General features: G+C 41.0%; 2 protein-coding genes and 1 pseudogene across 6 annotated transcripts; 1 reads left to right on the forward strand and 2 right to left on the reverse strand.

Annotated features, from left to right (window-relative positions):
* Positions 1 to 11749: 11749 nt before the first annotated feature.
* On the reverse strand, positions 11750 to 100742 carry CD3H18orf25 (chromosome D3 C18orf25 homolog). 5 transcript variants are annotated; one of them, XM_030335710.1, is made up of 8 exons: positions 100731 to 100742; positions 100434 to 100438; positions 96274 to 96486; positions 58629 to 59413; positions 36950 to 37132; positions 23946 to 24072; positions 22558 to 22611; positions 11750 to 15242 (listed from the first exon to the last, which is right to left on the reverse strand). In XM_030335710.1, the coding sequence occupies exons 4-8, from the start codon at positions 59341 to 59343 to the stop codon at positions 15053 to 15055; spliced, it is 1269 nt and encodes a 422-aa protein (XP_030191570.1). In that variant the 5' UTR covers positions 59344 to 59413; positions 96274 to 96486; positions 100434 to 100438; positions 100731 to 100742; the 3' UTR covers positions 11750 to 15052. The 5 variants fall into 5 exon arrangements, with proteins under 5 accessions (XP_030191570.1, XP_030191571.1, XP_030191573.1 ...); XM_030335712.1 differs by lacking the exons at positions 100434 to 100438; positions 100731 to 100742 and adding an exon at positions 20534 to 20594 and having other exon boundaries at positions 15187 to 15242; positions 96274 to 96544; XM_030335711.1 differs by lacking the exons at positions 22558 to 22611; positions 100434 to 100438; positions 100731 to 100742 and having other exon boundaries at positions 96274 to 96543.
* An 18377-nt stretch (positions 100743 to 119119) lies between these two features.
* LOC115528702 lies at positions 119120 to 119729 on the forward strand (annotated as a pseudogene).
* An 8714-nt stretch (positions 119730 to 128443) lies between these two features.
* HAUS1 (HAUS augmin like complex subunit 1) lies at positions 128444 to 142358 on the reverse strand. Its single transcript, XM_030336340.1, has 9 exons — positions 142285 to 142358; positions 141227 to 141401; positions 136420 to 136555; positions 134437 to 134571; positions 132826 to 132949; positions 132360 to 132425; positions 130860 to 130931; positions 130579 to 130626; positions 128444 to 129335 (listed from the first exon to the last, which is right to left on the reverse strand). Exons 1-9 carry the CDS (start codon positions 142312 to 142314, stop codon positions 129285 to 129287), a joined length of 837 nt encoding a protein of 278 aa, XP_030192200.1. The 5' UTR covers positions 142315 to 142358; the 3' UTR covers positions 128444 to 129284.
* Between the last annotated feature and the right edge of the window lie 1821 nt (positions 142359 to 144179).

Below are 144179 nucleotides of genomic sequence, written 5' to 3' on the forward strand. Positions count from 1 at the left end.
TGTCACCACTCCCTCCCAGCTTTCTTCCTGATGCTTCGGCTGCTCCTTTGCAATCTCCTTAGAACACTATTGACAACTGGGGCTGGGTCATTCTTTGCTATGAGGACTTGACTTGTACATTGTTGGATGTTTAGCAGCATCCCTGACCTCTACTCACTAAATGCCTGGAGCAGCATCTGACTTCTCTCTACCCCTCCCCACCCATCATTGTGACAACCAAAACGTCCTCGGGCTTTGTCAAATGGCCCCTATGGGCAAAATGGCCCTGGCTGAAAACCACTGCCTTAAGAGGGTGCTTCTCTTCCACTGGTCACTTTAGACGTGGGTTTTCTATATAAATCTACATCTCCAATAGTCATGTGGTCACTGCCTGGAAACAAAATGTCTCTTCAGCCTGTCAAGTGCAGAGTGAACTCTAGACTCTCTTCCGGTCTTAGTTTGGATTCTCCCAGAAGCAGAGCGTGAGACAAGGACTCAGGTGCAGGTGGTTTAACTGGGAGGTGGTCTCAGGAAATAGGAATGAGGAACGGAGGACTGTGAGAGAGCAAAGGAGGAAAATCAATATGAGGCCCAACATCAAAGTCACCGCTGTGAGCAGTGGGGGCTCCCTTACACTGGGAATCTCCTGAGAGGCACAGGGAATGCCTCCCAGAATTGTCCAACCAAAAGATGTAAGGCTGGGCATTTATCCCTCGGGTAGGGCACTTGCGGTGGGGGCATCTATCCAATGGCTCCCCATCCTTCATTGTTGAGGACTGTCCCAGGGCCATTAAACTCCCCTAACTTTGCGCTGCATTTGAGCCATGCAAGCCAAACAGACCTCTGTGGCTTTGAAGAAGGCCCTAGAAAAGACATCAGGATGATGCACTCCCTGTGCTGCAATTGGGGGTGCCGTCAAAATGAGTCAAAGCTCACAAAGAACATCTCCCATGGCTGCAGCTGAAATCAGAGGGTGACAAGGAGGATGCGACGCAGGGCACCCAAATAGTCTACCCTGGTCTGCCCCTTGCACCTCTCCAACCCACTTCTGCCCCACAGTAAGTCCATTCTGTCACACAGTCTTCAAGGTAGTGGCCAGCCGTGAGCTAGTGAAAGGACACAGGACAGAGGGATGAGCCACCACCCTTCACCGGTACAGCAAGTCAAGGCTGAAATTACTGCTCGTTACCTTCCTTCTCCACCACCTATTCTAGATTTTCCTGCCAGCTAGTCTAGGTTGTGTGCCTGATGGGTTGAGTCAGACCCACATCCGAGGGCTCTGGGCCCTCAGTTGACTTGGTCTTGTCAGGCCACGGTTGCTGCAAGGGCCCATTTTCTGACATTGCCAGGCTTGAGTTCCAGACCTCCTCTCACCTGATGCGAGGGGAGCACTGAGAGTGGTGGTCAAAGGGACTGAGCCCACACCCCCCCCCTTGGTTCCTGTGTATTCCAGCAACTGGGGACACAGCACCAAGGTCGGCTACATTCCGGTGACCGCACCCAGCCTGAGCATCATCGAGCTGGGGCCTTAGCTGAGCTTTTGCAAAGCAACCCATCATTCTATGAAGCCGGATGCTTCCCACGATTTGGCACATGCCAGACCAGTGGGTCCCATCGTCACGCACCCCATGTTGCAGCACTTCCTTTGCCGTAAAACGGGCCTCTTGATCTGGGGTGATGTTACGAGGCAGCCCATGTAAATACATCGGGCACTCTGTAAACCCTCAGATTAACACTAGAGTAGGGGAAAAGCCCCAGAGGGAGGATTCGCTCCTCCTTCCAGCGTGGGGGGCCCAATGTAATCAACTTCTGGCCAGCAGCTGGCTGGTCAAGGGCTCAGGGCCTGTATCAGTCAGCAGTGGCAGTGGCCAGACCGTCCTGAGAGGGAGCTCGCGCTGGTGGGCCCCTGCCTAGCCTCCATCCGTCACCACGGCTACCCTGCGCAGGCGCTCACCATGCAAGCCCCGGGATGGCTGAGGAGGAGGCTGACCTCCACAGGGCATCATGCTGTCCACCTGGTTGTCGAGTGCATCCTCTGTGGTGGGTGCTGACAAGCATGAGCGTGAACATAAAAGACCCACACACTTTGCGTCCACTCCCATAAAGCAATCTGCACGCCCCTAGCTCAGGCCTCCCTTGTTTCCCTTCTTCTTAGCATTTTCTTTTCAGGCACCTGACCAACCAAATCCCTGGCCGGTGCACAAGATACATATTCTTTTTAAAAAAAATTTTTTTTTTTTTAACATTTATTTATTTTTGAGACAGAGAGAGACAGAGCATGAACAGGGGAGGGGCAGAGAGAGAGGGAGACACAGAATCTGAAACAGGCTCCAGGCTCTGAGCTGTCAGCACAAAGCCCGACGCGGGGCTCGAACTCAACGGACCGTGAGATCATGACCTGAGCTGAAGTCGGACGCTTAACCGACCAAGCCACCCAGGCGCCCCTCAAGATACATATTCTTATAAAATACACACATCTTCCACTGAACCATGTTGACTTACACGTGTAGTGCCTGAAGTTCTGCTCATGGGGAGGGACTAACCACTAGGCACTGTCTTTCAGGGCTACCTCACCTGGGGCTTTAGTGACACCAGCAGTCCGGCTACTTCCTCCCTCGGCTGATCACAAGAAAATGCTTGGCGAGAACTGAGGGAGAGTCATCGATGCAACAGCGGGGGTGCCTTGGAGGTCTGGGGAAGAGGCACGTGCCGTGAGTGTATTTGTGCAGCTTGCTTGTGCCCCCGGGCCCTGCTAACACCCGATCCTAGATGTTGCCACTTCCATCTTAGAGCCGACTGCTACGGGGCCTGCCTGGATTTGTGACACGAACAGTACAAAACCCAGCTCATGATGAGAAGTTCTGAGGTCTTGGCCAAATGATGTCCTGTAGTCAGGACCCAAGAGCATTCTGGAAGCTGCTTTTCAAACGGGGACTAGAAAGCATAGTCCTGTTCCCAAACCCATAGGGTCCACGATGCACCTCCCCTACTGGGGCTTGCCAGAGTCCATGCTGCATCCTTACCCACCATGAATATCTCTAGCACCACTGCACTTGCTGGCCACGCGGTCCACGCAGAGTCAGATCATTCAATGGACGGACTGAAGCAGTTATTTCCCAATATGCTAGGTATTGTGTCCCAAAGCCAAAGAGGTCCATCAAGTGCTATGTCTCCTTCCTAACGGCAGAGAGTACAAAGGGCAGTAACGTGTCCTCATTTTAGAGGAGTGACATGGTACGCCCCAAAGCCTCTGCTACATTCTCCAAACTTGACCCCTTTTCTGCATTTCCCACTCAGTGTACAATAACCTGAGTCCCTCTCTTCCTTTCTTCCTCACTCACGTGCTCTGCACCCTTTAACCGTCTCCTGCCATGTCCTAAAGAATCAACCGCTTACATTTATTTCTTCGTTCAGATCTCGCTTCCCTGCTCTCCTTCCCACCAACTTGATGCAGCCTTCTTCATTTACCTGTTCAACTCCCACAGGAGCTTCCTAATTGAACTCCCCATTTCCAATCTCAATTCTCTTTTACTTCATTCACCCATTTTACCGCAAGGGAGAGCTGCTCTCATTCTGCCCCTCCACACAATACCTTAGTGCTCCCATCATTTCAGACATCCGTCTTTATTGCACTGATGCCTTTAAGTGCGGGCTTGTTGAGGGTAACATGCATGTTCTACTGGTCGAGACCAATATCCAGAAGTGTCTGTGGGATGTTAGTGAGGTGTTCAAGGCTGTTCGCCGCAAGGCCACGGACCTCTGGCTTACTCCCTAGCACTCACCCCATTTCTCCCAACCAGCAGCTCATTATTAAACCACACTTGCTCTCTCTCCCTTTCACGCTTCACGTGAGCTTTGTGCCTGGAACACCACCCACCACACCCTCCACTCTACTTCCTCTGACCCCACAGTCCCTACCCGTCCTGTGAACTTAGCTCAGCTGTCACCTACAGGAGCTCTTCCCTTCCTTGTTCATTCCACCCCAACACTGGCCTAGGGAGCATTCCTTCTGTTCCCACTGCACAGAGCTCTGTCTTAGCACTTGTCAGACTTCGTGACAATGATTTGTTACACCACAGCAAGTTACTTCGGAATGAGGACTGGCCTCCAGTCACCTTCATGTCTCTGGGGACTGGCGCAGTGCTTAGCATAGAGCAAGTATGTACTTAGTGTTTGCTGAACCAGGGAAATCTGCATGGTATGGGGGTAGCAAACTGGCAGCCTACAGGCTAAATCACACCTGCAGACAAGTTCTCTTTGGCTCACACACTTCCCGGCTGAGTGAGGTCAATTAGGATTGATCCGGGTTACAGAGCTGATGACATGGAATTGGCCTCTACTCCCTTTGGCTGACCATCTGGCCAACCAGACATGTATGCAGGAAATACACCAGACCAAGAATGCAAACGACCACAGCCCCCTAGGGTGCAGTGTCCCTTACAGCTTGAAAAGTCTCTGCAACCTGTACAGAATGAGGATCAGAGCGCCTGACTTACCCTGACTCACTGCTTTTTATCCCAGGCCAAAAGGACGGGAGGGGGAGGCAGGAAGAGTGGGAGAGGTGGGTGTGGGACAGATCCACCGTACTTTTAGTTCTTCCTGTACCAACACATCTACTCAGGTTGTCTATTCACCAGGTCTGACCATGGCCACTCAAGAACATACACAAATCAGATAGGTCACATTTACATTTTAAAAACCCAGATTCCCTTTTTCTCTTGAAGAAAATCCATAGATCCGGCAACATCAAGCCTGCGCTCTCATGACAAGAGATGTGGTTTTCCCCTCAAAGCACAGGCTCCTTGCTCTCGGCCACAGGCCCCACTTGTCTGGCCCAATGCACCGCTTCCATTACCAGCCCTGCTTTGTCGCCATTCTGAAGTGCTTCTGAATCATCCCATACTGTTACCTTATTTGATTGCTGCCCCTCCCTGCCCCATGGTGTGCACACAAGTCCCCTCCTTTCACGGATGCAGAGGTTGGGATCCAGGGACGTGGCTGATGTTGGCAGGTCACACAGCTCTTTAGCAGTGAAGGTGGGACTCAAACCCAGATCTTGGGACTTTATTTTTCACCGCCCCACGCCAGTTATCACACGCTGGAACTGTTGCTAAAGTACTTCACTTGTTTCAAGAATATGCTGAAGATTTAGCCTTGCTGCTATGAAACTGTTAGTGGCCTACAGGCTTGTTTTATTTGATCTACACACTTCCTGGCTGAGTTAACCAAACAGCTGGGGCAGTGCTGACAAGATGGAGGGCCCGGCTTGGCCTTCATTCACTTACTCCTCATGACAAGCCCCTACAGCAGGTACTATTGTCCCCATTTTATGGGTGGCACAGAGAGGTCGGGTGAATGCAAGACTGATATTCTGACGATACACTGGTTTGGTTCTATCCATTGTTTAAATGCCATACTTCAAGTATATTTGGCCGACTGCCCCTGCCCTGAGCCACCTGAGTGCCTCCCCCACTGCCCTGGCCACTTTGTGGGGATCTGCAGATTAGCAATGATCCCACATGTGGCACAGCAGTCAGTGGCCATCGTACTTCCAGAGCTGACAGGCTGGTGCCTAGGCCAAAAGGATTCGGACTACTTCATGACAGTGGGTTCACGTTTAGTGTCACAAACTAATGTGCTCTGCCAAGAGCCCAAAGAGCCCACTGGTAGAATTTAGCCATCCACTATGGGGTGCAGAAGACTACTAAAGGGATGAAAGAGGACAGGTACTATCCAGCACAGCCTAAAAGCCAAGGTCCCAACACATGTTCTGCCTCAACCCCTCTAGGGAACACCAGACTCTCAGCCGAACAGTCACAGAGACTTGGAGCAGGTCACAACCAGGAGGGGTGGGGGCTGCTGCAGCAGGATCTCTGGGGGCCGGGACGTTATGGGTAGTGAGAAACTGCCCCTACCCCCCAGCTCCGGCCCTGCGGCTCACTGCCCAAAGGACGCAGCTGCGGCCACTGGGGCAGAGTGTCAGAAATGGTGTCTTAAGGTGGCCGTCAATTTTATGGTCCACGCAGGCTACCGTCCTGACCTTGCCCCAGGAGCAAGCACTCGCATTTCAGTGGGGGAACAACTGGTTTCTTTCACGATAACCTTCACCCCCTGGTGGCAGATTTGACCTACACAGAAATCTCACCAAATCTCACCAACTCTCTCCAGAGGGCAGGTCTCTCTTCCTAAAGTTGCTCTCAGGGACAGGAAAGCCTGCACTCAGTGAGAAAGCTGGGCATGCTTGCCTTTGATTCCTGTCACGCTGGTCTCCTAAGTCCCAGTTTCCTAACTGGGTTGCAACTTACCTAAATTTGCCCATTCTGGATACTTCCTGTAAATTAAAGAATATGTGAGCTTTTGTGACTGGCTTTTGTAACTTCTTTCATTTGACAGGTCGTCAAGGTTCTTCCACATAGGACATTGCATCAGGGCTTCATTCCTATTTATGGCTGAATAATACTTAACTGTACAGCTAGATGACACTTTGCTTATCCATTCATCGCTGGTGGCCATTTGGATTGTTGCCCTTTGGGCTACTATGAACAATGGTGCTGTTAATACTTGGGTACCAGTTTTCGTGTGGACCTAGGTGTTCATTTCTTTTGGGTGTATACTTAGCATAGGAGTGGCTGAGTCATGTGACAACTTTTAACAGTCAACCCATTTTCCAAAGTGGATGCACCACTTTACATTCCTACCAGCAACGTAGGAGAGTTCTTTCTGATTTCTCTGCATCCTCACCATGTTATTATTATTTTTTTAATGATTATTTTGGGGGGGGGGGGGGGGGCAGAGAGAGAATACCAAGCAGGCTCTGTGCTGCCAGCATGAAGCCCGACACAGGGCTTGATCTCCTGAACCGTGAGATCATGACCTGAGCCAAAGCCAGATACTCAACCAACTGAGCCATCCAGATGTCCCTCTCACTGTGGTTTTGAGGTGCATTTCCCTGATGATTAATGATATTTAACATGTTTTCATGTGTTAACAAACCAACTATATGTCTCTCTTGGAGACATATCTATTCAGATCCTTTGTCCATTTATTAATTTGTTTCTCTTTATATTATTGACTTGTAAGAGCTCTTTATTTATTCTAGATACAAGTCCCTTACCAGATAAAGGTTTGCAAATATTTTCTCCCATTCTGTGAATTGTTGTTTTGCTTTCTTGATGGTGTCCTTTGAAGCATAAAATTTACCAGTTTTATTTTGTTGTTGTTGCTTGTACTTTTGGTGACATATACAAAAAGTGTTGAGAGGAAAAAAAAAGTGTTGAGGACATCTAAAAGGAATTCAGCTTCAGATCTTACCCATGCCCACTAGTATCATCTGGGAAGTCATAAAAAGCTTTTGTTCTTTCTACTTGAGACAAAGAAAATTTAGTTTTATTATGAAATATTTAAGATATACATAAAAGTGTAAAGAACATATACCTGTGTCCCCCCCTTACCCAACTTAAGAAATTTTGCCCATAAAGTTGAAGTCCCTGTGTCCCCTCCTTCCCTTCCGGCAGTAACCATTACCCTGAATTTGGTATTTATTATTCTCATGAATTTCTTTATACTCTTACTGCACGTGTATGTATCTTTTATCAAAATATGGTATTTTTTAAGCTTCATATAAGCAGCATCATGTAACACATATTCTGAAATTTGCTTTTTCTCCACTCCACGCTGATTTAACTATGTTGATAAAACTGCTATATGAATAGAGATCTAGTTCATTAATTTCCACAGTGGCTAAACATTGTATAAATACACTGTTTGTCCATCCCATAGATGAACATCCATGTTGAAATAGCCAAAAACTGGGGAAAATGACACTAAAAAATTTTTGAACACATGAAATAGCTTCTCTAGAACCATGGCTTTCCTTATCTTTTTGACTGCAACCCACAGTAAAAGAAATACATCTTATATCTTGACCCTATGCAGACATATATTTGTGTGTAGGTGTGATCAGCATGTAACAAAAGCTTCATATAACAATACTATCTGTTAACTGCTGTGTTGTTATATTCCCTTAAATAAACAAAAGATGGCTTACAGACACTAAATTGATTTCATGATTTCCCTGTATAGGTTTTCAACATGGTTTAAAACCTGTTCAAGAGAATTAGCCCAAGGAGTGAATTTTGTGGGTCCTGACATGTCTTAGCTCAGGATGCTATAGCAAAATACTATAGAGTGGGTGGCTTAAATAACAAACATTTTTTTCTCACAGTTCTGGAGGCTGGACATCCAAGACCAGGGTACTAAACATGGTCAGATTCAGCTAAGAGCCTTCTTCCTGCATACAGACAGCTAGCTGCCTTCTTACTGTGTCCTCTAGCATGCAAAGCTCAGGTCTCCTATCTTCTTAAAAGAGCACTCACTAATCCTATCATGGGCACTTCCCTGTTATCTAAACTTAATTACTGCCCAAGGGCTCCATCTCCAAACATCAGACTGGGGAGCAGGGTTTCAACATATGAATTGGGGGGTGGGGGGGGAACACAAACATTCAGTCCATACATGAGGTATACACATATTCAGCTTTACTAGACAACTCCACTGTTTTCCAAAGTAGCCGTAGCAAATTATGCTTGCACAAAAAGACAGGTTGTCACTGTTCTGCCTCCTGGTTGGATTTAAATGTACTCCTGATTTGCCTACATGAAATAGCATCCTGTAAAGTTTGTGTTTCCATAATTAGTGGTGCGCCCAAGCATCCTTCCTGTTTACCGGCCATCTGTATTTTCCTGTTCCACCAACTATGAGACAGGGAATCTATCCATGGAAAGAGAATCAATCAAACATTACCTTCTCAGGAAAACTTCCAATTCTTCTCAGGCCAGAGCAAAGTAGAATCAACAGCAAAAAGAATAAAGGAAAACTAGGTGAAGAAAAGACGTTTTGTTTTTCTTAGAGCTAAAAGCCCTAATTTGGCCCACAGGAAAAACCTGCTCTTGCAAAGTCTAGCCATGCAAATCTGGGTAAGTTGTTATTCTTCTGTTCTCAGTCTTCCAATCTGCAAAATTAGGATAACAATCTGTACCACTTCTTACTCCCATGTGGAAATTCTGAACTAAACATTCTTTTAAAACTTTGAAAACTAAGAGTTTGTAGAAAGTCAAGGTTCTATGGTGTTAGTCATCCAGTGCCTTCCAAAAGCCTCAGGAAGATGATGGAACCATAGTCCTTTGAACAGCTTCCTAGAATGAGCTGCTGCTCTGAATTCTTGCCTGAGAAGCCCGACAATTCCACAGAATATCAAATTATTACCTAAAATAATACAGTCCTACCTTTCAGTCTCAGAAAAGAGATCTAAAAAATTCTTCATTTTATAGGTGCGGAAGTTAACTCCCCTTGGTCAGATGGCCTTTCTGGGGTCTCCTAGTCTCTGGTTCAGGCTTTTCATACACTAGCCACCACACCCTCTGGTCGAATGGCCCTTGTGCTGCAGATGCCAAGATCCATCCTACCGTCGGACTTGCCTGCTTGTGTCAGACTCCATTACAGGAGTGAGGGTTCAACAGTGAACAATACTCCACACCTTCCTGCTCTCAGGAGGGAGCCATCATGGAAAGGAAACAGAAATCTGAGGTGTCAATTATCAAAAGCACAAAAGAAAAAGCTGGGTATCATATAGCTTCTTTCACCAAAGAATAAGAAGCTGGACCAATACAATTTACAAGCAAGGGGCCATGATCTATGAGATCACATGGATTGTTGCTGCCATATCCCCCTTCTGAGGTTTGACTCCACAGCCGGCACTCGTTCTGACCCTTCACTCACCCACCCCACACCAAATGGGATCTCAAGGCTAGGCGGAAACAAAGAAACAGTGAATGCGCTTCACAACAGCAGTGCTGAACTGAACAGCAAATGGGTGCTCTTTCCACATCACTATAATGCATACAATCATCACTTGCATCTTTGTCTGAGCTAACTGTTCCTTCCAGTATTTTCGATTGCCGCCTTCTGCTCCAAGTGGATTCTCCCAGCCAAAGCTCCACGGTAGCCCAGGAACTTCTCAGATTCTGTGACTTGGTGCTCTCAAACATGGAGTCAAGGAAGTCAAGAAAATCATACCTACCAATGATCCAGGAAGATCACTCCTTCATAGATCAGTAATATAGTTAAGACAAGTCCTAGAAGAAATTCACTTTACTTCGGCTGCAAAATTGGAGCTGAAGAGAGATATGCATATATTTGGTCAAAGACTTATCTAGAATTTTTCCCCAAAGTGAAGTTATAAATAGCTGCCATCTACCATGAAAAACATACCAATAAGGCAAGGCAAGGCAAGGCCAAAAGCTAGCCAAGAACAAAAGGAGGAAGGCAGAATGAGAGTAAGTACTTAGCCACAAATTATTTTACCTACTCGTTCTACAAATGCAGCATCGAAGGGCAAAAAGGTTAAAAGCAAGGGCCTAGATAAACAATTTTCTTCTAGAGTCCAAGAAAAGAAGAGTTTCTCACAGGCACTACTACATCTAAGTCTCAGATACAAGGCAGTACAACAGAACCATTCCAAAAACCTGAAAACATTTCCCCAACTGTTCACAGTGTATTTTCTAATAGTTACCAGGCCCCTTTCCGGTGCAAGTAGAACTAAAAAAATTCTTGAGGAACAATAAGAGATCCAGAAGTGGTATTTTAGGAAATACAGGCCTCATTGTCCCCACCTCCCCATTCCCCTTTACATGAAGATAAGTTACAAAAGTCATGAGATGCTAATATGGAAGTTCCTCTCATTTGTAGAACCAAATAATAAAACCAGAAAGTACAATCAAATTAAAAGAAAAGTTCTTTAGGCTGTTTTTGAAACACCATACATTTGATTCAATGTTCGACCACGTGCAAAGTACACACAGTCACGGTGCCCTGTCCTGGTGCACTGGTCTCTGAGAAGTTAACTGTCAGCTGACCTTCAGTTCCCAGGAGCAAAGGTGCCTAGCACTAGGAGGCTTTCTGCTCTCTTTAGAATCTCACTGGTCCTAGCTGGAAAGGGATGCAGGGGCTACAGGACAGCCAGAGCAAAGCTACTTTTATCAAGACCTAACACCAACGATCACTTGCAAAATATTTTGGGAGTAGGGCACAGCTACTGCTTGGAAAAAGTTGGCACATCGGTAAGATCTGTTAACAAAATATAATCCGCTTTCACATCCAAAAGCTAACTTAGGAGCTGCTCCAGGCACCATCTAATTAACTGAAGCAGATAGAAAAAAAATCCTCAGAAATTATGATTGTTTAAATACACTCTATTTTATTTTGTCTTAAAATAGTTTAACCTTTATGCTACAGACTTATTTCAAAAAACAGAAAATCTTATCTTGCACCAAAAAATATATATATAACACTCTGTTTTATTATTATTTTTTCTCCAAAGACCATTAAATACTAAATGGAAACAAAAACTAAATAATGAATGTAAAGAAGAACCAAATTTTGTTTTAAAAACTAGAGTTGCACATTTTAAAACATTAATTCTAAGCAATGATTTGTCGTCACTGCATCAAGTCCACACTCACACTCCAGCAACAGCAGATCTGTTAACCACCAAGTGCATTGGTTCCTAGCCATACAATGGCTAACATTTCATTTTCATGGTAAGAGGAGCAAAAGGCTTCATATGACCTTTGTACTCTTTAAAAAACAAAACAAAACAAAACAACAACAAAAATATTTCCTAGTTATCCAGTGATTTCTCTTTTAAGATCACTACCCTTTAAAATTTGTTAAAAGAATAAGAAGTATGTAGTGTTTTAAATAAAATGAAAAATACAACAGCAATGGACTAAAATACGTGATTATTTTAAACAAACAGTGCACAATCTGAGGAAGTTTGGTTAGGGCGCAATCATTTTTATATATACATGGAAGTCACATCATACACATACTGGAAAACAGAGATTAGGGGGCTCGTTGCATTTTAAAAAAAAGTTTAAACTAAAAGACAACATTGTGTCCCCAGCTCTTTCAAAAACTTTGTGACACAGTATAAAAAGCAGGCAACAAATTCATTTTGAAGTTACCTATGGTGGTGCTATTCTGCTAAAAGGAACAGTGAACAATGGACTAAGTTAGAAAATCAGACAGTTCATATTCACAACTGATGATAATAGAAGCAGAATTTATGCAATGCTCAACTGTAATAAATCCTGGAGTCCACTCAGTCTGGCCCCTTCCATCAGAATGGAAAGACAACTACTGGTGAGTAGATGTATACGCTCTAGGGCAGCCAGGATGACCTGAGAGCTAGTTACTGCTCTGTGGTTTCACACTGGAGGGGAGGGGAGGGGAGGAGCTTAACTAAATTGGTGCCACAATCCAACCCGTGACCCAAGTGCACCACTTGAGCAGAGACACTACTTTGAATAATGTTCTGTGGAGCATAAAGAAGTACTGATGCTACCAAATGCCAACACTTTAGTTAAAAAACAATTCCTTTAAAAGAAATTTCAAATGTCATTGGACTTGTTTCCCACAGAATTCTATCAGTAAAATACCTTGCCAGAAGCCACACCCTCACTCTTCTGGATCTGGCATTGAAAGAAGAGCTCAAACAGTCTCTCTACAGTTAGTAGGTGGAAAAATCCCAACCCTGTAGGGGGAAAAAGGCTGAGTGTTTCTACCATCCCTCCCTCTCCCCTTTTTGCATGTTAACTTCTAAATCGCTGCTCTGGCAACCAGTCGGGTAGTCAGGATGCTGAAACAGGGGCAGGTGTGGGAAAAGTGCAACCTGGTGTAAAAACACAAGGCCACAGCGCTCTGCTCCCAATCCACTGTGCATATAGCACACCAGAAGAATTCTCTTTAGAAGATGACTACTGGGGGCTAAAGAAAGTGTGTCATGGGAAATCACCTGCTGTGTGGAATCAAACAAAACACACTATTAACATAAGAACAGGTAATGCGAAAACATTCTTTAAAATGGGGCTCTGCCCTGATACTGGGGAAAAAATAAGCTGCAAAAACTTCAAGTCATATAATCCACTCTATTCTTGTCCCAATGATTTTCCTGGAAAACACAGACCAGAAATTGTACATTTCTGCTTTGTCTAGCATTTTAATTCAAGTCAAAAACAATGTGTAACAGTAAAATTCAATAAATTAATCCTAAAGTAAAATGTGAAGGTCCAAGGATACACCAGTAGTGAATCTGCAGAAGGTCCTATTTAGCTCTGGCCTCTGGATCTTTGGTTTTTGTCTAGAACTGTGGCCATGTGAGAGATCTGATATATGAGGTGCTAAAACTTGAGGTTCATGATCTTTTAAAAGCCTGATTAAAACTAGATTGGCAGAAAAATATTAGTTGATGAAGAACAGAGGCCAGATCAAATGAGATGCTACCAGAGAAGACCAAAGAACACATGCTCATACCCACTCCCATGGAAGAGGTATATGGAATAACTAAAGCAGCAGGAAGAAGGGTAAAGGGATAAATGAGTCTTTATAGAAAAACTGGAGAAAAGGCCAGGCAGGTGGAGCCAGGCAGACTCTGCCACATGCGCTCGCAAGGGTGTCCCATTTGTCTCGGTGGCCACGCCACACCTACCCTGCACAGTACCATGTGCAGAACAGGCGCTTGGTACATTTAGTATGTCCACTAAATGACAACTGAAAATGGTACTTCTCGTGCTCTTAAGATAAGGAAGAGCCACCAAGGCATTTGGGGAGGGAGGCAAGGGCTACAGCAATGTTATATGGTAAATATGGAAACAACAACAACAACAAAAAGCAAACAAAAACCATGGAAAAACAAAAAGATGAGGTCTTCTAAGCCAATAGTACTTCACTCCTCCCCGTGCACAGTACATAGTGTTCTAACTAGGTATTGCTTGTAAAAGAATTCACTAGTAACTACAACATGTTATAGGAAAAAAGGTAGTAACTAATGCCACAAAACTCCAACACTGGCATTTCCTGAATTCCCTGAAGCTCCTAACCACCCTTTGTTTATTTAGATACTGTAAAACCTACAGTGTCATTTATGTGCTTTGCATCTGGTTTCTTATGGTTCATTTTGATTTTTCCACTTTTAGATGGTAGAGGAGAAAAATACCCAAATATAGCATCAGGTCTATTTCAGCTCAAGCGTTACTTAAAACAGTTGTTGTACATCCTTTACAGAGAGACCAGCTATGAAAGAAGGCACTGCCTTCTCAGACTTGTAAGTGCCCACAGTCTTAGAGACGAAGACAACTTTTCATATTCTACTTAAGTAATAGGTTTCTGTGTTCTCCTGTTATGTAAACAAACCAGGAAAAAAAAGCTGAGGGACAAAGATTTTCTTACTGATCTCTCAATGCTCTCCTTACATGCCCAGAAAACCTCATGGGTATCTAACTGAAATGCCTCTGCCCCAAAAGGAGACATTTTCCAAAAAATTATGAATTATTGCAACAAGGAGACCAACTAAGTCACCTTAGCAGTATTTATAAACACAAAGGGGCATATCAATTATTTGTGCTGTGGGAAATCAGCCAGGAGCAAAGTCAGGAAAGAAGGCAGAAGACTCAAGCTAAAAGAAAAGTAATACTTCTGTCTTCTATTTTTAAGGACAGGTTTTCAAATGCACATGCCCTACTAGGTGCCAATAAGGACCTGACTAAATGTGTGCAAATGCCCTAAGGTAGGAGTGCCAATGGGTGGGCTGACAGTGGTCAAGGCTAGATATTAATTTTATTACACAGAAAAATAAATACAAGATTCAAAAACTGAAATCCATTTCACCTGGTAGTTAAAATATTATTCTAAAAGGAAGGCAGAGTTTCCTAAGATTGAAAGTCACCAAGTAAAATGAAGTTGTCTAAGTTGTCTAATAAAATTCATCATTCTCCTATTCCTACTGAGGGAAAGAAGAAATTCTTTTCTCTGTGCTAAGTTATTTTCCTAAGTGACTTCTTTTAATTAAAAAAAAAAAAAAAAAAAAAAAGGAAGGGGGGGCAATTTTCCATGAGTTTGGATTATACAAATGCCACAAACAGCTTCTGAGGCTGAAGCTATGACAATGAACTTCCATGTCACAAAGAGGAGGAGGAAAAGGAAGGGAACAGTGCAGAGGAGACACAGTGACATTGTATTACAGTAGGTATTTACGTCTGCTATCCTCATCCAAGGTAAGATCAACAACCTCCGCAGGTGAAGCCCAAGTCTGCTGGGGAGTCACAGCAGTCCATGACTGTGTTTGCCTGGTGCTGACATACTGCGTGCCCGAACCATGCTTCCACGAAGAAACACTCTGAATCACACCTCCTCGAGGATGAACACACCTGCAATTGAGACGAAGAATAAAAGTATAAGCACGGTTAATCCCACTGTAGGAAAAATATAAGGCAATATGGCTTCACTAGCACTGAATGATACCTTCACAAAGATAAGCCTATATGAGTCTGTGAAATGTGAGTCTGTGAAACTTCCAACCAATATCCTTCCCTTTTTCCTATTTGTCTCCCTCCTTGCCTTTTGTCAAGTTTAGTCTAAAAGTGTCAGAAACTCCTGAGTTATCTCTAGATCTGTTACTGACAATGCATAGGTAACATGATGTTTCTCTGAACACATTTAAACCTCTGGGGTCTTCAGGACAGGGCAGAATACGAATCCAGAGCAAAACTGGGATACCCAAACAATCTTAATCTAACCAAACGACATGGTAAGAAATGTAAGTACAAGCTGTTTTAAAATAAGTCCTATGCCATACTGGGAAGAATACCTTCAAAGACAGTAATAGTAATACTCTTTTACAGATTGGATTTCTAGAAGCCTGTAAGTACTAGGTCATGCATAAAGGATCAATTTTCCTTATCCTGAAGGTCACAACATTACACTTGGCTCATTCATCTGAAGTGCTTACGTGCTTTAGTTCAGTGAAAGTAGCAAGGTTGAAGTACTCAGTTAAGGTTCTTTAAAAGTGCTTCATCAGAGGGACAGAACTGCCTTGGTGATAAATCTCACCAAAAGTTCACTGGAAGAAAAAGGTTTCGAAACACTGACATAATGAATTCCACATTCCAGTCAAATGATAAAACTGAGCCTCCAGGATGAATCACTGAGTAACTGGATTCAGATGAGAGGAAGGCAGGCACTCAAGCTATCATTGCTACTTTTGTTCTCACATCCATCACATCCCTATGTAATATATGTAAGAAGTGACAGCTGGCAGGATTCTAGTCACATTAACTACTACAGTGGATCTTGAACAGCTGTTTAACAACCTGTGTACAATAAGCGATGCTGGGTCACTTGAGAATTCCAGCTTTGATACACTGCTACCTGCACTGCCAGGTTCAAGAGAACATTAGGGTAACAATGGACAAATTTTAGCTGCAGAACTGCCCTAGGACCCCTAAGCTCCTGGAAAGAGGTCCTGTTCTTACAAAGGTAGCTTGAAAACTACTCCCTTACCGAGTGAGGTGCCGAAAAACAGATCCCTCAGGGCCAGAGCAGAGCAGGGGGCAGAAGGTAGATTTGTTACCGTACCAGAGGCCCATCATCTGTTGAGAATGGGCTAAGCAGCTACTAGCCCAGAGGCTACTATGTTTTCAAAGATTAGCCAGTGAAAAGCATTAAAATAGGAGACATAAAGTCCAAAGGCTAATCCAGATCTGTCCAACGCATTAAGTACACTCAGATGGAAGTGATCATGTAATCACGGAAGAATGTCAGCCAAAGGAGTCCATTCAATGTTTACAGAAACAGTTTTGATGACTGATGGCACTAGAATACTGTTTCTTAAGCAGTCTCACCTCATTGGACAATCTCAACAGACCTATGAGGTAGATGTGGAAGTTACTATCCATACTCAATCGAAAGCAAAACGGAGGGTTAAAGCGGTTACATGATTTGCCCAGGGTCACACTGCATGAAAGTGGTGGGCCAAGGAGCTTCAAGCCAGGTCTGATGTGGAGTCCAATGCTTTTCACAACATCACGCTGTCACTTCACAAATGTGTATGTTAAGTTAGGTAAGGCAAAACACAGTGAGAGTCAGCAGAGTGCAAAGATAGGCCCAGATTAACGACTTAAAAATATAAAGTTCTTCAATAATTCAAAAGCTCATCTGTACAAGTACTAATTAAAGTAATCGTAGCTAGAAATTTAGTAGAATTCAGAGAATGAATGACTACAGAGAGAATCGATGTCATCTTTGGCAGAATTCCTAGAAATACTTCTGAAATAAAAGAGGTATTTAGTTCCAACTGTTACTCTACACTGCTCCCTAAGTAATCATACAAGGGATTGACTTTAAAAGGGATCTGAGCCAATCTGCTCATTTTACAGAAGAGAAAACCAAGGCCAAAAGGCAACTGTCCAGGGTCTGAAGCAAGGTAAGCACAGAACCCAAACAAAACGAGGTCTCCGGCAGGGAGTTTATTTTCCACTAAGTAACTATGCCTTCCTCAGACTACAGCTGAAGTACTGTACTGTGTCTGGTTGTAAGGAGCACTGCTTAGCCCCTGGGAGTCATTACAGCAAAGCAGATTCTAGAAGGTACTGATACTATACAAGAGTGAGAGGTGTAGAGCCACTATTTACTACTGAGGAATGATGGATAGAGGGAGAATAAGGAGATGAGGCACTTCAACTATCTAAATTGGATCACTTCTGTAGTTATGTTACAAATGATTCCAGTTACTGGAAACTAAGTACTGGACTACTTTAAGTAAAAAACAGAATTTGTTGGAAAGACACTTGAGGACCTCAAAGAACCTAAGAATGATGGGATAACTAGGCCTCATTCACTGGACTCAAGCCCCAACCTCTCAATCTGTTTCTCTTATTTCAAAATTTTAGATTCTCTGGAGAATGTGATGATTCCATCTTTAGTCAAAAGTTCTCCTGGCTCCTATTTAACTGTAACTAGAAGGTCAATTCCCAAAGAAGGGAGAATCGCCATGGAAGAAGGTGGCTACTCCATCTTGTACAGAGATCTCAAGAGCAGACTAACAACCATCAATCAGTTTACAGAGGGAAGCTTTAGGTGATCACGACTATGCAACAATTACAACTACTATCAAATGGAATCAACTTCCTTTTACGCTTTCAAGCAAGTGCTGGGACATCTATCAGGAATACGAAAGTATTCTAAGAAGACTTCTAAGGTTATCATTGAGTTTAAAATTTTTAAGAATACAGGCAAAACTCTCCTTTTAGAAGTCACGGGGTGCAGTGGTGGGAAGGCTCTGACAAGAAGGTGGTGCAAGAGGGACTTCTGTTTTTTGTTTTTGTTGTGTTGTTTTGTTTTGAGAGAGAGCAAGCAAGCCAGACAGCAAGCACAAGTGGGGAAGTGGGGTAGGAGGGGCAGAAAGAGGGAGACAGATGATCCCAAGCAGGCTCTGCCCTGAGCACAGAGCCCCATGCGGGACTTGAACTCACGAACCGTGAGATCATGACCTGAGCAGAAATCAAGAGTTAGATGCTTCAGTCAGTTAGCTTCAGTCAGTTAGCTGCTTCAGTCAGTTGACTGAAACACCTACGTACCCCGAGACTTCTGTTTCTTGATCAGAGTGCTAGTTACCGGAGTATGGGCAGTTTGTAAAAACTAAAGTGTACATTTATGACTTTTCTAAGTGTGTTAAAGTCAATAAAACACTCAAAAAATTTTTTATGATTTAATGACCTCAATCATCTTAAATAAAATGGTAGCTAAGAGATGGAGGAGGCCAGAACAAGGCTTTTAACACATTCCCTTTTTAAATACACAGCAAAAGGACTCATGCTGGTAAACAAAGAGTGCTGGAGAAACATTTCAACTATTTTATAAGACAGTGTACATTATAGATCAACTTATACCAGATAGGGAAAGGTTTCAGGAGGAAAAGGGACCAGAACAATTGTTATAAGCCCTACAGAGATGCCCTATAAAAACAGAAGTGAGAGACTCAAAATTTTGTTAATCTATGCACATAAAATATACAGTTTCAGGTATTAACACATACCCTTTCCCTGTATGATGAAAGACACGGAGTGGGAACATACTCAGCTGTTTTTAAGTTTGTTTGTTTATTTTGAGAGACAGTGAGCGAACAAGCAGGAGAGGGGCAGAGAGAAGGGGAGGGAGAGAGAAACCCAAGCAAGATCCACGCTATCAGTGCAGAGCCCAATGCAGAGCTCAACCCCATGAACTGTGAGATCATGACCCAGGCAGAAATAAAAAGTTGAATGCTTAACCCACTGAGCCACGCAGGAGTCCCATACTCAGCTGTTTTTTTAATTCATCCAAACTAATTCTAGTGTAGATACAGGCTTTGTTTTCACAAAGCATTTAATCTGCATATGATTGACAATAGGTACAAAACATAATCTAGAGTCATATTTTGAGTCCTATATTCAAGAAAATGCTTAGGACTCACTTCCCCCCAAAAAACCTACTTTATAAACAGTAAGTTTTGATAGAATAATTTCCTGCTCTTCATATACTGAAACCAATAAAGGAGAGACTTCACAGTGGAAAAGAAAAAACAGAGAAAGAGGGCAGGCTCTCATGGTCAGCTTTAATACAGTTCATTTACTATCCTACGAAAACAACATTAAATATTAATCATTTTTGCTCTCATTTACAGAGCCTGAACGTGACCTCTTAGATAACATTCCTACTTATTTTTCCTAGCTAAAGATGAAGTGAATCTTCATGGCTTCAGAGAAATGCCTGTCTGCCTCCCCTGCTTTTTTAGGGTTAATGTTTACAATTAGTTCTAGGAAGCAATCCGTCTTAAATGCAGAACGCTTCTAGCATCAACTCTTCTGTTGTGGGATGAACCAACATTAAGACAAATGAACACAGGACCAAAGACTACAGTGAGTGAGGTTAGGATCTGATTATTCCCAAAAGCCTCAGAGGACAGGTATCAAAGAAACTGTTCTAACAGTTCCATAACAGAAAGATCTGTGCTATATCCATTTATCTTCCTAGGGCAATTACCAATGAAGCTGGTAGAAGAAAAGGAAAAAGGAAAAAGAAAAGTATCGGCATGAGGGCCACAAATTAAAAGTTCTGGCAAAATTATGTGGGCACAGAGGAGCTAGAGGTGCTGTAAAAGTCTCTATAATTTGCAAAGAACATCTTGTGAAACTGGACTGTCCAAAAATTAACTCCTAGAAATGATAACATTTAGGTAACACAGCGAGTTAATTACAACAATACAAGGCAGCCATAAAAGATGCATTCAAACCATTAGTTCAGAAGGCATGCTTTCTAGTCTATGATTAGAAGAAACACAGAAGCTAAAGGAACATATCAAATCTAAATTAAAAGAACAGGTAAAGATATTAACATGCAAGAAAAGAAAAACTTAAAAAAAAAAAAAAGACACACTGTAACTAAAATTACTGAGTGCAATGTCAAACAAAATTCTTCCAATAAGGAAAAACGGCAATGCAATGCAAATCAGAGCATTCCCAAAGAGAAAAGCTCAAGAACCAATTCTGAGTTTTTGAAAACTCTCAGCCCACAACAAGGTAGAATACCAAAAAGAAAAAATAAGAACAGGACAACTAAATCCAAACAAAACATCTATGCATGCAAATCAAATTAGAACAAAAAGATGTGGATCAAAACCTAAAACCTTTTTCCAAGCGATAACCCTGCCAGAAGCCCATCAATACTTCATAACTGCAACCCTAGACCTGTAAAAGAAATAAATTCCAGATGAGATACAGGCAGCCAAGAGTAACTCTGAAGCAACCAACAAGAAAACTTCTCCCCCCACCTGCTCCTCAGCTTTTAATCTCAATTACTTGGAAGATTACCATGCTTCCTCTAAAGAAAGTGCTAGAAAATGTTCAGAAAGACACAAAAGAGCCAGTAAGACTCTATTCAGTCCTCAACCCGAAGACCAAAATAAAAGACCCTCTCAGAATGACACAAGCATCAGCTCAAAGTACTCTAACGAAACTTCTCAACGCCAACATTCTATTGTATGGGCAGCATTAACCACCACTGAGATTTCATAATACATTTGTCACCTCTAAGACTGTATTCCACAGGATTCAAACCAAAGTATCAGAATACATCTTTATGCTTCAGAGCCTGTGAGGAAAAAGTCCTTGAAAGTAATGTTATGTACTGTATGTTATTTAAAATGTAGTCAGCCACTTGACTTAGTTCAAGAGTGGAACAAACATATCTATAGAGTAAAATGACAATCTGGATAAAAGACCTAATAAGTATGGAGAAGGGTGTACTAGACAAAGTGTGTGTGTGTGTGTGTGTGTGTGTGTGTGTGTGTGTGTGTGTTGGGAGTGGGTAGGAACTTAAAATTTAAATTTCTGAGTTTTAAGAGAAATATAATGATAATTTTAACTCCGGATACCAAAAATATTGGTAGAAAAAAAGAAGCTAAGGAGTTCATGATGGAAGAAAAGTTGAACAAAGAAGCCAAGAAGAAGGGTGGCTCACTCTGTAACATTTGTAGGCACAAGTAAACAGTAAAGAAGGGAGACTTGATATAAGTTAATAGAGAACTGAACCAAGTAACATGTTTCGAGAGAGAAAGAGATTAAGTAATAAGCAACACAGGTTATTACCCACTCTTTGCTACTTCAGTAGGAACACATGACTAACAGTGAATTAAAATTTGAAATGTAACTCAAGACAAAATTGGTGAATGGATAATGTGCAAACTGAAGATAATTTACCTGTATCAATCTGTTAATAGGCAAGGTAAGGTTTACAGTAGGGAATAAAAGGATACTCATGTCTTCTTTATTGCAAGGAACAATGGTGAAATAAATAATGGCAAACACATGCTAAAGTAAAGGAAAAAACCTTTCATCTAAAGAGGTAAGTCAACATGAAAGGAACAGATTAAAAAAAAGAGAGAACAGGAAAAAGTACTTGATTAAGGCAGAAAAAAAAAAAAGGAAAAAGAATGAGATTAAGGAAAGATAGAAGAACGAAAATTCTTTCCCACCAGAAAAGAGGAAATAATCATTAAACACAGGAAAGAAAAAAGGAAGCAGCTATGCAGGAATACTTCTGGCATAAACACAGGACAGAAGATGGAAGTGGTTAGGTCTGATAAAGTGAACTGGCCGCTTTTGGGGAGAAGACATGTTAAACTATGACATAATTCTACAACCTTAAAGTCCCAACAGGTATGACCTGAAAAATGCTCTCAGAAAGGAGAATCAGTTCTAAGACAAAGGTACCTTCGATTTATACGCATGTGTATTTTGCCTGCGCTCTCCCCTGGTAAGTTCACTTTCTACATAAACAACAGAAGAAATGCTGGTGAATGTTTTCCTTTCTAACCAAAGAGTAAAACCAGATCTAAGAGCCAGGTAATGTAGATATTGTGTAGATATATGTATCTACTTGGGGAAATCAGGAAAGAAATCACAACTTAACTCTTGCAGCATAGAAGAAAAGTTGTTTGCTATATAGAACACAGATTTTCTGGAGTCTAAATTTTTGTTTTCTATATAAGTGTGTGTGTGTGTGTGTGTGTGTGTGTGTGTGTGTGTGTGTGTGTGTGTGTTAAATGTTCCTCAGGAATACCTCTGAGAGGACTATAACCAAATCTTAGGAACACTATCTACAGCAAGAATCAGCAAATGTTTTTCTACATGGGGCTAGACAGTTAATTACCTTAGGCTTTGAGGGCTATCAGGTGTCTGTTGAAACTTCTTCTCAACTCTGCCACTGGAATGCAACAGCAGCCACAAACAATACGTAAATGAACAAGCATGGCTCCATCCCAATAAAATTTTATTTATGGATAAATATACTGTATTTACGTGAATTTCATAAAACTTCCACAAGTCATAAAACATCATTCTTCTTTTGATCCCGTCCCCCCTCAACCATTTCACAATGTAAACTAGGGGTGCCTGGGTGGCTCAGTGGGTTAAGCATCTGACTCCAGCTCAGGTCATGATCTTGCAGTTCATGAGTTTGAGCCCTGCCTTCAGGCTCTGTGCTGGCAGCTCAGAGCCTGGAGCCTGCTTCGGATTCTGTGTCTCCCTCTCTCTGCCCCTCCCCTGCTCACACTCTGTCTCTCTCTCAAAATATTAAATACTAAAAAAAAAAAAAATTTTTTTTTTTAATTAAAAAGTAAACTAGTCTTAGCACAAGGTCCATATAAAAACAGGCAGCAGACTGGGGCGCCTGGGTGGCGCAGTCGGTTAAGCGTCCGACTTCAGCCAGGTCACGATCTCGCGGTCCGTGAGTTCGAGCCCCGCGTCAGGCTCCGGGCTGATGGCTCGGAGCCTGGAGCCTGTTTCCGATTCTGTGTCTCCCTCTCACTCTGCCCCTCCCCCGTTCATGCTCTGTCTCTCTCTGTCCCAAAAATAAATAAACATTGAAAAAAAAAAATTTAAAAAAAAAAAAAAAAAAAAACAGGCAGCAGACCAGTGGGCTATAGTTTGCTCACCCTCATCTTAAAGAATGACAAACTTCAAAAGTTATTTTCAGAACTCTAGACAAATTTGATGTCTTGTGGCTTTTAATCCTAAAAATAGGACTGCCTGAGTCACATGAACATCACTAGAAATATACTATGTTAGGAATAGGCCAAAGTAACTCGCAGGTTTTAATGAACGACAAGAAGAGGTGCTTTAGGAAACAAGCAATACAGGTATGATGTCAGATGTATATTTCCCAATTGTTTGCTCCCAACACATTTCAAGATAAAGTGAAAGGCAAGAAAATATGAATGACAGGGGGAAAGGTAGGATGACACTATGCCATAAGAGAAAAATCTGTCAAGGTATCTAGACATTTGCTAAAAATATGAGGAAAACATCAGTTCTGTTTCACATGCATATATGGTTGAGATGTTCTTGATAGAAGATGCAACACATTCTCAAGCTCATTATCATGTCTAATCAAAAAGCATTTTCTAAGCCACAGGAAGCTACGAGATAGCTCCCACCATTCATGCCAGCCATGCCATGAGGACTACCACTTTCTTCTCACTTTATGGTTAAAATCAAATTCACATTTAAAATATCAGAATGCTCCACTGAATGTCCTACCTTGCATGTTCCTGAACTCCCACAATCTCCACTTCACTATCTGAAGAGGCAATATTAATTTCTTCATTGAGTGGTACATTGCCAGCCGATGTCTTGTCACTTGCTAGGAATCCTGGATCCAAATGACCTGAGAGAGAAGGGGGGTAAAATAAGCACTACAGTCTGACTTCTTACAAGCAGCATGAAACACTCATTGACAGATTTCCCATCCAGGTTAATCACAGAAACAGAATTGCCACATGAGAGCTTGGCAGAGTGAAACTGTCAAGTCTCTCATTCTCTATTCATTAGGAGGAAAAAAAACTAAGTACTTTAGTAAATAGGTATATATAAACTATGATAATAATCTATTATATTTTATTCCGTAATGCTTTTTGCATTCAACTCTAGTCTCCTTTTAAATGACCTGTATAACAGGTTTGTCACCACCTAGAGGGCAATAAGGTTCTCTACTGCTTACTGGTAAATTTTATTATTTATTTACTTACTTACTTATTTACTTACTTATTTATTTTTAAGTAGGCTCCACAACCATTGTGGGGCTTGAACTCATGACCCTGATATCAGGAATCACAACTCTTCTGACTGAGCCAACCAGGCACCACCACCACCACCACCACCCTCCCCACCCCAGGGTAAATTTTAACAGAACAAAATTCTAAAGCAGAAAAGCTCAAAGGCATAAATAGAATAAATAACAGAGGTACTCATTAATATCATATTTACACTGGAATGCTTTATGAAAGTTTTAACAAACTTCTTTTAAACAACTTTAACAGTTTTTCTCAAAAGGAATGTAGAATTGACAAAATCTGACCCAAAACCACATCTAAAAGAAAAGGCTAGAGGCAGATCACAATTTTTGTTCTGAGCAACTAAAACATAACCTGTACATTGCTGACAGCTCTTATTAGAAAGAAACCACATATTCTGAAAGAGCATGACAATTTGTGGCAGTGGGACATATAAGAACTTTTCCACAAGGGGCTTCACAAAGCATCTATTACACGGTAGAATATAACATTCTCCCAACTCACAGAAAACATGAGCTTCACAGAACTCTCTCTCAACAAAGGCTAAGAGCATAACATCAAAGTACACAGCCATATAAACAATTCTAACAAGAGTTAAAATAGTTCAGCTTATGTATCCAGCTCTTAAATGTTCTGACCTTTATGAAATAGAATATCTAGGAGTCAACATGAAATAAACCAAGTTGCAACAGGCACAAATTTTCAATTACTCTTTAAAGGGTGTTTTTATTTAAATATATTATCATCTGATACAATACTGTTCCTCCATATTTAAAAAAAAAATCCTTGGTGACACTTCATATAAACGAAGCACGTATCAGTAAGATTTTACACATACAACTCTCCCTTCTTCCTCCATCACCTTCACATCATTCATACCAATGTTTCAAGGTCACTGAGAAACCTTGTACTTCCATACTCCTGCGAACTTTTAGTATAACTCTCTTGGAAAATGATACACAGTCACAAAGCAAAAGTCTTACAATTTCTATACCCTCTGACCTTGTAATCCCATCTCTGAGAATTTAATTTAGTCCAAGGGAAAAAACTTTAAATAAGCAAAATGTTATGAGGTCCAAAGATAGTGACTACAGTCTATGTAGAAACTTGGGGAAACATATGCATAACACAGAAAGTGTCACGTACAACACTTTAAAAATATTTTGGTGCTGGGTGAAAGTTGTAAAAAGCAATCAAGCTTGACTTGGACTGTGGGTCTTTTTTACAATTCTTTAATATTACTTTTACTTTTTTCTTCAACTGAACATGACACTGATGAGAAAAAAGACTAAAAAGCTTAAAATGGCTTCCAGATACAACAGGTAATTGAGATTATATTACAGTTTGCAAGGGCTTGTTAAACTTTCTGTATTAACAAATAGCCTAAATAGGATTCTACACACTGGCAGTGGGTAAATATCTTTGAAGGTCACAAGCAAATGAAAGGTGGCATTCACCAGATAAAGCCCAGTTTTGTTAAAATCTGGATTGGTTGCTTAAATGAAGTATGGTTAAATCTTGATTTGGTAAACTCAGATTCTTGCTCTGATGCCAATACCTTGTTTGTGGCCAAGTCTTTTGTCTAATTTCTAGTTCAATGTTGAAGTTAGAACTATCATCATATACACTATTCCTACTACACTTCTAGGAAAGAATACAAATTGATAGTCTCTTTTTTCAAACCTTCAACTTGTCCATATTCAATCTTTTCAGCAGCCTTGCTTTGTGCAACTATAACAATTTGCTTCTTCTATTTGTTCCTACAATAAATACTTATTTATGACATGCTATGCACTAGGTGCTAAGAATACTATAGAGATCAAAGACAGGAGGTGCAGTGCCTATGCTCAACTCAACGAGCTCACGATATACTTGGGGATTCGAAAAAGCAGTACCTTATACTATGGCTTGAAAATTGCTGGGGGGTCTGGGGGGCTCAGTTGGTTCAATGTCCAACTCTTGATTTCAGCTCAGGTCATGATCCCAGGGGTCGTGGGATCGAACCCCACTTTAGACTCTGCACCGAGCATGGAGCCTGAGATTCTCTCCCTCTGCAGCTCGTTCTCTCTCTCTCTCTCTCTCTCTCTCTCTCTCTCTCTCTCAAAGTAAAAGGGGATGGCTCAGTCTGTTAAGTGTCCATCTCTTGATTTTGGCTCAGGTCATAATCTCACAGTTTGTGAGTTTGCACCCCGCATCGGGCTCCATGCTGACAGTGCACAGCCTGCTTAGGATTCTCTCTCTCCCTCTCTCTCTGCCTCTCCCCTGCTCACTTTCACTCTCAAAATAAATAAACTTTTTAAAAAAGTTTAAAAAATAAAAAGAAAAAAAAAAGAAAATTGCTCAGTCAGAGAGCAATTTAAAGATATGGAAAAGGGAGGGAGTACCTGCGTGGCTCAGTCAATTAAGGGTCTGACTCTTGATTTCAGCTCAGGTCATGATCTCATGGTTCATGGGTTTGAGTCCAGCATTAGGCTCTGCACTATGTGTGAAGCCTTCTTGGGATTCTCTTTCCCTCTCTCTCTGCCCTGCCCCCACTCACCCTCCCTCCCTCTCTCAAACAAACATTTTCAATGCTTTTTTTTTTTTTAATGTTTATTTATTTTTGACACAGAGAGAGACAGAGCATGAACGGGGGGAGGAGCAGAGAGAGAGAGGGAGACACAGAATCCCAAACAGGCTCCAGGCTCTGAGCTGTCAGCACAGAGCCCGACGCGGGGCTCGAACCCACGGACCGTGAGATTGTGACCTGAGCCGAAGTCGGACGCTTAACCGACTGAGCCACCCAGGCACCCCTAAACAAACATTTTCAAAAAAATAAAAAAGACATAGAAAAGGGAAATTTCCCAGACTTAAGAATAATCAAAGACACAGACAGAGCTCTCAGGAAACAGTAGGCACAGATGAGAGGAAGTAGCAATACGGAACACTGTGTTGCCCTTTAGGGTATAAAAGTTCAGTGAGATGTGGGGTAATAATATAGTAAAAGCAGTAATGGGAAACAAGGCTGGCAAAGTCAACAGAGTTCAGATCATAGTAAGAAGTCTGGAACTTGACCTTGAGAAGTAGGAAACCACTGAAGAATTTAAGCACTGACATGATCTGATTTTCCATTTTTAAAAATTGCTTTTTGGCGTGTAGAAATGGAACTAATATCAAAGCAGGGAATATTAGAGGCAAGAAAACCAGTTAGACTGCTATCCTGGATGAGAAAGGACTATGGCTGAACTAGAAAAGAAACAAAATGGGGAACAGTCTGTGTGCGTGTGTACACAGACAGTTAGTAATGGTGGGCAATTCAAAGTAAAAAATGATGGCTAGGTTTCTGATTTAGGTAACCAGATAGAGTAACAGTGCCCTTTGGTGCACCAATGAACAGCTGAGGATGGTTGCTTAGGACGTGATAAGGACATGCTTCTGAGATGTCCACGGGGCAGCTGGAGGTACTGTTCTAAAAACTCATGTCAGAGCTCGAGGGAGAAATAAAGAGTCCTCAGCAACAGCTGGGAAGGTAAAAGTTAACAAGAGGAACGAAGAGGGCCTAGAGCAGAATGCTGACGAACACCAATAATTAAGGGTGGGCGCATGAAGGGGAGCTCACCAGGTTAAGTGAGAGGTAGTAAGAAAACCTTAAGATGTGAAGCCAGGACACCATGGAATGATCATTTCTAGGAAGAAGTGCTTATCAATGCCCAACAGAGAGGTTCAGTGAGAAGAGGGACTAAGTAGAGTCCACTAGAATCAGTAGTGAGATGACTACACATATACCTTGGCAAGAAGAGCCTCAGGAGCGATAGGTATAAAGCCAATGTGGCAAGGCAAGCTGAATGATAATGCAAAGTCAGGAAGAGCAGACACATTTAAACAGTTATGCTATGAAAGAAAAGGAAACAGGATAGTACTGAGAAAGAAAAAAATGCGTTTGAGGGAGGGGAATGCATGTGTATGAATAATCTTAAAAGATGGGAGAGACCTGGCCAAATTTGGGGGGGAAAGGCAGAGAACAAACAGATGTGATGGCAGAAGGCTGAGGCAATCTGCATCTGTGAAGAATGCGGGAAGGCCATGTGCAGAGCACAGGTATGGGTAGGGTAGCAGGGTGGGGGTTCAGAAAAGTGAAGGAACACTAGGAAGAAAGAACACTGCCTAAGGAAAGACAGGATCTGCTGGGCAGCACTGAGAGCAGGCTGCAGATTAGGAAGTTAAACTCAACCCTCAGCTCTGCAGCTATGTGATTTTCTTCCAGCTACGTTAAGCAGCGTGACACAGGCTCCAAGTGTGCGTACAGGGATCTGACTTTGCCAGCTGGGTACACCAGGAAAGCTGGGGAGCTGGCGAAGGAGAGGTGAGCTTAAACATGCTAGAGTGGGTAAGAAGTGAAGCCAGCAGGGGGCTGGCAAAGGACCGGGTGGCAGGTCAGTGAGGCAGAAGAGCAGTGCAAAGGAAGTAACAGCATGAGAGGACAGAAGAGGCCCCCGTGGAAAAGGAGAAAGCAAGATCAAGAATAGGAGGAAAACCAGTGGTTAGGGGAAGTAAACACCGTAATTCAACCCTCTTGGCTACCCACAAACACAAGCCTCTGGGACCCATCCATTGCTCTCCAGTCTGGTCCTCTACTCGGCTGCTACTCTCCCTTGCTCCATCCAGCCACCCACTACTTACCTTCCTACAACCTTTCCACTGCCCTCTGGAATGTCAGCTCCATGGAAAACTGCACTGAGCTTTTCCTTTCACCTCCCCTGTGGAAACTGAACTCCTGAAAATGCCACCTAGCCTGACTGCTGCTAGGTAGCTGCTCCTACACCTGACTTTCAGGACCAGAATCACTGACAAATCCTGTTGTCCATCCTCATGTACCAACACCAGCAGCCCCTATCTCCCAGGGCACTTCCCTTGACTGCCAAATACCAACTCCAGGACGGTTTCACTCATCCATGAAACATTACTGGCACCTCACTTAGTCTCTATTTTATGTCACGCTATCATGATTCCTTATTCTTATATGAGTGCTCATTATTTATGTGGACAACCACTCCAAAATTCTCCATGCCTACTCTCTAAGCAGCTGAGCCCCAAGAGGCACTTAAAACTCCCTGTAGGGGCGCCTGGGTGGCTTGGTCGGTTAAGCGTCCGACTTCGGCTCAGGTCATGATCTCACGGTCCGTGAGTTCGAGCCCCGCGTCGGGCTCTGTGCTGACAGCTCAGAGCCTGGAGCCTGTTTCAGATTCTGTATCTCCCTCTCTCTCTGCTCCTCCCCTGTTCATGCACTGTCTCTCTCTGCCTCAAAAAAAATAAATAAATGTTAAAAAAAAATTTTTTTTTAAAATAAAACTCCCTGTAGTAGGGGCACCTGGGTGGCTCAGTTGGATAAGCGTCTAACTTCGGCTCAGGCCATGATCTTGCAGTTTGTGGGTTTGAGCCCTGCATTAGGCTCTGTGCTGACAGCTCAGAGCCTGGATCCTGCTTGGGATTCTGCATCTCTCTCTCTCTCTCTCTGCCCCTCTCCCGCTTGTACTCTGTCTCTCTCTCTCAAAAATAAACAAACTTTAAAAAAACACACAAAACAAACCTCCCTGTGGTAGACTCACAGCAAAGGGCTCAGCCCTTACCATCCCCAAAATAAACAAGATAACTGAATTAAACCAAACTAAAAAAGCAGGTTGTGGGAGTCATGGTTTCTATAACTATAGTTATTACTATAATTGTAACTAAAATATAGTTATATTTGATTACCCAAATCTTTTCAACAGTAATTAAGAAAACACGACAAGAATACGACAGAATTAGTTCTTAGTGCCTCTGTGCCCAGTTCTATCTCCATAGTTCTTTTTTAATTTTTTTTAATCTGAGGGTAGCCCGCAATTCTAATTTATGATTCCAACTTGTGAAATGTTCTGCCCCAGTCATCAGTATTTCTAAATAACCGGTCTTCACTGATTAGGTCCCTCATTATTATAACCATATCACCTACAGAACCTCATTTCAGATCTAGAAATATCATCACTCTTTTTTAAAGAAAGGGGAAGAAATGAAAATTACTATGCTACTTTTGCTCACAATTTTATTACAATATCTTAAGAAAAACAAGGTAACTGTCACCAATATTTAAGATTCTTCTAACTTTATTCATTCATTATGGATCTAGAAACTAGTAATTTACATACTGACTTCATATTAGAGCAATTCAAATCATTCTGGCGGTGCAATTTGGGCCATAAAAATTGTAATCCAACCTTGCTGGTATTTACAGAACTTGTGTGATGTTCTAAAATTGATCACTTAAAATCAGGTTCTCTGATAACCAGTATCTTTACTGCTTAGTCTAAAAATCGGTATCAAATAGGAGCTCCTGGGTGGCTCAGTTGATTAAGCATCCGGCTTCGGCTCAGGTCAGGATCTTGCGGTTTTTGAGTTCGAGCCCCGCATCAGGCTCTGTGCTGATGCTCAGAGCCTGAAGCCTGCTTCAGATTCTGTGTCTCCCCTTCTCTCTGCCCCTCTCCTGCTCATGCTCTGTCTCTGTTTTTCAATAATAAACAAAAAAAATATTTTTTTTTAAATCAGTATCAAATAAAATAAGGGATACTGAAGAAAGTGATAGGGACTAAATACAAATTTCTTGGTGAATATTAACTCTAGACTAATGGTGTGAGAGTTGTGCCACATTTCCTGTCAGAGCCATTAGATAAAATGTGCCATTCAGATAACAAGTCAGCTGAGACCCCACCAAGTCTATGGGATGCCATGCTCTACAAGAGACACCAAGGCTTTCTCCAACGGCCAGGAATACATCCCCTCTTCTTTCTATTTCAGACCCAGGACTATTAGTCCTTTTCTCTCAGTGTAACACTCTTCAGAATGCCATACATTCCTCTGGGAGCTCCTGTGCAGGGCTTAGTTCTCTGGCCCCTGGGCCATCCTCCACTGTCATCCCTCCAACTTGTGACCTCATAGGAATCCAATGACAGAGCAATGGCCAAAGCATACACAAAAGTGAGTCTCAAAGATGCTATGGAGTTCTCAAACTGTCAATGGCAATTAATCTTTCCTGTTTCAGGATAAGAATAAGCCCTGTAGAGAAAGTGTAAATACCACAATTACCATATATTAAACTGAAAGTAAATCACAGGACTTATATTTTATTGGGGCAGGAAGCCCTCTCTATGCAGCTCTTTGCCTGTGTGGCTCTTTGGAAAGATAACTTCATGTACTCTATAAGAAAATTCTAAATTTTCGTCCTCCCACTACAGACCTTTTCAACACACAAGTCAGAAAGAAACAGCATAAAAAAGTAACTAAATCATCATGGCAAACATTTTTTTTTTGTCTTCAAAGAAATAATGTAGCTACTTTTTTCTTAAGGACAAATCATTTTACTTTTTCTTTTTATTTTTTAGAGAAAGTGTGCACACATAAGTGGGGAGGGTGAGGGGGGGAGGGAGGAGGGAGAAGTGAGGAGAAGGGAGGAGAAGGGAGGAGAAGGGAGAAGGGGGGAGAAGGAGGGAGAGGGGAGGAGAAGGGAGGAGAAGGGAGAAGACAGAAGGGAGAAGAGAGAAGAGAGAAGGGAGAAGGGGGGAGAAGGGAGAGGGAATATCTTAAGCAGGCTCCACACTCAGCACGGAGCCTGATCCCATGACCGTGGGATCATGACCTGAGCCGAAATCAAGATTCAGACTCTCAACCAACTGAGCCACCGAAGCACCCCAATGTAGTTATTTTTTAAATCACAAATCTACTGAGGAAGAACCAGTCCTGAACTGATTTGCAGCACATTAAAGGAAATTATTACATACCGGATGACAACAGCCTCTTAAGTATAAAAAAGGTTAATATCTCAAGTCACTATTCACTTAGTTTTAAACCAAGTAGTAAATTATTACCTTGTATTTAGTTTTTTCAGTAAGAATGTTTAAAAAAGCTTTAAAAAGTAGGGGAAGAAGGGGGCCTGGGTGGCTCAGTCGGTTGAGCATCTGATTCTTGACTTCGGCTCGGGTCGTGATCCCAAGGTTGTGGGATCAAGCCCCACGTGAGGTGCTGAGAGTGGAGCCTGCTTAGGATTCTCTCTCTCCCTCCTTCTGTCCCTCCCCCCACTCATGTACCCTCACTTTCTCTCTAAAATAATAAAATGAAAAAAAATTTTTTTTAAGTTGGGGAAGAGAGGGTCAGAAATCTAAAATCATATATAGTCCATACAAAACAGGTAAAAATAAGTGGAACCTGAACAAATTTGTCTCCTTCACAAGACTGTTACATTGACTTTAAAGTGCTAATAAGAGAAACATGGCCAATCTAGCCTAAATATAAAAAGCCCTACACTAAGAACAGGAAAGAAGATTTGTTTCTCTGCACTACAACTAGTGTTATGGACAAATCAAGATTATCATCTGTATTTCAGGGATGGGAACATGTTCAATAACCTACCTTCTTGACAAGAAGGCCGATGGGAAAAAAACTATCATTTCTGTATTAGTTTTAATTTCCTTGGGGGCTGGGGGAACACTCTAATTCAGTTTATCACAATTACAAGCTTTCTACACCAAGAGTACTTCAGGCTTCTGCTGGTCTTAGCTTCATCTGCATTTACGTTCACAGTGAGCTATTACTAGCAATATATAAAAATTAAGCCATTTTCAGATCTACTGATAGTTTCCTAAACATGTCCAATGCAAGAGTTACCTGGGGGTGATTACCAAAAACAGGTTTTTCAGACCCCATACCAGATCTACTTACAGAATCTTCAGGGAGAAATCTAGGATTCTGAATTTTTATCAGCACCCTGGGTAATTTTGACACCCAGGTCAAGTATCGGACATTCCTGTAGCCAGAGCAACTCATTCCAGGGGAGGACAGTAAGTTAGAAATTCACAGATTAGGTCCATTAGTCACCTGCTTCCTTACTCAGCCTACTTCAGCATGAATATATTAGCATAATGCCCGCTAGCATTCCTGAAGGCCTGTGTGCTATATTCTGTACTAAGTACAAACAATAATCTTTCGGGGTGTATACTAGTTTTATTCCAGTTCCACAGACAGGGAAACAACTGTCATTTATTGGAGTTCACACAGTATGTGAGTGGCTGCTGCTTCAAAATAAGATGCTTGTTGGCAGCAAGCTGCCACCTACAACACTATGCGATTCCAGCACCAACCAAGAGAAAAGTAAACACATGGCAAGAGTTGAAATGGAAAGTTGAGATCTTCTGTTGACCAGTGTGGCTTTCTTAATTTCAATTCTTTTTCTTGGTTAAAACTAAAACTAAAGAGTAAAAACTCTTTTGCATACTGGAACATCACATAATTGCTTAAGGATCCTAAACACAGTGGGGCTGCGGACATCATCTGAGATGCTGCTACTGATTAACCCCTGAATAGTCAGTTCAGTGACTGGGTTTTTATTTTGTTGGGAGGGACAGTAGGATAACTCAGATTAACCATCAGAACATTTATCTTAAACTAAAACCACAAGAATGACATCTCATTGATGCTAACAGTTCAAATCTCAAAACTATAAAATTGGCAAACAAGCATAAATTCTGTTAACATTTTGTTGTGGCACTGTAAGTATATTCAAAATCTGCAAGATGGGTTCCCATTATGACAATTATATCAAGACTAGAGAATATTAGAAGTTTTCTTTATTACTCACATACCTGCATTGTCAGATTTAGAAAAAAGGACTTTCATGAGCCAATAAATGGCTTCATAAGAAAATGTCATCGGGATCTGTTGAACAGTGATGACCATGTCTTATGATATACAAAAATCTACACACAATTTATGGCCCAATACATACATATGTTCTCTATATATTATATCCTAGAGAAATTAATCACACACATGTATCAAGAGACATACAAGAAATGTTAATGGTAGCATCATTAGGAACAGCACTCTAAATGTCCAAAAAGAGAATGGGTAAGTCAACTGTGATATATTCATACAGTGAATACTAAATAGTAAAAAATGAATGAACTAAAGCCATACTTATCAACGAGAATAAAACTTGAAATGTTGAAAAAAGTTACAAATGATTACCTTCTATGTAACAGCAATTAATATTAAAACATGCTTGTTTACAGATATGTAACAAATGCAGTAAAAATATAAATACATACACAGGAATACCAATATCAAATACCAAATTCAAGACAGCTTTGGAGTGGAGAGGGAAAAGGAAGGGGAACAGAGTTGAAGCCATGGGTGTTCCCCCTCACATATTTTTGTCACATTTCATTTCTTAAGAATGGTGGTAAATACCTGAGTGATATACTCTTAAAATTTTGTATAACTGAGGGGTACCTGGGTGGCTCAGTTAGTTAAGAGGTTAAGTGGTTAAGCTTAAGTGTCCAACTCTTGATTTCGGCGCAGGTCATGATCTCACAGTTTGTGAGTTCGACCTCCATACTGAGCTCCATGCTGACAGTGCTCACACTCTCTCTCTCTCTCTCTCTCTCTCTCTCTGCCTCTCCCCTGCTCACACACTCAGGCTCTCTCTCTCTCTCAAAATAAACTTAAAAAACATTTTTTTGTGTTACTGAAATTCAAAAACACAACCAAAAATAGAATTAAGTACACAAAGGCTAGTGATGTTTTAAACAACAAGCTAACAATTACTTGAATCTTAAAATGTGATGCTATCCCCAATGCTGGTAACTTTAAGGATACTTTAAGACCCCACAGCCTGCATTATTAGGTTGAAATATCTGAAACTGCTGGGTTATAGGTCAAAAAGTCAAATATTAACAATTCCATGTGGTTTAAACTAGTATTAAAACTCTCTCTATAAAAAACAAAAGTTAAATTTTGATGTGTTCTCCAAGAATTTACTATGCAGTGGTCTACATTTTAATGGAAAGACTAAGAAACAAGGAAATAAAACGGAAATAGAATGGACCATTTGTCAATGGATAAAATATGAAGATAAATTTCCCAGTATACAGAACAAATATATAACTTAGAAACACATATTGCACAAAATGTGGTCAACCTACTGTCCTTTGATATAAAATATTACTGCTTAATTTTTAAAAGTACTTACACATAATAAATCCTTAAAAGATCCTTGTTGAGCAAAGCAAGTCTTTATACATATAAAAATTGAAGTCCAGAGGAGAAACACCTTGTCCAAGGTCAAGGTCAAATAGTTAGCAGTCTAAACCTACTTAAAACTAAATCTAGGTCCTGCTCCAAAATTAGTCACTATAAATTAATCAGAAGTTCAACCAGAGATTTTTATTTTGTTCCAATCAAAGATTATGAAAGGAAGAATTAAGGACAAATGATCTGTGGAGTTCTGTCTTCTTTTTTATTTCTTAACAATTTCAGTATAACAAGTTCTAAGCCCATTATTATTTTTGCAAAACTCATTTGCCATAAACATATTTTAGGTAGTGATTTACAGGATTAGCTCATAAAAGCCAAGGCTATTTATAATTTAACTATAAAACTATATTCCTTCTGTAGACTACAAAAGTAGTCTCTCCATCCCCTCACCCTCTTTTCTCAAACTTAAGAACTAGTGCTTTAAGAAAAAGGTTTAAATGAGAAAGAATGCTGAAAAAGTACTGAGGAACACACTGCAGGACAGTTGGAGTTGGAGGGAAGGTTTTTAAAAGTAAGCCAATGTTTTTTTTTAGTGAATAAATATCACTCTTCAGAATTATTATAGAGCCCAGACAAATTATGCAAGACAGGGATAGAGATTTTCCTGAGATACGAGAAGCAGAAACTGAAAGAAAAGGGTTGGAAAAGACAAACATGAGAACTACTGGAGAGGAATGGACAGGGACAGGGACACTGGCACCCCTAGAAGCAGAAGAAACAGTGCAGCCCTTCTTAGGAACAGCCCCAGGGGGCAGGTGTAATCAGCTCCCTCCCCGTACTGCAAGGTTGCTATACAGATTAAGTGAGGGAAACCCTTGGAGAAGGGGAGGGTGGGGGAGTATTAAGGTCATCTGAGTAGTTAACGTATGTTAAGCATTTTATTTTTTATTTTTTCAACGTTTATTTATTTTTGGGACAGAGAGAGACAGAGCATGAACGGGGGAGGGGCAGAGAGAGAGGGAGACATAGAATCTGAAACAGGCTCCAGGCTCTGAGCCATCAGCCCAGAGCCCGATGCGGGGCTCGAACTCACGGACCGCGAGATCATGACCTGGCTGAAGTCGGACGCTTAACCGACTGCGCCACCCAGGCGCCCCTAAGCATTTTTAACCCAAGAAATAGGTATACTGAAATCTACCTGTGCCTACAATTAATTCTCATTTTTGCTTCCTTCATATTAGGAAAGATGAATGACAGACACGCTACCCACATCGCCTCTTCAGTTGTAAAGGGAACCCTGGATAGTCACAATCATCGAAAGCCAGATGTCTCTAGTTGGCCTGCTCTCCTCATCAAGGTCCACTACAAGGAAAACAGCTGCCAGGACACATGCACAGTACACCGTTAGAGAAGGGGGAGGGGAGGGAGACCAACCTGCCTCCGCATTCAGCTCCTCTAGAAGCCCGCTGGTCCTCCAGGTAGCTCCTGTGTCCTGGCCTCCTACAGAATTACTGTGCTCTTGAACTACCGCAGCCGCCAATAAATTGTCCACATTTACCACTTCTGGGTCAGAGCTGGTGTCAGACATATCATAATGAGCTACAACTGGAGGTCCATCTAGGGAGGAAAGAAAATGTATACTTGTATCTAACTTGTGGGGTGAAAAATACTTCTGCAACTAAGAGCCCTCTAAATGCCAGTTGCCTTTATCTTATTACTCTACCTGGTCAGAAAAGCTGCACTTTATACATCTAATATTTTGTACATGATGTGAAAGTGGAAAAGATAACCCAAGCTTATAAGATGAGGGACACATTTGAAAAGGAGAAAAGGAGTGTTATTATGAAGAACAGAAGACAAGACTGTACTGAACAAAGTTACACTGAATTCTCGTCACATTCCTATAGAGCAAAAGACTATGAAAAAGGAGAAGACTCCACAGAGAAAGCAAAACTGATTTTTTAAGGAAAAAAACTGATGCAAACTATTAAAAGTCAACTTATAGTTTTTCAGAGAATGAATCTAGTTCTTTCTCTTAGTAGCTAATACTTAAAAAGTCACTGTTAGATTCAAAGAAGAAAGTCAAATACATATTTTTCTATTCTAAAGAAATAAGGTTAACATTAGGAGCTCTACTTGACTATATCCAATAAAGCCCTTTAAAAATACCAGGGATCAGGGCACCTGGGTGGCTCAGTCGGTTAAGCACCCAACTCTTGGTTTCGACTCAGGTCATAATCTCACGGTTCATGGGATCTCATGGGATCGAGCCCCACATCGGGCTCCATGCTGAGCAGGAGCCTGCTTGGGATTCTCTCGCCCTCTCTCTCTGCCCCTCTCCCACTTGTGCTCGCGCTCTCTCTCTCAAAATAAACTTTAAAAAATAAAAATATCAGGGGTGTTATGCATTTTATAACAAAAAGACAATACTCTTTTCTACAAAAAGAAACACTTTTTCTACAAAAAGAAATACTTTTTCTACAAAAAGACAATACTCACAAAATCCACCTTCAGGATTTTGCTTGGGATGTCTTGTTAGGAATATCTAAATTTTCTTTTCCCTGAGAAAGACAACCAGCTCACATTCCAAGGCAACGATACGCAACCTTATGGGTTATTTTAGAGGAAGATATTAAAGTTCTAACTGGAAAAAAAAAAAAAAAAAAAAAGATCCCTTCTACCTCCAAATCACCCTAACTAGCCGAAAAAGGCAGCTGATTTCCAAAGAAATTAAACCGCAGTGATTCATGCTAAAATAACTCAATAATCATGCTTGTAGAATAGATACATGCTTTAAATGCTAATGCTACCCTTTTTCTAATAGCAAAAAACAAAATAGTTTTCATTCAATTATGAAATACATCCCTTACTACCATCTTCATTTTAGAATAAAGCAGAAATGAAGGAATGCAGTTTCTCCCCCCAACAGCTGTTTATAAAGTGCAGGCAAATTATTTATTTCCATAAAGATTTTTTAATATCAAGACTGTTTTACATTCAACACACCTATTTTATGAAACTCTGGACTATGAAGGAATACATATGCCAATGACTCATTAAAATAGAACACAATGAAAGATTAGTTTTAATACAAGCATCCATTGTGTCAATTGTGACTGAACAACACATGAAACACATCTGGGATATTTATCCCTTAAAGCAAAGGTCCCAAACCAAAAGTTTATGTAGCAACATTTTTAAAATAAAAATGACCAAATAAAAGCAAACGAGTTGTTAAGTGCCAATGTATAAGAACAGACATGTCACAATATGAAATTCTGACGATCATTACAATTTCAGTTGACTACTTAATTTCCAATTCCCCCAAAAGGGTAAATCAAGTTCAGAAAATTCGATAGTGTAGCCTCAGTATCAGTTGGTAATGGATTTTAGCTCAAATAGCAAAAAATTAGTTCATGTTTGACGTTTTTCTTTTCTAAAAAAGAAAAGAAAGCTCTATTATTTATGGAGTTCTCGTCAGAGTTCAAAATGATTATTATGGAATCAAGATACTGTGTGATGTCCAAGATACTTGGGTGCAGAAGATATGAGGGTCAAGTACAATATTGACTATTTGACCAAATGTTCTATTTTTAAAAGGGCTTAAGTGTTGTTTTGCAAAAAATTAAAGATTTATTTTAAAATTTACACCACTAGTACCATTCACCACCTCTTGCTCTCACATCCCTCCCCCCTACAACCACCAAATTGAGGCATCAGGTCAACAGTCAAGTCAAAATTGTACCACTCCTACATGAAGAATCATGCAAAGAGTAGAGTTGTATATGTACATGCAGAGTTAACATCACCTACCCATGGAAATAACTTGTCTGAAAGTCTTCATCAGTAGGAAATACAAGCATAAACTTGTTATCTGGCTTCATTCTTGTATCTTCCATATTTCCAAACAGCACACCTTATAGCTTAGCTTAAATTTAGTATTCATCATAAACAAAGACAGTGATATTTTCATATTTTAATTATACTTAAAAGTTAAATTATTATCAGTGTCATTTCTCATTTCCAGTCTATCCAAAACAATGACAAGTCAATACTATACAAACTTTAATAAAGGAATGGATGCCTTTCCATCTTTCTTCCAACTTGAAACCAAAATTAATGATCTTATGTTCCAAGGTTATGTTACACTTATCATTAGCAAACCAAGATGAAATAAAGTAGGTTTAAAGCACTCAGCATTAGGGTTTGAACTTTAAACCACTAAGTAAATACGAGCTACCTGATGGTGATAATTTGTGATATTCTTTTAAAAGTGATTCTTGCTGCACAGCAGAAGTAAGAGACAGGTAAGATCCTGTAGTAATTGCATCTGTCTTTTAAAAGAAAGAAAGGGAAAAAAAGCTATGGAGGAGGAGCTGGGAAAATTCAGCACATTAATGAGAGAAGCAGCAACTATTCTTCCAATTTGACTCTAAGAATTCATTACAGGATGGAATAAACATGGAGATACTGTCCTCTCTCCCACTTGATTTTTCTCTATACTGTGAGAACAAATGCACTGCTACTAAGATTACTTTGGCTTTCAAAAGCATCAAAATGGTCACTTCAAGTAAAGTTACACATGGAAACATTTCCAATTTAAAAATTAATCATTAATGTAAGCACATTCCATGTTACATTTAAGGATTAGCCAAACTACACATTCTCCCATCTGCTAAACTTGATGTCTGTCACAATCTTAAAACATAAATTTATAATAATGACTTCCTAGTTTTTCTACAATCCTTAATAGCATATCTCTATAAAGGTAAATGTTAACACAATTAGTTAATAACTAATTGGCCTGTGGTTAATCAAAGTGCTGTCTCTCCTCCTGATTGCAAGATTTTGAAAATTTTGCTGCTCATTACAAGGCAAAAAATTAAAAGTCAAGCAATCCACTGACTTATGAACATCGATTCGTCCATTTTATGCTAGAAATAGGTTTGTACCCTCTTAATTACATCCTAGCCTACACACAGGTTCTAACTTTTCAAATAATAAAATACAGATGTATCTGTGTCATCACACATTTCTGACATAGTGAAGTTTACTCTTTTATGGTTAACCTTCTCTACTACTGTCATCAAGTGTTTAAATTTATGAATTAGTTTTCTTTCAACCTATTATTTTCTTCTTTAAAAAATGTTCTTTAAATCTCACTGAGAGAATGTGAAACAAAACAAAGAAGCAAAACAAAACCAACATCCTTTACTGCATTTATCCCTGACAAACCCCTTTTAGAATTTCACTACCAAAAGCACAAAATTTTTAAAAATGATGTAAGGTAATACATAATTTACCACTCTTGTTTTACAGATGAGAGATCTGAGTCCTAATTAGGTGGAACCAGAAATGAATTACATTACAGTTGTTCAGTGTTGAGAGAACTGGAAATATACAAGACGGAACAGCATAGGAAGTACGTACAGATTTTTGGCAGCCAACATACAGGTTGAAGTCCTGCCTACTACTACTTAGCTCTAGGACTCATTTCTTCACAGAGTTATGGCAAGAGTTAAAGATGACATACCAGCAGAATACTGGACCACTGCCCCATCTTTCCACTATAATTAGCACCTGCCCTATTTTATTTGTTTGCTTATCTTTACATGTAAATTCTACTCTACAGGGCCTGCATGCAAGAAGCTTTGAGAAAAGGGGCACCTGGGTGGCTTAGTCAGTCATGTGTCTGAATCTTGATTTTAGCTCCGGTCATGATCTCATGGTTCATGAGATAGAGCCCCACGCTGGGCTCTGTGCTGACAGGGCGAAGCCTGCTTGGGATTCTCTCTCTGCCCCTCCCCCTTCTTTCTATCAAAATAAACAAACTTTATTAAAAAAAAAAAAAAAAAAAGCAGGAGCAGCTATGAGAAAACATCCCTGCCTGGGTTGGTGCCTCACACTGGTCATAGATTAACCCCACTTATTAAGCAAATGCTTTCCTGGGATTACTGAGATCTTCACAAATGGGCTTTTGTACGTTTCTTTTTGTCTGAAGTGTAATGTCAGCTTGGGTGTGTTCATATAAAAGTGTTTCATACCCCAACAGAGATCATTTTTGGATTATTTCATATTTTGCACCACCCTAGCCTACAGAGCCTCCCACTAACACAAGTGTCAGTCTCCCAGTATGAGGTCTAATTAGATCTGAGAGATGGGAATTCCTCTAGTATCTCAGACACCCTAGAAACGCACTCCTCCTTCTCTCTATTGTTAAGTCTTGGGCCCAAGGAAAGGTGGGGCAACGGCCCAAGACACACTTTGCCCCTTCAACTCCCATTTCTATAACTATAGTAATATACAACAAAGCTCAGAGAAAATTCCTTCTGTCCTCCCCAGTATAGCCAATCTCCTGAAACCCCTCACTAGGAGAGAAAAAAATCTATCTTGTTACTGCGAAATTATCCCATATAAGCTCTACTGCCACAGTCATTAAAGGGCCTATGCCCAGGGCCATTATCTATCTACAACATCATGAGAAAGGTGGAAATCACACTTGGCCTCAATCCAAATAGTCAGATTCAAAAAAGCTACACCTGAAAGAAGCATTCTTAGGAATTACCTAGCCAAGGGGTCTAAGAAGGGAGAGTATATGTGGCAGTGGGCAAGTGAGAGAATGCAGTGTGGGGGGAATAAGGAATTGAGGGGAAGGACAAACCTGAAGAGCTGCAGGAGGAAATTTGCATTTTGGCAGAACCTACTCAAGAAAAAAGGCATTTTCATTCCATACCAAAATACTTACCAAGGTGAAAATCTGTATTTGCAAATATAAGAGAAAACATACTTGAGAATACTTATGCTGTATTTTTATTACTATCAAAAATATATATGCACACATAGAACAATGTGAAAAAATAAAAAGCAGTCATTTTCAAAGCAGCTGTTGAAAAAGACAAATAATTACATCTACCAGAAAAAAAACAAAAAGCTACACAGAAAAGTGCCATCTCTAAAAAAAGAGCTTTAAATACCAAAATCTGTGTGTGTCTATTTTCTCCAGAATAATATCAAATGCTATTTCAGTAAAAAGAAAAATGTCTGAGAAAACAGAGCTAAATGGAAATTAAATGCAATATACAATGAAATTTTATGTTTAGGCATTAAGTCATTTTCCCTTTTTTAATTAAATTTTTACTAATTTGTTTTTTAAGTAATCTCTACACCCAATGTGGGGCTTGAACTCAATATCAAGAGTCGCATGCTCCACTGACTGAGCCAGCCAGCCAGGCACCTGGCATTATGTCATTTCCAAAATAAAACTGTTTTTGTACTTTTTTCATTCTACTCATCTCAATTATTAAAATTTTAGACATTATAAAGTTTGCAAGGTGGGAATAAAGTTTTAAGGACTACATCTGTCCTTATATCATACTAGTAAATGACAAGTCATTTTATTCACCCAGGAAAGTTACCTATGATACTGATTAAGAGTTAATTTTGAGAGGATCAAAGATGAGGTAAAAGCAAATATTCAAGATTATCAGAGTAGTTAGAAAGTTGATCTCAAGAAAGAAAATTTCATTTTAACATTTCACCACTAACTACAAAGTTGGGAAAATTGGGAGGTTATTCATAAGATAACTCGGGTCACGTATCTGGATATTCAACAAAACCTAAAAGTTCGGAAAACAGGGCACCTGAAGAGGTCACCATCTTTCAATTTATCTTCCTATTTCAGAAACAAACTCATGACCTACTGCTTTGAGGATTCAGAGAAAACTGAAATATCTGTACCATGTACACAAAGAACACAAAAATTAGATATGATTTTAGCCACATCTCCATCTCTATGATCCCTGTTAAAGATATCTCCATTCCAGCTTTCTGATTACTCCCTGAAGTAGTCTAAACTCTATTTTCCAAATATTCCTCAATTTTTAATAGGATAACTCAGTAGAACATGTAAAGAAAAAGAATCTCAACCTTTTAACACTGGTATTATTACCTTTTTCAATATAGCAATTACAAAAAAACCTGAAAATCATCCCAAAAACATCATGTAAAATCTATTAATTATTCTGACCACAAACTAATATTGCATAATGGAAAAGCAGGTTTCTTGACTCCCAAACACCTAATGTGAATTAACTGGTAGACAATCACTAATATAACAACCAATGCTATCCTCAATAGAGTAACAAGAAACATTTCTTTTTTGAAACTTTTATTTATCTAGATTAATTGTTACACTTCAAATGCAGTTAGGTAAAATATATAAAGAAAGTGCAATAAAATAAAAATCAGTTATTTAATAACATTCTTTCCAAATCTCAAAGTTGTAAGAGTTTATTACCAAAGAATACACTTCCTCATAGATTATTACTCCTTCATTTTTTAGGATGTCTTCTATTTTATGTTGTAGTAAATTTAATATAAGATCTACTCAATGCCAGTAATAATAGTTTGTTTTCAATCCCCACCAACCTTCCTAAAATTCAGAGAAATTAAAAACAAATAAAAAAAAATGAAAAGTGTAGAAACTCCGAAGTTATTCACGTTGTGTACAATCCATGTATCATACAACTGTTCTGGACAAATTAAAAAAACAAATTTCTTATCTGTACACTGATTAAGGACATAGATGCCATTTATGGAGAGGATTTTGAGAAGAATTTTTCTTCGAGAACAATTTTTACTGAACAATTTTCATAGTAAAAAAATTTTAAGTTTAATAAATTTGCTCAAATTGTTTTGATGCTGTATTTTCTAACATGTGGCATTCCACAAAATCTCTTTCACTGTGCTCTCACTGTATCATTTAAATAATTCAGAGAGAGAGAAATAAATATAAGCTAAACAAAATGTAACAGGTACAATTACTTTAAAAGGTCACCTTCTACGAGACAGCTTGCCTATAATCTGTTATTCTAAACAAATGATGACAGGAAGAAGCCTGTTCACCATCTTACCTACAACTTTCATGTAGCTGTATCATTAGGCAAATTCAGCTGTATATTAAAAATGAAAATTATCAGTGATATCAATTTGGGTGCTTTATTTGCTCAACAAAAGGATTCACTACAGCATTTCTTCCATTAACAAGCAGATTTAATCGTTTAAAATTATTTCATTTCTAATATTCTGACTTGCACACAAATTTTAAGTAATAAATCTTATGTAAATTGAGATATACCTAGACTCAGAGACCTGGGTCTCTGCTGTTAAATCTACATAACACTGTAGAATGACAAAAGCAATGAAGCAAAATTATTCTTTTACTCAGTCTGCTAGTGAAATACACAAAAGATCAAAAACCTTTACATGACAAAAACAAAATCCATAAAGTAACTTTTTTCTCCAATTTTATCACCCCAACTAGGTTTATATGTGGGCAACTCTTACATACATGAATGGATATTATATTAATAAAAATCCCTGTAGACTATTCCATTGTTATCTGTCTCCAACAACTTGTCAAATGTAACAATAAAAAAACACAAAAATTAGTTATTTCAGAAGTGGGCATATGTGCACACGTGCAGACACACACACACAGACCAGACCCCTTGAGATAAGGCTCAATCCTCTGACTTGGTAACAAGAAAAAAGGTTTTTTCTCTTGGAGCCCCAAAATGATAGAATCCTTTATTCTAAGTTAAAAAAAAAAACAAAAACACTTTATACAAGATATTAAATCTTAAGATTTTCATTGTGTTGTGTTCTAAATTGAAATTTTATTTGGGCTTTTATTACACTCATTTTTAATGATGCGCACAAAATATGCATCAATACAAGTAAGACAGTTATTATCTAACAAGTGGCTCAAATAACCAGATCATTCTCATCTGGTTAAATACTCTTAAAATGATTAAAAATCCAATATCCTACAACACTGAGTTAGTACAAACTAGGCAGAAAGTAGTCTGTAGACAGATTATCAGAAAACACATTTATCTTTAGTGAGGGGATAATGCCCCCTTTTAAATATCATCACCTAATTTCATGTGTACATATTAGAGAAATGGGATTTTATTCTTAAATAAAAAGTATTTCAACGACTTCTAGATTATTGTTTTAGGTTGAAAGAAGTTTCTTCCAGCATTAGCCCTTTATATACTACAAAGAGGTCCAAACAGGATACATTCCTTAACCTTCTTAAAATTCTAGGAAAATTAAAGGAATTCAAAAGAAAGAAATTAGGGAAGACCACTAGGCACTTCTCAAACAATACATACACGTACATAAAAATGCCACCACATAATCCATAAGTGATTCCCACTTCTTCGTTTTAGTACTTAAACGTACTACAGTCTCCCTTTAACCACGGTTTCACTGCCATGATTTCAGTTACCATCAGTCAACAATGGTCCGGAAACAGATGATCTTCCTCCTGACAAACGGTCAGAAGGTCAAAAGTAGCCTAACACTACATCACAGTGCCTGTATCATTCACCTCACTACTTCTCCTCACATACGCATTTTATCACCTCACATCATCACAAAAAGGGTAAGTGCCGTACAATAAAATATTCTGAGAGACCACATTCGCATAATTTTTATTACGATATATTGTTATAATTGTTGTATTTTATTATTGTTGCTCATCTCTTACTGTGCCTAATTTATAGATTAAACCTTATCATACATATGTTTGTATACGAAAAAACAAACTATTTATAGGGTTCGGTACTATCTGTGGTTTCACGCATCCACTGGGGTCTTGAAACATAACCCCCACAGATGAGGGGGTATAATCTTAGGGATACAGGCTTTGCCTCACTGAAGGAGAATTCAATAATCCAAAACAGCAGTTATTTTTTAAAAGTTCAATACTGGATATTTCTGTAAATGTATGTAATACAGAAACAAAATTTTTTGAAAGAGGAATTTTTAAATTGTGCAATCTGGACAAGGTGTAACCATTTAATGCACAACTCATATAAAAACTTACTGTTTTTCAAAATAATATTTCCTATAACAGCTCACATTTTAATTTTCAAGGCACTGTGAGAAACTAAAAATCAGGATAAAATTTGTACGTATGTTTCTGCTTCAAAATTATTAAGGTTAAGCACTCCAAACCACAAAATTTCAGATTTTACTTTAAAATAAGTTTTAATATTTGAAACATATTCTACGAATTAAATCAATACATCCTGGTTTCCTTTTTCTACCAAAACCTCTTTCCACTTCTTTATCCAAAATTATGTAGAAAGGTGTCCCAAATTATTAATGTTTAACACCTTCTCAAATATCCTAAATATCATTCTTACCTAGAATATCAATTATTATAACCTATGTTTGAGGAGCGCCTGGGTAGATCAGTTGGTTAAGTGTCTGACTCGAGTTCGGCTCAGGTCATGATCTTGCGGTTCCTGGGTTTGAGCCCTGTGTCAGCGTGTGGAACCTGCTTGGGATTCTCTGTCTCCTTCCTCTCTCTGGCCCTCCTCCCACACAAAATAAACAAATAAAACCTATGTTTGATAGTTCTAGTCCACTAAAACTTTTTCATTTTTCTCTTAAAGGCAAAAAGTATATCTATAGACTTTTTGCTCAATTATCTAATAACAAAAACTAGAATGTATTTGGTCAATACTAGGAATAATTTGTGTTCTTAAAAGATGAATTATTGTCTATTTTAAAAATAAAAAGCATCAGTACATCCTTAATATATCAAATATTAAATGATGAAACAAAAAAGAAACCTGTTAAGTACTTGAAACCGTTTATACATGCATTAAAAAGTAGTCATGTTAACATGCTGAAATTAACTTTTTAAATTTATTTTTTTAAGTAGGTTCCATGCCCAATGGGGGGTTTGAACTCATAGCTCTGAGATCAAGAGTCACGTGCTCTACCGACTGAGCCAGCCAGGCACCCCTATATTGACATTTTTTATGCCTAAAACTCCATGTCTAGTAAAATCAGTGATCTCAGGAAGAAACTGAAGACAGAACTTCCCTGAAAATATCTCAAATTCAAATAATGACCGCAGATTAGTTAAAATCTAGTCAGTCATCCCAAACCAATGTTCTTCCTGTTGATATAAAACTTAATCTAAAAATAATACTAGCTGAAGTAATTTACAAACGTTGTATTATCATTTCAGAGAAAAATACATCAGTTATAATTAACTCCTATCATAGTTTATGTTGAAAATTCATACTAATGTTATGTAAGAGCTTAGCTGATGTTAAGAAATTTATTGCAAGTTGCACTGGTGTTTCCAAACTTACTCCTATTTGTCAAATATCAAGTTCAGGAAATCTGACCATCATTACACAATTAAGAGACTTCTAGTCTTTTTCATCAATTCCTATATACATTCTTCAAAGAGACCTGAGAACATTAACGCCTCCCGCAAAGTTAACTCCCAATTCTTACCCATCAGGTTCTAAAACGAAAAAACCAAATCACACAGTTTATTTTTCAATTCAAAACTAGAAAAGGAAAAAAAAAGTTGGCTCGGTCTATTACAGTTAATTTAAAAATTACAAATATTTGGATAAAGAACTAAATAGAAAATATACTAATAATTTTCTAAGTTACTGATAAATTCTTAAAATACTGACCATTTTGAGTAAAGTTCCTGATAAATTATTAAAATAAAGGTCTTCATTGTTATATAAACCACCTATCCTTCCTCTTACAAAACAGAATTAGTTTTTCCAACGTTGCAACTTCATTAAGTATTAAAATAATTAATCTGTTTCATATTGAGAAGTTATGAAATTATAAATTTGAAGGGAAAAACCAATAAATTTTTATTGTAAGGAAATCCAGTAGAAAGCAAAATTTGAAACAAAAACAGTATTAGCAAAGTTACATATTCCTACTAAAAAATTTCATCCTAATTTAGTGGCTTCTCACCAACCCAGAAAACATAAAATACCAGTATTTCCCAATCTCAGGCCACACATAAAAACAGCTATCATACTGCAAGACTTTCAATCCTGTGATATTTTCTCCCCTTTGACATACTCTGTGGGCCCTTTAACATGCCAAAGGGCCATTTATTTTCAGTCCGGGGATTAAAAACAAAATTAAATTGGTAGTACATTAGCTAATACAGTTAGTCAGTAGTAACTTAAAAACCCATTTAATACATACGCTTAACAGAGTGACCATTTCATCTATTTCCTCTAGAGGTACTCTTTACATCAAGGTACCAGACAATTTCACTGAATGATGTCTGCCAGGTTACTGCCTCAGGCAGTGAGCTTTAAGTTAATGCTCAAGATAAAAATTCATCTATGTAGCAATGAAAAGTCCTCATGCAAGCAATCAAACTCTGTTCTTATCTGCTTTCTCTACAATATCTTGCATAGTAGGTACAGAGTGTATATATCCTCAAAAATTAATTCATTCTTCCTACACATACAAATGTTACTGAAAGTTGTAATTCATTAAAGACTAGCAACAAATGCATTCATTAAATGACATATGGAAGAATGACATAAAAATGTTCATGCAGTGCATTCATCATTTATGATCTTCAGAGTGGGATTAATTACATGATTCCCTCCTTTGGAATCAGAAGAGAGTCAACAATGTTTGGGGAGAATAAATGTTAAGAGATTCTTCAAAGAATTCACTACTTACCTATCTGGATTCACTAACATTCCCTATCTTATATCTTATTTATGTTTTTGGCATGAAAAAAGCATAAAGATGAGGATCACTCCTATTATCGTATAAATGTGGTTCTATGTTCCAACCATATGTAATGAAACACAAGCTAAAATTATCCAACTCTGCTGTTTTGAATATCTATTTTTTTTTTAAAGGAACTGTTTACTATTGTACTTTTTAAAACACCATCAAAAGAAACTTACAATAGCCAAAAGCATATTCCTTCTTACACAATCCAAAAAGCACATAGTTAACACAATTGATTTCTGTGATAGATTCAAAGCTTGTTCTGTAATATTCCCATTTTTGGTCAAGTTAACTGGAAAATGTTGTCTTTGGGAATTCTACTGTACTGTCAACATTTCAACAAGTTGCACAAGAACCAAAGGGCTGCTGTGATAGTTCTTGGAAATCAGGCATCTGCATGCCCCAGACTGGGTGAGAAGGGTAATTCTTTGGATGACTAGTTGCATTTTAAGTTCCCTGGGTTCGACAGCTGCTTGTTCTCTTCACCAGTGTCAAGGTGAGTTAGCTCTTCCATCCACACGCAAAATTTCTCCTCTGTCTGCCTCTGCATCTTGGAAAAACAGCCCATGGTCTCTTCTAGGATGCTGCCTATGCAATTCCTATCATACACAGCATCCCTGTCAAATAATCCTGGAATTTCCCTGGGCGCTCCTTCAGTTCCCCCAGCATGACTGAAGTCAGCTTTAAAGACATTGAGGCCATTTGATAAAACATCATTAATTCAGAAAATTGTATTTTTATTAAGACAAGCTTATTCAGGAAAATGACTTGAGCATTACTAAGAAGAGCCATATAAAGCACTGATAAGCAGCACTTAAATTAACTAAAGTAAAGTAATTCTGAGAAAAATTAAGTAACACTACCATTTTTCACAGCTTCAATATTATTTGCCCAGTAAAACTTGTATTCTGTTACTATACAACTAATCATTAATCTGTAACAGTGGTTTTCAACCTTTGCTGCACATAAAAACCTGGAGTAGTTTAACAAATACCAAAACCTAGGGCTCCCAGGCATTGAAGGTTTGTTTTATTTTGTCTTAAGCTCTCCATGTGATTTTATTGTGTACAACCTCAGTTGAGAACCACTGTATCCTTGAGTATTTTCACGGTCTAGACTTCAAAATTCTAAAAGCTATTTTCACAGCTGACCCCTAATAAATCAGTATACAATTAATTCTCAACTGATTCTTATCAAATGTTCCTACATGATGTTAAAAAATATTCCTTATAGAAAACCATGCAAAGGATATACACAATCCATGTATATACCTCTGGGTCAACTTTTGTTACAAACCCTGGTCTATGCAAGGTGCTAAATTTATGCCTTTAAAAAACAAAACAACAACAACAAAAGGTTCTGTGTTTAAGTTTAGGATATGCTACAAATCATATCCTCCCCCTCTTAAAAACACATTAATGTCTCTGAGTTGTACTGCAGTAAAGAAACCTGTTTCCACATGGTCCAGCACTTTTCCAAATGTGTGAAGAGTCTACAGCTATTAATATCTAGTAAGAAGTCATTTCATGGTATTCCAGTTTAGGATATGCAGTTTTACATAGTTTTATCCTTGAACTAAGTAAGGTTATCTTTGGTCTGGACTGATCCCATAGAATTTGGGTTCCCAATAAAACTAATTATGCTGATGGGGTGCCTGGGTGGCTCAGTTGGTCGGGCATCTGACTTCGGCTCATGTCATGATCTCACAGTCCATGAGTTCCAGCCCCACATCAAGTTCTGTGCTGACAGCTCAGAGCCTGAAGCCTGCTTCGGATTCTGTGTGTCTCTCTCTCTCTCTCCCCTCCCCCCCCACACTCCGTCTCTCAAAAATGAATAAACCTTAAAAAAAAAAAATTAAAACTAATTATGCTGAACTCTTCATTTCTTTAGGGAGCTACTAAAAATGTTACCTCTTCAAAAAATAAGTAAATAAAAAATAAAAATGTTACCTCTTCAGACCACTCGGGACTACTGTACTATCTAAAATAGCTTTTTGACCCCATTCCTAGTCAATCTTTATCTCTTATATCCTGCTTTATTATTTGTAGTGTATATTCTGACAGCATATGATAAATTCACTTATTATCTGTCTGCTCAAAAAAGATGAAGTTTCATGAGAGCAGAGACTTTTCATTCACTACTGCACTCACGTGCTGCAAAGCAGGTGCTCATATATTTGCTGAATAAATGAATGAGGGAATCAATCAACCTTGGCCTTATACCATCTACTTATAGCAAGAAGTCTTACAAAGAACAGCCCTATGAAATGCTCTATAGTATTTACTCCAGGGTATTTCTGAAAATATGGTTCACTTTATGTCATAGTGGCTTTTTATGAAGATGCAAAAGAAAAATTTCCCAGGTCTCAGTATCAAGAATAGCAGTGTTTCTCCTAGAAAATGAGAACTATTTAATCAGCTTTGCCACCTCTTCACAATGCCTAAAAGGCTATGGGAAAATTTCTGGCCCATACTTAGCAAATAAAAACCTCATGTAGTTTATTATTCTCTAAGTTCGTATTATTCCTTTTCCCCTGACTACTCCATCCCTTGTCCTCATGTTTTAAAAAAAATCTTGTTTACACAAAACATCCTCAAGAGGAACATACCTTTCCCCAAAATTTGTATTTGGCTTATGGAAACACTAAATGGAATTTATTTTTTAATTTTTTTTTTAAACGTTTATTTTTGAGACAGAGAGAGACAGAGCATGAACAGGGGAGGGGCAGAGAGAGAGGGAGACACAGAATCTGAAACAGGCTACAGGCTCTGAGCGGTCAGCACAGAGCCCAACGCGGGGCTCGAACTCACAGACCGCGAGATCATGACCTGAGCCGAAGTCAGACGCTTAACCGACCAAGCCACCCAGGCACCTCTAAATGGAATTTAAAGAATATGAAACTTTCTTTAAGCAGTTTATCCATTATAAATGCTGGGGGAATTTAAATATATAGGACAGGAAATTAAGATGGCTACTTGGATCTGTTTCAGATTCTGGCACTTAGTTTTCAACAAACACTGAAAAATGGGTATTTAAAAGCTAAATTTAGAACATTGTGTAAGATTGCTTATGCTAGGGACAGTGAGATAAGTTGTGGCCTTGTAGAGATGACTATCAGCAATAAACACTGGTAAATAAGACATTTTAAAGTCTTAAAATCAAGGACCAATTAATTATACATTTGTCAAGACCCACAGAATATACAACACCAAGAGCGAACCCTGATGTAACTATGGACTCTAAGTGATAATGATGTCAATGTAGGTTCATCACTACCTCTGGCAGGGGATGCTGAAAAGGAGGAGTCTGTACGTATGTGGGGGCAGGGAACATATGGTAAATCTCTGTACCGTCTTAGTTTTACTGTCAACCTAAAACTGCTCTAAAAAATAAAGTCTATTTAAAAAAAAACAGGGACCATATTATAACTTTAAACACATGTATGTCCTTTTATTAATACTAAGATATATCCTACTTTGAGAAAAAGACTTACTGAAAGCAAAGCTTATGCTTTTGCATATACAAAGTTAATATAGGCACTCAACTTTAAGGAGTTAGGAAAAGCAGGTGGAAAATAATACCTTAGTGCTTTAACATGAGATTACCAAAGGACACCCACCAGTAAGACTTCAAAGCTGCCAAATTTAAGATCACATTATCCAAACACTGTACCAAGAAACAATGCATGCTTTTAAAACAATCACTTAAATGGAATAAAAGAAAAAAGTGCTTATACTTGTTAAATTAATACAGAACTGTGCTATAGATTTTATAACTAATAGGATTTTTAAAAACTAGAGTCCACTGTTCAGAACTTGATACCCATTAACAATAATGCAACTCAATTGAGACAGATAACCAGTTTCACAATGACTTTTAACTATGTAGGAGACTTAACATCACCACTTAACTGAGTAGCTCTCAGCCCTGGCTGTTCACTGTAATCATCTAGGGAGCTTTAAAAATGCAAGATCTCAGGGCACCTGGGTGGCTCAGTCAGTTGAGCATCCAACACTTGATTTCAGCTCAGGTCAGGATCCCAGGATTGTGGGATCGACCCCTATGTCGGGCTCCATTCTGAGCATGGAGCCTGCTTAGGAGTCTTTTTCTCTCTCTCCCTCTGCCCCTCTCCCCAGTGCTTGCTCGCTCGTGTGCTCAAATTTAAAAAAAAAAAAAAAAAAATGCAGGGCACCTGAGTGGTTCAGTCAGTTAAGTGTCTGACTTTGGCTCAGGGCATGATCTCAGGGTTCATGAGTTCAAGCCCTGCATCAGGCTCTGTGATGACAGCTCGGAGCCTGGAGCCTGCTTTAGATTCTGTGTCTCCCTCGCTCATGTGCTCTCTCTCTCTCTCCCTCTCAAAAGAAAATAAACATTAAAAAAAAAATTTTAATGTGTTATCACATATATACATAAAATCTAAAATAACCAAACTCATGAAGTAGATTGTGGCTGAATAGGGAGATGAGTGAAGGTGATCAAAGGGTATAAACTTCCAGTTATAAGATGAATAAATTCTGAGGATGTAAAGTACAGCACGGTGACTACAGTTAACAATGCTGTATTGTATATTTGAAAGTTGCTAAGACGGCAGATCTTAAAAGTTCTCAACATACATATTATAACTATGTGAAATAACAGAAGTGTTAACTAAGCTTACTGTACTAATTATTTTGCAATTTATACATACACCAAAGCATCACATTGTACATCTTAAACTTACATGATGTTGTATGTCAATTGTATCTCAAAAAAGCTGGGAAAAAATGCTGATGCCTTGGGTAAGACCCAGAGATTCTGATTTAATTGGTCTGGAGTGGGGCCTGGGCATCATTAGTTTTAAATGCTCCCAAGTGAGTCTAACATATTGTTAGGTTGAAAACTGCATGGATTTTACCTGCACTGATTGCATTTACTAAGCTGAAAATAGGCAGTTTTCACCTGATTGCTACATCTCGGTATTTTGTTATCAGTGTATTTAGTGAGTGTCCAAAATAGCTACCAAAATACAGTAAGATTACAAGAGGCTTAAAAATGGGAAAGTGGGGCTTTTACCCACTTAATATGCAATCTAGGAAAAAGGTTATGGGACTGCTTATGTGGGTTTGGGGTCATCTCCGTGAATTCCCAATGCTTAAATCAATATAAACAATTTCCTAAGTAATTCAATCCCCAATAGGCTAAGAACCCTCACAAATCAACAAGAAAAACAAATGTGGCAGGAGGAAAATGTGCAAAGAACATGAACAGAACATCTGCTGAAATAACAAATGACCAAACAGAATTTTTCAGCCTCACTAGTGATCAAAGAAATGCAAATTAACACTAAGATACAATTCTTCCGTGAAATCAGCAAGACTTTTTAAAATATATTCAACAGAAAGAATATAATGCAACGAATACACAAACTCCTGAACGCAATAAACAATATATTTTAAAAAGCAGTTTGGCAATTATGTGTCAAGAGCCTTTAAGTATTCATACCCTTCCCTAATAGCAAAATAAAAACAGCCCAAAGGACCAACACTGGGGAATTTATTTTATGGTTAGCTAAATAATTCAAAATCCATACACTGTAGGGAGAATATTATATTTTGTTAAAAAGTTCAAAACCCAACTTTAAGAGAGAAAGGAAGATGGACATATACATATTGTGATAGTTTTGTTACATATTATGGGAAGGCAACATACTCAAATGTTAACAAAAGTAGAATTGTGACTTTAATCTTCTACTTCACATTTTTTCTATTTTCAAAATTTTCTACAAGGCATTTACTACTTAAAAAAAAATTCTTTTTCATTTCCAAGCATGAGTTAATTGATCAAGCCTAAGTCTTTACCTCAGAAAAACTGTGAGCTAAGATGATAGTGTATCATGATGCATTTCAGTGCATAAATGTGTATGGTGAGTAAGGGGTACTGAGATCCTGGCTTCACTGGGGCTGAGCCTGGCCACATGGACTGAGAATTCAGGTGATCTTAGCCAGTTGTCCTCAACAGCCCTCCTCCTCCCCCAACATTCTCCAAAATAGATCAATCAGATTTTCTAAATGCAACCTGCCAAGACAACTGACCCTTACCTACGAAGGCAGATACTATTTTGGTACCTCAGTCTGAAAAGGCATTTATATGGTAGACTATTAAACCACACAAAAGCAGATCATTATAGCCAAGACAAGATGAAGCCACCCTGAGGTTTAGTCTATGCTAAATATTTATCAAAAATAAGTTACTAGAAAAACTTTTCCTTGCTGTCCACGTACACTGATGGACACAAGTTAGTCTGTTCAGAGAACTAATTTCTTGAACTTAATGAAGTCTGATGTCCATTACTCATATTCACTAAAATCAAAATTCCCTGCAAGAGCATACTTTACAGAACTAGTCTCAACTTAGAGTGATTTTACAGAGACGTGACATTCTGTCCCATCCCCTTCCCCCATCACCAGAAGAAATAATGCTCTCACCATAAAACTGCAAAGAGTGATCAAGAGTACAAAAAGGTCATCTATAAAGATAAATGAGACATTTGATTAAAAGCCTCAAATACTCAAGACTACCATGAAGCATTTTCACATTAATATTCACTACAAATACTCTATGTTTGCTCATCTCTAAGTTCCTCACATGCAAGAACTGCCCGAATTATCTTGATATGGTATCTCCAAACAGATTCTGAAAACAGCAATACGGGGGCGCCTGGGTGGCTCAGTCGGTTAAGCGTCTGACTTCGGCTCAGGTCATGATCTTGCGGTCCGTGAGTTCGAGCCCCGCGTCGGGCTCTGTGCTGACAGCTCAGAGCCTGGAGCCTGTTTCAGATTCTGTGTCTCCCTCTCTCTCTGACCCTCCCCCGTTCATGCTCTGTCTCTCTGTCTCAAAAATAAATAAATGTTAAAAAAAAAAAATTAAAAAAAAAAAAAGAAAAAAAACAGCAATATGTTCTCAAAGACTTCAAGGAGAGAATGACTTAGTGTGGATGCTACGCTGCCTGTCAGTTAACTAAAAACCAAAAATCCTCATAAACCTGTTTCCAAATATCAAACTCAATTACTAAGCATGATCAGACACTGTACAAGTCTGCATCGTTATCTTCACTCTTTAAAAGAAAATGCATTAATTGTAAATTATTTGGCATAAGAGAACATTTAGCATAATTCCTTCAATATTTATCCTAACAAAGTTTATAAATGAAGCATTTTCTGAATTACTAAATCAGTTGTACCTTGATGAAAAAGTATAACAAGAATCTCCGTTTCTACTTTTCCTCTGGATTTTCATTCTGTGTAAACAGCTTATTCAAATTTCAAAATCTAAGAGATTCCATCAGGTGCATCCAGTTTAAGTTCACCTGAATGTCCATGTTGCTGCCCTCAAGTCAGTTCATAATTTATCCTATCTTTACAATTTATATAACTCTTCAACAACTGCCCTAGCTATAAGGTTGAGTATATCTCCTTCCTGAAGTCATAATGTGACTCAGGAAACTGAGGGGTACATTATTATTACATTACAAATGCACGCTGTCACAACTTTTTAGGGGTAGCAATATAGACAGTTGAAATGAACTTCCTAATATTTAAACTTAGGCTGTTCCCTCTTTTGCGCTTTGCATACCCACCTATATGAACAGTACCTCCTGAAACATGTGATGTGCAGTGTAGGCAGTCATATACCGTGGCCCAGCACCTTACCTACCATTTGATTCTCTGGGATTACCTTAGAAAATTCCACAAACTTTCAAAAGCCACAAACTTACTAAGTGGTGTAAGCAAAAGAAATTAAATCATAGGTTCAGATAATTTACTTTGGTGTTTTGGTTTGCATACACTTCAGAATAGACAAGAAACAGACTGGTGTTTTAAAGTTTTACACACTGGTGAAAGCAGTCATTAACCAAGGAAGTTTGGATAATATACACAAAGCATACCTAATCTACGTAAGCCAAACAGGGGGAGTGCCCATAAAGACATTTCTCATGCCACTTCCACAACTGGATCTATTGTCAAAAAGAATTCTGTTCACCTGCCTTCTTTTCCCTTTCCATAAGGAGGTAAAATATTGGTGTGGTACCTAAAACTCTGTTCGGTGAGTGAAATTAAGCACTGTATTGAAGATTCATTATGATCTTAATTAATAGATTAGAACACAGGACATGAGAATGCATGAATAAACAATTTTACAGGTGTTAATCAAGCTTTCTTAAACACATTATTAAATGTAAAACTGAAATATACCTAGAACCTGCCGGAGAACAACCCCAAAATCTGCTCTCTCATGCTTTCAACTGATGAACGTCAATTAAATCCCCTCCCCAGCAATTTTAACACAGAGAACTACCAAAGGAATTCAACAGATACTAAAACAGTAAGCATTTCTAATTGTTAAAAACTCATATTTAATGTACTATAAGGATGAGACTTTTATTATGAGATGAACACCTATAAAATCATTGTTACTGAGTTTATAGAAGTTTGGTTGGCTATAGGTTTAATTAACCAATATGATTTTTCTTGAAATATTCTTTGTATTATCAGCAATATGCTGTCTTCATGTGTAGAAACAAACATTCCAGAAAACTAGGAGGAAAAAACAATCACCCATAAAATTTTAAAAACCAAAACCTCCCCCTCTTTAATGAAGCAATAAACAATGCTGTCATTATCTATTAAATGCCATGTAGTTTATAAAATGTTCCTAATCATAAGAGTCTCTTCAATAATGAGAATTCGCCAATTAAGAACTGCTCAGACTCCGTCTTTCTTCCACCTTGAACTCTCAAGACTGCCTTTGTAGTACACAGTACCAAATACGGTAATATGGAGAAAACAGGTATGTCAAACATGTAATAAATTACAGACGCTTACACCAATAAGAGCTAGAATAAACAGATTTCTGACAAACTTCTTAAAGCTTGGGGGATAAAGGGGGGAATTCTGCAAAAAGCATTCTTTTCAATGCAAGTGACAACTTAGAATAGAAAAATGTGCCACAAGGATAACTATCTCATCATGCGCTGAACTGGAGGGAAACGCCTAAAACTACGGTTTTTGGAGGAACAGTTATTAGAAAACTTTAACGGAAGATAGAACGTGTTATTTCAGACACCATAAGCTCGAGTACAGTGGCTATATAATAAAGCAAGGTGCCTATTCCTGAGGAGGATTTACTTAGTAATAATGCTGATCAGTGAGTATTAAATCTAAGCAGTGCTAAAAAGGCAATGATGGGAGTTCAGGTAACGGGTTACAGAGAAAGGAAATTCCATTACTTAAAAATAATCTTGTCCCTATTATTAACCATTCAAATATTTTTTTTTTGCTGATGTGCAAAAGTGCACTGGAAACCTCAGAACAGGTTTTTAAACTGGCCATGTCTTGTTAATACACTGCAGTCTTCAAATTTACACAGAGCTGCAGGTCTCCTGGATTTTTTCAAGTGTCACTCATCTAACTCGGCCTGACAGCTTAGAAATGCCATCGGTTGCTCTACAGTCAGTTTAAAAAACATCCTCTACCTGGTATCTCTGCAGTGATTGTCTTGCTGCTCCCTGAAACCTCTTCATCATCATCTGATGAGCTCGTGCTTGAGTCACAAGTCAGGTCACTATCACTGGTACTACTGTCCTGCAATAGGTTATATTTCTTCCGCGCAGCAGCCTCCCTTTTCTGTCTCAGTAGCCTGATTCTCTCCTTGTGCTTTTGGCTCCGATGACCTTTAACCTTGGCGACTCGGCCATTCTGTTTATCACTGGATTGCCGGTTTTTCTTGGCAGCCATAGTAGATGTTTCACTTTCAGATCGGGACCGCCGAGATTTGCGCCCAACAGTGGCACCAGACACTCCAGAAGGGTCTCCTTCCACTGCTGTTTCTGCCTGGGAGGGCTCATTCTCTTCTGCAGAAGACAAGGTATCTGAATCAGCCAGGTGACCACTAGAGGAAGGGGAAAGCATGCAGTGATTAGAGGAGTCACTCTCATAAACTCGGCCAGTTGTTGGCTTGTCACTCTCTGTGGATGCTAACTGAGACTCAGAAGAGTCCCTTCTCAGTTCCATCAACAAGCAGGGCATTGAAGAAAGAACTGTAGAATCCACTACCCCATCTTTCTGAACTTGAGATTCCAGTTCTACAGATCCATCTTCCTCCTTAGCTGTCTCTTGTTCAGATGGTTTCGGTGGGACTTCAGACTCAATGAGTTCTTCGACTTTTCCCACTGCCTCCTCCATCTTCATTTCAGACTTTCAAGTTCAATCATGGAGCAGAGTCTAGGAAACTAGGTCAAAGACGCAACAGGAAAGCAACCTGTACAAAAACACACAAAATCAATAAACAGAAATAGTAGATTATTTAATGAATACCTTTCTAAATGGGTAGCAAAAATTACCATCACACAGGCCTTTAAAATATATGTTTATCTGCCTGATTAAGTCAAATTCAAAGGACTTATTAGTATTACCAAAACACTAGCATACACAATTACTAATAATGGCACGATATTAATCCTTAATTACTGAACTTGCAAGCCCAGCACAAGCATCCAAAGATTTTCAACTTTAAAACCTTATTTAAAATGGTCCAAAAAGGGAGCCTCAAAACTCTGACAGTTAAATATGTATATTCTGACTTAAACATAAAGGAAAAAGAATGCTTCAAAAAAAAATCTGGGAACAAGATTTTTCAAAAGTCTCAGAAACAAGTTAACTATACTCAATAATTTTATACTCAAATCCTCAAAGAGAAGAAGCTACAGTGGAGTAACATCAAATGTACACTTGTGTTTAAAATTTTTTTTGAACATTTATTTATTTTTGAAAGACAGAGACAGAGCATGAGTGCGGGGGGGGGGGGGGGCTGGGGGGCCGAGAGAGAGAAGGAGACACAGAATCTGAAGCAGGCTCCAGGCTCTGAGCAAGCTGTCAGCACAGAGCCTGATGCGGGGCTCGAACTCACAAATTGTGAGATCATGACCTGAGCCAAAGTCGGATGCTCAACCGACTGAACCACCCAGGTGCCCCCAAATGTACACTTGTGTTTAAAAAAACCTTCAACCACATGCATTTGGCAAATGAGCACCCAAAGTAACTCTGCACCAAACCTATTTGCTATTCCTCTCAGGAAGAGTTGCTCTACAGGGGTATTAAGATGCCAGGCCTGGAATGCCTGGGTGGCTAAGTTAGCTAAGTGTCCAACTCTTGATTTCAGCTCAGGTCGTGATCTCACGGTTTGTGGAATCGAGCCCTGTGTCATGCTCCATACTGGAAGTGTGATTCTCTCTCCTTTGGATTCTCTCTCTCTCTGCCCCCCTCCCTGGATTACACTCTCTCTCTCTCACTCAAAATAAATAAATAAACTTAAAAAAAAAAAAATGCCAGGCCTGATGATACTGTTTCCTCATGGTCCTTCCTAGTTCCCACATGCCTCTCATCAGGCTGAATGTGAGCCTAGTGTTTCAACATGCTTTATTTCATAAACAATAGCCACTAAATACAGATCAACTACTTTGTGAACCTAGTACACTCTAGTCTATGAATGACTTAAGGGGTTGAAGAGAAAACACCCTACATACATTTTCCACCTTTATATACTAACTTTAGAACCTAACATCCTTCCCCCATTGAATGTGCTACAACTCCACTTACTCATGGAGACACAGGACATAATCTTTAACGGCAAGATTTGTGACCTATACAGTCTTCATTAACTGGTGGTTTGGTTTTAAAAGGATGATGCTAAGAATGTACAAGGCAAGTAAATACCTCACTCTGTACATGTGATGTTATAGAAAGCAATTACCATGATGTCCCACTGGTAACAGACAGACACAAATACTAAGCTACATGTACTCATCAGGAGCTGTAAGACAGCTCTGCTGCTTCACTCCATCAAGTTACTTGACAGTTCAACATATGGTAGACAGCAACTAGAAGATACTTGGAAAATCCTTTTTTTAATCTAACATGCCAAGGCTGCTTTTTCCCTTACATGAACAATCTGTATTACTATCTTTTGTTTTTCGTGGCCTTGTTCTCAGCTGCTGATAAAACAGACATTCTGATGAAGATTCCTCAACATATTCATGAAAACCAGAACATTCACGGCCACTGGAAACATTAATTTAAAACAATCTCATCTGCAGCCTATTTCATAAGCATATTTGCATCATTACTAATTTTTTGAGTTAAATAAAAATGTAAGCATAAATGTTATTCCTGACACCATTCCAAAAGGAATGCAACACCTCTGAAAGCCAACAGAGGGAGTAAAAGTTAAACCAGAAAACTGCCAGTGTCATAACTAAAGCATGCTGGCAATATAACAGGAAATAAAATATTCATACATATGAAATACCCCATATATGAGGAATAAACCAAGATTTTTCTAGCGAAATAAAAACAAGAGTTGATTCTTCTGCATAGAATGAAGTTAATATTTCTGGAATAAAAAATTTTCTTATAGCTGAAATATTTGAGAAACATACTCAAGTGAAATTAATGTCAGCCATAAAGCACAAGAATCAAAAGTCTCAAATTAATTTTTGAAAGCAGAAGGTACTGGACCTTTTAAAGTATATAACATCAGGTTGAAAAGTAAATATGGGGGCGCCTAGGTGGCTTGGTCGGTTGAGTGACTTCAGCTCGGGTCATGATTCCACTGTTTGTGAGTTCGAGCCCCGCATCAGGCTCTGTGCTGTCAGCTTGGAGCCTGCAGCCTGCCCCGGATTCTGTCTCCTTCTCTCTCTGCCCCTCCCCAACTTGTGCTCTGTCTCTCTCTGTCTCTCAAAAATAAATACATGTAAAAAATTTTTTTAAAAAATTAAATATGTTAACATGACCATAAAAATCTGGTTTCTTCAGTAGTGTAGGTAAGACAAATAAATCTAAACTGCTTTTCTTTGTAGGAAAACATAACATTATCAGTATTTTCAATATGACAAATCAATCAAATGATTATCTTTCATTTCAAGATCCTTATATCTAAGAGTTAATTGAAATTTACAATACACCAGTCAGAATAGCTAAAAATTAACAACTCAGGCAACAACAGACGTTGGCGAGGATGCAGAAAAAGAGGATCTCTTTTGCACTGTGGTGGGAATGCAACTGGTGCAACCACTCTGGAAAACAGTATGGAGGTTCCTCAAAAAGTTAAAAATAGAACTACCTACAACCCAGCAATTGCACTACTATGTATATATCCAAGGGATACAGGCGTGCTGTTTCGAAGGGTCACGTGCACCCCAATAGCAGGCTATTGACAATAGCAGGCTATTGACAATAGCCAAAGTATGGAAAGAACCCAAATGTCCATATGTATGTGTGTGTTTATACACACACACACAATGCACACACACAATGGAGTATTACACAGCAATCAAAAAGAATGAAATCTTGCCATTTGCAACGTGGATGGAACTAAAGAGCATTACGCTAAATGAAACAAGTCAGAGAAATGTATGATTTCCCTCATATGTGGAATTTAAGATACAAAACAGATGAACATAAGGGAAGGGAAGCAAAAATAATATAAAAACAGGGAGGGGGACAAAACAAGAGACTCTTAAATACAGAAAATAAACTGAGGGTTGCTGAAGGGGTTGTGGGAGCGGGGAGAGGCTAAATGAGTAAGGGGCATTAAGGAAGACACTGTTTTGGGATGAGCACTGGGTGTTATACATAGGGGATGAATCACTGGAATCTACTCCTGAAAATCTTATTGCACTATATGCTAACTAACTTGAAAGAAAGAAAGAAAGAAAGAAAGAAAGAAAGAAAGAAAGAAAGGCTTTTACTGCCTAAAAAAGCAATTTTAATCACAAACACTAGCATCATTAATAGGACACCAGTTAGCTCACAGTGGTATGTCCATACGATGTGGCCATGAAGGATGAAAAGGTTCTTTAATACACTAATATAAGCAATTTTCAATACATAATGTTAAATGAACAAAAAAGGTACATTATACCATTCGTGTAAACAAAGAACAAAATTATATTTATATGTGAGTTTGTCTGTAAATGTACAGAATCTCTGGGAGGATACTTAAGAAAATGGTAACACCAGCTACTCTGGCAAGGAAAGAGAGCAAATGAGGGGAACAGGAGTCAAAAGACCTTTCTACTGCACGAAGTCTTTACCTCTTGAATTTACTATCATGTACAAGTTATTATCTATTCAAAAATCCACTCTAACATAAAAGTCTACTGAAGAGTCTTCTGAAGAAAAGGGGACTTGTGCCTTTTCTGCTCATGACACCAACTACTTAACTGTTCGGGTCAAATTTAGTCCGTGAAGTGTAATAGTTGCCCCCTGCAGTAGAATTTTGTTATAATTCATAAAACACAAGGAAAAAAGTCACAGAAAGTGAAAACAGAAGTTCTGACAAAACTCCCTGCATTAGAATAAAAATGAAGTACCCTAAACACAGGGGGAAAAGATGTCATATGTATAGAAAATAATAATCTTCCCAAAGAACCAGAGTATTTACTGCATGTTGTTTTTGGTCAGGGAAAATACATGTATTTTCCTGACAGAGGTAATCAAAAGTAGCTGGCAGCAGAAATGATAAAACTATCAAATGATAGCTGCATCTTATAAATGGGATAAAAGGCTCTCAACCACCTGATTTAACATTCAGTGAATTTACAATGATGTATTAAATAAACAACAGAGAGCATTTATTTATTTTTATTTCTTTTCCACCATGCTGTTCTAATCTCCACTCTAAAGGTGGTCCCCTTCTACCTGGATATTACAGTTAATCCCCCCTCGTCTCCCTAGAGCCCTTGTTGATTATTCTTCAGCATTCATTAACCTCTCACTCAAATGAGATAACTCAAATGGATTATCCAACCATCCATCCACTCATTCATTTGAAAAAATCTTCCTCCTACTTAACCTCCTCAATCTCACATCTCCTCCTCCAATTACCATTCTCTTCTTTCACGGCCAACCTCATTAAAAGAGTTGTCTAAATTCCCTCCAATTTCTTTACTTCTCATACTCCTCCAACCCAATCCCATCTGACACCTGCTTTTATCACACCTGAAGAACAGTTCTTATTAAGGTCATTAATGATCCCCATAACTTTAAATCCAACAAACATAGTTTGGCCCTCATCTTACTTAATGTCTAAGCAGCATTCTATATCCACTCCCTCTCCCCCTTAAACTAATGTTTTTCTGTAGCTTCCAGGCTTCCTTCTTCTGATTGCTCCTTCTCAGCCTACTTTATAGACTTAACTTCCTCTACCAAACCTCAGGCATTAGTCCAAGGGTAGATCCTTTTCACACCCATCAAAGTAATCTTTTCTACCAATCTTTCCAATACCATCCCTATACTAGTAATTCTGTCTCTCCATCTCAGCTCTTTTCCAAGCTCTATACCAGTCTACACAAATAGCCACCTGACATCTGCATTTAGATTTCATAAAGGCCAAACTACAATCTCTTCATGCCCAAAACCAAATTACCCATCTCTGAACTACCCCCTCTCTGCTTCTTCTCTAGCTTTCCCTTGTTCAGTTAAAAAAGCATCACTGCTTACTTCAGTTGCTCGTATCAAAAACCTGAGGGTTATCCTTGACAATGCCTTCTCCTTTACTTATTGCATCCCATTATTCACTAATTCCCATCGGTCCTACCTCCTTATATTTCCAGCCTACTATTTTCTATCTCCACTGTCAATCACTCTAAACACAACCTCCATTATTTATTTTTCAATGGAACCACTGACAATCATCTCCTCTTTCCATATTCAGTCTTGCTCCTGGGCCACCAACCTGAGCTCCATACAGCAGGCAGAACAATATTTTTGCAAGGCAAATATGACATGTTTATATGAGAAATTTTTCTTTTTTAGATTCCACATGAAGTATTTTTTTTTAATGTCTTACAAGGTTGGAATGGGGCGACGAACAAGAGGAGAGTATCAAGGCAACCTGAGTTTTATGGGAGTTCTCTTGCCCCTTTATAAAGGATTATATGCAATTATTTTAAAAACCTGGGTTCTGGACAATCAAAATGCAGCATGTATTAGTCCTGCGTTCATTAAGAAACTAAGATGACAAAAGAGGAGGACAGGAAAGAGAGTTAAACCATGGAAAGGAAGCAATATACTGCCCCTCTAAGACAGAGAAGAGGAAAGTATTAAGAAAAAGGAGTGGAAATAACAAAGTATAAGGCTAAATGAGGCTACTATGAACATCTGGAGGAGTTTCTTTCATACTAGACCTCATTCTTGGTCAGCAAAACTTAATACAAGGTGAAATAGCAGGTTTTGAAATTTGTGAAAATGGAAAAGGGTTCAAACTTTTGCTACAGAAAATCTGAGGAGAATAAAAATGCTAAGCACAGTAATTTACACAGTGTCAAAAAGAATAATTCGCAATACTACTTACTCAATTCCCACACTATGTAGGGACCGCTAACACAAACTTAAGGGATGGGGGTAGGAGGGCAGTGTGTGATTGCTCTTCCCTGCTCAAAACCTCTGCCCACCATCTCCAGTTTCATCTTGGGTCACTCACACCCTAGCTCCCTCTAGCTACAAAGAATGTTAGACGAACAGTTTTTTTTTTTTTTCTCTTTTCTTTTTTTTTTTTTTTTCAGATCTCTGGCCTTTTACTTATTTTGTGCCAGCCCTCTTGCTGGCTACTCTTCACACATAACAGAGTAGGTATCACTTCCTTGGGGTTGCCTTTGGTACCTATTAATAGGATCCCTGTTATATACAGATCATAAGCCTATTTTCTTTCATAGTATTTTGCATAATTGTCGTTAATTTTATTTAATGTCCATCTACCATATAAAGGGACTTATATAAATTTAAATAAAAAATTATATAAATGAAAAATTACATAACCCTCAGCTGACTTATCTCTATGATTAATACGTAAAATAGACCTTAAGGCAAAAATTATTGTCAAGACAAAAGGTGTCATTCTAATTTTCATAGCCCAGTGATAAACAGAATGGGAATCTGTGGAAGTTCCTTCTGACCACAACAAGGCAGTAGAAACCAAGGTCATTGTTAAAAGGGAAGACCAATGAGGTGGTGTTGAGGTTGATCACAGGACCAGGTGTGAAAAAGTAGTGAGGAAGTGAAGACACTAGGGAAATACAGTGTAGGATTTCCAGGCAATAACAAGGGCCCACTTTAAGGGCTGGAGTATGAATTTCAAGTGAGACTGGCACATGTGGTTATGTTTTTCTCCTCTGAAGTTCAGCTACATAAGTCCAAGCACAGAAGAGGAAGAAATTTAACCAGAATTCTAGTTTCACCAAGCAAGCAGAACAGTACAAGAAAGAAACAAGAGTGCATGCAATGAAATGATTGTAATTATCACATCCAGAAGGTACAGGGCAGTGAAAATGTCCAATGGAATGGACATCCCAGTGGAGTTAAGGATGGAAGGGTTACATTTATTGGTAACTGCCAAGATCTAAAATAGTGCTATACTAAAAATGTTGTTCTTCAAGGACTATCTTATAGAAATTAAGAGTAATGGACTAGAAACTTTGAGCCATTTGATACTGTCATGACAACCAAACAGCATTTCAATTTCCTAGTAGTTAGCTGACCGTATTTTACAAAACAAAAATCTACCAATTTGGATTGGAAATAAAAATACACTGGTCCAGGGGCGTCTGGGTGGCTCAGTCAATTAAGCATGTGACTCTTGATTGTGACTCAGGTCATGATCTCAGTTTCATGAGTTTGGGGCCCCGTGTAGGACTCTGCACTGACCACGTAGAGCTTGCTTGGGATTCTCCCCTTCTCTCTGCCCCTCCTCTGCATCCTCTCTGTCTCTCTCAAAATAAATAAATCAACTTAAAAAAAAAATACAATGGTCCTTCGCAACAGATAGTTTGAGAAACATTGGTTAAAGTATGACTGTGGAAATAAGTGGCTAAGGTAGAGAACAAAATCATTACAGGTGAGTTCACAGAACTGAGTGGGCAGTGTCAGAAGGATCATCTGTGTATACTGAAATCACCAAGAATTAACAGTAATAATGGACAAAATGACACTAAGCAAGGAACAAAAATCATCACAGCATAACGGGTCAGTGGTCAAAAGATGACAGCAATTATCTGAAAAGTGGCAATGAGGAACAAGGAAATCCAAGGCAGAGGATAAGGACTGCAGGAGGAAAAAAGCACAGCCACTCCCTTGCAAGGTAAAGCAGTGCCCTCAGTGGAAAGCCATGTTGCTATTAGTGCAAGAAGGTAAAGGGGAAGTTCAGAGAGGAAGTTAAGAATATTGGTGATTGTGCTGATGATGAACTAAAGTAGAACTGAGCTGGAGAAGGAGGGGAAGGAAAAGAACAGGGACTGCGTGGTGCTTTCTGAAGATTAGACTGCAGGAAATAAGGGGTGACTTAGGAGTTTGGAGCTTCCTGTGGTAACATTCGTGAAACAAAAACCTATGTCAAGTACATACTCAGATGTTTTCTTTTTCATTCTATACATTGAAAAAATTTAGTGTTGGTCATGACTCAGTCAACTGATTTCACAACCCAGTAGGTGGTGACCTAAAACTTGAAAAACATTGTCTAGAGAAACACATGGGTCACAGCAGCTCTGTTTCTGAGATAGACAAAACAAAAACAAAACATCTACTAACAAACAGTGGAATGGAAAAATAAATTGTGGTACATTCTACATTGTGGTACAATAAAGGAGCATATAGCAGTGGAAACAAAAGACAACTACACCAACATGGATAAAACAATAAAAACGATGGTAAGCAAAAAAAAAAAAAAAGAAAAAAGAAAAAAGGCAAGCTAACTGCAAAAAAACCTGTGTCATTCAATGTATACAAAGTCCAAACTAAGACAAAATAAAACTACTTTAAAAAGCAAAGGAATGGTTACCAAAATGTCAGGATAGTGGTTACTATTAGGATAGTTCTTCAGGAACTGAAGAAGAGGGGACAGATTATGAGTATGCAGGGTTTCGTAAGTATTGGTAGGGCAGGACTTCTGGCTACGAGCAAGGGATGGGGTCAGCAAAACTTCCCAAAATGTAATTATAAGGCATGACAAAATTAATCAAAACCACCATTTCAGAGCTCTAGGAATCTGTCAAAAGTATACACAAAACATACTGATGTTTAAAAACCTGCAGGATTTTTATTAAGAATAGTGGGGGTCTGTGGTGTTCCTTGCCTGGGGCTGCTCCCATTCCTCCCCCAAGTCCATGGAGCTCAATAGGTTCAGCCTAACTCCATGCAGCAGGCCAAGAGGATGTGAGGGTCAGCTTTTGCACTTACAAAGAGGCCTCACTCAATCTGGACCGGCTAGCCACACCTACGTCCCAAGGGCATTATAGGGGCAAGTGACAATCTCAGCAAGCAAGCAGGGAGGCCAAGGGTTCCACTAGCCTGAGGATGTGATCATGAATGGGTCAAGCATATTCTTGGCTGAGGCTGCAGGATTATGCAGAGAAAATGCCAAATGGCCCAAGAGAGTAAAAAAAAAAAAAGCAAAAAAAAAAGCAAAAAAAAAAAAAAGCCAGCAGACTTGAAAATGGCCTGAACTTTAAAATGCTCTCATCCATCCATGTACAGATCCATCAATACAGAACAAGAATCCTTATTGGTGGGAGGTATTTGAGCAAAATTTCTGTACAAGTACTGGCTGATTAGTAAACCGTGTTGGAAAGGACAAGAGCAACCATTAGGTTTAAAATTTAAAATAGGAAAAATAAAAAATAAAAAACTGAGCAGAGACATAAGCAACAACACACTGCAGGAGAGACAGATTTCAGATTTACCCATTACCTAAACAAAAAAAGAGCAACACGTTCAAAGGGAAAAATAGTAAGAATCCAAATATATTTGGATATATTTGCAATATATTATCTAAAATGTCCAGTTTTCAAGAAAAAATTAAGAGACCTTTAAAAAATAGGAAATGTGACTCATACACAGAAGATAAAAGCAGTCACTAGAAAAACAAGTGTCCTCAGATGGGCTTCACAAAGATTTCAAAAGAACTATTTTAAATATGTTCAAAGTACTAAAGAAAGATACGATTTAAAAATTAAAGTATAGCAACAATGAATGAACAAGTAGATAATCTCAATAAGGAAACAAATTATCAAGAGAACCAAATGGACATTCTCCACTTAAGAAATATAAAAATTGATGGGGCACCTGGTTGGCTCAGTCGGTTGAGCGTCTGACTGCAGCTCAGGTCATGATCTTGCAGTTCATTGAGCTCGAGCCCACATCGGGCTCTGTGCTGTCAGCTCAGAGCTTGGAGCCTGTTTCAGATTCTGTGTTTCCCTCTCTCTCTGCACCTCCCCTGCTTGCGCTCTGTCTCTCAAAAATAAATAAAAACTTCAAAAAGAAAAAAAAAAGAAATATAAAAATTGAAAAGAAATTTCACTACTAGGGCTCAACGACATGTTCAAGATGACAGAATAGAGAAATCAGTGAACAAAATGATAAGAGAAACTGCAATCGGAAGAATAGAAAGAAAAAGAATGAAGAAAAATGAACAGGGCCTCTGAAACACAAGGGACAATGTCAAGAATATCAACATGTGTGGGGTGCCTGGGTGGCTCAGCAGTTAAGCTTCCGACTCTTGGTTTCAGCTCAGGTCATGATCTCACGGTTTGTGGGTCTGAACCCCACATCAGGCTATGCGCTGACATTGCAGATGGAGCCTGCTTGGAATTATTCTCTCTCCTTCTCTCTCTGCCCCTCTCCCTCTCTCAAAATAAATAAACTTTTAAAAAAAGAAGAAGAAGAAAAAAGAAACACTAGAGGCCAGAAAGTAGAATGACATTCAAAGTGCTGAGGGGAGGGACCGCCTGGGAGGGAGGCTCAGTAGGCTGAGTGTCCTTTCAATTTGGCTCAGGTCCTGATCCTGGGGTTGTGGGACCAAGCCCCGTGTTGGGCTCCATGCTGATGTGGAGTCTGCTTGTCTCTCCCTCTGTGCCTCCCACTCCCTACTGCTGGAGCTCTCTCTCTAAAAGAAAAAAAACAAACAAAAAAGAGAGAAAAAGAGCGAGAGGGAGAGAGAGAGAAAAAGGAACAGAGAACAAAGTGCTGAGGAGAAAAACTAAGAATGCTATAACCAACAAAAATATTCTTTCAAAATGAAGACAAAAAGGGGCACCTGGTTAGGCAGTGTGTATAGAGCATGTGACTTTTTATCTTGGGGTCTTAAGTCCGAGCTCCGCATTGGGTGGAGAGACTACTTTAAAAACAAAAGAATTTTTTCAGGGGTGCCTGGGTGGCTCAGTCAGTTGAGCGTCCAACTTCGGCTCAGGTCATGATCTCGTGGTTCGTGAGTTCAAGCTCCACATCGGGTTCTGTGCTGACAGCTCGGAGTCTGGACCCTGCTTCGGAGTCTGTGTCTCCCTCTCTATCTGCCCCTCCCCCACTCACATTCTCTCTTTCTCTCTCTCTCTTTCTCTCTCAAAAATAAACATTAAAAAGATTTTTTTAAAAAAAGAAAACAAAAGAATTTTTAAAAATGGGGGTGCCTGGCTGGCTCAGTTGGAAGAGTATGTGACTCCTGATCTCAGGGTCATAGGTTCAAGTCCCACATTGAATGTAGAGATTACTAAAAAAATAAATAAAATGAGGGGAAGAAAAAAAAAAAAAACAGGCACCTGGGTGGCAGAGTCAGTTAAGAGCCGGACTTTGCCTCAGGTCATGCTCTTGTAGTTCATGGGTTTGAGCCCTGCATCAGGCTCTCTGTCAGCACAGAGCCCGCTTCAAATCCTCTGTCTTTCTCTCTCAAAAATAAACATTTAAAAAAATAAAAATAAAAGATTTACGAAAGAAAGAAAGAAAGAAAGAAAGAAAGAAAGAAAGAAAGAAAGAAAAGGAAAGAAAATTCCCAGATAAACAGACTAAGAAATTTCATTAGTAGCAGACCTGCTTTACAAGAAATAATAAAGGAAATTCTTTAAGCTAAAAGGAAAGAATTTGTGACTCAAATCCACAAAATGAAATGCAGACAACAAAAAATGCTAAATATGTATGTTAGCATAAAAGACGCTATAAATGATTCTTATTTCTTCTCTTAAAAAATAAAAGACTACACAGAGCAGTAATTATAACACTGTATTGCAAGGTTTACAATACACACAGCTGTTATAATATACAAAAGTAATACTATAAAAAGGAAGGAGGAGATGGAGCTTTTCCCTACTGGTGCAATGTTTCTATATTTTATTGAAATTAAATAAACACTAATTTGAAGACAACTGTGACAAATGAAGATACAGATGTAATCTCCATAGCAACCACTAAAATGAATAATACACACACACATATGTATCTCCCAAGACAGTAAAGAAGGTACACAGTAACAACAATAAGACATTAGAAAATAAAATGGCAGGGGCGCCTGGGTGGCTCAGTTGGTTAAGTATCCGACTCTTGGTTTCAGCTCAGGTCATGATCTCACAGTTCATGAGTTCAAGAACTGTGGGCCTCGTTGGGCTCTGTGCTGACAGCTCAGAGCCTACAGCCTGGAGCCTGCTTCGGATTCTGTGTCTCCCTCACTCCCTCTCTGCCTTCCCCACTTGCACTCAGTCTCTCTCTCTCAAAAATAAACAAACATTAAAAAAATTTTTAAATATTTAAAAAAATAAAACAGCAAATGTAAATCCAACTAAATTAAAAATTACATTAAATGTAAATGGCCTAAATGCTCCAATCAAAAGGCAGAGATTATCAGAATAAATAAAAAAGACCCAATTGTATATAGTCTAAGAAACATACCTTAGATTCAAAGATAAAACAGGTTGAGGGAAAATAATGGAAAAAGGTATAGTATGCAGAGATCAACAACAGGAGAGCTAATGTTTATATAAACATGAGATAAAAATAGACTAAGACAAGAAATGTTACTAGAGACAAAGAGGGACATTTCATAATGATACAAAAGCTAATGTATCAGGAAAATATAAAAATCAAAATACTAACAAAATGGAAAGGAGAGAATTCAACACCAAAAGTTGCAGATTTCCAGTCCTCAACGGATAAAACTAGACAGAAAGTCAGCAAAAATTTAGAAGACTTGAACATTATCAACCAGTTCAACCCACAGGACAATATGGAACACTCCACTCCTTGGATAGTTATTGGCATTTGAAACTAGGTACAGGGTAACCCCAAACTAAGATATGGACTACTGGAAAGTAAAAGGAGAAACAACCAACTTTAATTTGAACTAGATTAATGCTTAGGAATATAGGTCTCAAAGGAAAAAAATAAAGAGATACAGATTTGGACATTATCCATACAAGAAGAGGTGGTAGATGAATACAGATGAATGGTAGATGAATCAAATTAGAAAAAGCATAAAATAGAGGAGAGACTCTAAACAGACTTTTTAAAAAATGTAAATCTGTTGCTTTAGCATATAAACTGATAGGTAACAAATTATACTTGGACCAAAAAAAGATATAAAAGCATTAATAAAACACACACATATAAGAAAGTCTTCCTTCTCACAATACATTTTTAGATGTTTAAGAACTTCCTGTGAACTTAGAATTGTGAGAATAGACAATGATTAACGGGGTCTTATCTAAGACCAACCACTATAGGAAACCCTCCTGAGAGTTTTGACATAGCAGAGTATACAAAATCATTAAACACTCAACATAGGAAAGGTTTGCCTTTTACACTGCTCGATTTTACTCCTTTTGGGCTACAATCACTAACCATCCTTTAACACCATTATAAAGACATAGAATGAATGAATGAATAAACTAAAACAGTATTGTTGTTCCTAATGTGACAAATGCAAACTGAAGTCATCTGCTGTTAGAAGTTTACTGTTGCTACAGGCACTTTTCCGTTGAAACCACAAGTTGACACAATCACATTATGTGAAACTGCTTCTAGGCAAGATTTTCTCTACAGTCAAGGTAAAATGGGGCATTCTAATTGCTAGCATTCCTACATATCACCACCTTAGACCTGTAAGAAAAATAAGCAGCTAATGCCTCAAACATGATATATACCAATTAACCCATTAATTTACACTGCTTCCCCACATGTACAAGCCATATTAGATAATTCTTGAATTCCAACATTGCTCTCTTATATAAAACAATACTCTGCAGTAAATATGGCTACTTACACACTAAAGCAACTTTAAAGATGGTCAACATTTTAATGACAAAATAACAATGCTCCTGATCACTAGAGTACAAGATATAATATTTCCTGTGGTCACAAAAAGTTAAAAAAAAAAAAAAATCCGTACAGGCACCTGGGTGGCTCAGTTGGTTGAGTGTCCGACTTCTGACATCATGATCGCAGAGTTCAACAGTTCGAGCCCCGCATCGGGCTCTGTGCTGACAGCTCAGAGCCTGGAGCCTGCTTCGGATTCTGTGTCTCCCTCTCTCTTTCTGCCCCTCCCCCGCTTGCACTCTCTCTCTCAAAATAAATATTTTTTAAAAAAATTTTTTAAATCCTTACAAGTGATCCTATTTCCTTGCAATAATGTGGAACTGTTCCAAACAGGACGCCTTCTACTGTTCTGTCTAATCTAGCATCAAATACCAAGTAATAGGGCTTACACCAACCACCCTTGGGAGAACACTATGTTTCAAACAGAATTCATGACCTAATTTTTTCCCAAGATTTAGTCTACTTCGGTCCATCATTTTGTTTAAAATTGATACTAAAACCGTTCTCTCTGTATCTGTGACCATAAACCATTCAACATAAAAACAATCTATAAGAAACCCCAAAACCTTTCATATAAGTCTACTCTTATTTTCAATATTTAAATTCTTTACCTACTTCCTTCCTCACAAAAAATCTATACCCACAAAATTTCAAAGCTACTAAGTATTAAGACCACTAAAACACAAATTTGGGTTCCAAGTTTTCTGCTCTTTAATCAAAACAGTCAGACTCTCTCCTCTAAGTTTTTTTTTTCTTTTTTTAATAAATACTGAAAATAGGGGCACATGGGTGGCTTAGTCAGTTAAGCATCTGACTTTGGCTTAGATGATGATCGTGCAGTTTGAGAGTTTGAGACCTACACAGGGCTCTCGGCTGTCAGCATAGAACTCATTTCGGATCCTCTTTCCCCCTCTCCCTACTATGTCCCCTCTCCTACTTGCAGTCTCCCTCAAAAAAAAATTTTTTTTTGAAAATTTTACCAAAGAAGTGTACACATTGTTAAGTATACAACTTGATGATTTTTACAAAATAAACATATCCATATAATGACCACATAGATAACAGAACACTCCCCAAATCCCAAAAGCCTCCTCCATGCCCTAATCATTACCTGCCCCTCCCCCAAAAGTAACCATCTTTTGGACCTTTATCACCACAGATCAAAGTTGTCTATTCTTAACTTTTAAGATGATATAAAGAAATAGGGGAATAGTCTGTATCCATAGTTTGGAAGACTCATTATTGTTGAGATGTCAATTTTTCCCAATCTGATCCAGATTCGATATATTCCCAATCAAAACCCCAAGCTATTTTGTAGATATCGACATACAGATTCCAAAGTTTGTATGGAAAAGCAAAAGACCCAGAATAGTCAACACGGTACAGAAGGTTGAAGGACTGACATTACTCAGTTTCAAGACTCACTATAAAAGCTACGGTAATCAAGACAATGTCGTACGAGCCAAAAGGCAGACACACAGATAAATGGAACAGAATATAGAGAGCCCAGAACACATTTAACTAACCACTGATGAAAGAGCAATAAAAGCAATTCAATGGATAAATAATTCTTTTTTTTTTTTTTTTCAACGTTTATTTATTTTTGGGACAGAGAGAGACAGAGCATGAACGGGCGAGGGGCAGAGAGAGAGGGAGACACAGAATCGGAAACAGGCTCCAGGCTCTGAGCCATCAGCCCAGAGCCTGACGCGGGGCTCGAACTCACGGAACGCGAGATCGTGACCTGGCTGAAGTCGGACGCTTAACCGACTGCGCCACCCAGGCGCCCCAATGGATAAATAATTCTATTGAACAAATGGTACTGGAACAACTGGACATTCACATGAAAAAAAAAAATCACCTAGGGGGTGGTGGTGGAATAAAAAAAAAAAAAAATCACCTAGACACAGACCTTACACATTTCACAAAACTCAAAATGGATGAGAGACATAAATGTAAAATGCAAAACTATAAAAATTCTAGTGGAAAACAGGAGAATATTTAAGTGAACTTAGGTTTGGCAATGAATTTTCATTTCTTTTAATGTTATTTTTTGAGAGAAAGACAGGGAGAGTGTGAATCCCAAGCAAGCTCTGCCCTATCAGCACAGAGCCCCCTATGCAGGGCTCAATCTTACCAACTGTGAGATCATGACCCACCAAAATCAAGAGTCGCTTAACTGACTGAGCCACCTAAGTGCCTTTGGCAATAAAGTTTTTAAAATTTTTTTTAATGCTTTATTTTTGTTTTTGAGAGAGAGAAAGAGAGCGTGAGCAAGGGAGAGGCAGAGAGAGGGAGATACAGATTCCAAAGCAGGATCCAGGCTCCGAGCTGTCAGCACAGAGCCCGACACAGGGCTCGAACCCGTGAACCACCAGATCATAACCGGAGCCAAAGTCAGACACTCAACCAACTGAGCCACCCAGGCGCCCCTTGGCAATGAATTTTTAAATGTAATGCCCAAAGCACAACCCATGAAAGAAAAAATAGACTATTAAAATTAAAAATTTCTGCTCTGCAAAGACACGGTGAAGGGAACGAAATGTTTGAAAAATATGTCCACGTCTCACTTTAAAAGAAACAAAAACAAAGGCACACATCTTCCTTGCTCTTTCACCTCAACTACCAAACTTTAGGATCCAACAGCATCTCTAATTCCTTTTCTTCCCAGTGTTTATTCATTTTTGAAAGAGAGAGAAAGAGCACGTGCACATGTGTGATTGGGAGAGAGGCAGGGGGGACAGAGGATCCAAAGTGAGCTCTACACTGATAGCAGAAACAGAAGAGAGCCCAATATAGGGCTCGAACTCACAAACCACGAAATCATGACCCGAGGAGAAGTCAGGTGCTTAACTGACTGAGCCACTCAGTGCCTCAGCATCTCTAACTCTGTTTCCATTATTCTACCTAAAGTTTGCTAAGACTACCTTTATTTCATGTTATTAAATCCAAGAGACATGTTTAGTCTTCATTCCTTACCTCTGAGCAGTATCTGATGCTGTTAACCATATTTCCTCCTTCTTGAAAATCCCTTTCCAGACTTCTATACCATCACACTATTCTGGTTTTTCCTCCTTTCTCTCCAATTCAACCAACTTATATCTCCTTTGTTGACTCATTCTCATCTCTCTAAATGTAGTTATTTTTTTAAGAATTGTTTTCCCATTTAATCTGCCATGTTTCATCCCAGTGAAGTCTCAGCTCGCATAAGATCATTTAAGTACCAATTCATTAGGAATGGTTAAGACCACTGAGAGAAACCAGGATACATACAACCAAATATTCCATCATCTGTCAACTGGCTTGGTAAGGACTACTTCCAAAGTGAGGTGCCAGAATGATGTTCTTCAACTTCAACAAAGAATTATCTTTGACAGGGGCTCTGGGCGCATCATGTCCAAAGTAGCCACTTTAATAACCTACGGGAAGAGTTTCCACCAGGTCATCTTGATTGAATAATTGACATATTCCAGTTTAAAGGATATGAATCAACAACCAGATGAGGAGGCACATGGGGAAAGTATGTGGAGCTTCCATGCTCTCTCCAGGCACACCACTCTCCCCAATCTCCCAGTGTTCACCAACCTGGAACTCCAAATTTAGTTCTTCATGGCCCAGAGTTGGGCCCTCTTTTCTCTTGTTGTAATTCAAGGTGGTATGATCAACACCCTTAGCTCCCAAATTCACAACTTTAGACCAAAGGGCTCTTCCAAAGATCTCCAAAAACCCAGTGATCAATTGCCTCCTTGACATTCTAGTTAAATTATCTTAAAGATACTGCAAATTTCGTGTTTAAAAAAAAAAACAAAAACAAAACCCAAACCTGCCTTTCCTCTAGCAAGCACTTAATGTGTAATTAATTCTGTATCATTATCAAATCCAAAAGGGATACCCCCAAATTCCATTTTAACACCACATCCTATCAATTTGGCCACCCAAATATCCTTCAGGCATTTTCATTTCCCTACTGCCTGGACTACTATAATAATCATAGTGGTCTCCTCATACCCACTCTTGATTGCTACAAATGCAACCAGAATTATTTTGTTTAAAAACTAAAATCTGATCTTGTTATATGTCTCTTCAAACTCTTCAAAATATTAAAACCATTTTTAAAAGAAAAACTAGGGCAGAGGATATTTAATTCAACTAATATGTATCAAATACCTATTATGTCAAGCAACGTGCTAGGTCTGGGCTTACAAAAATGAATAAATCACAGTACTCACACTGAGATATAATCAGAAACAAATCTGTGGCTTGAGAACCTACTATTTAAGTGTTTCAGAGCAGTTAAAGACAGTAAGCAGCTCACACAAATGAACTGGATTAATGTAACAAGTAGTGCAAAATTAAGGAAGTGCTACAGGAGAGGTATAAACAACTCCAGACATTCACCAGATCAGAACCAGGAAAACTATCTATGAAGAAGATAATAAAATATGGGTTTGGAAAGGTAAGAATGATTTTAATAAATGAAAGCAAGGATAAAATGGGCTACCACAGAATCTTAAAACTCTATACCAAGAGAGACATGAGAAAAAACATTAAAAGCAAGAAAGGTCAGAGGCACTGGACTCAAAACCCAAGATGGGATTTCAAAGTTTCATTTGAGATAACTTAAAATTGATTAGATTAATATGAAGAGGTCTATGTTAGCAAAGACAATAATCCTGCATAAATAAAACTGCTGTCGGTCACTTTTCATCAATGTTACTCCCAGCATTCATACAATATGGTAGTAACACTAATTCAATACAGTGGTAGCCATGAGATATGGTGATCCACACCTTTCCAACAAGAGAACAAAAGTTCCTAAGAACATCATTCCTGATGCAAGAAAAGAAAGTTAATTTGAAGCACCATGTATCCACTGACAAATTATTGATGTTCTCTAAGCCACAATTTCCTTGTTTCTAAAACTTCAGTCCTTGGCAGGACAAAATGAGTAACACATGCAAAGCACCTAGTACACAACTTCAAAGTCAAATTTCAAGAAACAGTATTTTTTTAAACCTTTCTATTCTCTCTTCTTCCTCTTCACTTCAAGTTCCTCACAGAACGAACATTGTAACATGTCTACAATGTTATCTGAATCCATTCATGTATTAGGCACATATTTATTGAGTACTTGTGCCAGGCACTGGGAAATATGCAGTACTTCCCTGACAGTAAAGTTTAAGAAAGAGACAAATGAATAATCACACAACTGAATAATCACACAAACATCAAATTTACTACTGTGGTAAGTATGTCAGAGAGAAGATATATTGGCACCATAAAAAGAGAAAAAGAAAGAGGAATGTAACATAGCCAAAAGTAAATAGGAACCCACTATTACAAAGAGAGGAAGGAGACATAGATTTAAGTTGATTTGTACACTCTGGCTGCATCGTGGAGACAGGATAGAAAAGGAGACAAGTAAATGTCAGTAGAACAATTCAAAGGCAAGGTAAAAAAAAATTACAGTAGCTCTGGACTAATGGTTCTGGCAACAGAAAGATGTGGATGGATGTGAGATCATGGAGCAAACATGTGGAGTGAGAAAGGCACGTGTCAAGGGCAAGTCTTCGGTTTCTGGATTCTGCAACTAGACTGACAGTAGAACTAATCACTAAGAGAACATGAAAGGACCTGTGTAGTGAATGGAAGAGAAAACGACATCAAGAGTTTGGTTTTAGGCTTACGGATTCTAAAGTGCCTTTGAGATATCCAAAGAAATGTTGGAGAAGCACTAGATATTTCATATTGAGGTCTAAGCTCAGCAGAGGTTGGGGAGGGATTTTCCTGCCAAGAATATTAAAGTATTCTTGGCACTCCTAAGATCAAATAAAACAATGAACTGGAAAAAATCTAATCTTTGACAATCGGCTACCATTTTCTCTATTTTTCTCTGTGTGCACCTCTCACTGTAAGTAATGACTGTGTAAGTAATGACATGAAGAAGAAAGGCAGCAGGGCGCCTGGGTGGCTCAGCTGGTTGGGCATCTGACTCTTGATTTTGGCTCATGTCATGATTCTAGGGTCGTGAGGGATTAAGCCTCACTTTGGGCTCTGCACGGAACATGGAGCCTGCTTGAGATTCTCTCTGACCCTCTCCTCAATTCATGCTTGCTCTTTCTTAAAATAAGAGAGAAAGAAAAGAAAAGAAGAAAGAGAAAAGAAAGGAAAAGAAAAGAAAAGAAAAAGAAATGCAGCAAAGTAGAGAAGAAAAAAATAATTTAGGTAGGAGTCAGGAACTTGGGTTCTAATCTTCATTCTGCCACTAACTGTATAACCTAGGATGAGTCTCAACCTTTGTTCTTCAGTTCCTAATCTGTAAAATTTAAAAAGGAGTAGGAAGTAGAAATACACATTCTGAAGGTTAAAAGAAACACATGCATATATGAAACAACATAATGCTTTAAAAAGTCTAAAGCATAGGGGCACCTGGGTGGCTCAGTTGGTTGCGTGTCTGACTTCGGCTCAGGTCATGATCTCACGGTTCATGAGTTTGAGCCCTGTGTCAGGCTCTGGGCTAACAGCTCAGAGCTTGGAGCCTGCTTCAGATTCTGTGTCTCCCTCTCTCTCTGCCCCACCCCTGCTCACACTCTGTCTTTCTCGCTCTCAAAAATAAACATTAAAAAGTCTAAAGCATAAACTGCCCAAGCACACTACTTAGACACTTCTCAATACATAGCATTTATGTAGGAAAGAAGAGTAGTTTTAGTAGTATTTTAGTGCTAATCTTACATTTTTGTAAAAATAACTGCAAATTATCCAGCCTTTGGATGACTGCATGGAACTGTTTGATGCCCAAGGATACACTACATCTGTTCATATGTATAAAAACAGTAACACTATTAAAGTCAAGCACTCTTTAATCTCCAGAAAACTGCTAAGCATTTAAATGCATTAACCCACCCCCAACAACTCCATAAGGTAAATACTATTATTCTATTTTACAGATAGAAGCAAAGTTAAGGAATTTGCACAAACTCACAAAGTTAATACTGGAGTCAGGATTTTCTCAGAAGCAACTCCAGAGTCCAAGTTCTTTATCAGTCATCATCACTCCACAGTACATCCCACCTAGCACTATATCTTAAAACAACGAGCCACTCAATAAATATTTGCTATTGACAACCCTCAATCCATCACTCTTAATTTATCATAAACAATTAGGTGATAGTTTTGCTAAACCATAAAGTGTAAGGGCTTTGGAGTCAGAGAAACAAACAGAGATTACACAGAGGAGTTAATACAGAGAATCTGTAGATTCTGAACCACTTAGATACAATATTTAACTGGTGCTCCCTCACCCCAAAAATGTTAGGATTAAGTAAAAGGAGAGCAAAGTGCCATGCAAAACCCAGAAAACTTACAGTAATATGACCTTTGTTTTTATCTGAAGCCTACGTGACTTTGGACAAGTCATGTAACCTCACTAAGCACATTTTCCAGCTACAAAATGATACTACAGTTAAGTACTAAACTAAGAATGTTATTTTGAGTATTAATTTCACTTACAATTTACTGATTGTAAACCAGTCAATGCTAGATTAACAATGGAGAAACATTTAATCTGCATTTTACTGTTTTTAAAATAGAACTATTCTTATCTTAGCCTAGGAGAAAAATCTCCTCTAACACTTGCCATCTTTTGAAAAGCTAATAATAAAACCCTTACAGGGGGAAACCACCTGGGGGGGGGGGGGATAAATATTTGCTATAGATGACAGTAATAAAGTCAAGAAAAAGAATGCTTTCAATATTGTATTTTCAGTCAAAAATGCTACAGGCTAGCTGCAAAAATTGGAAACGACCAAGACATCCTTCAGCAGGTGACCAAGTAAACTATGGTACATCCCAACAATGGAATATTATTCGGTACTAAAAAGAAATGGGCTATTAAGCCATGAAAAGACCTGAAGAAAACTTAAATGTACGTGACTAAGTAAAAGAAGCCAATCTGAAAAGGCTATATACTCTATAATTCAAACTATATGTCATTCTAGAAAAGGCAAAACTATACAGACAGTAAAAAGATCAGTGGTTGCCAGAGGCTCAGAGGAAGGAAAGATGAACAGGTGGACCACAGAGGATGTTTAGGGCAGTGAAAACTACTCTGTGTGATACTACAATGGTGGATACACATTATGTGTCCAAAACCAGAAATTATACAACACCAAGAGTTAGCTCTAATGTTAACTATGGACTCTGGGTGATGATGTGTCAATGGAGGTCCCTCAGTTGTTAGAAATATACCACCCTGGTTAAGGATATTGATAACGGGGCAGACCAAGCATGTATGGGACCAAGGGGTACATGGAAAACTCTCTGTACTTTCCATTCAATTTTGCTGTGAACCTTAAAACTACTTTTAAAAAAAAAAGTCTATTAAAATAAATTGCCAAAAAAAAAAAAAAATTCATGGTTGTCAAAGAGGAATGGAGAAGGGGAAGGAATAGTAAGTGAAGCAAAGGAAATCTTTAGGGCGGTGAAACTATTCTGCTGGATACCACAATGACCAACAGGCATTAGGCATCTGTCAAAATCCACAGAACTGTTATTCTGTGTTATGGTATCTGTTTTTCCACACAAAAAGTGGGGCCTAACTAATGTAAACATGGACTTTAGTAATGTATCAATATTAGCTCATCAATTGTAACAAATGTACCAAACTACGGGTGCCTGGGTGGCTCAGTCGGTTGAGCTTGAGACTTCAGCTCAGGTCACGATCTCACGGTCAGTGAGTTCGAGCCCCGCGTCAGGCTCTGGGCTGATGGCTCAGAGCCTGGAGCCTGCTTCTGATTCTGTGTCTCCCTCTCTCTCTGTCCCTCCCCCATTTATGCTCTGTCTCTCTCTGTCTCAAAAATAAATAAAAACGTTAAAAAAAAAAAATTCAAATGTACCAAACTAATGCAAGATGTTATTCAAAGGGAAACTGAAGAGGGGGTATGCAGGAATTCTGCACTTTCTGCTCAATTTTTTAGCAAATCTAAAACTACTCTGAAATATAAATTCTATTAATTTTTTCTAAATGCTGAGGAAACTGTTAGCTTGGAGCTGTTGGAAAACCAATTTTGCCCTCATAAAAGAAAAGTCTGGCTAAAAATGAAGCCCACAAAGAAAAGCAGTAGAAAGCCAGTATACAAAGAGAAAAATAGTGCCCAGATGATATCAAATGAGTTTCTAGCCCCAAATAGGCTAGAGGCCAGTTGTACCTTGGATTTATCAAAGTTAAATGAACCTATCAGATCTCATTTTTGCTTTCTAAAAATGCATGTGGTGCTACAGTACACATATGGTACAGTCATCTGCGTAAACATTATTGCAGGAGCTAGGGGTCACTGTATACAGAAAACAGATCTACTTGCAGACTTCATTGAAAAGTCAACACGAGAGCAATCTGCATTACCCTGGCCCTTGTATCTTGGCGTCCTAGTGCCTCCAAGCACTGCTACTAGTGACTATAGTCAATTTCAGACACAGCATAAAATTCGACCATGTAATTAGCCGAGACCTCAATGTTTCAAAAAGGCTCAAGGAACATTTTAAAAAGAAATAATATGTAGGCAATTTCAACTGAAAACCCTACTAAAAGAGTGCTTCAGTGACTATTACTTTTAAAAAAGAAATTGATGAGGAATGCCTGAGCCTCCAAGTCTTCATTTAGGCTCAGGTCATGATCTCATAGTTTGTGGGATCAAGCCCCGCACTGGGCTCTGTGCTGACAGCTCAGAGCCTGCTTGGGATTCTCCCTTTCCCTCTCTCCCTGCCCCTCTCCCGTTGGTACACTTGCATGCTCTCTCTCTCAAAATAAACTTAAAAAAGAAAAGAAGAAGAAACTGATCAATGTTTTATTGCTTATCTGTAGACCCTTTATAAAGCTGTAATTTAAAAAGATACAAAGAATGAGTGGTCTGCCCACACTGACAACTTCCTAAACAATTCCATTTAGGTTTCCAGAACATTTTAATTATTTTTATTAATTATTGCTCATAGTTAACCTGAAATGTATAATCCTCATTTCTAAGAAAAGAATATGTAGGTCAATGGCCAAGATATATTTAGATAGAATCAGATAGATATATTTAGTAGAACAGTTTCTGAATTTCCAACCTGCTTCTTAACCTAAGACTAGACTGTGCTACCCAAGTAGCCTCCTTCAACCAAAATGAAAGTTCTGAACATCTGGATCTTTACAAAAGATAATTTAGGTTATATATTTTAAAAATAAAGCTTTCATACAGGCTCCTCAAAATAAGTTTTCCTAATGTATTTGAGGTTTAATATTTAAAATTTGGGGTTTCCCCACAAATATACAAGAATATATCTCCTGAGTGAATAAAGGTATATCTACGTTGTACACTGAAGAAGGTAAACAAGACTGCTCCTTGCTTAGACTTACAGTTTCTTTTACATACATTTCCTTACAATTAAAATAAAACTTTTTAGGCCTACGAGGCATGTACTGCTTTAGTCTCACTTCAGCATCATTTTGTTTCATTAGGATCCAGATTTTTCAACATGTAAATAAGATCTTTTCTGACTCAAGGGGTTCTGCATTTGCTGTTCCCACTACCAGGAAAGCACGTTCCTTCACTCTTTTGAAGGCAGGATAGCTCCTGTATTTCAGGTCTCAATTCAAACTCACCTAAAAAAAGGCCTTCATAAATACACTAAACACCTCTCACCCATACCCCATTATTCTCCATTTTTTAAAAGGGATCTAAAGTTACCTTGCTCATTTGTGTATTTATAGTTTATTTTCTGTCTGTTTCATAGAATACAAGAGGGCACAAGACTTGTCTCACTGTAGCATCTAGAAAAACACCCAACAGAGCAGACATTTAATATCTGTTGAACAACATATACTTATATTCAGTATTTATTAAGTAAAAGATATTTTGCTAGGGCCTGTAGATATAATGTTTAAAAAACAAGTTTCATTAAAATAAAATCTTGAGGACATTTTGCTTTTTCAAAAACTGACCATTTTAAAATCCTTTATTTTTAATAATTTCCCAACCACTTAAAAATTTTAAGGACAGAGGCACCTGGGTGGCTCAGTTACTTAAATGTCTGACTCTTGATTTCAGCTCAGAGTCAAGCTGGGTTCTGCACTGACAAAGCAGAGCCTGCTTGGGATTCTCTGCTCTCTGCTCTCCCTCCCCCTGCTCACACGCACTCTCTCAAAAATAAACATTTAAAAATAAATAAATAGGGGGCGCCCGGGTGGCCCAGTCGATTAAGCGTCCGACTTCAGCTCAGGACATGAACTCACGGTTGGTGAGTTGGAGCCCCGCATCAGGCTCTGTGCTGAGAGCTCGGAGCCTGGAGCCTGCTTCGGATTCTATGTCTCCCTCTCTCTCTGCCCCTCCCCTGCTCGTGCTCTGTCTCTGTCTCTCAAAAATAAATAAATGTTAAAAAAATTTTTTTTTACATAAATAAATACAGGTGCATGGGTAGCTCAGTCGGTTAAGCCGCTCACTTCAGCTCAGGTCACAATCTCCAGCCCCTGTCGGGCTCAGTGCTGACAACTCGGGCCTGGAACCTGCTTCAGATTCTGTGTCTCCCTCTCTCTCTGCCCCTCCCCCACAAGTGCTCTGTCTCTTTGTCTCTCTCTCTCTCTCTCTCTCAAAAATAAACATTTAAAAAAATGTTTTCAATAAATGAATGAATAAATAAATATTTTAAGGACAAACTCTGCTACAAGTGTAGTTGCCCTTTAGCACTGGCTTTATCTACAAATGCATCATAGCTTAGCACATGCCTTTCAGATATGCGTAATAATGATACAAAACTTAAGAAACTAATTATTTTTTCAAAATTGCAGCCACAGGAAAAGCAAATGGCATGACATTTTTCCTTCCTTATATCTATGGCTCAACTAATACAAACTATCAATGTTTAAATAAATACTAAACTACTTCATAATTTGGTTTTGCCACAATTATACAAGAATACATCTTTTGTGGGCACCCAGTTGGCTCAGTCAGAAGAGCATGTGACTCTTAATCTTAGGGTCATGGGTTCAAGCCCCACTTTGGATGTAAAGATTGCTAGATACGTATACATATATATGTATGTCTATGGGGTGCATGGGTGGCTCAGTCAGCTAAGCGTCCAGCTCTTGGTTTCAGCTCAGATCATGATCTCATAGTTCGTGGGTTTGAGCCCCACATCCGGCTGGGTGCTGGCAGTCCCAGAGCCTGATTGGGATTCTCTGTCTCCCTCTCTCTCTGTCCCTTCCCTGCTGGCTCTCTCTCTCTCAAAATAAATAAATAAACATTTTTTAAAGTAAGTAAATTTTAACCAAAAAAAATCTTACTTCATGTAAATCAAAGTATATCTACCTTTTGCATTTAAGAGGTAAACAAGGCTACTCCTTTGATAACTTTCCCTAAAAACAAATATCCATTGTTTTTACTTTGTAGAAACCCCCAAACCACCATTTCTTTAGTATATTTATATTTGAAAAAAAAAAATAGATATACTTTTCTATACCGCACTTACTTAAAATTATGCCCACGGCATACCAATTAACCAATAAAAGTAAAAACTATGACATATTAATAGGGAAGGAGTTTATTAAGCAAAGGAATTGCAGTCTAAATAGCTTCACAGCAGGGGCGCCTGGATGGCTTAGTCGGTGAAGCATGCAACTCTTGATCTCAGGATTGTGAGTTCGAGCCCCATGTTGGGTGTAGAGATTACTTAAAAAGAATAAAATCTTTAAATTTTTTTAATGTTTATTTATTTTGACACAGAGAGAGAGACAGACAGACAGACAGAGCATGAGAGGGGGAGGGGCAAAGAGAGAGGGAGACAAGGAATCCGAAGCATGCTCCAGGCTCTGAGCTGTCACACAGAGCCCAACACGGGGCTCAAACTCACAGACTGCAAGATCATGACCTGAGCCGAAGTCGGATGCTCAACCGACTGAGCCACCCAGGCGCCACAAGAATAAAATCTGAAAAAATGAATAAATAAATAGTCTCACAGCAGTCTAAACAAATATTTTAAAGTTATTTTTTTAATAGGCTTGCCTTCAAAATTCAAAAATTGTGGGGTTTCTTTACAGTTTAAATATTCAACTGTGTTTATTACTGAAACTATGATTCAAAAATGATGCACTCTCCTAGCACTGAAAATCAAAGCAACTAGACTACTTCTACACTGTTGTAAAAATACTTCTTGCATTAATGGAACTTAAAAAAAAATCATGAGACTACCACCAACGAGAGAAGTTTCTGCCTCCAAGACAGTTATGATATAAAATAGATTATAGTTTGTATCTACTGCTCTTTTTTTAAATAAGAATAGCTTTCCTAATAATTGGGACCAAAGTTAAAAAAAAAAAAAATCCATGACAATCAGTTGTGAGTCTTTAAAACCATTTTCTAAGCTCTTTGTCAAACTCTGACTACCCTGCACCTAAAAACTTTAAAAAAACAAAAAAACAGAGCCCAAATTAAGGTGTTTTGAAGTTTTGCTTTTTTTTTTTAATTAAAAAAAAAAATTTTTTTTTTAATTTTTTTTTTTTTTTTCCAACGTTTATTTATTTTTGGGACAGAGAGAGACAGAGCATGAACGGGGGAGGGGCAGAGAGAGAGGGAGACACAGAATCGGAAACAGGCTCCAGGCTCCGAGCCATCAGCCCAGAGCCTGATGCGGGGCTCGAACTCACAGACCGCGAGATCGTGACCTGGTTGAAGTCGGACGCTTAACCGACTGCGCCACCCAGGCGCCCCCAAATTTTTTTTTTTTTTATGTTGGTTCCTTTCGAGAGAGCGAGCATGAGCGGGATAGGAGCAGAGAGAGAGGGAGACACAGAATCTGAATGAAACAGGCTCCAGGCTCTGAGCTTTGAGTACAGAGCCCGACATGGGGCTCGAACCCACGCAAGATCATGACTTGAGCCATAGTCAGACGCTTAACCAATTGAGCCACCCAGGTGCCCCTTTAATTTTTTTCTTCTAACGTTTATTTGTTTTTGAGAGACAGAGACAGAGCCTGAGTGGGTAAAGGACAGAGAGAGAGGGAGATACAGCATCTGAATGAAGCAGGCTCCAGGCTCTGAGCTGACAGCACAGAGCCCAACGCGGGGCTCAGAACTTGTGAACTGTGAGATCACGACCCGAGCCAAAGTGGAACACCTAACCAACTGAGCAACCCAGACGCCCTAATACATAGTATTTAATAAATATTTGTTAAATTGATGAACTGAAGAATCATTTTAAAAAATCACCATGACTAATAATGAAACACCTTAACAGTACTATCAACTTGGATATAAAAATAAATCAAAAAGAAGCCCCCTCTTCCTAGATGTTCAGTTCTAGGAAGAGATTCCATTATGTCCCTAATGGTGGTGTTGCCAAATCCTTTGAAGTAGAAAAATTAACCTTGTTTCTAATTTTTATATATAAACACTAACTTACTTTAATGACAATAGTACCCTTATCTTAAGTAAGCACTAATATCTCAAAACAAATACTGCTTTTCAAAGATTTCTTTTGATTATTTTTTGCATTTGGGATTAGTTTTCCACTGAGAAGTTGTAGCATGGATAAAATGGGCAATGCAGTAATCAAAGATCAGGATTGAAATAAAAACTCCTACAAAACTATAATATAGTTGAAATAGCCCTCTTCTCCACAGCAATCCATCCCTTCCCTTCCCTCAGCTCTCAAACGGAAGAGGTCGAAGAGGCTATAAACAAGGTACAGTATAAAAGGCTAGAACTGGGAATGATGAAGGGCATTCAGAGTGAGGAGTTATGAGTAATTAAGTAATGGAGTTCAGCAGTGATTATCAAGAGCTGCTAATACCACAGAGAACCAAACATTAAGTGCCTCCTAATGCAAGTACTCAACATCACCTATAAAATATTTTCCCCCCTCAAAGAAAAAGGAGAGACTATACATTATAGAAACTGAATCTGATCAAGCCTCTAAACCTAAAGCCAAATAACAAGAAACCAAAGGGACAGAGGAACACGTTTAATACCACCATCGGAATATAACTGGCAAATTCAAACTGGGAAAATTTTCTTCAACAAATAATTTGCCAGGGGAAAAAAACAAAGTGGGGGACCTTTAAATTACAAAACATTACAGACCTTATTTGACTCAATCTGAGTTAAGTATAAAAATACATTTATGAGACAACAGAGAAATCTGAATACTAAATATTATATGAGAGTAAAGAATTATTGCTAATTATTCTCAGTGTGGGAATAGTTGTTTGGGTTTTTTCCTTAAGAGTGAAGTTGATGGGGCACCTGGGTGGCTCAGTCGGTTGAGCGGCCGACTTCAGCTCAGGTCATGATCTCGCAGTCCGTGAGTTCGACACACTGTCAGCTGTGCTGACAGCTCAGAGCCTGGAGCCTGTTTCAGATTCTGTGTCTCCCTCTCTCTGACCCTCCCCCGTTCATGCTCTGTCTCTCTCTGTCTCAAAAATAAATAAACGTTAAAAAAAATTTTTTTTTAAATAAAAATAAAAAAAAAAGTGAAGTTGACTAAGAAACTGCAGTGCTAAAAGATTGGAGTACTGAAAAGGAATGTTAAAAATGAATGCAGTTGAATGAATTTGGCCTATCCAAACTGAAATATAAATTGAGAGATTGCAACCACGGGAAGAGAGCAACTTTGCTTGCTTGCCAGCCAACCTTTTCTCCACTGATACAAGCTCTATAAATAGGCCAAGAGTGATAATGGCTGCTCAAATCACTTCATGTTACAGATACTACCACTACTGACATGCATCTGGCCCAGCCCCAGGCTGTGAATAAACCAGCATCGAGAGCCAAGGAAGTTACCAAATGCAGAGAATGCACCATGGCTAATGAGAGACCCTCTACTCAAAAGCAACATTGGTGTAAATTAAGGATAAAGAACAGGTTCTAGATTTTCTCCAAGATTTCTGCTCTGGCCATTTCTATCTCCCTCAGAATACAGAACACATAAAGATGGGTCACCACATGGTGGGATCTGAGGTCCCCAAGATAAATGATACCAAAAACTTACCAGAGCAAATCATTTAGGGGACTGCAATGGAGTAAAATAATAGGAAACCCTTGATGATAAAGTGTTGATGTAAGAATAAACTATGCTTCTATGTTAGATTAAAACGAAGGCAGCCAGGGGTGCTGGAGTGGCTCAGTTGGTTAAGCATCTGACTCTTGGTCTTGGCTTGGGTCATGATCTCACGGTGGTGGGTTTGAGCCAGCGCCCCCCCACCCCCCACGGGGTCCAGCTCTGCCCTGACAGCACAGAGTCTGCTTGGGATTCTGTCTCCCTCTCTCTCTGCCTCTCTCTACTTGCTCTCTATCTCTCTCTCAAAGATAAATAAAAATAAACTTAAAATTTTTTTTAAACTAAGGCAGACAGGATACTACTTAAAATCTTAACCACATGAGGTTTTTGTTCTTAACACAGAAAGGAAAACAGTTCTGTTTTCCCAGAGTTTTAGTCCACACCCAACTTCCCTATCCCCAACAATACCTTTCTCTAATTATAAGGCATCTAGCAAAATGCTGACTCAGAACATCATAAAAGTTATTTTTTTTAACGAGACAACTCAATAAAAAATAACTTCTAAACACTTTGGTCCATATCTTGTTTCCCTAATGTTTGCCATGCTAATGAAAACTTAAATTTTTTAATTTTTTTTTTTAGCTTATTTATTTTGAGAGAGAGAGAGAGGGTACAGGCAGGGAAGGGCTAGAGAGGGAGGGAGAGAGAGAGAATCCCAAGCAGGCTCTGCACTGACAGCGCAGAGCCCGATGTGGGGCTCAAACTCAGGAACCATGAGATGGTGACCTGAGCCAAAACCAAGTGTCGGATGCTTAACCGACTGAGCCCCCAGGTGCCCCGAAAACTTAATATTCTAAATTACTTAAGCACAACCCTAATTTATCCACATTCTTGGATATGACTGCTATAAGTTTCAACAGATTTAATTTTGGTAATCTTTGAACAAATGACCAGAACTTACTAATACCTGGACTTGAAATCCAGGCAGAGGAAAAAGTATTTTGTAAACAAACTGGCAGTACAAAAAAGAACACTCAAGTCCGCATTTTCTTCTACACTTAGAGACCCATTTAAGAAAAATGTCATTTAAAAACAAAAACAAAAGAGAGGCACCTAGGTGACTCAGGGGGTTGACCATCAGACTCTTGGTTTTGGCTCAGGTCATGATCTCATAGTTTGAATTGGAGCCCCGCATCGGGCTCCACGCTGGCAGTGCAGAGCCTGCTTGGGATTCACTCTACTCCCTCTGCCCCTTCCCCACCTGTGCACACACTCTCTCTCAGACAAATAAACTTTAAAAAATAAATCAGTAAAACAAATTGATTTTATAAAGGAAAAGACTAATTCCACACTATAATTATTTTGTTTTACAGTACCGTTTTCTCCTATAGCCCACTATTCTTCACGTTAAAAAAAACTTTTTTTTAATGTTTGTTTCTTTTTAAGAGAAAGACAACACAAGCAGGGGACAGACAGAGAGGGAAACACAGAATCTGAAGCAGGTTCCAGGCTCTGAGCTGTCAGCACAGAGCCCAACACGGGGCTTGAACCATGAGATCATGACCTGAGCCGAAGTAGGACGCTCAGCCAACTGAGCCACCCAGGCATCCCAAAACTTTACTGTTTTTTTTTAAATGTTTTTATTCAATTTTTGACAGAAAAAAAGTGGATGAGAGGCAAAGAGAGAGGGAGACAGAGGATCCAAAGCGGGCTCTGTGCTGACAGTAGAGAGCCTAATGCAGATCCCACGAACCTCAAAATCGTGACCTGAGCCGAAGTCAGATGTTTAACCGACTAAGCCACCAGGCACCCAACTTTTCTTCACATTTTAGAGCAGGAAAGAAACTCAGAAGTCATCTGGTTCACTAGATTTGAGTACCTTAGGCAGAAATGGTTTCTTTCATCTTTCCACCCATTCCCACCCGTCACCTACTCAGTAAATGGGATTTTAATTTAATCAGGTATAAACAACCCCACATACACATACACGTAAGTCAATTCTGTGGTTGGTTTCTACTTTTAATTAATCTTCAGTTAACTAGAAAATACTCACCTAGGTAGTTTTTAAATTGAATAAATTCAAACTAGTAAGTTAGGGTTTATACCATGTATCTTTTTGCTATTAAATTACAGAGGCTGAAATCCTTGTTTTGAATAGGGACATGAAAGAGAACAAAATCAAAACTGACAATGAGCGCCATAAAGCCACAAAACCTAAAAAAGACACTCATCAAATGTGAGTCACATTGGTTATTTTATGGTATTTTTAAACCACGTCTACTATTATCATCTGCTAACTTTATGAAAAATATGTATAATATATATAACACACATTTCCTCCCTTAGTTCAGAAATATAGAAGGAATATGAAATACTTCTTAGTTTCACCCTGCTCCTTCCTTTCACCACAAGGACCTGTAGGCTGAGTGTGAAAACTGACTGAACATCAATCCCACTTGTGCTGAGAAGCTGCCCACACAGAAGCAGAAAACTGTTTATTTCCCCTAAGTTCAATCATGAGCCCTGAAAGAGTAAGGAATATAGGTACAATTAAAGATAAATGCTGAAAGATTTAGAAAAGTTTCAAAACAACAGTCAAATTTAAATTTAAGACTAGAATTTAAAAACTAAAGAAAAATAACTATCAAATTACTTCAGTCTGACAAATAACAATCAACCCAAAATAAAGAAAACCAGCAACATTTCTACTCATTGAACGTAAGGATGAAGAAAATCTTTTAAAAGGAATGCCTATTGCATCCTTCATATTCCACCTGAACCTTTTTTCCCTAAAAGAAGAAAATAATTTATTAGCAGACTAAGGTACCTTCACAACATAACCCTCTGTAAATTGAAGGCACTGGTCACACTTAACCAGTCAAGATTATTGATACTCATGACTTTTGCATAGGCTGTTACCTAGCCTAGAACGCCCACCTGGAAACCCATCCCAACTCCGGTTTAAATAAATTTTTTTAATGTTTGTTTTATTTTTGAGGGGCAGTGGGGGTGGGGGGGAGAAGGGAGAAAGAGAAGGTGGGGAGGGGGGAAAGGGGTAGAGAGAAGACAGAAACACAGAATCCAAAGCAGGCTCCAGACTCAGTTGTCAGCACAGAGCCTGACGCAGGGCTCAAACCCATGAGTTGTGAGATCATGACCTGAGCCAAAGTCAGACCTACTGAGCCACCCAGGTGCCCCACAAATGCCGGTTTAAATGGTTAAGTTCCTTTAGCATCAGGACCTGGTCAATCCTATTCACCAAGCATAGCTCTAGCAACTAGAGCACTACTGGCACAAAGTAATCAATAAATAAGTGTCCTGTTTGTCCTGTTTTCTCAATAGCTCTTCCCCCTTTCTACAGTCAGCTTTTTACTCATTTATTACTGCCTATTTCATTTTTACTACAGCTATCCAAGAAAATTTATTTGACTCCAGATTCTTTCTTAAAATAATACAGAATACCAAAATCAGTAGGGTTCAAAAGAAAACACATTAATGGCACGTTTTTAGGAACGCCTGGTTGATTCAATCACTACAGCATATGACTCCTGATCTTGGGGTCATGAGTTCAAGCCCCACGTTTGGTGCAGAGTTTACTTTAAAAAAAAAAAGTAAAAATTTAAAAAGTAGCATTTTTAAAAATATTTATTTATTTTTGAGAAAAAAACAGACACAGAGCACACAAGCGGAGGAAGGGCAGAAAGAGAGGGCAAGACAAAGAACCTGAAGCAGGCTCCAGGCCGTCAGCACAGAAACTTATGTGAAGACAAACCCACGGGCCGTGAGATCATACTCTTACCAAAGTCAGATGATCAACTGACTGAGCCACCCAGGCACCCCAAAAGTAGCATATTTATTTTACAGGTTCTCTCAAGTACTGTCAATTATAAGCATGTAAACATGAACATACATGTGTTTTCACATCCCTAGTTACATGCAGGAAAATCAGAAAGGTCTAAGATGGTTTGTCAAAATTACAAACGTAGGGTTTGGGTGTCTAGTACATACCAGTTCCAAACTTTAAAAAGAAACAAAACAAAACAAAAAACATTCTAATTGCCCATGCATCAAATTTATTCATGCACATGTCAGAACAAAACTGTAAAACTGAATATCCCAGCAAAACAATTCTTTGAATGAGTTTACAAGTTACATAAAAGTTACTAGTCATATAGTAAGGAGCCTTAAAGTACCAATGTCACTATCAAATAAAATCTTTGAAGGACATACAGTGAACACTCAGTTCCAACAGAATCTAAAGCTGAATTTATCCTTAATATACAGATCTGGGATTAATCATGAAAAGTATAAAACACAGAGCCTTATGGCACTCATTCATAAATGCATTTAAGAGTAATATACACTAAATTAGTGAGGAATTTAACAACTACACTGTGAACGTAATATGAAGCTAGCAATGGGGAAAGTTTCCAGCTCCAAAATCCAGGCCACTCATTTTCCACAAAAAAATGTCAGAAAAAATTGTTTCATTAAGAAACCATTTAGCTGATGCTTCAGGTATAATTACCTTGCAGCTTCTCTCTGCTTTTCATGTTGTCTACACCTGTATTGAAGTTTACATCTACATGTTAACATTATGAAAAAATATATGGCTTGAAGTTTCAAAAGTATGGGGCGCCTGGGTGGCTCAGCCAGTTGAGCATCCGACTTCCACTCAGGTCATGATCTCACCGCTCATGAGTTCCAGCCCTGCATTGGCTCTGTGCTAACAGCTGAGAGCCTGGAGCCTGCTTCAGATTCTGTCTCCCTCTCTCTCTCTCTCTCTGTCCCTTCCCCGCTCATACTCTGTCTGTCTCTCTCTCAAAAATAAACAAACATTTAAAAAAAAAAAAAAAAGTACAGTCATACTGAAAAGCGTTCTGATTTAAAAATGGCTAAAGGGGTGCCTGGGTGGCTCAGCTGGTTAAGCATTCGACTTCGGCTCAGGTCATGATCTAACAATTCATAAGTTTGAGCCCAGCATTAGGCTCTGTGCTGACAGCTCAGAGCCTGGAGCTTGCTTCAGATTCTGTGTCTCCCTCTCTCTCTCTGCCCCTTCCCCCCAGTTGTGCTCTTGCGCATGCTATGTCTCTGTCTCTCTCCCAAAAATAAATAAAAACATTTTAAAAATTTACCAAAAAATGGCTAAAAATATTATTTCTCAATGGAACTGCGTGAAATTTCATTGAGATCCTTTTCAAAGTAGCATAGGTCACTGCAGTAAATTCCATTTTAGTTTCCTGAACTAACTTCTATTAAAAATTTAACTCAGTTTTATATTTCCTAAGCACCTACTGTGCATAAAGCACTAAATGAGGCATCATATTTGCCAGATTAGACAACTAAAATATTACACTTCGTAGTAATTAGACGACCAAAATATCACACTTCCTACTAACAAACGGTTAGCGTTATGACTCCTCGGGACATCAGGTAATAACTATCAATTGTAGGCCTCTAAAAATGCTTGTTAAACCAAAAGGCAATGCTCTTGCTGGAGGAATCCAGATTGCCTAGATCAGCAAAACTACATTAGAAAGTTAATAGCCTCCATCCTTAAAATATCCCTGGAGAAGAAAGGGAGTGATTCAAACTGTTAGCATGTGCCCAACTACACTACACAATAATAGGCTAGGCAAAACTGCCAGATGTATTTGTAATTAAGAGGTCCAACCTTGACAAAGCATCACCAGTGGGATTTTCATCCTACTGGCTGGAAGGATTCAGAAAGCAAAAGCTCAGTCAAGAAGTGAAAAGCACATCTAAGCATAAACTGCTCGGGCGGTTCAAGCTAGAACAAGTACCCACAGACGTTCATTCCTTCAACCTGAGAGACTCTATTCTGACACAGCAGAGAGGACGATTTAAATGGGAAAATAAGGAGCACCTGCGTGGCTCAGTCCCTTAAGCGTGGGCTCCTGATTTTCGCTCAGGTCATGATCTCAAGCCCTCCATGGGGCTCTGCGCTGACAGCGGGAAGCCTACTTGGGATCCTCTCTCCCCTTCTCTCTCTCTCAGAGTAAGTAAAATAAAATTAAAGGAAAGTAAATTAATGAGAGAATGCATAGCCTGCTGTTCTCGTGGGGGCTGCTGCCCCAACAATAAACTGAGGTCGGTGCTATAAGAAATTAATTACAAAGTAGGAAGCGCTACTGCGGAGAAGTGAAAATTCTCTGGGAAGAGCCAGAGAAGACAATGATCTTTGACTTGGGATCCGTCAGTTTAACATTTGCGCCGATTTTCCAAAGAAAGTTGACAAACTCTCCACCAGACGTCAATTCTGGAGGCTGACACATCCCTCCATCGACTGGAGGCGTCTGCCGACCCAAGGTAGTGGAAGCGCCGAGAGGCAGGCGGCGCCAGCCAAAGGAAGCTTTTTCTCCCTCTCCTAGGCCGCGGCAGCCGCGGCGCTGGGGCGGCTGCCTGGGCTCCCGGGAGCAGGGGCAGGTGTCGGCGCCAGATCCCCGCTCGCGGAGCTGGCAGAGTTGGCAGAGCTGCCGCCGCCGCTTCCCCGGCGGGCCGGGACGCAGGAAAGTTGCGTGAAGACAACTCCAGGCCGAAAAGCGGCTCCCCCGCGCAGCCCGCCGGCTGCGGCATCTCCAGCCTCCTCTCAGCCCCCGGGGACAGGGACCCGCGGCCCGCGGAACAGGAGAGGGAGCTCCGCTCGCCAGCTGGGCGAAGCCGGGAAGACCCGAGGGTCACTGCCGGGCGGGCGGGCGGGCGAACAAGGCGTCGGGCGACTCCGCTCCTCTCGGGAGCCCCCACCCGGGCCGCGCCTCCCGCCAAGTCCGGGCGCGAACACTAGGCGCCCGCCGGCCGGGCCCGTCACGACCCCGGCGCCCGGGCGCCGCAGATCCCACACCCGCGGCCCGAACCCCTCTGACTCAACCCGACCCCTCCCCGGGACGCAGCCCGGTCCCACGGCTCGACCCGCTGCCGGGCCGCGGCCCTGCGCACCTTCCCGCCTCACCTGCGCTCCGCGGCAGCTCTGCACCTCCTCGCCCGCTCCGCGCGCCCCGTCGGGGCACGCACCGACCCCCCGGCCGGGACTCCCCCGGCCGCGGTGACTCGGGACGCGACGTCAACCGCCGCCTTCTCCTCCTCAGCACAAGCCCCGGCGGCGAGCAGAGGGTCGCAGTCAAAGCCCCGCCGGGGCTAAGGCGAATCTCGCCACCTCCACAGCCTCCACCACCAAGTCCCTTCACTCGTCCGCGCCGCCCGGAGAAAATGTCACCAGAGGCCGTTCCGCTCGGCGCCTCACTTCCGCCCGGAACCACAGAGGCCGCGCCGGTCGGCTAGAGCGGCCGCTGCGGCGGCGGCCTCCAGGGACTGGCTCGGGAAGCCGAGGGAAAGCCAGACAGCGCCATCTAGCGGACAGGAAAACGCAATCCTCCAGCTGCAGAGCGCCCAGCGTGCGGAAACCAGCTTCCCCGGCTCCTTTCCCGCGCTCCATCCATCTGATGAGGCCGCTCCCTTCCGGAAATGTCCTTCCTAGAGGGTCGGAAATCAGCCAATGCAAGTCAAGGATAATGCCCTAAAAGAAGGACATTGTTCCCTTTTCAGTGCACTTCTCACTATTCACCCCTTCTGAAGCCTTCCCTCAGGGAGCTCCTAGTGTCTGAATCCTTGAGTGACTCTTCACCGCTCCTTTCGTGGCAGCAAAGTTCCCTGGCCCCCACAAACTGATTTTCTCTAAGTTGGCTACAGCAATTTGAGAATCAAGGCGGGGGGGCGGGGGGGCAGGCGGACAGGAATGATAAGGAAAGCCGGTAAGAGCAAATAAAAAGGGCCAGCCTGATGTCTGAGCCTGGACTCCCTTGCGTGCTTTTGGCTTCTGTAATCTTGCTTGCCTCTTCCTTCCTTGCCTGCTCCAGCCAGCAACCAGGAACCAGAAGCTTGACTGTACTAGTCCTGCCGAACCCAGAAGCACACGTGTATAAAGGATCAATAAAACCCAAGCTGGGTGCTCAGCCTTTGGAGGTGATTCTGCTGGGCCAGCACTGGTGCAAAATAAAGTATTTTCTGATTTCTCGAGTGCATGTCGCTTGTGTCTTCCTGAACGCCTAGTATTTCCTGTAACATTTTCTCCCCACTTTTTTGCAGATGGTGACAGCTTGGCTGGTGCAAATTCGGCTGTGCTCTTCTCTTGCAGTAGCATCAACATCCCATTGGAGTTTTCTGGTCAGGAACCCTACAACCCTGGCATATAGACCGCCACCTGCTGGTGAAACCTGATCAGCCAGGGAGACCCTGCTCTCCCCTATGGGCGGCAGACGCCCCAAATTCCACCTCTTCAGAGTCACTGCTCTCATTTGCACTTCAGCGTGGGAGGGGTGATGCATCTGTGCATTCTATGAGTTTTTGAGACCTTTTCTTGACGTCTGTAATTGAAAGAAATGTGCTATACGTGGAACCTGGAGGAAAGGTGAAGTGGGTGCTGGCTACCTGGCTGGTATAGGGCTTAGAAGGAGAGAGAAGAGGTACTGAGAACCAACTTTATAACTCAAGATCTAGCCAAGGACCGCACTCCCAAAGGCAGGGTTCTGAAAAATGAATAAGTAAGAGCTTAAGGAGAACATGTAAAAGGTCTTTACTTTTTCAGGAACCAAGCTGGAAGCTGGGGTGACCACTACCCAAGAGGAGATTATGAAAATCACAGCGCTAGCCCCACGTTCCCCTTAACATCAGTGTCCCCATCAGATCAGGTGCTTCAGCTGCCCCAGTTCACTCATGTATGTTGACTGCACACAAGCATGAGAATTTTCCATCCACGGCTAAACTAATAAATTGATAATCATTTTATATTAATAGCTAACTTTTTTTTAATACCCGCTATGTGCCAGGCACTGTGCAGTGTGTGTGTGTGTTTGTGTGTGTGTGTGTGTGTGCACCGTGAGTTTAAATGGATTCAGTCATTTAATCCTCACAACAACCCTAGGAGTTTGGTACTACTACCAACCCCAGGTGACAAAAAGGGGAAGTGAGGCACAGAACGGCAAGGTCACACATCAGTACTGGACTCCAACACAAACAATCCAAGTCCAGAGCTTGCTTTCTCAACCACTACCACCAGCTATCTCTTTGAGACTGAGAACATACTGTGTGCCAGATACACATCTTGTCTATGTATGATATTTCACTTATTCATGCATTCGTTTATTCATTGATTTCCCTGCTACCTTAGTCCCCAAAGAACTTGAGAAGTTGGGGGTAGTGATAAGAGCCCAAGCTCTTTCAGAAGAAGAGGAGAAAATTTAATTACCAAGATCACAGCTGTCAGTCTTGAAGTGAAAGTGTAAATGTGGACTAATACTGTCTAGTTTTTCTTTCACAATCTTTTTTTTTTTATGTTTATTTACTTATTTTGAGAAATGGGGAAGGGGCATAGAGGGAGAGAGAAAGAATCCCAAGCAGGCTCCATGTTGTCAGCACAGAGCTGACAATCCCATAAACCGTGAGATCATGACCTGAACTGGAAAATCAAGAGTCAGAGGCTTAACTGACTGAGCTACCCAGGCAGCACCATGGTTTTTCTTTGACATTCTTATCAGTGCTGTAGATACTGAAATGTCTCCCAGAATCTCATGTGCATGCCATGCTCAGCTCTGCAAGCTCCTGAAATCCCATCTCCATAAAACCAGTCCAGTCCAGCCACCATCCATATCACTAGCAACTCTCTCCATCCCATTGTCTCTACAGAAATTTGTCAAGAAACCTCTGTTCACAGACCCTGTCCTACAAACACTTCCATCCCTTAGCCTACCTGCAATGTTATTACTGAATCATAGCAATGGTTCTCTCAACTTCTGTCGTAAGCCTTGGAGGCCAGGGCCAGGCTTGTCTGAATCACTCCTCAGCATTATTGTTGCACCTGATGCATCACCTGCACTGAGGCTGGGCCTGCAGCAGGTTCCTGTTAGAAATGGCCTCGGGGCACCTGGGTGGCTCAGTTGGTTGAGTGTCTGACCTCAGCTCAGGTCATGATCTCATGGTTTGTCGGTTCAAGCCTGGCATTGGGCTCTGTGCTGACAGCTTGGAGCCTACTTCAGATTCCATGTCTCCCTCTCTCTCTGCCCCTCCAACGCTTGTACTCTGTCTCTCAAAAATGAATACACGTTAAAAAAAAAAATTTAGGGGCGACTGGGTGGCTCAGTCGGTTAAGCGTCTGACTTCAGCTCAGGTCATGATCTTGTGGTCAGTGAGTTCGAATCCTGCATTGGGCTCTGTGCTGCCAATTCAGAGCCTGGAGCCTGCTTCAGATTCTGTGTCTCCTTCTCTCTCTGCTCCTCCCCCGCTCATGCTCTGTCTGTCTCTGTCTCTCAAAAATGAATAAATGTTAAACAAATGGTGGCCTGAACAGTAACATCAAAGTGTGGCTGGCCTTGCTTGGACTATAGTCTGTTCCCTCCCGACCAAGCACATTACTTCTGCTGTTTCCCCCTGCAAGGTGGATGTTATTATTAGAACCACTCTCTAGATGATGAAAATGGGAGATCTGAGAGACAGAACTCTCATTTCTGGTGTCTGGGCTGCCCCTACTCTTCTCAGATTGCTAAGACCTGGGCAACCCCCCTCCCAGTGTAACCACCCACCCATCTGCCCTCCACCCCCAGCATAACCAGCATTCACTCCAATCTCCCAGCACCTGCTATACAGGGAAGTGCTGAACCTCTGCACTTGGTGGCCACATAACCTCAAACAAGCCACCACTTCCAGAGTTAACACTACCTGCTTTGCCTTGGAGCATTATTTCACAGAATTAAATTACGTCCTCCACGTGGAAGGCCATCTCGAACATTCTAAGGATTCCAAGTGGCAAAAGGTCACATGGTCATCAGCACCAGGGGCTCTGGAGTCTGGCAGGTCTGAATTTGGATACAGGTCTGCCTCCCTCTAGCTGTGACCTCTGGGCAGTTGAGCAATCCTGTCAAGCATAAACATCCTCACCTGTTCAACACGGAGGACTCCTGATACTACGTTGTAGGCTCTCCTGGGGGTTAAGTGAAGTGACTGGTGTGTGTAAAGTTATCAGCATAATTCATGGCTCAGAGAGAACACTCCGTAAAGGGGGTCCTTGTTCTGATGGCAACAGTCCAGGCCAGCACCTCACTGGTTAGTACAGGCACAGACTCGCACTGATTTACAATGATGTTGCCACCTCAACTGCCAAGTCCACATGGAACCAGAATGGAACAGGGCAGAAGATGTCATGCAAGTGGAGCCATCTGCAGCTAAGAGTGGCTGGGAGGGGACACCTCCTTCAGCTCCCTTGTTCGCTGGGGTGGCTGAGCGAGGCTCCTCTGTCTCGGGCTCCCCGTCCTTCTTTCCAATCAGGTGACCCCCTTGATATCCCTTCTATATGGAAAATCTGTAACTTAAATTGTTGTAAACGTTTATTCATTTTTTGAGACCGAGACAGAGAGAAACAGAGCACAGGTCGGGGAGGGGCAGAGAGAGGGAGACACAGAATCCGAAGCAGGCTCCAGGCTCCAAGCTGTCAGCACAGAGCCCGACGTGGGGCTCGAACCCACAGACCGTGAGAGCATGACCTGAGCTGAAGTCGAATGCTTAACCGACTGAGCCACCCAGGCGCCCCAGGAAAGTCTATAACTTGTATTAAAACATGAAAATAAATGCAAAAGATAGTTTAAATTTTTTCAACAAATGTGTGTTGCCCTCTCATTTTTTTCCTGTAAGGACTAGCTCTGAATGACACAGCACCCGACCTTGCGGGGCCTCCAGGCTGGAAGCTGCAATCTTCTACTCCACTGCCCATCACAGGAGCAGCTTGTTCCCTCTGTAACATCTGCCCTCCCAGGTGCCTGTGGTGCATGCTCCTCTTCCTCACCCATCTGAGTCACCGGAGAGCACGGGGCCCTGCTCTGGGAGAGACACTCGTTCGTGGGTGTGAATGGAGGAAGTCCATCTGAGGATCTGCCTAGGGAGATACAGAAACCGGAAAGGATGTCCAGACAAGGAAGTGGTGCGAGAGGCTGGGAGGAGGCAGGCAACGAGTCGAGGGCAACGAGAGATGCCTGAGGGAACCTGGAGCCCGCTCCACCTCTGTTACAAAGGAGGAGAGTCAGCGCCGAGGGCAAAGCCCATTGCCTTTCTTTCTCCAAGCCCCCTTGGGTGTCCAGCACAGAGCCTGGCAGACAGGACAATCCAATAAATATATGTGACGGGAGAAAAGAGTATGCAGAGAAGCTGACCTTGGGGAAAAAGGGGCAAGAGGTGAAAAAGTCCCTGGGATGTTTGGAGGACAACAACCCCAGGGCCAGACTGCCTGTGGCTGCACAGCAGAGGAGCGAGGAGAGGGAAGGCCTGAAGGGAGGTGGGGGGCTGGATGTGAGCTTAAGGAGTCTGGGCCTGCTGGGCTGAATTCCTTAAGCACCAGTAGGAAAGCAGGATGTGACATCTCCACCTCTACTGAGTGTTATGAGCAGGACCACAGACAGCAGATCCTCTCTGCCCACAAACAACCTGGCAAGGCATTGACCCCACGCTGATCACACTGGGGGGCAGGTAGAGCTTTGGGACAGGAAAGGCTAAATCTGGTTACTGTTGAAGGAGAGGGGAGGAAAGCATTAGGAAAGAAGGGAAGGGCCTGAAGCCCTAGGGACCTTCCTTGGGCAGGCGGGGGAGGGGCGTGCAGATAAGGGAGTTCCAAAGATACACCGTGATTTGAAAAAAAAAACTCAAGGACTTCAGAGCAACTGAAACACCAGCCTTATGGAGAAGGTCCCCTGTCCCCCACCTTCCCCTCTCCAGCTCTGAAAACTATGGTATTTAAGTAAGAGCAACATCAGGGGATCTGTGGCCTAATTAAAACTATAAGGTCGTTGTCCTCAGTTCCTGGCACCGAGCTCCTAAAAGCCTTGGAATTTCCTAAGTGATAAGAGTGCCTTTTGTCATTCTTAAGAAAGCCCTTTCAGACACTTCAGAGTTTGTGCTAATGAGGGGAGTCTTGGTGGGCCCGCAGGTAGCTTCAGATTGGGGGCTGGTTGCCAGAGTGTGACCTCTGGAGGAGAAGGTTAGAATTTTCAGCCCCACCCCCATCCCAGGAAGGGGAGAAAGGCTGGAGATTGAGTTCAGTCACGAATGGCCACTCATTTAATTAGTTGTGCCTACATCCTGAAACTACAATAAAAACCCCTAAACAACGGCATTCGCAGAGCCCCCATGCTGACGGAGCACATTGAGATGCTGGGAGAGTGGCGTTCTGGGGGAGGGTACGGAAACTCTGCCCCAGCCCCCAGCCCCCCTTCCACCATGATTCTTTTCCATTTGGCTCTTCCCGAGTTGTATCCTTTATAGAAAGCCAGTAATCATAAGTAAAGTACTCTCCTGAGTTCTGAGACTTTCTAGCGAATTACCGAACTTATGGGAGAGTCATGGGGACCCCCAAATCTGTAGTCTGCCTGGCATAAGTGTGGGTAGCCTGGGGACTTTTCTTGTGCTGGCATCCGAAGTGGGGGCCCTCTTGTGGGGTCTAGGCTAACTCTGGGTAGTTAGTGTCAGAATTGAACTGAATTGTTGAACACCTAACTGTTGTCAGAGAATTGGCATCAGGAAAAAACCACTCGGGATCCTAAAAACTTGGACTGAAAATTAATATACTTGGTTGTATTTTTTTTTTTAGTTTATTTAGTTATTTATTGAGAAGAGAGAGAGAGAGAGAGAGAGAGAGAGAGAGAGAGAGAGAGAGGATCCCAAGCAGGCCCCGTGCTGTCAGCACTAAGCCCTACATGGGGCTAACTATGAGATCATGACCTGAGTTGAAATCAAGGGTCAGAGGCTTAGCCTACTGAGTGACCCAGGTGTCCCTTAATATATGTTTTAAATAAACAAGTTATTTTTAGCAAGACCAATCCTACCAAATCTCTCTTCAGACTCCTCACCTCCCTTTCCCTGTGGTGTCTCTACTTTTTCACTGGTGGCCAATGCTGCCAGCACCCAAGACCCCAGGAGGTGGAGTAGTTGGATGCTTTGCCTTTCCCGGTGGTACTGAAACATAAAGGAGTGACTTTGAGGAGGAATTAATCTTTCATGGTGATATTTCAGGTACCAAATCCTGTGGGGAGATGGTCCCAACATTCCTCAATGGCACCTATTTTTTTTAAGTTTGTTTGTTTATTAATTAATTAATTTACTTATTGAGAGAGAGAGAGAGAGAGGGAGAGAATGAACCAGGGAGGGCAGAGAGAGGGAGAAAGAGGATCAGAAGAGGGCTCTGTATTGACAGCAGACAGCCCGATACAGGACTCGAACTCACGAACCCCGAGATCATGACCTGAGCCAAAGCCGGACCCGTAACCGACTGAGCCACCCAGGGCCCCCCCCCCCTCACTGGCACCCCTTAAGCGGTCACCTACTCCACGTGTGTCTTAGGAGCGCCCAAAGAAGTATGCGTGCATGCCCTTCAATTTTATTTAAAAGACATCTATTGCAAGCCCGGCCACTAAAAGCAAGGCACACGGTGTTAGGCCCTTCACATGTGGTATTTCATTTATCCTCGCCACAGTCAGCAAGGGCAGGTAGGTTTTACAGAAGGAGACTGAGGCTCAGAGAAGACAATGCACCTGACCAAGGTTACATGAGCTGAAGGGGCAGAGCCAGGATTCCTGGAAAAGAACAGCCCATACCTCCTTCCAGAACACTGGTGTCTGTCTAGTAATAGGGCTCATTCTAGAAACAAATCACAGTAGTTCACGGGTGGAACACAGCAATCCCCAAAGCAGGGGAAGAGCATGTGAAGGGAGAAATTAATTCCCGAGAGCAAGAAGGACTTTGTGGAAGAGGAAGCTCTTGACCAGTGCCTTGGAGAAAGCAGGGCTTCCAAGGATAGAGATGAAGAGAGGGTATCCCAGGCAAAGTCTGGCTTGAGGAAAGCCTGGGATCCAAAAATACAGGGCAGAGACAGTCCAGAATAGTTGTATTTCTCATACAAGTGATGTATCAACTGCTGTGATTTGGGCCCTCACCTCCCTCTCCTCCAATTTTGTGTTCATCTTTTTTTTTTTAAATATTTATTTATTTTTGAGACAGAGAGACAGAGCACGAATGGGGGAGGGGCAGAGAGAGGGAGACACAGAATCAGAAGCAGGCTCCAGGCTCCAAGCTGTCAGCACAGAGCCCGACGTGGGGCTCGAACTCATGGACCGTGAGATTGTGACCTGAGCCGAAGTCAGATGCTTAACCAACTGAACCCCCCAGGCGCCCCTTGTGTTCACCTTTTTGCCGAAACAACATATGTATGTGCAGTTTACCTTGAACACTATGATTTCATTAGCTCTTCTTTTTTTTTAATTTTTTAACGTTTATTTATTTTTGAGACAGAGAGACAGAGAATGAACAAGGGAGGGTCAGAAAGAGGGAGACAGAATCTGAAACAGGCTCCAGGCTCTGAGCTGTCAGCACAGAGCCCGACATGGGGCTCGAACTCACGGTCTGCGAGATCATGACCTGAGCCGAAGTCGGCCACTTAACCGACTGAGCCACCCAGGCACCCCTCATTAGCTCTTCTAAACAGTCAGGAAAGGTATCAGGAAAGTAAGAGCAGGTATTATTAACATTTTGCAGAGATTATATGACACAAGGAGATACTGAATAATTGCTTACTGAATGAGTGAATGAATGAATGAATGAATGAATGAATGAATGACTTGCCTCAGGTCAGCAGCACTGGACAGGAGAGTCAGGACCAAACCCAGCTCTGCTGCCCCAGACTCTTCACCACCGCACATATCTGGGGGCCTTAGCAATGCCATTGTGTGTGTGTGTGCGCGCGTGTGTGTGTTGGGGGGGGGTGGGAATTAGACTCATTATTGTGTTTTATAATGTGCTGATCACTTGAAAAAGGCTCCAGCCTGAGAACAATACGAGCATTCATTAAAGTACTTCAATAGACTGACAGCAGCAACAATAACCTAAAATTAAATGAAGCAGAGGATCTCATGTGACTCCTCTCTTGAGGAGTCAGTGCAAAGGCACCGGGCTTTGGGAAACAGGATGGGCCCCTGGGGGAAAGACAAAGCAGAGGTTTACCGAACCCATGTAGGGGAGCAGGCTGGGAGGGCCCTCGCCAGCCAGACGGGCCAGACCCAGGGATGCAGGAAACCAGGCAGCTTCCAAAGGACTCCCTCCTCTGGGGCAACTGTCATTTACTGGGAACCACGAGTAACCACCGGGCCAAGAAGGGGGCCTGAGAGAGCACCCTTTTATTTTGCAGAAAACAGGCTTTGGTTTCTGTTTTACTAATTTTGCTTTTTGGAGAAATGTGTCCCTTAATGCACTTAGTAGAGCTGCTCCGGCTTTTAATTCCACTTGTGGTTTTTGCCATGAGTCCTTCAAGTCCCCAGAAGAGCAAAAGACCAACTCCCCAGGGAGGCAGCTCAAGATCCCTCCCTGGGGTGATGGGGAGGCCTCACTGAGTGAACTATGTGTGCACAGCTGGCTCCATTCTGTCACCTAAGAGAACACACACCCATGTACTGTGGGTCAGTCTGAAGGATGTACAAGATATACACCGGCCAGTCCCTGCCTTCAGAGACCTAAGACCTTGCTTAGGGGATGTACAAGGTGGCCTTACCTAAGGCAAACTGTAAAATCAGTTTCTCTTTGGTGTGTCTTTTCTCACTACATCCAGGACCCTCCTTGACCCAGTCAGTGCTGTCACCTGTCACCACTCAAGGCCCCAGGACTGTAGCCTTCTTTGCCTCTCTCTTCCCCACCTCTGACACCCAAAACATCCTGGCCTAGGACTCAATTTCTAAGGCTTCTAGTCTCCACATCGTAACAAAAATTAATTAAGCAACCCAATTCTTACTAGGGTGATAGCTGACTAACACACTGCCTCTCCCAGGTGATGGCATCTTGTCCAACTAAAATAAACACTTCTCTAGAAGTCATCAGGGAATGACATAAAAGATAGGAATTTCAGACATCTAGGCAGGTCAGCTGGGAGGAGGGAGATATTCTTGGTTAGCCAGGTTCTTCAGAATTCTCAAGTCACAACAATCTGACAGCCTGGGAGGACCAATCTAACACACATTCATCTATGTGTTCTGACCAAGCCCCAGCCCCAACTGTTTTCTCAGTCCTCGTATACCAGGAACCAAGAAGCTCTAGCATTTACAATTAAAGAAGACAATAATAACTCAAAGGGAAAGAATATTAAGAAGAGAGTTGAGAGATAAATCTGGGCTATTGATTATTCGTACTAAAACAAGTCAGAGAGGGAAAGGTCAGTATTGTATGGGGAGAGTCCCGCTCTGCGGTGGGCTGACAGTGGGCGCACAGTGTAAACAGAATACAAATACGGGATGTTTCAGGCCTTTGTAAACCTCAGAGCCTATTTCCTCGCCCAACCCTTTGGAGTAAGGGTGGCAACCGTACCCCAAACTGGATTTCCTATTGCCACAGGGACTGCAGGAAGCTTGCCTTCATTCTGGCAGGTGACGATCCTTTTGTATAACCATATAGGCCATTAATCTGCCTCTTGGGAGACGTGTGTTTTCAGCCAGAAACCCTAAGTCTACGTTGTTGAACTAGAAGAGCCAGAAACACTAAGGAGGCAGCTTATCTTCCTGGAAGGCCCCAAAGAGGTTGCCCCTGGCTACCAGGGGGTGGGGATGTCCCGTCACTGCCAAGGCTCCCCTGTGCCTGCCAGCCAGCCTGTCAGATTCTAGTGGCAGACAAGGCAGTGACACTGAGGGTTCACGCCAGCCAATATCAGGAGCTCTGCAGAGGGTCCCCAGATGCTCAAGGGTGCCCCTGCTGGGCTTATATCTCTCCCCCAAATAGGGACCAATCACATTTGTCTTGTCTTCCCCTCCCCACCGCTGTTCCCTCTTTTCTTTCCTCCCTCCAGTCTTTGGCTGCATCTTCTTTACCCTCCGCTCCTGGGTTGTGTCCCGGCTCACATCTTCTTGGCCCACATTTCTGCTTCGGCTGCATGCCTCTTCCGCTTCCCTCCTGTCCTCAGACACAGGACTCTGGATGAACCTGGAGGAAAGAAGGAATCAACAGTCCACGGGGTGACACTCAGCCAGCAGAGGCCGAAACTGGTAGATGAGTGTCCTGTCTTCTTTCCCTCGGGTGGACAACTCTATGGCCCCTTCTGCAGTGCTCCTCAGAGACGACCAGCAGGACCATACTCCGTTCAGCCTCCACGGAGACCAATGTGGTAGCATTCCCCCGGAATGGCTCTCCCTCCTTCCACGTGCTACTCTTCCCAGTCCCTCCCTCCTCTACCCGAGGAGCTTCCCAAGTCAACTACCTATGTGCAAGCTCTTGTCTCAGACTCTGCTTTTGGGGGAACCTCAACCCAAGCTCTCCTTCCTCTCTCTGTCCCCCACCCACCCAGTCCCCACTCAGCTTCCCCTCTTCTCTTTGCTGGTCTGCTCTCCTCCTCTCAACATATATTCTCCTCCCCAGTCTACCTCAGAGATAGATGTTGTGTCCTCAGGCTGAAGGAGCATGAGAAAGTCAGACATTCTGTCACCACACCATTCCTTGGGAGCTTTGGCTCTGCATCAAGGTGGAGGGGGACAGCAGGCACAAGAGAGAGGCTGGAGATGGGATAGAGATGCTTGTGGTTTCTAAAAGGTCTTTAGTAGAGTGGAGGTGACCAGTGGGTCTGAGAGAGAGAGAGAGAGAGAGAGAGAGAGAGAACTCTATAGATCTCCTGGCATGCTCGGGCACGTTGCTCCCAATGGCCCAGTGCTGGCTAGAGGAATCCTTCCTATCTCACAGACTCACCCCCACCCCCACCCACCTGGGTTCATTTTCCTGGAGCTTCTTCTCTGGTCTCCCTGGGTTCCTCACCCTCTCATGCCTGGGGCTTGGCCTTGAACAACACTTCTACTGTCCATCTTCCTTGAGTGAAGGATACAGTTTGCCTTACTGGGGCCTTCAGTGTCTGGAAGGGGATGTCTGGTGGCTGAAGAATTCCCCTTCTGGGGCTGTGCCAGGCTGCCATGAGGACAGGTCACCATCCAGTCTTGAGAATGATAAAACATTCTCCAAATGGCCACGCTACAGGCAAAAGATGAGGGGATGAGGGGCTAAATTCTGGACCAGTTCAAGTCTTGGCAAAATTTGGAGGGCAGAAGAGGGGGATGGGGAGCAACGTTTCAGGACTTAAAGGCTCCAGAATTCATTCCTAGTGGATGATAATTTATCCTCCAACTCAAGTATGCAAGAAACACCACCTTTTTTTATGTCCTATGAATTTTTTCAAGATTTTTCAAGATTTATTTATTTTGAGAGAGAGAGAGCAGACACGTGCATGCGTGCACATGCGTGAGCAGGGTGGAGGTGGGGAGACAGAAAGAAAGGGAGAGAGAATCCCAAGTAGTCTCTGTGCTGTCAGTCTGGGAGCCTGATGTGAGTCTTGATCCCACAAACTATGGGATCATGACCTGAGCTGAAAAGCAGAGCTGGATGCTTAACCCACTGAGTCACCCAGGCACCCCTAAGATTTTATTTTTTAAGTAATCTCTACACCCAAGGTGGGGCTCAAACCTATGACTCCAAGATCAAAAGTCACTTGCTCTACCAACTGTGCCAGCCCTGTGCCCCTCTTTATGTCCTATAAATAAATTTAATTAAAAAATTTTTATATTATTTTTTATTTGAGAGAGAGAAAGCACACAAGCTGGGGAGAGGGAGAGAGAGAGAGAGAGAGACAGACAGACAGAGAGAGAGAGAGAATTTTAAGCAGGCTCCACACTCAGCCTGGAGCCTGACATGGGGCTCAATCCCATGATCCTGGGATCATGAGCTGAGCTGAAATCAAGAGTCAGACACAACCAACTGAGCCACCCAGGCACCCCTACATCAATTTAATTTCTACTCCAAGGCCCCAGTTGGCAAGAAAGTCCATGTCGGTCATTCCTGAAGCTTCATTTCCCTTCCCCACTTAGGACCCTCAGATCTCAAGTGCCCAGAAAGGTAGGGTGGGGTCTTGTCTTTCATCCAATGTAGATACATCATTTGCCAAACCCCAGTGATGGGCAGTAGCTGACTCTGTTTTCATGTCATTTTGGGGAGCAAAAATCTTTGCTGGCCACCTCCATCAAGGGTAAGGGCACCCACAACTCTCTCCCCCTTTCTAGACCTTCATTTCTTCTTTCTCAAAGGTCATCTCCCTCTTTACCCCTACCCTTCCCCCACAATGTACAGAAAACCCGCTGAGTTTAGATTCGTTCAAAGGACAGGAAGTCATTGAACTCAGGCTCGTCTGCTTTGCACCAAATCCAAATTAAGGAATTACCAACTGGCCAGTATACTTAAAATGGAAGGGGTGGGGTGGAAAACTATGAGAAACACACAGATTAATATGTCAAAATGTCATCCTGCCACTCATTCATACTCCAGCCCTTTATGGACACCTGCTTTGGAGCCAAGCACCATGCGAGCCCTGGGGACACAGATGTGACCAGAGGAAGTCCTTCCAGGTACAGCACTCAGCCTAGTCTGTCCTAGTAGAGAACACGGACATGAAGTCACCTAACATTAGGACTGTGTGACAAAATAATAGAAATATGCACCCAGAGCATAAGAGCTGACATGAGAAGCTCCAAGTGTGACCTGGGCCCCGAGGAGGACTCAGCTAGGAGGAGGCCTCTGAGCCAAGACTCAGAGAATGAAGAGAATCTTGCAGAACAGAGAAGAGGAAAGATGTTCCAGGTGGGCATCCCAGTGGAATCTAACAGCCAGGCCATTCTGGGAATGAGTGGTCCTGGACGGAAAGCACCCATTTGGGCGTGGTAAGGGCATCAGTTAAGAGATGGGTTTGGGAAAAAGAACAAAGTCCCCTGGAAAGGGCGCCTGGATGACTCAGTTGGTTAAGCGTCCGACTTTGGCTCAGGTCATGATCTCACAGTTCATGACTTCAAGCCCCGAGTGAGTTTGAACTCTGAGTCAGGCTCGCTGCTGTCAGTGTGTAGAGCCTGCTTCAGATCCTCTGTCTCCTTCTCTCTCTCTCTCTCTCTCTCTGCCGCTCCCCTGCACACCCATGTGCATGCACTGCACTCTCTCTCTCAAAAATAAAATAAACTTAAAAAAAAATCCCTGGGGAAAACTAATATGTAACATGGGCTACAGTACTTTTTCCTTTTTTCCTTTCCTGGAGGAGGTGGGAGGGGATGTGCAATAAACAACCCTGTCCCAGCTCCTCCTCTAGTTTGGAACCGATTGAGAAGACAGACACAGGAAATAGATGAACATTTATATGTCAACTTTACAGTAGATGAAAGCCAGATTGGAGGACATGGGGCACATGTGCCGCCCCCAGGGACTTCCTAATATGTCCCAGCCACTGCAGACAGACATTCACCTAGCAGCAGACGGACCTGACAGACTCAGTCCTCCCCCAGAAAGTAGGTTTTCTGTACGATGAGCAGTCCTGAATATACACCCTCTGTAGGCAGGCAAGTCACAAAGAAAATCATGTATTCGTCGGCCAGGGCTGCCATAGTGAAGTATCACAGACAGGGGACTTAAACAACAGAAAGTTATTTCTTCACTGTTTTGGAGGCTGGAAGTCCAAGATCAAGGTGTCAGAGGGTTAGTTTCTTCGAAGGTCTCCTTGGCTTGCAGATGGCCTCCTTCCTACAACGTCCTCACAGGACCTCTCTTCAGTCTGTATGGACTGTGTCCTAATCTCCCAAGGATGTGAGCTGTAGTGGATCCGGGCGCACCCTAACAACTCCATTTTGTTTGTTTGTTTGTTTGTTTGTTTATTTATTTATTTATTTCTTCTTAATTTGTATTTATTTTTGAGAGAACGAGAGACAGAGCATGAGCAGGGGAGGGGCAGAGAGAAAAGGAGACACAGAATGCAAAGCAGGCTCCAGGCTCCAGCTGTCAGCCCAGAGCCTGATGTGGGGCTCGAGCCCACGAACTGTGAGTTCATGCCCTGAGCCGAAGTCAGCCGCCTAACCAACTGAGCCACCCAGGCGCCCCAAACAACTCCATTTTAACTTAATTACCTCTTGAAAGGCCCTGTGTCCAAATACAGCCACATTCTGAGGTGGCTGGGCATGTGGATTCAGGAAGCTGGTCTTAGTGAAGCACGCTCTCAGTTCCTTCCTTCAAACTTCCCAGTCAGATGTCTTTCCCGCAGAGAGGGCAAGAGACAGAGACAGAAACCAGGGAGACTCCAGAAATGTGGCTCAGTGGAGCCAGCTCCAGATTGGAACACAAGAAGCAGGGAATAAAGGTTCCATGTCACGCCCCATACCCACTCCGTGGGTGCTCACGTTACTACTGTCTTCTGAAATAAAGGAGTACCCTACATTTCTATAGAAATCAAACTTGTCTCAGCACTGCACATTCATGAAACAAAGCATAGAAAGTAAGGTAGGAGAGTTTCCAGGAATCAAGAATCACCTAATCCTCCTTGTTCCTTTGCAGGTGAAGGAAGCCAGGCCCAGAAGTTCAAGAGTCCAGCCAGGGGCCACTCGACTAATTAGCGGCCACCTGTCTTCCAGCTGTACCAAATGTCACACGTTCACTTGATGTTAAGGTCCCCTCCACAAAACCTTCTTCCATCTTTATGCCCTCTTTCTGTGAAGTGCCCATCCTGAAGATCAGCAAAACTGTTTGAACAGGGAATTGAAGTAAAACATCCTGAGAGCCGTTAACTGCTTAGGAAGGTCTGGAGCACCCTGGGCCGCGCAGGGTGCTTATTTATATTCACGTCCCCTGTGTCCAGCACGGGGGCCGATCCACAGTGGGCACCCAGTTCACGTTAGCCCATCATGACTGAAGAGCTAGAAAACTGGACATGGGAAACATTTTTTCAGAAGTGGGTGAAGAAGGAAGGGTTCCTTAAACAATAGAGCTGCGAGCTCGGCATCGATCTGAGGCCTCTGCTGGGTTTGTTTGCTGGCACATCTCCCCAGTTCTCCAGAGATCTTTCAAGGTCATCTTGAGCACTTTCCTCTCCTTTGTCCTCATATCAAATTGGTCTCCAAGTCCTCTCACATCTCCTTCTTTTCCATCTCTGTTGCCACATCCTGGCCTGGGCCCTTATCACTTCGTGCTGGTCTGGACTCATGTGTCGAGCAGGGTTGAGCACAGAGGCCTGGGAGGGAGCTAGGAGGCTATCTTGGCAGATCAGGCTGCAGTGTGCATTTGTTCTGTCTCCCCTCCCCCTCCATGGCCTGCGTCTTCCTTCTTATCGGTCCCCTTCGTATGGACCCCCTGCCTCCTCCTTGCACCAGCTCCCAGCTCCTCACTCCGCCAGTCTACACTGGCCACCCGCTCACCACCTCACCCATGCCTACCCCTCCCCCATCCCCTACTTCAGGTTTCAATTAACTAGCCGACCATAGAAAGATTCCAGCAAATTTATTCTCCCTGAAATAGAAGTGACCCATAACAAGGCTTAATGAGGTCATCCTCCAAGGAATTTAATAAGGGACAATCACTTCAGCCAGTCAAATGAGCATGTGAGCTGTGTCTGAGGGAGTATTTGGGGGAGGGAAGGCAGAGAGTTGATGTGTCACCTCTGGGGCTTGTCGGTGGTCTGGGTTCCCTGTGACAGGCGGTACGAGTGAGGAAAGCAAGGGGACGTGATGGGTTGGCCTGGTGGGAGAACACGGAAGCACACCCTCACCCACTTCAGAGAGTTGCCAAGAGCTCACAGGAAACCTGATGCCCTCCCTGACTCAGCTCCCCCTGAGTTCCCCAGGTCAGTTCCTGAGGTCACCAGCCCAAGAGCTTTAGGTGTCTGGAGATGAAGATTGTGAGAGGGGAATCTTCTGCCCCTTCCTAAGCTACAGAGATGGGGGCGGGTGCCCAGCGTGGTAAAGCGTCCCTTCCAGAGCAGGGAAAAGAGGATGCTTGTTTTTCCTGCTTCTGAAAGATGATCGCTCCTGCAGCCAGGAGCAATGCCAGCTGTGGTCAGTGTCCAGCCTGGCAGCCGAGTCACTGGGGACTCAGGGTGAGTCTTCAGCTGCCTGCATTTTTCTTTGCCTGTGCACCAGCTGCCTCAATGACACCCTTCCTGCATCTGCTTACCCACTGAGAGAACTAGTCTCCCCCCAGCTCCTAACTCCAAAGCACCCAGCAAATGCCCCGTACATAGAGTCTCCAAAAGCTGGAGCTGGAAAGACTCCTATGTGTGCCCACTTCCACAGTTTGCAGATGAACAACTGGAGCCCAGGGAGGTTAAGGGATGTCTCTGACATGCTGGTTCTCTTTGTTGCATAACCAATGACCACAATCTAGTGGATTAAAACAACACACACTTATTAGGTCGGTTTCCACGGATCAGGATCCTGGGTTTGGCTTAGCTGGGTCCACTGCTTCTGAGTTTTGCTATGTTGGAATCCAGGTATCAGTTGGAGCTGCTGTCTCATCAGAGTCTCAAGTGGGGAAAGATCTGTTTCCAGGCCCCTTCGAGTTGCTGGCAGCATTTCCTCCTTCGTGAATTCATCTTATGGTTGCAGGACTGAGATCTCGATTTCTTGCTGGTGGTCAGGTGGATGTTTTCTGTGACTAATGCCTGCCCATAGTTCCCTGCCAAATGGGCCTCTCCCGAGGCCCTCTAACAGCACCTCAGCTCCTCCAAAGCCAACAACTGACAGAGTCTCTGATCTCAGGGAGGGCCTAGTCTCTCTTTTAAAGGCTTTTGCCTGATTAAGTCAGGTTCACTCAGTATAATCTGCCCTTTGATTAAATAAAAATCAATTGATTTGAGATTTTAATTACATCTTCAAAATCTCTTCACCTTTGCCAGATTCTAGTTACTTAGAAGCAAGTCACAGGTCCTGCCCACTCTCAAAGGGAGGGGCTTATACAGGGCATGCATGATGCAGGAGACATGAATCTTTGGGCCATCCTAGGGTCTGTCTACCACATTTAATGTCACATAGCTAGATAATAGAAGCGATATGATATAGAACCTAGATTTCACATAGAAATAGGTCCTGGGGACCAGTTATGTTTTAGAACTGAGAATGTTCAATTTTGGAAAGACAATCAAGTGCTTACACCATAGACTCACAACACACACAGTGGAGTCTGGGACAACACCCTATGATCAAATACTGTAGGAATACATGAGTACTCCCACCAAGTGGTCCACATACACCAAAATCAGTGGTGTTGTGTTCGGGTGAGGTTTTGTTGCCAAATGAATTCACGGCAGATAAGTTTTGCCAAACGAATTATGAAAGACCTTTGGGTTTCTAAAGCTTTGGAAATTCTAGCAAGGGATTGTGGACCTATAATAACTAACACTCATCAAGTTCTTGCCCTATGCCAGACTCAGGCTAAGTCCTGTGCAGTCTCACAGACCTGTGGAAGGAGAGTATTTTCGAGATATTAACCATTTCCCTCCCTTTCCCTCTTCTCATTCAGGTGGGCTATGCATTCGTTGATGTGGGAGTGGGAGGAGGCTGAGTAGGAAAGAGCTAGAAAGTCTCTGTTGCTTATGGGTTTCCAAAGCTGCTCAAGCCCCAGATTGAGAAGGGGATGTGCAGTTCTGATAAAACACGTGGTACAAGCAAAAACCAAACCAAAACAAAAAATTGGACATAGATCCCTCACCCTAGGCTAGGAAAGAGAAGGCCTGGGTTTTCTGGAAGCACAACCTTCACTGGCCGGACCCTAAGGATAAGGGCTGCATGCTGCATCTGGAGAGGCTACTGTCTTGGGTGGCCTCCTGCGTGCTTCTCCTGGAACAGAGAGGAGGGGCACCCTAACTGGATGCTCTTGGCCGTGGGGCTGTCCTTCCTGCTTTCTCATAGTATTGTGCAAGTGAGACCCCTCTTTGGAGACAGAACAAGTCTATTTTTCCCCTGCCCATACAGGGCTGGTTGTTGAATATATACTGCTCAATAAATACTCACTGAATGACTCTCTTCAGTGAGGACTTGAAGGGTGGTGGGTGTGTGGGTGCCCTAGGCCCTTCCCCGTAGGGGTTCCTATGCAGTTAACTTCTAAAGTGTTTGATTTGGCAGACCCTCTGAGCTACTTCATTACGGTCCATGTCAGTTTCCATTACATCATCCTCCACTCAAGGGACCAGAGCCTCGGGCTAAATTGGTGTGACCCTGAGGCCTGAAGTGGGAGAGTGGTTTGGGTGCTGGGCTATGTCCCCATTGGAGTGAGTCCCACAATGTCGATTGACTCTAGTCCAGGAACCCCCCACCCCTCTCCATGGCCTTTCAAGGAATGGGTGGGTCTTTTTTCTTCCCCTTTGGAAGTGTTTTTTAAGTGTGACTGCCCTCTGGTGGCTAAAATTATATATGTAAATACCCCATGGGGAATGAGAGTTTGCCCAACCGAGCAGGTTACCGAGTTTGTTTAGGATATGGGTGGGAGGGCCAGAAGTAACACCCCTTTCTGCATCTGTTGGCACAAAGGTCGGATTTCAGGTACTTAATTGGACCTGGATCATTTTGGCTATAAGCTTCCTGAGGGCTGGAACCACTTCTGTTTCTGAGTGCCTAGCACAGGGTCTGGCACACAATAAGTGCTCAGAAATACTCACTGAATGAAGGGATCAACTTGCAGGCATGGCTTGAAGGAAGCAAATACAACCTCATTCATTTTTACCTTATTTTGTTGCTTCTTCAATAGGTGATTCATAGATGCTGAAAAGGCATTTGAAAAAATTCACCATCTATTATTTATTTTTTAAAAACTTAAAAAATCATAATAGGGGAACTTCTTTGACATGATAAATAAACAAACCTGAACTGAGGCTTAAAGATGAAATTCCTTTACTGAAAGGATTTTTACTCAACTCAGGAACACAAGGCTGTTCCTTCTGGCAGATTGTATGTTCCAAAGGTGACCACGAGGAAATCTTTTATCCCACATGCTTTTCTTAGAATGTAATACTGACAATCCAACTACTGGGTGAAGAGTCTATGTTCCTCCCTTGCCCTTGACTCTGTGGGTGGTCTTTGCAAATCTGTCTGGGAAGTGTAAGTGATGCTTTGTGACTTAAAAAAAAAAAAAAGAAAGTTTATTTATTTAGGGGCACCTGGGTGGCTCAGTTGGTTAAGCAACTACTCTTGATTTCGGCTCAGATCATGATCTCTTGGTTTTGTGAGTTTAAGCCCTGCACTGGGCTCTGTGCTGACAGTGGCAAATCCAGCTTGGAATTCTCTCTCTTCCTCTCTCTCTGCCCCTCCCCCATGCATGCACTGTCTCTCTCAAAATAAATAAAGTTAAAAAAAAACATTTAAAGTGTATTTATTTTGAGAGAGAGAGTGTGTGTGCACAAGCGGGGGAAGGGCAGAGACAGAGAGAGAGAGAGAGAGAGAGAGAGAGACAGACAGACAGAGGGAGAGAAAATTCCAAGCAGGCTCCACACTGTCAGCCCAGGGCCTGACTCAGGGCTTGAACTCACACTGTGAGATCATGACCCAGGCTGAAACCAAGAGCCAGATGCTTAATTGACTGAGCCACCCAGGAGCTCTGATGCTTTGTGACTTTTAAGGTTAGATCATAACAATGCAATACACCTCTGTCTTTCTACTTCTGTCATGCCAGCTACCATATTGGGAGAGATCACTCAGAGAGGTTATGTGTAAGTGTGTCAGCCAGAGGCTGGCAGCCTGGGACCCCAGCCAACAGCCAGCAAGAACCATCAGAAATGTTGAGTGAAGATATCAATGATTCCACCCCTCAGCTACTGAATCATTCCCAGCCTTTAAATCTTTAAACTTGAGGCAGCAGATAGACAGTAAGGAGAAAGGATAAGTCATGCCCACTGTGCCCTGTCCAGATTCCCCATCTACAGAACCTGTGATTATTTCATGCCAGTTTGGGGGTAGTTTGTTACACAGCAATGATGACTAAAACATTTACTGTTACCACTATCACCACCTTGGTATTACCACGAGAGTACCTCCTAAGAAAAAAATGAGAGGAATCAAAATTGATAAGGGGGAAGTAAATTCGTCATTTTTTGCAGTGAAATAATTACATATCTGGAAAAGCCAACAAAACCAGCTGAGAAAGAGTTAGAACAATAAGACAATTCAATAAGGGGCTGGGTTCAAAACCCAAATTATTTCCATTTTTTACTTGCATTAATGACCAGTCAACGTTGTGACTCCCATTATCAAGATTTCCGTAACATTGGAATCAATTCTCATTTAGAGACACCATCCACAGAGGATACACACCAGTGGCCAGTTTAGCAAATAAAAATACAAGATGCCCAGTTAAATTTGAATTTCAGATAAACAAAAAAAGCCCCTTACTGTACCCCGCTCCATACATTTTCCTAAGAAATTAATTTTATTCCAAACAGATATTGTTGCTCAGAGAGCAAGCCTGGACACCCTCCCTCTGGAATTTCTCCCTTGGGCAATGGTTTTATTAGATGTACCAAGGCGCTTAAAGCTTTTCCCACAATGTTTGCATCTACCCAGTGTTGAACTGAATGGGTACATTGCTACTTATGGCCCATGTGAATAATAAAAGGAGAGAAGAAAGATGAATTACAATGTTTGCACTTTTAAAAAATATTTTTACACATTTTTTAAATGTTTATTTATTTCAGAGAGAAAGAGACAGAGCGCAAGTAGGGGAGGGAGACATAGAATCTGAAGCAGGCTCCAGACTCTCAGCTGTCAGCACAGAACCTGACGCGGTGCTCAAACTCTTGAACCATGAGATCAGGACCTGAGCCAAAGTCGGATGCTTAACCGACTGACCCATCCAGGTGCCCCTTAACATTTACTATTTATTTATTTATTTATTTATTTATTTATTTATTACCGTTTATTTTTGAGAGACAGAGAGAGACAGAGCATGAGCAGGAGAGGGGCAGAGAGAGAGAGAGAGAGAGAGAGAGAGAGAGAGAATCTGAAGCAGGCTCCAGGCTCTGAGCTGTCAGCACAGAGTCCGACGTGGGGTTTGAACCCACAAACTGCTAAATCATGCCCTGAGTTAAAGTCGGATGCTTAACTGACTGAGCCACCCAGGCACCCTATTTTTTATTTTTTTAAGTAAGCTCTACACCCAAGGTGGGCCTTGAACTCACAACCCCAAGATCAAGAGTCACATGCTCTACTGACTGAGCCAGCCAGGCGCCCCTATAATGTTTGCACTTTATATGTCCACAGTGTTTCAGTGGTCTGTAAGTCAGTTATAAACACATCTGATTGATATCAGGGTTTTGAGATGATACTTGCTTCCTACAAAAGGATGTGAACTGGGGTGACTGCGTGGCTCAGTCGAGCGTCCGACTTCGGCTCTGGTCATGATCTCACAGTTGGTGAGTTTGAGCCCCGTGTCGGGCTCTGTGCTGACAGCTCAGAGCCTGGAGCCTGCTTCTGATTCTGTGTCTCCCTCTCTCTCTGCCCCTAACCCGCTCGCATTCTGTCTCTGTCTCAAAAGTAAATAAACATTTAAAAAAAAAAAAAAGGATATGAACTGAAGTATAAATTTCAGACCAAGTGGGGTGATATGGAGAAATCTACATTAAAGCATAAACGGGGCACCTGGGTGGCTCAGTCAGTTGGGCATCCGACTGTTGGTTTCAGTTCAGGTCATGATCTCACGGTTCATGGGTTCGAGCCCTATGTCAGGGTCTGTGCTGACAGCAGAGAGCCTGCTTGGGATTCTCTCTCTCTGTCCTTCCCCGACTCATGCTCTCTCTCTCTCTCTCTCTCTTTCAAAATAAATAAATAAACTTTAAAAAAAAAGTATAATTCTTTCTACCTTTGAGAAATGTGCTGAATCATAAATGGTGTGGGAGAGGAAAGCTGAAAGCCGGGCAATAATACAACAGAAGTGTCTGCCAAGGTTCTCTTTTTGCCGCATCTGCTGGGAGAATGAAGACTGTTCTCAGCAATGAGACTGTCAACATTCCAGAAAGTGTTGACATCACTCTGAAGGGGTGCACTGTTACCGTGAAGGACCCCAGAGGAACACTGTGGAGGACTTTCAGTCACATCAATGTAGAACTCGTAGTCCTTGAAAAGATAAAGGAGAGGCTCTGAACTGATAAATGGCAGAGAAATGGAAAGGAACTGGCTACCGCCCGCGTTATCTGCAGTCATATACAGAACATGCTTGGGGGCGTTACACCGGGCTTCCATTACAAGATGAGGTCTGTATACACTCATTTCTCCATTAGTGTTGTTATTCAAGAGAATGGTTCTCTTATTGAAATTCAAAATTTCTTGGGCAAAAAATACACCCATGGGGTTCGGATGAGGCCTGGCATTACTTTTTTAGTATCTCAATCCCAGAAAGGTGAGTTAATTCTTGAAGGAAATGACACTGAACTTGTATCAAATTCAGCTGCTTTGATTCTGCAGGCCACAAGAGTTAACAACAAGGATATCAGGAAGTTTTTGGATGGTATCTGTTTCTGAAAAGGGAACAGTTCAGCAGGCTGATGAATGAAAGCTAAGTTGCCCAGCTACAGAAACAGCAAGATGCCAGATGATTCCTCAGACTTATTTGTGGTATTTTAAAGATACAATAAAAGCTGTGTATTGATTGGTGGGGGGGGGGAGAGAGAAATGTCTAACAGCAGCAGATTAACGAGAACAAGATCGGTGATCTGGAAGATAGGTTGGTAAAAAATATCCAGACTTGAGGAGAGAAAAATACGGAAAAAATTGAGGGTTGCTAGGGTGGCTCGGTCAACTGAGCATCTGACTCTTGAATTTGGCTCAGCTCATGGTCCCAGGGTCATGGGATAGAGACCTGCATCGGGCTCTGCGCTGAGTATGAAGCCTACTTGAGATTCTCAATCTCTCTCTCCCTCTGCTCCTTTCCCCCACCTTACGTGCTCTCTCTCTAAAATAAAAAAAATAAAAATTAAAAAAAAGATGTTAAAAATATTTTTCAGGGGCGCCTGGGTGGCGCAGTCGGTTAAGCGTCCGACTTCAGCCAGGTCACAATCTCACGGTCTGTGAGTTCGAGCCCCGCGTCAGGCTCTGGGCTGATGGCTCGGAGCCTGGAGCCTGTTTCCGATTCTGTGTCTCCCTCTCTCTCTGCCCCTCCCCTGTTCATGCTCTGTCTCTGTCTGTCCCAAAAATAAATAAAAAACGTTGAAAAAAAAATTTAAAAAAAAAATATTTTTCAAATATCTGTAGATACTGTTTTGATGAATAAGTTCCAATTAATATAAAATGATGTTAATTTCTGACCTCATATTAGCTTTTTGTTACTGTATATTTTCTCAGTCATTGGTTACTAATTTTACAATTTTTTAAAATATGTTTTACTTATTCTTTTTGAGAGAGAGAGAGAGGCAGAGTGTGAGTGAGGAGGGGCAGAGAGAGAGGGAGACACAGAATTTGAAGCAGGCTTCATTCAGGCTCTGAGCTGTCGACACAGAACCGAACACAGGGCTTGAACTCATGAACTGCGAAATCATAACTGAACCAAAGTTGGACACTCAATCGACTGAGCCGGAAACTGAGACCCGAAGAAGTAAAATGACTGACCAGGTGTCACACCCAGTCACTGACTGAGTTGGGATTAGAACCCAGGCTTATTTCCCACCCCAAGGATCTTTCCTCTGTATCACCTACTTTTGGCTAAACTGTAGTAAGTCTCAATCTCCCTTATATGGCCTTGCATTAACATTGTAGTTTCCTTGCCTATAAGACCAAAATTTGGACGGGACAGTCCCTTCCAGTCTGATATTCTGTGAATTTATAAACCGCTGGAGACTGAGGGGGAAATTCTTATCTATCTTTGAGGTCCCACAACCTAACACATAGTATTTAATAAAGCTTGTTAACAAATAAGTGAATGAATGAATGGGTGATGAGGGAGGGAGGGCAACTATTATATCCTTTGGACACCTGGGAATTTACGTGATGCCTTCATGGTTACATTGTCAGGAAGCAGGATCAGTGTCTGAACACGCCGTAGAAAATCTGGATCCTGAAAAAGCCAGAGAGAGCAATTCTCTTTCACAACGCAGTGGAGGCAGGCTGTCAGCCCACAACCGCCGCTGCAGAATTTAAAGAAAATTGTCATTGTGCGAGCTGGGCATGGTAGGATCAACCTAAAAATATATACCTGTACAACGTGAGAGGAAGCCAAGGTCAGAAGGACACGCGTGCAGCGTGGTACCAAACACAGCTGGCAGAGTGGCCTCTTCAGTTTGTCTCTCGTCAAAGACAGGACACACAGGTACAGGGTGCTGGCCACACTGTGGTGTGCCATTGGTCACGTGCTCCCATGATAAATCACAAGAAGAAGATCCCCTGGCAACCAAACAGGCTCCAAGGACATCCACACACAATCCTCAGTCTACTCTTAAAATAGCTTCGGAAGCATCTTGATGAGGAACGGCTTTTCATTCATGCTGCACTTCTTACCCAACGTGCGGCTCCACAGGCCTCCCATGCAGCAGAAGCTGTGACAGCTAATCCTATTCTGCTGGCAACTCAAGCCCCTGCCTAGGCCATGACTTCTCTCTCTCTCTCTCTCTCTCTTTTTTTTTTTTTTTTGGAAAGGTTTTATTTTTAAATAATCTCCACACCCAACACGGGCTTCGAACTTACAACCCGGAGATCAAGAGTCGTATGCTCTGCTGCCTGAGCCAGCTGCGTGCCCCAGGACTTCTTAATTTAGTATAAGCAAAGGCACATCTACCGCCAGTACTGCCCTTCCCACAAGGCGGAATATGAGGCAAAGCACAGGGCCTCTTCACGGCATGGCCCTCAATAATGCAATGGTTCCTCGATTTGTGCCACCCTGGCTGGACTCGTGCAGACAGCTGAAACTGGGGGGAGAAAGTTTCACAGACCTGGAAATGGGGGTGTAATGAAGCAGCACAAGCAAAATGGTCAGAGCAAAATGGTCAAAATCAGGTATCAAAAGCCGGCTTCAGGCAGAGACAACGGCACACAATGTACGCTCCTAGATTGGAAAAACAATTGTTATGAAGTACATTATTTTTTTCATAAACATTTTATCCGCCTGAGCATCCCATGGGTTTTTTTGAAAAGATTTTATTTTTGAGTAATCTCTATACCCACCGTGAGACTCGAACTTAGAACCCCAAGATCAAGAGTCGCAGTTTCCACTGACTGAGCCGGCCAGGTGCCACTGAGCATCCTGCATTTAAAATTTTTTTTTCACATTTATTTATTTATTTTTGAGAGACAGAGAGAGACAGAGCACAAGCGGGGCATGGGCAGAGAGAGAAGGAGACACAGAATCTGAAGCAGGCTCCAGGCTCCGAGCTGTCAGCACAGAGCCTGAAGCGGGGCTCGAACCCACAAACGGCGAGATCGTGACCTGAGCCAAAGTCGGATGCCCAACTGACTGAGCCACCCAGGCGCCCCAGCATCCTGCATTTAAAAAGCTGAAGGGTGGGGGCGCCTGGGTGGCTCAATGAGTTAAGTGTCCGACTCTTGATTTCGGCTGAGGTCATGATCTCATGGTTCATGAGTTTGAGCCCTGCATTGGGCTCCATGCTGATAGCAAAGAGTCTGCTTAAGATTCTCTCTCTCCTTCTCTCTCTGCACCTCCTCCACTCTCACTCACTCACTCACTCACTCTCTCTCTCTCTCTCTCTCTCAAACAAAAGAGAAATAAAAACTGAAGTATAATTAACAGTGTTATATTAATTTCAGGTGTAAAACATAATGATTCAACAATTCTATACATTACACAGTGCTCACAGGTAAGTGCAGTCAGTCATTGTCACCAAACATTTTTACAATCTTATTGGCTATATTCCCTATGCTGCACTTTTTACCTCTGTGACTTTTTTGTAACCAAAAGTTTGTATGTCTTAATCCCCTTTATCTATTTCACCCATCCCCCCACCTGTGAGGCACATTATTTAGACAACCAGAGAAATTTGAGTCTGGACTATGTATTAGATAGCAATATTTCATCAGTTAAATTTTCCGAATTTGATCACTTTACTGTGATTATCTAAGCATGTCTCTGTACTTAAGAGATCGATTTAGGGGGATATTTAGGGATACAGCAGTGGTCTCTATAGATAGACATGAAGTCCAGGGGTCAGAATTAGAGACAAAAACCAGAAGCTCCTTCTCACACACTGCCCCCCAACCCACATCCATATGGGTGCATTTGATGTTTCCAGAAAATATGCATGCTAGAGACCTGGAAATGGAATTAGAACAAAAGGCTGAATTCTGGGCTGCTCTGGCTATCTGCTTGCCCACACCACGCATCTACGTGCAGAGATGGACACTCACTTCGCTACGTCATCTGTGATAGAAACAGCTCCACTTCTTCCTTGTTAATCTGCATACCTTTTCTTCAACAGCTTTATTGAAATATAATTCACATACTGTACAATTCACCCATTTAAAATATATAATTCATGGGGCACCTGGGTGGCTCAGTTGGGTAAGCATCCGACTTCAGCTCAGGTCATGATCTCATGGTTTGTGAGTTCAAGCCCCATGTCAGGCTCTGTGCTGACAGCTCAGGGCCTGGAGCCTGCTTCAGACTTCATCTCCCTCTCTCTCTGCCCCTCCTCTGCTCATGCTCTGTCTCTGTCTCTCTCTTTCAAAAATAAACATTAAAAAAATAATAAAGTATATAATTCAGGGCACCTGGTTGGCTCAGTTGGTTGAGTGTCTGACTTCGGCTCAGGCCACCATCTCACGGTTCATGAGTTCGAGCCCCACATCAGGCTCACTGCTGTCAGTGCCATGCCTTCAACAGATCCTCTGTCCCCTTCTTCCTCTGTCCCTCCCCTCCCTCTCAAAAATAAACATTAAAAAAATAAAGTATACGATTCAATGGTTTTCAATATATTCACAGACATGTGCAACCATTACCTCCAAAGGAACACTGTACCCTTAGCTCTCAGCCTGTACCTCTCATCCTCCCAGCCCTAAGCACCATCAATTGACTTTCTATCTCTGGACATTTCATATGAATAGAATCCTATTACATGTGGTCTTTTGTGACTGTCTTCTTTCACTTCCCATAATGCTTTCAAGGGTCACCCAAGGTGTAGCATGTACTGGTATTTCATTCCTTTTTATTTCATGGCCGAATAATGTTCCATTGTGAGGACAGAACATATTTTGTTTGTCCACTCATCAGCTGGGGGGCATTTGGGTTGTTATGAATAATCCTAATACAAACATTCACGTATAAGTTTTTGTGTGGACATATGTTTTCATTTCTTTCCGGTATATACTTAGGAGTTGAATTGCTGGGTCATACAGTAACCTTATATTTAATCATTTGAGACCCTGCCAAACCATTTTCTGAAATGACTCTAGCATTTTCTTCCTACCATTAGTGTAGGAGGGTTCTAATTTGTCCACATCTTCACCAACACTTGTAATTTTTTGTCCTAGCCAGCTTGTGAGCAGGGGGTAGTATATCTCACTCTGGTTTTGATTTTTATTTCCCTGATAACTAATGATGTCAAACATCTTTTCATGTGGTTATTTGGGCAACTGTACATCCTCACTGGAGACATGTCTATTCAAATACCTTACCCATTTTTTTAACTGGATTTTTTTGCCTTTTATTATTATTTTTTAAGTCAATTTATTTATTGTGAGAGAGAAAGAGAGAGAGAGAGAGAGAGAGGGGAAGCATGGGGGAGTGGCGGAGAGTGAGGGAGAGAGAGAAAATCTCAACTAGGCTCTGCATTGTCAGGGCAGAGCCCAACGAGGGGCTCTATCCCACAAACTGTGAGATCATGACCTGAGCTGAAGTCAAGAGTCAGATGCCCAACCGACCAAGTCGCCCAGGCATCCCGCCTTTTATTATTGAGTTGTAAGTTTTTACAGATTCTGGATACAAGTACCTTATCAGATATGGGATGTGCAAGTATTTCCCCCCATTCTGCAGATTGTCTAGTCACTTAAAAAAAAACTTTTTAAGTAATCTCTACACCCAACATGGGCTGAAACTTACAACCCTGATATCAAGAGTCGCATGCTCCACCCACTGAGCCAGCCAAACACCCATATTTACTTTCTTAATGGTATCTTTTGAAAGACAAAATTTTTTTTTGAAGATCCAATATTTTTAATTTATTATTTTATTTTAGATAGAGAGGGGGAGAGAGAGCATTAGTGGCAGAGAGAGGCAGAGGCAGAGGGAAAGAGGGAATCTATTTTTTTTTAGACCCTCATCATCTTGTTTTTTTTTTCTTCATCATCTTCTTGTAACATAAGTTCTTATATAAAATACACTGAGTTTATTACATTCTGTAGTCTTGATAAAAAGGTAAGCCACAGATGTTTTCACAAAATTGTAATTATATATGTAACTTTTGTTTTTTCTTTTCAGATTCACCTGTTTATTTTTTTTTCTTCTAAATACAATTTATTGTCAAGTTGGCTAACATACAGTGTATACAGTGTGCTCTTGGTTTCGGGGGGTAGATTTCCATGATTCATCACTTATATACAACACCCAGTGCTTATCCCAACAAGCACCCTCCTCAATGCCCTTCACCTGTTTCCCACCCCCCACCCCCACCCCCACCCCCACCAGGGAAAGAGAAAATCTTAAGCAGGCTCTAGACTCAGCCTGGAGCCTGACATGGGGCTTGATCCCTTGACCCTGGGATCATGACCTGAACCAAAATCGAAAATCGGACATTCAATCAACTGAGCCACCCAGGAGCCCCGAAACACAAAAGTTAGCCAGTTTTAGCTATTTCCATGTAGTAAGCTGGGGCAATCATAGGACTCACCTAATTTTTTTTCTCTTGTCTTATCAATGAATGTCCTGTGCTTCCTTGTTATTCAGTATCTGAAGACTATTGTTTCTTAATTTTTGTTTGTTTTTCTGTGTAAATCAAGGCAGTCAGTCTGATCACTCTTCTCCACCTGGGCCAAAAGCAGAAATCCACGTTTTGACCTTCAGAGTTTTAATTACTGTTTGGTTCAAAATATTTTCTAATTCATATTATTATTTGATGCATAGGTTATTTAGAATGTTTTTCTTAAATTCCAAACATAGAACTTTTTGGTTATTTTTTTTATCTAATTGCATTGTGATGAGAGAACATGCTGCATGGGGTTTCTGTGCTTTTGTAGTGGTTGAGATTTCCTTTACTGCCCACTCTTGGGACATTTTTTTTTTTTTTTTTTAAGGTAAGCTCCATGCCCAATCTCCAAGCTTGAACTCATGACTCTGAGATCAGGAGTCACATGGTCTACCAACTAAGCCAGACAGGAGCCCCTGGACAACTGTTGAAATGTTCTGGATACACCTAAAAAGAACATGTATCCCGTGGCAGGTAGGTATAGGATTCTTTATATGTCCATTGGATCAAGTTTGTAAATTGTGTTGTTTAAATACTCTGTATCCTTGCTAATTTCTTTCTGCCTGTTTTTCAGCTCAGGTCATGATCTCACAGTTCATGAGTTTGAGCCCCACAGTTGGGCTCTGTGCTAACAGCTCAGAGCCTGGAGCCTGCTTCAGATTGTGTGTCTCCCTCTCTCTCTGTCCCTCTCCTGCTCACGCTCTTTCTCTCTCAAAAATAAACATTAACAAAAAAATTAGGGGCACCGGGGTGGCTCAGTCGGTTAAGCATCCGACGTCGGCTCAGATCATGATCTCCCGGTTTGTGAGTTTAAGCCCCGCATTGGGCTCTGTGCTGACAGCTCAGAGCCTGCTTCAGATGCTGTGCCTCCCTCTCTCTCTGTCCCTCCCCCACTCGTGCTCTCTCTCTCTCTCTCTCTCTCTCAAAAGTAAACATTAACAAACTAAAATAAAAATAATAATATAATTACTGTTTTTATAAAATTATGCTGGTCCTAAGTTTCTTTGATTCTTACAGTGTATATGTTTGCTCTCCTTTTACTTTGAACATTAATTTCACAAGCTACTTTTATCAATTAGCTACCGCAGCTAACAATCAGCCCAAAACTCAAAATAAGCTTCAAATAACAATCATTTATTATTTCCCATGATACTATAGGTTGACTTTGTGGGCTTCTGGCCCAGGCCAGGTTGGTTGATCTCTGCTGCCTGCTGGTGGCTTGACGGGGGCTGGACAGTCTAAGAAGGCCTCATTCATATGGCTGGCAGTCGGCAGCCTGCTTGTCTTGGGTGAGGGCAAGGCTCGGCTGGAATCACTTGTTTCTGCTCCATGTAGCTTCTCATCTGCCAACAGTTCAAGCTGCTTTACGTAGTGGTTTCAGAATTCCAGAGCCATAAGAGAGGGCAAGCTCCAATACACAGCTTTTAATCCTCTGCTTCTGTTACATTCGCTATTGTCTCATTGTCTAAAACAAATCACAAGGCCAAGCCAAGAGGTAGAGATACAGACTTCATCTCTGGACGGGAGAAGTAGCAAAGTCACCACACAACGGGTGAGTGCCCAGGGACAGAAGAATTACTGTGGTCATTTCCACAATCAATTCAAGCTGCCTTACCAAAAACACTGGAATTAAGTCAAAAGAAAAATGACAAACTTGGGAAAAATATTTACAGTGCAAATCACAAAAGATTAATTTAGCTAATATACAACGGGCTCTTATAAATTGTTAAGATAAAGACAAAATCACTATACCTACATGGCTAAATGATATGGACAGTTTTCAAAAAAGGAAATACAAATGTCTTTTGTATATTATATTTCCACATATTTGTGGGAAAGGAGTGGGAAATTTTTAAGGTCATTTAGGTAACCTTTAAAAAAACTGATTGCAGGTGGCTGGGTGGCTCAATTGGTTAAGCGTCTGACTTCAGGTCATGATCTCATGGCTTGTGAGTTTGAGCCCTGCATCAGGCTCTGTGCTGACAGCTCAGACCAGGGAGCTTGTTTCAGATTTTATGTCTCCCTCTCTCTCTAACCCTCCCCCACTCATGCTGTGTCTCTGTCTCTCACAAATTAATAAACATTAAAAAAAGAACTGATTGCAAAAACAAAACCCCTCATTGTTTCATTTTCCTCTTTTTTAAAAATTAAACTGGTTGCTGGGGTGCCTGGGTGGCTCAGTTGGTTGAGTGGTTGACTTCAGCTCAGGTCATGATCTCTCAGTTTGTGGGTTCAAGCCCCGCATCGGGCTCTGTGCTGACAGCTCAGAGCCTGGAGCCTGCTTTGGATTCTGTGACTCCCTCCCTCTCTGCCGCTCCCCTACTTGCGCTCTCTTTTTTTCTCTCAAAAAATGAATAAATATTAAAAGAAAAAAAAAAGCCATGACAGAGGATCATACTTTAAAAATAAATAAATAAAATAATTTTAATTAAACTCGTTGCTTCTTAATCACATGGTACAAAATTTTTCAAAGTACAAAAAGGAACACAATGAAAACTTTCTCCTTTTTCCCTATACCACGTTTGTAACGGCCTTTGATTTTACTTATAAAAGATCTTGCCATGTAGGAATTTTTTAATCCAAATTTTCAAATAATTCTATCATTTCATTTATGGCTCCTGGATTTGGTCCTCTGTTATTGACTCTATGATTATTTAAAAGTCAAAACATTAAAGCTTTTCCCTGGTTTCTCTTACTGTCTTTTTTTTTTTTTTTTTAACATTTAAATCTTTGATCCTTGGGATTATCCTGACATTAAGGCATGAAATAAGGATATAGCACCATGGGTTGAATTATCTGTCTCTCTACTACTGATTTAAAAGGTCATCTCTTTCAACTAAATTCCTGCATATATTAACATCTGGAGGTAGGCAGGTGATTGATCAGAAGGAAGGCAGCAAAACCCTAGAGGGAGGGCTGGGGAGAAACGTAAGTTGAGTTACAGAACTCTTCACTTAGTTGGCCTCACAAGTGACTGCATGACAACTGTCATAATGTTCACCAAAGAGACCCACCGAGGGACACTTAACTGTCAGCAACATAGAAAACCCACAACAGTTTGTAATATGAAAACTGTGTATTTGGGCACAGAAATGCAATACACAACCAGAAACCACTGTTCCATCAACAGTGACATTATTATACAGGTGTTAAATTATTAAGGCACAGGAGAGGAAACAATTCTTTCAAGTCCTATTCAATTTACTTTGTTAGGGACGATGAAGCTTACTGGACTCTGGTCACAGTTCCATCATATCTACTTTCTTTGTAAGCTCAGCTTCAATGGTATCCTAAAGGAAGAAAGAACCACCATAAATTCTACAAATAAGGATATAAAACAGGTCCTCTAACTTCTAGTGTTATTTAAAATAAGGGAAGCAAAAAAGAAAAACATTAAAACAGAAATTTTTAAAAATACAATTATAAATATTAAGTATGTTTAGACATTCCTTGCTTTTACCTCGCCCCCCTCTTTCCCACACCCTAAAAGTTTTCAGACCCCTGATTCTAGTTAACATCTCAAGGGGGAAAAACCCTTTAGAGAGATGAATCAGTGTATCAGTATAAAGACACATGAACACATTTTTCTGACCTCTGCTGCTTGACCAATGCATTTCCTCAACATCTCTCACGTCACCTCTTTTCTTCTCTCGTTGACACTTTCTCATTACTTCTCACCTGGTCTAAATACACCAACCGTTTCTGCAGTTTTCTTTCTCCTTCTTCTAATCCACCCTATATACTGATTCCAGAATAATCTTTCTAAAAACTTGGCCTAATCAAAAAGCATAGCTCTGATCACATTTCATTTCTCTCTAGCTTAGAAAGTTAAGAAACACACAGCAATGTTCAGTGGTCCCATACAGCCTCCAAGTTCAACTCCCTTTATATTTAAGGTCCTTTATATCATAAACCAATTGACCTTCTTTAGTCCTATTGTCCACTGCATACCCCTAAACAGCTGGGCCGCATCACTTGTCAAAGCTTGGAAAAGTCCTCCGTTTTCTAGTTCATACACATTTGTTAATTCATTTGCTTAGAATATTCTGTCTTGGGACACCTGGGTGGCTTAACTGGTTAAACATCCGAGTCTTGATTTAAGCTTGGGTCACAAACTCACGGTTTGTGAGATCGAGCCCTGGGTCGCTGTTAGCACAGAGCCTGCTTGGGATTCTCTCTCTCCCTCTTTCTGCCCCTCCCCTGCTTGCTCTGTCTCTCTCTCTCTCAAAATAAACTAATAAATTAAAAAAAAAAAAAAAGAATATTCTGTCTTGCAACCCCCCTTTTCCAATTAGGAAAATCTATGCGAAAATGTAAAAGACATAAAAGGTCACTATATATTTTTTATGCAAAGAAACACATACACATATCCAAAAAAGTATTAAAAAATGCATGGTAATGACACACAACAGCTTTGAGACCGTGGTTTACCTGGGAATAGCAAGGAAAGAAGGGTGGAGGGAGCTGTAGCCATATCAGTGTTTTTTCCTTTATTTTTAAAAAATAGGAAGGAAAAAAACTGGAACTACTTACTAGTTCCCGCTTTGCTTCTTCAATTTTCACCTGAGCAAGCGACGGATTCTTTTAAAGAAAAATAAAACAAGGAAAGATTATGTTGCTTCAACTAGGACTCAAGGAGAAAAAGTGCAACAATCTTTTTCAAAAGGCAAAACACCTTACAGAGTGTATCCAGTGCACACACAACACTGAAACTCAGCGGAGACTTGAAAGCCTTAAACATGAACCCAGTATTTTCATGATCAACCCCCGGGGAAAGTTGGCGACGACTTTTTTTAATTCATAAAAATAATTACCGGCATTAAATCTAAATAGGACTCCAATTTTTTCTTCAAAGGTATTGTCTGTCGTTTTAGTTCTGCCAATTTCTGGGGGTGGAAAAAAATCCAAGAGTCACAGAGTGATAGAGATATTCATAACGCAACTAAATATTGCTCATTTCTGAAATAAAACATAATAAATGTTAACATTAAGGGGCGCTTGGGTGGCTCAGTCGGTTAAACGTCCGACTTCGGCTCAGGTCATGATCTCGCGGTTTGTGAGTTCGAGCCCCGCATCGGGCTCTGTGCTGACAGCTCAGAGCCTGGAGCCTGTTTCCGATTCTGTGTCTCCCTCTCTCTCTCTGATCCTCCCCCATTCATGCTCTGCCTCTCTCTGTCTCAAAAATAAATAAATGTTTAAAAAAAAATAAATAAATGTTAACATTAAGATATTTTAAATAATACATCAAATTGTATCAATGTGTTAAATGAGGTTCAAAGATATAGGAATAAAAAACTCACTTCCAATGGAAACAATCCTTATTAGATGCTTAAAATAGAAAAGTTATACTCCCATTTATTAAGAATTGGATCTAAATGGGGCACCTGCTGGCTCTGTTGGTAAAGCATGCAACTATTGATCTCAGGGTTTAAGTTTGAAACCTACAATGGGTGTAGGGATGACTTAAAATGTTTAAAGGGGCACCTGGGTGGCTTAGTTGGTTAAGCGCCTGACTCTTGATTTTGGCTCAGATTATGATCTCACGGTTCCTGAGTTCAAGGCCCATGTCAGGCTCTGTGCTGACAGCATGGAGCCTGCTTGGGATTCTTTCTCTCTTTCTTTTTCTGCCCCTCCCCTGCTCTCTTGCTCTCTCTCTCAAAATAAGTATTTTAAAAATTAAAAAGAAATGAAAAAGAAATAAAATCTTAAAAAAAAAGACTAGGATCTAAATATGCTGTCTAGGAAGACAGAATAATGTGATCAAGAGGAATCAGAATGTAAGGGAACAATTAGAATCTCAAATACATACTTATGAACTGTCAACTTTAGATTCCCAAATCAAAGTATAAAAAAATCTTAAGAATAAATAAGTAATAATAAAATAAAACAAAGCCCCCTCTTTCTCCCTCTTCCTATCAAAATACATGAAACACTTACACAACCTAAAAACCTAGAATTGCATCCTATATGAGTTTTGGGGCCTGCATTTTTACTGTACATGGAAAGAGAAGAAGAGGACCTACATGGTTAGCACATAATCCCTCAATAAATGTATTTTATAAATAAATCAATAATATATAACGGACTCTAGCAAAGAGTTTCTGGCATATAGTAGTAAATAAAGGAAACCAAACAAATGTGAGGATAGATACAGCTAACCACGTAATAAAGGTATAAATACTAGTGAACATAAAGTACAGAGGTAAAGAAAAACAGGTCAATAGTGAATAAAGCTCTCTAAAAAGAAGCAAATGAAAAGGCAGATTGTGTGCTAAGATTCTAAAGAAAGCTAAATTGGGTTAAAATAGGCTCACCTCTGAGAGCGCTACGAGGGACTGGTGAGACAGAGAAGCATCCATGCCTCTGGTGGAAAGTTGCTCCTATAATTACAAAAAAGGGAGTTTAGTGAAAAAAAGTATTTTCAAAGTGACCATCGTGACATATTTTCATCATATAACACAGTAAAGAGAAGCTACAAATCATAGATGAAAGACCACATGCATCTAAGCAGTTCTATGCTGCATGTGGGTCATTTCAAACAGTCACAGATTTGTGACAAGGTGGGTTCAGCGCTAAGAGTTGGGGCCCCCGGGCTTTGGGGCCCGGCTGCCTGTGTTTGAATCTGGATCCACTGCTAAGCAGCTACGTGACCTTGGGTAAGTGACCTATCTTCTCTGTAGTTCCCTTATCTGTAAAAAAGTAAGCATATGTCTAGTTGTGAGGATGAAGGTCGACAAGAAGTCTGAAAAGAACTAAATATATTCAGTCCTTTGTACAAACCTCTGCAGCTTTGATTCCAAATCTGAACTCCTCCGACTTTGCTTTTAGGAAATCCATGTTCTGAAGACGATGGTCAACTTTGGCCCTTTCCGTAGACAGATGCAACTCTGCCTTCTTTAGATCCCTTTAAAAAGTAGAGTTGAACCCATGGGGGAGGGGAAGGAAAAAAAAAAAAGAGGTTAGAGTGGAAGAGAGCCAAAGCATAAGAGACTCTTAAAAACTGAGAACAAACTGAGGGTTGATGGGGGGTGGGAGGGAGGGGTGGGTGGGTGATGGGTATTGAGGAGGGCACCTTTTGGGATGAGCACTGGGTGTTGTATGGAAACCAATTTGACAATAAACTTCATATATTGAAAAAAAAAAAGTAGAGTTGAAAACATTTTCTTCTCCTCAGTGGAATTATTATTAAAAAAATACTCTGGGGGCGCAGTCGGTTAAGCGTCCGACTTCAGCCAGGTCACGATCTCGCGGTCCGTGAGTTCGAGCCCCGCGTCGGGCTCTGGGCTGATGGCTCGGAGCCTGGAGCTGTTTCCGATTCTGTGTCTCCCTCTCTCTCTGCCCCTCCCCTGTTCATGCTCTGTCTCTCTCTATCCCAAAAATAAATAAACGTTGAAAAAAAGAAAATTTTAAAAAAGATAAATAAATTAAAAAAATAAATAAAAAAATACTCTGGATTAGTCAAAAGTAGACGACATACTTGCTACTTTCTACCATAGATTTTATATCCTGGACTAGCTACGGCGTATTCTCCCAGGTCATTCTCCACTCCATGTTGCCACCTGGGATTTTTCTCATGGAATACTAAGTAATTTTAAGATTAATCTATGCCAATTATTCTTGGAGAAAGTGAACCTGCTATTTAAAAAAGTGATTTAATATATCCTAAAGCAATTTGAATTATGGAAGTCTCAAAGCCTTCTTTCCTAAATGTGACATGATACAGTGCCTTGCATATACATACTTAATATTTGTTAAATAAATTTACACACCACCAAATTACTTGTGCATATCCACACTCCTGATCTATAGCATCTAATCTCTGGGGCAACCAAATATAATGTGACTTTAGGTTGCACCATGGTTTATAAGTTAAAAAGAAAAATTCACATACATTTTCAAAATTATAAAACCCAGGCTATTTAATTATTTTTAATTTTTTTCTTTCATGTTTATTTATTTTTGAGAGAGAGACAGACAGACAGAATGTGAGAGGGGGAGGGGCAGAGAGAGAGAGGGAAACACAGACTCTGAAGCAGGCTCCAGGCTCCAAGCTGTCAGCACAGAGCCCAATGTGGGGCTCGAACTCACAAACCGTGAGATTGTGACCTGAGCTGAAGATGGACACTTAAATGACTGAGCCACCCAGGCGCCCCAAACCCCAGGCTATTCATAAAAGAGAAAAAATGGTAAGAAAAAGTATGAAGTAAAAGGTGAAAGTCTGTACCCAATCCCTACTTCCACCCAAGTCATTTTTTACTTAGAAAACCATGTATGGACTCCAGTTTCTAATGTGTTGTTTTAAATCCCGTCTACTGTCAAAACTAAATCTGACACTGTCCTCTTACTGCCTGTATAACAAACATCATCACCACTTTCAACTCAGTTACTTACTCTCGTAGACATTTTTCCAACACTAAAGTTGCAGTTAGATTTTTTTCAAGTTTCGCCAATTCAAGCTTGATTTCTTCATTTTTGGATTTGGTACGGAAAAGATCAGACGTCAAATCATTCACTGCGGGGATAAAACTAAAAAAAGGATCTGGTCACATAAATGGACATTAAGGACAATAATGATAATTATTCCTCATTTCTAACAATGATTTTGTCTTAATGTGGATTCTTCTATAATCATGCTCTGCGCATTTTTTTAATAATTAAAAAAAATTTTGGGGCGCCTGGGTGGCGCAGTCGGTTAAGCGTCCGACTTCAGCCAGGTCACGATCTCGCGGTCCGTGAGTTCGAGTCCCGCGTCGGGCTCTGTGCTGACGGCTCAGAGCCTGGAGCCTGTTTCCGATTCTGTGTCTCCCTCTCTCTCTGCCCCTCCCCCGTTCATGCTCTGTCTCTCTCTGTCCCAAAAATAAATAAACGTTGAAAAAAAAAAAAAATTTAACATTTATTCATTTTTGAGAGTGCGTACACGCGAGTGGGGGAGGGGCGCAGAGAGACAGAGAGAGAGAGAGAGAGAGAGAGAGAGAGAGAGAGAGAATATCCAAAGCCTGCTCGACGCTGTCAGCACAAAGCCTGACATGGGGTTCAAGCTCATGAACTGTGAGATCATGACCTGAGCTGAAGTCAGACGCTCAACTGACTGAGCCATCCAGGCGCTCCTCTCTGTATTTTTTTATATGCTGTTCCCATTTCCTGGAAAGCTCTTCTTCAGGTAAATTTCAATTCGTCTTTTAAAATTCAAATAAGATTCACTCCCGTTCTGGAACTCACTACCCCTTTCTTTGTACTACTTATCAACAGGTTGTACATTCTTATACTGTTAAAGGTGTCACTCTATGCTATAGTTTTACATACCCATCTCCCCTATTTGACTGTGAGCAGAGACAGTCCTTGCTGCCAATTACTATCCTATTCATCTCTGCTTCCTCTGCCTGTACGTATACATAGCTATATGCCTAGCGTATAACTGGTATGTGGTGTCTGCTGAATTGACTGAATTCAAGTTTAGGTTTCTTATGTTCTTATACCTGAAACACTACTTCCTGAGAATATATATAAATTCCAAGTTTTATATGGGCAATTAAGTAGAATAGCTATACAGTTCTCTGATTCTAAGTTATAGTGGTAGTCCTAGCTAAGATATGGCCACCAATGGTAATCACATGGACTTGGGGGTCAGGCTGGGTTTGAATCCCAAATCTGCCATTTACCAGCTTGGAGAAGTTATTTAATACACCTCTCCTGAGCTTTAGTTTCCTCTTAGGGTTGCTAGAAAGAATAACGTCATTACATAAGTGGAATACCTGTCACAAAGAATAAAGGTCCGTAATCTACTCTACCCAGTAGGGTAGGGACATGACCAAAATTCACTATGCTTAATAAGATAATTTAGATTTTTTTTTAACATTTATTTATTTTTGAGACAGAGAGAGACAGAGCATGAACGGGGGAGGGTCAGAGAGAGGGAGACACAGAATCTGAAACACGCTCCAGGCTCTGAGCCATCAGCACAGAGCCTGACACGGGGCTCGAACTCACGGACCACGAGATCATGACCTGAGCTGAAGTCGGCCGCTTAACTGACTGAGCCACCCAGGCGCCCCTGAATAAGATAATTTAGGCTACTGCTTTTCTTATTGTTTACGGGGAATAATGTGTTACCTAATTTCTTTCCAAACAAATGTGAGAAGCAACCTTCACAAACCTAATCCTGAAAGAAGAAAACACTAAAATTTAAACAATGCCAGGTTTATCTGAATTAAATACATACATTTACTAGCAATGATAAGAAGGAATTAAGTAAATTCAGTGTTTTGGGATTTATTGTTAATTTCCTATACAGAATTACCCAGTGAAACAAAAAGTCCTTAGTTGAGACCTTACAGTACATATGATTACAGAAATGAAAACTGTCACAAGAATTACCTAGCTAGTGAGGAATCCTTTGTTTCAAGGGCCACTGCACTGTCAACCAAAGCATTCAGGTACCTAGAACCAGCGCCAGACAGATTGGCAGGGGAAAAATTCACACTTTCCATGAGAAGGTCTTGAAGGTGCTTGGCTGAAAAGATATAAGAGTTCTATGGTGACTAAGATGTTTGTTTTACTTTAATTTTTAACAGCTTTAATGACAACTTATCATATACCATATAATCCACTCACCCAAAGTATACAACTCAATAGCTTTTAGTATATTCACAGAGTTGTATACCCATCAATACAATCAATTTTAGAACATTTTCATTGCCCCAAAAAGAAACCCCACCATTTCTTAGTCATCATATTCCAATTCCCCAACCCATGAAGCCCTAGCAACCACTAATCTACATTCTGTCTTTTCTCATTTCATATTTGGGTATATACCTAGGAGTGGAACTGGTGGTCATATGGTAACTATGTTTTAACCATTTGAGGAATTGCCAGACTGTTTTCCAAAGGGACTGTATGATTTTACATTCCCACCAGAAGTGTATGAGGATTTCAATTTCTCCGTATCTTTACCAACAAGTTTTTGTTTGTTTGTTTTACCAACAGTTGTTTATTTGTCTTTTTTTTTTTGCATAGTGGTCATTCACAGAACTTAATAAATGGTTACTCAAGACCCGAATATTTTTATTTTTGATTATAGCCCTCCTTATAGGTGTGAAAAGGAATTGTGGTTTTCATTTGCATTTCCCTGATGGCTAATAATGCTGGCTTAATGGTCATTTTTATATTTTCTTGGGAGAGATGTATATTCACATCCCTTTCCCATTTTTAATTGGGTAATATGTCTTTTTATTACTGAGTTGTAAGAGTTCTTTATATGTTGTAAATACAGGTCCCTTATCAGATATGATTTACAAATGTTTTCTCCCATTCTGTAGGTTGTTTTCTTCACTTATTTGATGGTGTCCTTTGAGAACAAAAGTTTTAATTTTGATGATGTACAATTTATCTACTCTTTCTTTTGTTGTTTGTGTTTAGGGACTCATAGCTACGAAACCATTGCCAAATTCAAGGTCATAAAGATATACACCAATGTTGTCTTCAGAGTTTTAGGTTTAGCTCTTACATTTAGGTTTTTCATGTATTTTGAGTTAATTCTTACATATGGTATGAGGCAGGATCCAACCTCATTCTTGTACATGTGGATATCCAGTTAGCCCAGCACTGGTCATTGAAAAGGCTATTTTTTTCCTGCACTGAATTGTCTTGTTACCCTTGTCAAAAAATCAAGAGACCAGGGGTGCCTGTCTGGCTTACTTGATGGAACACGTGACTCTTGATCTTGGGGTTGTGAGTCTGAGACCCATGTTGGGTGTAGAAATTACTTAAAAATAAAATATTAAAAAAAAAAAATCAATAGACCAGGAGTTAAGGCTTCCAGCCTACCAGTGCAAAGAGCTCTGCATACCTGCTGTCCAGTGAAAGTGGTGAAAATTGTAAACAAACACACAAACAAACAAAGAAACCCAACCATGTAAAAACACAAACACAAAAACAAAACCAGAACTAAAACACAATGATTTAAAGCCTCTGGAAATGGTCCTAAGAACAAACAGCAAATGAAGAAACATCTATTCAAGAAAATCTATGATAATTCAGTAAGGAAGGTGAGTTTGTGATATGTAAACCAAAACCACTCTCTCCTTCTCTCTCCCAGTTCAGGGAGGCAGAGACTCCACTCCAGACTGTTGTAGTCAAGAACACAGGGATCCCTCTGCCCCCAGCTCCCAGCCAGAGGGCTTTCTTTCCAGGAGGAATAGGACTTCAGTGTTTCTCATCCTGCCACCAGCTCTCTGTTGCTGAGACTAAGTCCTAGATGAATGTGGATGAGAGGTGTGGGCTCCCCCACCCAGCCACTGTTCTTAGTATCAAGCTCTACCATGGGTGAGCATCTACCATGCTGAGAATACCAGGGCCCTGAGGGCCCTTGCACCAGCTCATGAGGTGGTGATTTCAGACCAGGAAAGTCAAGTCAAGAGGACCTAAGTCTGCTGTACTCCCCCGTCCACCCAGCACTCAGCATCTACACTAGGGGTGTCACTTGGAGAAAACGTTGCTATTGTCTCTACCCTCACCTCCAGATCGCTGGCTCAGAGATTTTGTGCAGAGGAAGAAGCAAGCCATAGAAGAGATAATGCCCAGTATCTTCCCAAAGGAACTGATTTCATTTGCAACAGAGCCTGGAGAAGTCCAAGCCTAAGGAGACTCTCGAAAACAATGGAAGTTATAGTAAAAAGCAATTGGGAGAAGAGTCGAACTGCGGGCTAGTTAGTTTACATGGGAGAACCAGAAAATAAGCCATCTAGGAGGGGCCATCCTTGGGTCACAACAAATATCAAACACTGCCCTGTAAAACTACTCCTTTAAGGGTGCCAGAATTTGATTGAATTAGCTTGTGGAACAATTTATGTCCCACATAAATTGATAATTTATCAATAAATCATAAATTGATTATTGCTGAAAACAATAATCAGCTGTCAATTACCAGAATTTTACACCTGGATGTGGTCTATGAAAGAGAGTAAGACAGTCCCCAAAACCACTGACATCCCAGAGTGACTGTGGGAATACTTAAGTCTGTGCCTCCCTGAGGAGCAACATCAGAGGCTTAACACCATCAGGGGTAAATAGACTTCATTAAAAGCAGTCAGTCACTAAGTAAATAAGAAAACAACAATGAAAACAAGCTCTGGGGCACTGGGGGTGTTGGGAGACTAGTACTCAGAGTTGCTACATTACCTAAAATGTCCAGTTTCCAACAAAAATATACAGGCATGCAAAACGACAAAGCATGACCCATAGTAAAATGTAAGTAAAAGAAACTGCCTGTCAGAATGACCAGATATTGGATTTGTCAGAAAAAGACTTCAAAACGGCCATAATAAATATGTTCACAGTACTAAAGGATTAAAGAAGTAACAAAAGGTATAAGGACAATGTTGTATCAGATAGAGACTATCAAAAAGAGATAGAAATTATAAATGGAAATTCTAGAGTTGAAGAGTACAATAACTAAAATGAAAAGTTCACTAGAGAAAACAAACAATAGATTTGAAGTAGCAGAATAAATAATAAGTGAACTTTAAGATAAAGTGATAAGAGATTATGGAAGCTGAAGAACAGAGAGGAAAAAAGTGGGCGCACTTGGGTGGCTCGGTTGGTTGAATGTCTAACTCTTGATTTCAGCTCAGGTCATGATCCCAGGGTTGTGGGATTGAGCCCCACATCGGGCTCCTTGCTGAGCAATGGAGCTCTCTCTCCCTCTCTTTCCCCTTCTATCCTGCTTGTGTGCTCTCTCTCTCTAAAATAAAAAAAAATTTTTTAAGTGAAAAATAAAAGAGCCTCAGAAAAATGAGGAACAACATTAGGCACACCAACATATGTACAATGGTCATACAGAAGAGAAAAAGCAGAAAAAATAGTCAAAGAAATAATGCCTGAAAAGTTCCCATATTTATTGAAAAACAATAATTTACACATTCAAGGAATAACTCAACAAATCCAAGTAGGATAAATGCAGAGAGCTCCACAAACATACATATCAAAGTAAAAATGTTGAAGTAAAAGATAAGGAGACAATCTTGAGACAATCTTGTTCTCACAGCAAAAGAAAAAGGACTTGTTATTTACAAGGAAACCCCAATAAGATTAACAGTTGACTCCTTGGCAGAAACAGTGGAGGCCAGAAAGCAATGGGACAACATAGTGGAAAGTGTTCTAAAAGAAAATCCGTCAACAGAGAATCCTACATCTAGCAAAACTATCTTTCAAAAATGAATGCAAATAAAGACTCCCAGATAGACAAAAACTGAGAGAATTGGTTGCCAGCAGTCTTGACTTATAAGAAATACTAAAGGAAGTTCTGCAGGCTAAAAGCAAGTGACCCCAAACAATAATTCAAATGCACACGGAAACAACAATGAACACCAGGAAAGGTGGCCAGGGAATTATAAAGAATATAAATGCATATTTTTTCTCCTGATTTAAAAAGCAATTGTATAACATAATATGCATACAAAGTACTGCTGGGTCATAGAAATGTAATATATATTCTAAAAGTAGTACACCAAAACAAAAAGTCAATTTTGCTGTATGTTAACTTTTAAAAGAAAGCAGGAAAAAAGCCCACACATAGAATTACAATATAAATTGCACTACACTCAAAACATGGAATGTAACACATGCCACACATGTAAGTTAGTTAAATACAGGGCAATTGCAAGTCTCAATTCTTTCCTCTTTTGTATATTCTGACCCATAGAAAGACTTTCATCAATTGTTTTTTAATGTGTGGTTAGTATTATAAAAACAACAGGTTTCCCAAATACACTCTTTCAAGCTACACAGGTGTAGCATACATACTAATAGTGTGACTTGTACAAGTCTCATAGTTCATGGCTGCCACCTAAGATGTCCCAATGGCTCACTGTAACTAAATCATGGAGACGGGGAAATAGATCAAAAAGATATGTAAGTGAAAAACCACAGGCATCTTGTATGTCAGGCTACGTTTAGCTTCATGTTTTAGGGGTTACTGTTGTGCTATCAGAGTACCAATTGAATTTATATTATAATGACATTTATTGCTTATTAAGTTGCTGTAACAAAATGGGAGGCAAATCTGGGTAAAATAAAGAAGCAAAACTAACAAGCAGTCTACCTTAAAGCTTGTATACTTTAGCGTTATATATAAAATGTAGTCATCTCGAGTTATTACCTTATTCAAAACTCTTACTAATCTCACCTTCTGATTCATATTCGCTTGCTTTCTGTTTCAAGTCCTCTATTACCAGGCAGACATCCCTGTCCCGGACTCTGTTGCGTTCTGAAAGGTGATGTAAAATCTCCGTGGTCCGAGGATTCACCTCATATTGCGGAATGGGGTGATCTCCAAATATTTTTTTCAACCACGCAGCAACCTAACCATTAAAAGAAAGGCAAAGATTATAAACCTTGTTTATTGTAAAAGCATGAAGCAAATATTCGAAAGAAGTGATCAGAAGCAAAGAAAATGTGTTGTAGAAATGTTCTATTTATTTCACATTATAATTTGTCTTTACGGAGATAGATACTAGACGTCAGGAGACAAAAGTGAGCAAGCACAAGTAAAAAAATTACCATAAAACAATCTATATTTTCCTAAAGCTATAAAGCTGTATACGTTAATAATGTGCATCACTCTGATAATTTTAAAGCTCAATATGAAGGTGTTCAAGCTTTCTTATACGTGAAAAGTCTGAAAAAAAAAGTTGCCCCCAACAACACACCAAAAGCCCCGCTGTTCTGGGAGGCACCTAGAGTTGGGATGCAGGCCGAGGAATCAGGTCAGGTGTGAAAATCCTACTAGGAAGCAGCAGTGAACGGGGAAGCTTGGCTGTAAGGTGGGTTTGGATTTGGAAGTCCCACTCCAGTCGGCTGAGGGATCTCCTACCAGGGGGCTCTTCCACCGCTGTCCAAGCCCGAGTCCCAGCAAGGAGAGGCCCGGGCAAGGAAGGGAAACGCCCTTTCTGGGGGGTGGGGGGTTCTAAGCGGAGTCGGGCTCCCAGATCGCCAAGGCGGACTAAAGACCGATCCGCGTAGCAAGGGGAGGACAAAAGTTAAAATGGTGCGCCCAGGAGATGCGCGGGCGAGGAGTGTGTCGCCAAAGGCGCCGTTTCCAGGACGCCTGGATTCATATTCGCTTGCTTTCTGTTTCAAGTCCTCTATTACCAGGCAGACATCCCTGTCCCGGACTCTGTTGCGTTCTGAAAGGTGATGTAAAATCACCGCAAAGCCCGCAAAGCCCGGCTCCCGCCCCATCACCTGCGCCTCTTTCTCTTCCTGTGCTTCCATAGCCGCCGTTCCCTCAACTTCTCGAGAAGCTCCTCACGAGAGAAGTGCCGAGCTCGCTCGGAAGGCCCCGCCCATACACCGTTGGTCCCGCCCCTTCTGGGCCAAGGGTTTTTGGGAGTTGTGGTTTTTTACCAGGACTCTGGGCCTCTGAGTCCTTGGGCCAGGCTGGTGGAAGACTCCAGCACCGGAGCCTCTCTTCACTTGCTGCTTCTATGCTCTCTCCGCTTTCCGTGGTATCATTTCCTGGGTGAGAAGTACACCTGTCTAGAACCAGCCTGTTCTTTATTTCTTATATTTTTATTTCTGAATTGAATCATTTGTCTTTAAAAAAAAAACTGCAACTTGTTTTTTCAATAACTGATATTTGTTTCTTCCACACGGAGTGCATTAAGTTAAATGTTTTATTTTTACCTGAGCAATATGAGCCGCAGCAATCTTAATCTTATCCCTTAGTTTTCACTGCCAAATTGCTATCTGTGCTGGAGGCTATTTTAAAACAGTTGCCAGCTGGGGCGCCTGTGTGGCTCAGTCGGTTGGTTGAGCTTCAGACTCTTGATTTCAGCTCAGGTCATAATCCCAGGGTGGTGGGAGGAGCCCCCCCACTTGGGCTCTGCACTGAGTATGGAGTCTGCTTGGGATTCTCTGTCTCCCCCAACCCCCTCTCTTCTCCTCTCTGTCTCTGTCCCTCCCCCACTCATGCAATCTCATCCTCTTTCAAAATAACATTTATTTTTTAAAAAGGAACATAATTTGCTTTAAAAAATAAAACAGTCGGGGCGCCTGGGTGACTCAGTCGGTTAAGCGTCCGACTTCGGCTCAGGTCATGATCTCACAGTCCGTGTGTTAAAGCCCTGCTCAGAGCCTGGAGCCTGCTTTGGATTTTCCTCTCTCTCTGCCCCTCCCCTGCTTATGCTCTGTCTCTCTCTGTGTCTCAAAAATAAATAAAAACATTAAAAAAAATAAAAAATAAATAAAACAGTTGACAGGAGTCAACTTGTGACATTGTTGCTGCTGCTCAGCCATTCTTCCATTCATTTCTCGCCTTTCCTAAAATTCTCCATCCAGTAGTTAACACGAAGAGAGGTTCTCTATATTTACACAGCAATATATAGTTTTCTATGTGTTTTATTTCAGTTTAATTCTTTTTTAATTTTCTTTTTTAATGTTCATTTAATTTCAAGAGAGATAGAGGGTGAGCAGGGGAGGGGCAGAGAAAAAGGTAGACACAGATTCTGAAGCAGGCTCCAGGCTCTGAGCTGTCAGCAAAGTGTCCAATGCAGGGCTCAAACCCATGAACCATGAGATCATGACCTGAGCCAAAGTTAGACACTTAGCCAACTGAGCCACTCAGGCATGCCTTTAGTTTCATTTTTACAAGTAGCTGGTAAAAATAGATGAACAAATTTTACCTATTTTCATGTTAACACACACACACACACACACACACACACACACACACACACACACGGATTAAATGAATTGACCAAGATTAGGTAGTAGAAGCTAGAATCTGACCATAATGTTCTGGTTCCGATTGAGTGTTTATCTTTGAAGGCTAGTTAGACCACACTGTTGCCTGCAACCTCCTGTAATATACTGTTATACCAGGAAAGGTAGACCGTGTACTCGACTGCCTGATATATGTGGTTTAAGACCAAATTGTGGAGTAGTCTTACCACTAAATATCTTTCTTCTAAGTCATGTGCATATTTAAAATGACGAAACCTTTCTTTTCAAAGGAATTTTATTAACTAGTGAATACTATATTGTATGGCTTGTTTATTCTTTTTGTTTTACTCAAATATATCTCTGCTCAGTAACCAAATATCTGGTAAGATGGTACAGCCCCTGAATGGGAAAAAGTT

This window comes from Lynx canadensis, chromosome D3 (genome assembly GCF_007474595.2).
Source record: "Lynx canadensis isolate LIC74 chromosome D3, mLynCan4.pri.v2, whole genome shotgun sequence".
In the NCBI taxonomy this organism is placed as follows: Eukaryota; Metazoa; Chordata; class Mammalia; order Carnivora; family Felidae; genus Lynx; species Lynx canadensis.

Coding starts and splice junctions, on each gene's coding strand:
- CD3H18orf25 (XM_030335710.1), bottom strand. CDS start 59,343: ATGAAGATGGAGGAGGCAGTGGGAAAAGTCGAAGAACTCATTGAGTCT. Junction 37,133..58,628: donor AATCACTGCAGAGATACCAG/GTAGAGGATGTT, acceptor TTTCCTCCCTAG/ATGGACCTCCAGTTGTAGCT. Junction 22,612..23,945: donor GGAGTTCAGGAACATGCAAG/GTAGGACATTCA, acceptor GTTGCATTCCAG/TGGCAGAGTTGAGAAGAAGT.
- HAUS1 (XM_030336340.1), bottom strand. CDS start 142,314: ATGGAAGCACAGGAAGAGAAAGAGGCGCAG. Junction 136,556..141,226: donor AAGCGAATATGAATCAGAAG/GTGAGATTAGTA, acceptor ATATCTTTTCAG/CCAAGCACCTTCAAGACCTT. Junction 134,572..136,419: donor AAGGATTCCTCACTAGCTAG/GTAATTCTTGTG, acceptor TCCTTTTTTTAG/TTTTATCCCCGCAGTGAATG.